This window comes from Bos javanicus, chromosome 1 (assembly GCF_032452875.1).
Source record: "Bos javanicus breed banteng chromosome 1, ARS-OSU_banteng_1.0, whole genome shotgun sequence".
NCBI classification, from domain to species: Eukaryota; Metazoa; Chordata; class Mammalia; order Artiodactyla; family Bovidae; genus Bos; species Bos javanicus.
In genome coordinates this window covers 117,601,152-117,745,330 of record NC_083868.1, presented here as the reverse complement: position 1 = coordinate 117,745,330, position 144,179 = coordinate 117,601,152, and the positions used below count along the sequence as shown (strand labels likewise).

The 144,179-nt window shown below is 38.1% G+C and overlaps 1 protein-coding gene and 1 long non-coding RNA gene across 6 annotated transcripts; one reads left to right on the top strand and one right to left on the bottom strand.

Annotated features, from left to right (window-relative positions):
• Positions 1 to 58,189: 58,189 nt before the first annotated feature.
• On the bottom strand, positions 58,190 to 73,306 carry LOC133248624 (uncharacterized). The gene is made up of 3 exons (XR_009736773.1): positions 72,548 to 73,306; positions 66,764 to 66,838; positions 58,190 to 64,664 (listed from the first exon to the last, which is right to left on the bottom strand). It is a non-coding gene; the product is annotated as an uncharacterized LOC133248624 (long non-coding RNA).
• Positions 73,307 to 91,562: 18,256 nt separating this feature from the next.
• Positions 91,563 to 143,311, top strand: TSC22D2 (TSC22 domain family member 2). Of its 5 annotated transcripts, XR_009736771.1 has the most exons (6): positions 91,563 to 94,566; positions 104,968 to 105,039; positions 117,304 to 117,462; positions 131,038 to 131,116; positions 134,918 to 134,969; positions 135,910 to 135,926. XR_009736771.1 is itself a non-coding variant. In XM_061418997.1 (4 exons), exons 1-4 carry the CDS (start codon positions 92,624 to 92,626, stop codon positions 136,168 to 136,170), a joined length of 2,328 nt encoding a protein of 775 aa, XP_061274981.1. In that variant the 5' UTR covers positions 91,567 to 92,623; the 3' UTR covers positions 136,171 to 143,311. The 5 variants fall into 5 exon arrangements, 2 of the variants coding, with proteins under 2 accessions (XP_061274981.1, XP_061274990.1); XR_009736770.1 differs by lacking the exon at positions 131,038 to 131,116 and having other exon boundaries at positions 135,910 to 135,946; XR_009736772.1 differs by lacking the exons at positions 104,968 to 105,039; positions 131,038 to 131,116 and having other exon boundaries at positions 91,564 to 94,566; positions 135,910 to 135,946.
• Positions 143,312 to 144,179: the final 868 nt, after the last annotated feature.

Here is a 144,179-nt window from a genome sequence, read left to right as displayed (position 1 = left end):
CCCTTTACATCTTTACAAAAGAGAGAACTCTGTCTGATGGGTAACACTGATCCTTCTTTCAACAAAAGGGAAAAACGTAAAAAGTCAGTTTCCAATGTTTTGCTCTCATCCTCTTGAGAACTCATCAAAATTTTACTTTTAGTTCACATCCTAGATCATTCATGAATGCAGTTCTGTGATGATGTGGTTTATACATTCTGTTCAGTCTTGACAGCATTTTAAAAGTCTGGCCTCTGTAAAAAATTCAGTACAGGTCCCATTGCATTTATTGATTTTACAGATGAATAGATGTTCAGTAGTGAGAAGCCAGCCTCCTCTCAAAACCCCTCTTGAAAGCAGAGACTGGGTGACCTGAAAATTGTCTGTTTAAATGGGCAGTTAGTGACGCACATACCATCCAACCATGTGGGTAACTTACTTCCAAAGTATTATACCAGGTCAAGAAATGTAGCTCATTAGCATGCACCACAGTGATCCTCAAAGTTCAGATGTCCAATTTCAATTATATTCCATTTGCACATCCAGGCTGGTTCCCCGCCCCGCAAAGCCACACTTCCATTATTTGTGAGCTTTGAGAAAGGCAGAAGAGTACAACTGAAGACCCTTCTCCTCTCTTCTCCCACCTCCTCCCATCATTCTCACCCCCACTCACTTCTCTCACTCACTCTTCTTCATGACATATTTGGTCTAAGGATGTTGGCTCAAGCCAAATAGAATTCAGTTTTTTCACCTTAGGTATAGCCATCAGTCCTGGGTTAAAAAAATTTTTTTTTACTTTATTTTTTTCAGCTATTTTTAAAATATAGTAAATGAAGATTCAGAAGAAAGTCTTACATAGTAAGACTGAAAAATAAATTATGTTCTTATTGTGTGTATGTGTGTGTGCTCAGTCGTGTCTGACTCTTTGTGATCCCCTAGACTCCTCTGTCCATGGAATTTTCCAGGCAAGAATACTGAAGTGGGTTACCATTTCCTAGTCCAGGGGATCTTCCTAACACAAGGATCAAACCCCACATCTCATGTGCCTACTGCATTGGCAGGAAGATTCTTTACCACTATTTCACCAATAGTTTCTTATTACAGAAGTAATTGTGCTTATTGTAGAAAATTTAGAAATACAAATATGTACTTTAAAACAAAAAGGAAATAGAATGCCTCACATGCTGAAATCCAGAAATAAACACGGCTAACATTTTGATGAGTAGTTTGTCAATCCACGTTTACTCTTAAAACTGAATAACTGTGCAATCAGATCACCCAACTAATCTGTTTAGAAGAAAGGTAGAAGCAGAAAGGGCAAAATACCAGGATAGTGACCTTCACCCCCCTCCTCCCACGGCACCCACATTTCAAGAGTTTTCTAAGGGACTACACCAATCAGCTTCCAAACTCTTTCAAGGCTTCTGTCCTGACTACTAAATCTCCCCACTTTACTCCAATCAAACATTACTCCAATACTGGCTACTTGGACTAAGATGAGTTACTAACATGCAGACTAAATGTACAGTAAAAAGGAAAAGACTCCCCCCAAAATTTTTGAAAGGAGAAAAACAACTTTAACTGAGACTAATTCAATGCAGTACCTGGTATATTTCGGTGAGGAAATACATACTCTGAATATGTGCATGCCATATTTTGAAAACTCAGCTCATACTAAAATTTACATCTTCTAAGAGGAAAAATAAAGTCTCTTGCTAGATATTACAAATACCAACACTTAAGAAATGTATGTCCATGGACAGGTTCAGACTCACTGTCCATATACACAAACTTGCACATTTTAAGAACATTTATTAGAAAATAGTATTTTAACTATAAAGTATCCTCAGAAAGAAAAAAAAGCTAAGGTTATAATTCAAGAACTGGATGCTATAAAAAAGGAATGACCCAAGAATGAATACGAGTTCTTTGAAATTAAAAATATGATAGTTTAAGCAGAAGTTTCCAAGAAAGCAGAAAATAAAGATTGATTGAAAATATGAAAGACTAAATTATGAAGTATAATCCAAGAGGCTAATGTCCAATGAATAGAAGCTCCAGAGAGAGCAGACAAAATGAGAGGAGAATATAAAGAAAGAAATAATAAAGATTTCTCAGCTGAAAAACATGAGTGTCTAGATTGAAGAAAGGAGGGAAAAAATACTACAATGCCAGAAACACTGAATGAAAAATGACTGACAGTCACAGAACGGTAAAATTTCAAAATTTCAAACTCAGAACATCAAAGTTTTTTAACATCCAAAAACTTTTCAGAGAGAAAAAACAAATTGTATTTTTTTTTTTAAATTGAGAATGGCATCAAACTACTCTTTAGCAATGGTGTATGCTATGAGAAATGGAACACTTCAAAATTCAGAGAGAAAATTTGAGAGTAGAATAAAGATATTCTATGTCATGGAAGAACTCAATACATTTACCTCCCACATCCCCTTTCTATGGAAGTGATTCAAGAATGTGTTCCACCAAAGTAAGAGAGTAAACCAAAAAATGAGAAGTTCAAGAAATAATTAAGCCAATCAGAAAGAAATGGAAGACTTAAGGGTGACAGCTTTTCATCAAATCTAGGGCATAAGAGTCCAATCTGGAGCTGGTGGAAGGAGGCCTCCAAAAGACAGGTGTCTAGGAAGAGAATGTATATAAGCAGAATGAATTCACAGATTTGATATCATCTTTAAGAAGTTGAACATAAAGTTGTAAAAAAAAAAAAAAAAAAAAAGCTCACCAATGCAGGAAATGGAATGGGGAGGAGGAAACAATTAGAAATTCCAAGAAACACATAACTACTAAAAAGGATTCAATCATAGTATACTATGTAGCTGAGCTGTGACCAGTCTTTACATAGTCATAGTGTTGTAAACACTGTTGGTCAATTTTTAGCTTCTGGAATCAACCTACAAGCCAGACAAAAGGAAGACTTGGATCTGGTTGCAGAACAAGGTCCCTGTTTTCTTTCTTGACATCATGAGTTACAATTAAGCAGTTGATTGTGATAAGAAGGCCTACAGCAATGAAGAAAATGGTAAGAACATTCATATGTTCACCTCACTAAGCATAGAGTTAAGAGACACTGTCAGTGATTAATGGAATTAACCATGAGGATGTGAGTATACAAAGCTATATTTTACATAGTTACAAATGCAACTAATAAAAGAATCTAAAAATAGTGGCATAATCTTAATGAAGTGAAAGAAAGGATGGCCAGAGATAAAAGATCAGTGGGCTAAACCTATATCCATCACTAGAGAAATCAACAGATAATATCTAAAACTGTTAAGTAAAGAAATAGGAAAACAAAAGTAATGTACTGAAGGACTTATAATAGGTAGAAGCAAAATATATGACAACCATGGCACAAAGGCCAAGAGGGAAAAAACAGAGTTATCTTGGAGGTTCTTACACTATACATAAAATGGTGTAACATCACTTAGAGGAAGATTAGAATATGTTAAAGAAATATACAACACTTCTACTTCCAGTCAAACGGAGTAGAGGAGTCAGATTTACCATCCTCTCTGAAAGGATTAAAATAGCAGACAAAATATATGAAACAATGGCACTCCAGACATTGGACATTAGTCAATAAAGGACAGTGATCACTAAAAAAGGGAAAAGAGAAGAAAATATATGTCCATAGAAGCACTGTGCACAAATATTCATAGCAACTGTATTTGTAATAGCTCCTAATGTCCATCAAAAGATGATGAATAAACAAATTGTGCTACATTCATACAATGGAATATACAACTTAGCAATGAAAAAGAATGAACTATACATACAAACAACTACACGGATGAATCTCAAAATTAATTATGCCACTGAAAGAAGCCACAAAAAAGTAGTACCTATTGTACAATTGCATTTATCTAAAATTATAGAAAAATAAAACTAATCTGTAGTGACAGAAGCAGATCAGGGAGTGCAGAAAGAAGGGGAAGGGTGATTTTAAAGGGGCATGAAGAAACTTTCAGGCGTGATGTAATGGTCACTATGTTGACTGGTGATAGTTTCATGGCATATACAAATGTTAACACAAAACATTCATTTTAAATATAAGCAGTTTATTGTATGTCAATTATATCTCAGTGGCTAAAAAGGAAAAAAGATACGTCATAAACATTATGATAATAAAAAATAACAAATAAACGTGTTATGTATATTTATGTATATATTTATACATGCATGCATGCATGCTAAATCGCTTCAGTTGTGTCCAACTCTTTGTGACCCTATGGACTGTAACCCACAAGACTTCTCTGTCCATGGGATTCTCCAGGCAAAAATACTGGAGTGGGTTGCCATGCCCTCCTCCAGGGGATCTTCCCCATCCAGGGATCAAACCCACGTCTCCTTCGTCTCCTGCATTGGCAGCCAGGTTCTTTACCACTGGTGCCACATGGAAAGCCCATATTTATAACACGTTAAAATATAACAAACAAGAAAAATAAATCATAAACAATACGGCATAAACATATTATTTTAGAGATATGGAGGTAAACTACCAAAAGAACTAAAAAGAGAAACTTACAAGTTGTTCCCTAGGCCAGAAACTAAAAAGATCTTAGATGAAAACATAAGCGGTACACTCTTTGACATACATCACAGCAAGATCCTCCTTTGACTCACCTCCTAGAGTAATGGAAATTTTAAAAAGTAAACAAATGGTACTTAAACTTAAAAGGTTTTGCACAGCAAAGGAAACAATAAATAAGATTAAAAAACAACTCTTACAATGGGAGAAAATAATTGCAAATGAACTGACTGACATAGGATTAATTTCCAAAATATACAAGCAGCTCGTTACCAGAAAAACAAACAACCCAATCAAAAAATGGGTGGATGACCTAAACAGACATTTCTCCAAAGAAAACATACAGATGGCCAACAAACACATGAAAAGATGCTCAAGCTCTCTCATCATGAGTGTGTGTGTGTGTGTGTGTGTGTGTGTGTGTGTGTGAGTTGCTCAGTTGTGTCCGACTCTTTGCGACTCCATGGACTGTAGCCCACTAGGCTTCTCTGTCCGTGGGGCTCTCCAGGCCAAGAATACTGAAGTGGGTTGCCATTTCCTTCTCCAAGGCATCTTCCTGACCCAGGGATCAAACCTGGGTCTCCTGCACTGCAGACAGATGCTTTACAGAAATGCAAATCAAAACTAAAATGAAGTATCACCCCACACAGCTCAGAATGACCATCATTAAAAAATCTACAAACAATAAATGCTGGAGAGGATGTGGAGAAAAGGCATCCCTCTTGCCCTGTTGGTGGGAATGTAAATGGATACAGCCACTATGGAGAACAGTATGGAGATTTCTTTAAAAAACTAAGAAGAGAACTACTACATGACCCAACAATCCCACTACTGGGTATATACCCTGATACAAACATAATTGTAAGAGACACATGTACCCCAATGTTTGTGGCAGCATTTTTTACAATAGCTTCAACATGGAAGCAACCTAGATGTCCACTGACAGATGAATGGATACAGAAATTGTGGTACATACATACAGTGGAATATGACTCAGCTATAAAAAGAATGCATGAAGTTAGTCCTAATGAAGTGAATGAACATAGAGCCTATTATACAGAGTGAAGTAAGTCAAAAAGAGGAAGACAAATATTGTATACTAACACATGCATATGGAATTTACAAAGATGGTACGGATGAAATTATTTTTAGGGAAGCAACAGAGACTCAGATATAGAGAACAAACTTGTGGACACCGTAGGGGAAGAAGAGGGTGGGATGAATTGAGAGAATAGCATGGAAATATGTACATTACCTTATGTAAAATAGATAGCAAGTGGGAATTTACTGTGTGATACAGGGAGCTCAACCCAGTGCTCTGTGACAACCTACAGGGATGCGATGGGGTGGGAGGTGAGAGGGGAGTTAAGGAGGGAGGGGATGTACCTATACCTGATTCATGTCGATCTGTGGCAGAGGCCAACACAACGTTGTACGGCAATTACCCTCCAATCAAAACAAAAAAAAAGAAACAATTGTTCCCTGGGAACTTCCCCGGTGGTCCCATGGTTAAGACTCCCTGCTTTCACTGTTGGGGACATGATTTCAATTCCTGGTCAGGGAACTAAATAAAATGAAATCATAGAAGTTGCTCCCCACGTGAGGAAATACAGAGACAGGGTTAACCTGGATTAGGTACACCAGTTCAGATGCTCAGAGAAGCAGAAACTCAGATGGGCTTTTATAGTTGAGAGATGTTATTAGAGGAAAGCCTGTGAAGGGTGAAAGGAGGGAGGAAGAACAGTTGGAAAAGCAGGCAGACTGTGATCAGATTCGAACTTGTGAAAGGAGAGAGGGAAGAAAAAATTGGAGAGAAAGAGCCTCGGAATTCGGAAAGTTCTGAAAAATATTTGCCAGGCTGATGGGGAGTGTCCCAGCAAAAGTCACCGGTTCCAGGAATCCGACGTCAGGCAGGACGGGCCAGCACGCACACCCTGTAGCTCGGCAGTGTTTAGTCATTGGCTGCCCAGAGGGGCGGGGCTCAGCGTGAGTGCCAGTGGTTCCAAAGTCGTGGCAGCTGTGCTTGTCATTCGGCTAGGCACCCACAGGAGACACTGATTTGATTTTTAAATTTCAAAAAGTTTTTGAAAGAAGAATAAATTCCTCTGATCAACAGGTGAAATGAATAAACATTCAGAAAACTGCATCATCCTTTAGAGAGCAGTTCACCTGATCATCAGTACCACCTGATTGGTACTACAGATTTTTGCATTCGTTTTTTGTCCAAAAGTATTGTGTTGAGTGCTTCCCCACTGGAGCAGTGGTAAAGAATCTGCCTGCAAAGCAGGAGACCCGGGTTTGAACCCTGGGTCAGGAAGATCCCCTGCAGAAGGAAAGGACAACCCACTTCAGTATTCTTGCTTGAGAAATCCTATGGACAGAGGAGCCTGGTGGGGTCGCAAAAGAGTAGGACAGGACTTAGCCACTAAACAACAACAAATAAAATTAAATTTATTTGGTTCTTTCTTAACTGAGGGGTCAGGATGGATGCTGGAGAGGCAGTCATTTTCTCCAAAAAGCGTCCACAAGTTAAGGAATAATGTTCCTGAGCACAAAAAGGAGGGCCTCTTGAGAACCAGTGAATTCTAATGAAATACCCTGGAAATTATTAACACACACAACCATTGGGAACAGATTGAGCGCACTGGGTACCCTCTATTTCTGTAACTTTCATAGCTCTTGAGTTTCCTAATGACTTAACAGACCAGACTAATGCATAACAAATAAATTAGGTTCACGGTACAAATCAATTGTTTTATTTTATTTCTTTGTTGAAGTGTGGTTGACGTACGATATTATGTAAGTACCAACCAATTTTTAAAAATTGTTTAACTGTATATATGGTTTGCAATTCAGAAACCAAGAGGTATATCCAACATGTTAGGTCCTGAAATGAATGCAGTCTTTTGGGCCATTGAGAAAAAGAATACAAAATGTATGAAAACTTAAAATGCCCACCATCAATCAACTCCACCCTGTGTGAAGGAAAGTATTGGTGTTGCAGGGCAGGGGCAAAGCGGAAAGAGATGGCAGTCTTTGCCAGCTGTGATTAAAGTTTCTTTCTTCTGCAAATTTTGTAAAAACCTTTGACCATATGAACACATTGCCAGCATCCTTCTCTGGGCCTTAGAAAGGACTCTGCTACTTACTATGCTTCATCAGCATCCCAGTAAATCCACATCTTGCAGCCCTCTTGGAAAAGGAAGAGAGAATAAAGGGGTGTAGATTCCCTTAGGAAGTTGTTGAGGGCAGGGAGAGGCCTTTTACACATGTTAGTTCTGAAAATAAAAACACACAGAAGCGACTGCTATTTGGTATAAGTCATCTTCCATGCATCTGACACCCCCAGTCACTGATCACTCCCTGTCAGGGCTGAGCTCCAACCACAGGACACTCTGGTGCACACACAGGGCACAGACACACCTGATTTCCCTGAGAACCTGTCACCCCAATCAGGGAGCTGAATGACAAGAATAAACAAGGAACATTATTGGATTTTATTAAGGAAAACGAATTTCATGTGTCAAAAGCATGGCATATCGCATATGTCACAACTGCTTTTAAATACACTGAAAGAAAAACAGAGGGAAATACACTCAAATGTTAACGGTGGTTCTCTTTGGGTGTTAAAATTATGAATAATTATTTTTTTAACTCCCCCCTCCACATTTTCTTTAACAAGCAAGTAGTTCCTTTAAACAGAGAAGGCAATGACAATCCACTCCAGTGTTCTTGCCTGGAGAATCCCATGGACAGAGGAGCCTGGTAGGTTGCAGTCCATGGGGTCGCTAAGAGTCAGACACGACTGAGCAACTTCACTTTCACTTTTCACTTCCATGCATTGGAGAAGGAAATGGCACCCCAATCCAGTGTTCTTGCCTGGAGAATCCCAGGGACGGGGGAGCCTGGTGGGCTGCTGTCTATGGGGTCACACAGGGTCGGACACGACTGAGCAGCAGCAGCAGTTCCTTTAAATCAAAAAATGAACTTCAAAAAGTGTTTAGAAATAATGTGTTAGCTTTATATATATGTGTTTATATACATAAATATATGTATTCATTAATGCATGCAATGTACAGGGAACTAAAGGATTTAAAACTTCCCAAGATACTCAGTAAGAATATTTCATATGGCAGATATTACCAGGGTGATGTGAGAATAAGAGAATCAGTGACTCTCAGGTTTGAAATGGCCCAAGTATTGGTCATCTATTGCTGCATAACAAACTATCCCAAACTTAGCAGCTTAATCCAAGAAACACTTATTATTTCGCACAGTTTCTATGGGTTAGGCATCTGGGTGTGACTCAGCTGAGGGTTCTAGCTCAGGGTCTGTCATGAGGTTGCAGACAAGCTGTCAGCAGGGCCTGCAGTCATCTAAGGCTTAGGCAGGGCCAGAGGATCGACTTCCAAGATGGCTCGTTCATATGGCTATAGGCAGGAGGCCTCAGCACCTTGCCATATGATTCACAGGGCTGTCTGAGTGTCCTCACAAGCCAACAGCTTGTGTCCCTCAGAGGGAATGACCAGAGAGAGAGAGAAAGAGATCAAGAGGCAGAAGCCAGAATATCTTTATGATCTTGCCCAGGGAAGGACATGCCATCACTTCTGCCAGATTCTTTGGTCACATAGGCCAATCCGGTTATAGCATGGGAGGGGAATACAGGGGGGCATAAATAACCTGGAGACAGAGAACACTAGGGGCCCTTTGTGCCCTCCCCATGGCGTCTTTGAGAGACTAGAAATGTCCAACTCAATGAGAAATATCAAAACTGTTAGAGTAATTTAAGCCTATCAGGGAAATAAGTGTCTTTCAGTCGCTCAATCGTGTCTGACTCTGAGACTCGGTGGACTGCAGCACACCAGGTTTCCCTGTCCTTCACCATCTCCTGGAGCTTGCTCAAACTCATGTCCATTGAATCGGTGATGCCATCCAACCATCTCCTCCTCTGTCATCCCCTTCTCCTCCTGTCTTCTACCTTTCGTAGCATCAGGGTCTTTCCGGGTCTGATCAGAAATGACTCTTTCAGGACTCCCCTGGTGGTCCAATGGTTAGGAGTCCGTCTGCCAATGCTGGGGACATGGGTTTGATCCCTGGTCCAGAAAGATTCTACATGAAGGGGCAACTAAGCCTACATGCCACAACTGTTGAAGCCTGCATGCTCTGCACCAAGAGAAGCCACCACCGTGAGAAGCCTGTGTACCACAGCTAGAGAGTACCCCCGCCCCAACAGCTAGAGAAAGCCCACGCTCAGCAATGAGGACCCAGTGCAGCCAAGAATAAACTGAAAAAAAGAGAAATGGCTCTTCTAAAAACTTACTATATTACTGGTAATAAGAGTAATGTGATTTTTAAACTTTTCATTGGCTTTCACTTCCTGGAAAGTTACAGAAGTTTTTCCCCCTCTCTTCAGAGAAGACTGGGTAGGACAAAATTGAGATTTTTTTTTAATTTCTTTTGGTCGTATGGCTGTTAGTGAATTTTCTCAGAGGCAAAACCAACCAAACAAAAATCCTATTGTGTGTTTTTTTTTAAGACTGTCTAGATGACTGTGTGCATGAGTGCTCAGTCCCTTCAGTCATGTCTGACTGTTTACAACCCTTTGGATTGTAACTCCTCTGTCCATGGAATTCTCCAAGCAAGAATACTGGAGTGGGTTGCCATTTCCTTCTCCAGGGGATCTTTCCAACCCAGGGATCAAACCTGTGTCTCCTGCATTGCAGGGAGATTCTTTACCACTGAGCCCCCGGAGAAGCCCCGTCTAGATGCCTAACTGATAAAAAATAATCCATCTACCTCAGCAGATCAAATCTCTAATACTATACACGGATTCCAACATGGAAGCTCATGAAATCAACACAGAAACCATATTGCTAAAAAACATTCAGAATGAAAGGTCTGTGACTTGGGGTTTTCTTTTCTAATGAATTAATTCATTTAGGTGAAAAAGTCTTATAAATAGCTAAAATTAAACCCCTTTGTCTACATTTAATGAACTACTTTTATTTAAAAGAGTAAAATGCTGTGAAATGGAAAATGCCTTGAAATTAGAGAGTTACAGAAACATGGGGCAGCACATCCCTCCTTCAGAACTGCTCCTCCTAATGGGAATGGGTACCTTTGGTCAGTATTTGAAATTATGTCCAGACTTCTTAAGAGGAAGAATTCTCCTGTATTCATCTTCAAATCCCAAATGCCCAGTAAAACGCCAGGCATAGAGAAGTCATGAAGTACTCGCTGAATGAATGAGGAAGAGAAAGCAATAAATGTTTGGGGGAAATGATACAACTACAAAGCCAGTTCTCACCCTAATTCCCATTCCCCACTTTGCCCGCTGTGTTCCCAACATCCCCTGACTTTAAAAAGAGTCCCCAGGAAGACAACTGGCCTTGGCATCAGTAAATCACCAGGTTCCCTGATGACTCCTGATTCGGCATTCCACCAAGTCCAGTGAATTCCCTGTTCAAATTGATATTTTAAATCCTCATCCACAGTACTAAAGGAAAATGAATCTTCCCAACTTCTTGTTTTGGCATCTATTTTCAACATATCCCATAATGTTCTCTGCATTTACTCTCTTCTGCTAGTATGAGAATGGAACATGGGTTCTTGAGTCGATGGATTCTTTCTTGCTTTTGTGTCCAGCTGGAAAGCTACTTAGTTCATCTTCTTTTAGTAACAGATTTTCTCCCAGGACTAAACTTCCCAGCAAGTTCAAAGGCACTCTCAGCTCCCCCAGATCTGCCAGTTAACTTACTGCAGCCACATAGTACTGCCTTTGATAATACAGCCCTGCTCAGAGTCAGGCTTGTCTCTATCTCAGGATAAAATAAGGTTTTATCATGCTGTCAAAGCCCTGGATTTTGGCATTGTTTCCAAAAGGGTGTTAAAACATTCCCAAAGGATGAACCCTCTTGAACTAAGGAATCACTGAGGGGAAAGGAATGCAAGCAGGTCTGACGGGCTCTGCAGCTCCCCCCTGATTTATTGCACGTTGCTTTATAGGGACAAAATGTTCATTCTGCTGAGTTCAGTAAAGATGAGACACTCTCTGTGAATTGCGGGTTTCACCACGTGCAACTGGGTCATGTTTATCAAACCTCAGGTGTGCTCATCACTGAGTTAGTAGTCTCATTATTCATTTGCCTTCAGAATGTTTATCCCAGCACGTACTGTACCACTCCAGTGTTTTTTTCTTTTTAAAGCTGAGATTTTTATCAGCATTACATTTTCTGATGAGCTCTTTAGAGTTTAAAGTACATATTTTTTAAAAGTCAGAGCTCTACATCTGCAAGTACAAGCTGGTCCAGGATAAATCAGACCCACTCAAAATACAAGGATTATGGTTAATCTTTCTGTTATTGTTGTTGTTAGAAAAGTAGTTTCCCAAATTGCAGAAAGAAAAAAAGAGCAGAAGAAAAATACAAATTATTCTAGGCTGTTCTTTTGGTGTGTTTCTTTTTAGTCTTTTTTTTAATAAATAACATTTTGAATTTATTAACCTGTTATAAGTGTGCCCCCATTTTGCTACAGACTTGACTTTATTTATAACCATAGGTTTTATACAGGTGGCTTTTGACAAGGACAGGTTTTAGTGAACAAAATTACGCTAGGAATTACCAAAAAAAAGTAAAGAAAGAAATCCAGGTCATCAACCATTTTTCATTACATTATTTTTCATCATTATAGTTCATCATCAAATTATTTTTCAAATGTATTTCAGAGTATTGCAGTTTCAAGCAACATTCGTTAGTACATTGTGTATATTTGAAGGGAAATTCTGAACTTGTTTTAAAGTTTATTTATTCAGCCAAATTTCAATGACTCTTTACCTTTTTTCTTAAAAACTAAAGAATCCAGTGAGAGCGAGGAGGGTGAACTCCCAGAATTCTGAGTTCTATGGGAAACTAGTTTGTTGGAATGTATTCCCCAAGGTATACAAACGTTTGGCCAGTCCCAATTTTTGTTTATTAAGATATAGTTGACTTACAATAGTATATGTTTCGGATGTACAACATAGTGAATCACAATTTTTAAAGGTTGACTCCATTTACAGTTATTATAAAATATTTGCTATATTCCCTGTACTGCACAATACATCGTTGTAGCTTATTTATTTTATACATAGTAGTTTGTATCTCTTAACCCCCTACCCCTATCTTACCCCTCCTTGCTTCCCTCTCCCCACGTTGGTAACCACTAGTTTGTTCTCTATATCTGTGAGTCTGTTTGTTTTCGGTTATATTCACTAATTTGTTTTATTTGTTAGATTCCACATATAAGGGGTATCATATAGTATTTGTCTTTTTCTGTATGACTTACTTCATTGAGCATAATACTCTCCATGATGTTGCAAATATCAAAATTTCATTCTTTTTTACAGCTGAGTAGCAGTCCATTGTCTTTGTGTGTGTACGTGTGTGAGTGTATGTGTGTGTTCCACATCTTCTTTATCCATTTATCTGTTGATGGACACTTAGCTTGGCTCCATATCTTGGCTATTATAAATAATACTGTTATGATCATTGGGGTCAGTTCAGTTCAGTTCAGTCGCTCAGTCGTGTCCGACTCCTTGTGACCCCATGAATCGCAGCACGCCAGGTCTCCCTGTCCATCACCAACTCCTGGAGTTCACTCAGACTCACGTCCATCACTGACTAGTGATGCCATCCAGCTATCTCATCCTCTGTCGTCCCCTTCTCCTCCTGCTCCCAACCCCTCCCAATATCAGAGTCCCTTTCCAATGAGTCAACTCTTCGCATGAGGTGGCCAAAGTACTGTAGCTTCAGCTTTAGCATCATTCCTTCCAAAGAAATCCCAGGGCTGTTCTCCTTCAGAATGGACTGGTTGGATCTCCTTGCAGTCCAAGGGACTCTCAAGAGTCTTCTCCAACACCACAGTTCAAAAGTATCAATTCTTCGGTGCTCAGCTTTCTTCACAGTCCAACTCTCACATCCATATGTGACCGCAGGAAAAACCATAGCCTTGACTAGATGGACCTTTGTTGGCAAAGTAATGTCTCTGCTTTTCAATATGCTATCTAGGTTGGTCATAACTTTCCTTCCAAGGAGTAAGCGTCTTTTAATTTCATGGCTGCAGTCACCATCTGCAGTGATTTTGGAGCCCCCAAAAATAAAGTCTGACACTGTTTCCACTGTTTCCCCATCTATTTCCCATGAAGTGATGGGACCAGATGTCATGAACATTGGGGTGCATATATCTTACTGGGGTGCATATATCTTTTCAAATTGATGTTTTTTTCCTTCAAATTTATGCCCAGGAGTGGAATTGCTAGATCATATAGTTCTATTTTTAGTTTTTGTGGAACCTCCCTAATGTTTTCCACAGTGGCTACACCACTTTAAATTCCCACCAACAGTGTAACAAGGGTTTCCTTTTTCCCACACCCTCAGAAAAAGAAGATCTTATTAGAATCTAGTGAATGACACAATGCAGATAGCCTGTCCCAAGTCCCTTGTGCCCTCAAAATTCAAACGCAACATTCCACTTGCTCCACTTTAAAGTTTAAAGAAGAAAAATAAGGTGATATATTGGAAGATTTGGGAGAGTGAGCAAAGATGAAAGGAGCAGTGTTTTACGTTTGTGTTTCTTTTATATTTGATATCCTTCCATATTAAAGAGGGAAAGAAAACACACAAGAATATGAGGGGCAGTGTTTTTAATAAAACTTTGGCTGCTTTTCTGTAGGAATCAATGCAAGTAATTTTATCTCTTTGCGGGTCATTTCAAAGCAAGAGGGAAGAAATAAGTTGACAGGATCCCATAAGGTACTTGGAAAATGCACTCTTGTTGTGCCTTATTTAAGTCAGCTAGGAGAGAAAAGGAGGTGGCAACCCACTGCAGTGTTCTTGCCTGGAGAATCCCAGGGACGGGGGGAGCCTGGTGGGGCTGCTGTCTATGGGGTCGGACACAGAGTCGGACATGACTGAAGTGACTTAGCAGCAGCAGCAGCAGCAGAAGCAGGAGAGAAAAAAAAAAAAAAAACTGAGTAAAAAGGCAAGATTCCACTCAGATCTAGTTCTGCTTCCTATTACTTTTAGGAAAGAGGGAAGGAAGGAAGTGAAGAAGAAAGGGAGGAAGGGAGGAGGGAGATGGGGGGGAAAAAAAAAGAAACCCTCTCAAACCCCATACCCTGTATTACAGCATTCACAGTGGACTTCTAAAAGGGTAATAATATATCTCAGTATTTTTTTCAACTAACATTTGACTAATTGTACAAATTTGAGTTTCAGGTTTCTTTAGTGAAGAAAATTATAATTATAGTTTTCTGACATGATTTGAAAACTTAAGTCAGCATGGAGACCCTGCTGTCAAGCTGGGCTGCCATTTGAGCTCACAAGGAAGGAAATCCTTGGAAAAGTATTTTATAGTCCTGCCCTCAGCAATTCAGCTGTGCTTCATTTCAAGATGCATTTCTGCCTCATGTGTCATAATAACCAGCTAAACTTCTTGCCCCTTGGAGGGGCACTTTTGGAAGATCAGTAGGAGAATGTACTTGGGCCACATTCTCTCCCAGGACAGCTACAAGGCAAGCTGCCATAGAAAAGCAAACAGGACACATTTGACTGGTTCTGGGTTTCCTCCTGAAAGCAGGATGTAGACAGAGCTTTCTGAAAGGGTCACAGAAGTTTGCAAAATCCTCTCTGCCCCTGGCTGATTGAGTGAAACAGAGCTCATTGCTCTGATTGGAAATCATGTGAAACTTATTTATGCCATTTTTTATTTTCTCTCTTTAACTTCCTATCAGACATTGAGCAGAGGTTGCATCTGAATCTGGAGCTAGTTACAATCATGCTGGAAGTAACATTCAATAGAGGGTGAGAAGCCAGGTGAACCGAAGTAAACACGGGTTCTTTGTGAACCAAATCACCACTGTACGCCCCTCTTTAAAGCCTATGAACTCCTGAGTAGTTCCCATAAATCCCAGCTGTGCTGAGAGGATTTGCGCCAAGCCTTCCACCAGTAGCTTGCATCCGCATGCATCGGATTCGGCTGTCTCTTAAATCTGCAAAACGTTATCTGCCCCACCGTGCACAAACTACTGTCCCGGACTGTATTCAATCCAGATGGGCGGCTTTACGACTTCCTGACTTCCCTTCAATTGCAAGTATGAATATTTTGAAACCAGGCAACTAGGAGACCAGTATCCCAGCTAAATGGGAGGTGTATACTGTTCAGAGAAAGCTTTTTAAGTGGCCTCCTAAGAAATGAAATAATGCCCCCTTTTCCTCCTGGATGTCTGGAATTTTCAACCCCTCAGAATGTCCACCAGATCACATTTACAAAATACATACTTTGGTAATGCTATGGGTCACACATACTTCTCAGTGAACCAGCTTGATCCCCATGCCTTTTGCTCTCACTCACAAAGGCAAATCAGATGCAGATGAAGTTAATTGTCACAGGAATAAGCTCCAACCTATTTTTTAAAACAATTTACAAACACTGGCACTTCACTATTAGTAACAATAATTTACTTGTGACAGTTGATCAGGCTCAGAGATATTTAAACCCTGATCCACTCAGCCCACCACCACTCCCAGAAGTACCTCCAAATGGGCACATATCAATCAAATATAAGATAGCAGCTGGTTTCTGTGTCTACTTCTGCCCCAGGGATAGGGGCCAAGTCTTAACCATCACTTTGAACCAGTGATAGTCCAGTGCCCAGGCTGTAGCAAAGATTCAATAACAATTATGAAAACCAAAGGAAAGATACATTTATGCCTGGAATATCTCTAGAAAGATCCACAAAAGAAAAAACCTGATAATGGTGACTGTCTCTAAGCAAAGGAACTGGGAGACTGGGGATGAGAAACTTGCTTGTCACTGTTTATTATTTTATACTAATGGAAATTTTTACCCTGTATGTTGTATTTAATAGAGTAGATTCGGATAGATGTTTATTAAAGAAATAAACAATAGATGAATGAACAAGCTACAATCCAGAGTTGACGCCTGAATATTTTTAGCCGCAGCAACTTAATGGCAATGGCTTTTCCTAGCCCTGAGTTTCAGATCCTTCCAGTGACTCATGGTAAGCTGTGTGCCAGGTCAAGAGAATGCTGACACCCCGACTGACTCAGTGTCCAGACATTCTTGGCCGAGGAGGAGACAAAGAACTGTCACAAAGACTAGATTTCATTGGTCCCATTTTGATCCATTCAGCAGAAATGGAAATACTGTTTCTCTCAATATTAGATGTCCTTTGTCTGCAATGAACCGCTATAGTTAGTTCTTTAAAATAAAGCTCTAATCAAAGCTCAAGGAAACCTGGAACGCTTTAGGGAAGAAGCCCATTTGTTTCATGAGTTTGTGGCTCCTTTTAGCCCCCACAGAGGCATTTTTTAAAAACTTTTTATTTTATATTGGAGTTTAGCTGATTAACGGGGCTTCCCTGTTGGCTCAATGGTAAAGAAACTGCCTGCAGTGCAGAAGACCTGGGTTCAATCCCTGGATCATTAAGATTTCCTGGAAAAGTGCATGGCAACCCACTCCAGTATTCTTGCCTGGAGAATCCCCTGGACAGAGAAGTCTGGAGGCTACAGTTCCTGGGGTCGCAGAGTTGGACACAACTGAAGCCACTTCACATGCATACATAGCTGATTAACAATGTTTTGATAGTTTCAGGTGAACAACAAAGGGATTTAGCCATACGTAGACATGTGTCCATTTTCCCTCTAAACTCCCATCCCATCCAGGCTGCCACATAACATTGAGGTGAGTTCCCTGTGCTATACAGGAGGTCCTTGTTGGTTACCCATTTTAAATATAGCTATCCCACAGAGGCACTTGAATACAGTCAATCCAAAAGCACTGGCTTTGAGATCAAGTAGAACTTTCCTAACTGCCCGGGGCTCCAGAATCCTCAGTTTTATGTAAACTGGGAGACAATGATATCTATCTGACCAACTTCTATTAGGCCTAAATTAGCTAATGTGTTTAAAAATCTAGGGACAGAGTGCTCCAAAAGTAGTCCCTATTATTTTTATCCTCACATAGTTCCATGGTCCCTTTTCCCCTTAAACTGGCTGGGATCAACGCCAGTCTTTGCTTTGAGACAAGCTCTGAGGCTCACCTCTGACATCCAACGATACTGCAAGTTGAAGAACAGGTCACTCCCTCGTCTAATGAACATACTGGGACTTGCCAGGTAGCACTAGTGGTAAAGAACCCACCTGCCAATGCAGGAGACATAAGAGATATGGGTTCCATCCCTGGGTCCAGAAGATCCCTAGAGGAAGGCCTGGCAACCAACTCCATTATTCTTGCCTGGAGAATCCTGTGGACAGAGGGGCCTGGCGGGCTACAGACATAGGGTTACAATGAGTTGGACACAACTGAAGCAACTTAACAGCACACACATAATGAATATACAGGAGTTTCCCTGGTGGCTCAGATGGTAAAGAATCTGCCTGCAATTCAGGAGACCTGGGTTCCATCCTTGGGTAGGGAAGATCCAGGAGATAGCAAAGGACAGCGAAGCCTGGCACGCTGCAGTCCATGGGGTCACAAAGAGTCAGACACAATTTAGTGACTGAACAACAATAACAACAATAATGAATATATGGGAAGCCTGGTGGCTCAGTGCTAAAGAATATGACTGCAATCCAGGAGATGCAGGTTTGATCCCCGGGTCAGGAAGGGCCCCTGGAGGAGAAAATGGCAACCCACTCCAGTATTCTTGCTGGGAAAGTCCCATGGACAGAAGAGCTTAGCAGGCTGCAGACCACTGGGTCTCAAGGAATCAGACATAACTGAACAACTGACCACACACACACATAATGAATATATGTTGTGCATGGTGTTTTGACCTGTCACTGTTTTTTTCTTTGGCTGCACACTACAGCATGTGGAATCTTAGTTCCCCCACCAGGAGTGGAACCCACACCCCCCACACACCCTCACAGTGGAAGGTGGAGTCACAGCCACCACCAGGAAAGTCCCTGACATGTCACTTCTTTTGCCTAGAGTTGTAGAGTAGCAATACATCTGCTAGTTCTCATAACTCCCCATGTTATCTGTCTACCTATCATAATCCCCAATCAATCACCTTCCAGAGCGCCTCATTTTATTCAGCCGTGCCAAGATTATATAGTTTGGAAGGTGGAGCCGGGGGTGGGGGGGGATTGAAAAAAAAAAACAAAACAGAACTATATAGTTTGATGGCTGCCCCAGTACTGTTGGAAATTTGTCAGCTCTGCTGTTTGAAGGGTGTTAGAAAGATGTCAGCACTGGATCAGACTTTCTAGCAGTCTGTCGTGCCAAGAGCATTTTTAATGAGGGTTTTGTTTTGGGGGGGTGGTTTTGGAGTTGGGGGATAAGAGAACTGAGACTAGACTTTTCGAAACCACAATCCCAAATTCCTGAATGTTTGGCAAGTTTGCCAGGAGGTATAAGCTCTGCTCGAGCCTGTCTGGCCGCTGCTGTCATCTAGGCCATCTGATGACTGGCTGGGGCCGCCAGGGGCCCTGCCTTTCCCAGCATGTAAGTGTGCAGCACTCCCCACACTCCCTTCCCTGACAATGCCAAGAATCAGAAACAAGGGCCCAGACTGTTAGCCGGCCCCGCATGAGTGGCAGCTTAGAGGGCCTTTATTGTGCCTGGTGCACCGAGAGCAGATTGTTATTCTGCAGGCATGGATTAGAGCCTGGGCAAAAGGCGCCATGCTCGCTGGTACCCAGGGCTGGGCCCTGTCCTGGGCCCTGTCCAGCTGCTTCTGGAGAGGGGAGGGGGCTGCCGTCCTACAGAAGTTCAGTGGGCCATGTTCCAAGAATTATCTCTAGAGAGCCCATTGGAAGGGGGAAACATTTGTTTTCTGAATTCAAAATACCCTCCAATTCCATTAGTCTGTTGTTTTCCCTCACCTTCCCTACCTCCCCTGCGGCAAAATAGCATCAACCCTACTTTAGTATAGTTATAGGCTCACTACTCCATTTATCATCACTTGAAACTTTATATTTTGCATGAAGCTTTATTAGATAAAGATTTCAGTTGGAAGCAGTTGTTCCCATTGTCTGTTGGATCGTCAGACTCCCTGGAAGGTTAGCCCCTATAGATTTTAGCCCGGCTGCTGGAAGAATAAACATACTCTGTTTTTATGGTCCTTTTCCAGACTAGAGGATTCTGAGGCATCAGTCCATGAAATGACTCCCTCTTTCCTCCAGGTATTGAAATCCCTAGAGGAAGTTTGAAAGCTCTCTGTTGCTTTCTCATTGGCCTGAATGCCTAACAACTAGATTTGTGGAAAACTTTGAAGTCAGCTATGAAGGTCTACTGCAAAGTTAAATGATCACTGTTTTTAAAAATCTTCCTGATTTCTCTGCCAGCAGAGATGTGCTAGAATCAGCATTACACTTTTGGTGATGAGGTGCTGAAAGGCTTTGCAGCAATCAAAAAATGAAGGAAAACATCTGGGCAAAGTGAATGGCAGGACATGGTGACCAAGGAGATTGGCAGAAACCATTTTGGGGAAAAAAAGTTGTAAAGGATTCCACATACACATATCACATCCTCTACTTCACCTGCCCCCCACCCTCTACCCTCATCCCCCCAAAATGGAATTCATCTCATTCCTTGAAGGAACGGAAACATCAAGTGCAGAAGGATTGTTCAGGATGGAGTCTGCAGAATTTTCCACTTCTCTTCTCCCACTCACCCCCTTCTATCCTGAGCCTGGAATATCAAAGACACCAAAGGTCTTAACTCTCTTTTCCCACTGACTCAGCCTCACCATCGTGGGTGGGGACAGCAGGGAAGTGTGCATGAATTTTTCTAAGCCCTTTTGCTGGTTCAAGCAAAAGGCAAAGGAAGTGAAGGAATCTGTCTGATGCACAAAGCACAGACTATGATTCTCCTCTAAGACATGTGCTCGCAAGTAGGCTATCATTATTTGAGGCAACTGTGAGTGTAATTAAAAACCCTTCAGCACTCCAGTCATGTTTCCTGTTAGAAGGGCAAGATGACACACTGAGAACTGATCGAACTTAACTCTTTAGGCAATGCAAGCAGTGGGTCATGGAATGTGCACACACCCTCGTACACATGCGTGTGTCAGCCAAGATGAACGCGCTTCACCCATTCTTGAAAACTATTACATTTTATTCAAATAATTTTTACAAGGAACAGAATTAGAGGGATGCAGAAACCTTTCATTCATGCACTCATGATAAATATTTTTGACATAGATAAAAGAGGGTGCATATTATTGAATAAATGAAACAAAGGTTTCTAGAACTCTTCGACTTTAGTCCTGAACTCATATACTTCAGTGGTACATTATTTTAGAATGACATTGAAAATCAGTCTCAGTTAAAGAGAATGTAATGACAAAGTGGTAGGAAATGTAATCTCTAGGTAGGAGATTTTATTATTGTTCCCCTACTCAGCACAAGAAAAATTAACATGAATTAATAAAATAATAAAAATTAATATGAAGACTGGCGGGGGAGGGAAACTGTTCACTTCATGAAGCTTTTGCCTGGGAAGTCTGATGCCTGTTTTGGATAGTCTTCCCTCCAAAATAAGTTTGATGAAGGTACACGCTTCTGAGGAAAGCCACTTTCTGGAGTTCCGATGCCTGAGCTTATAAAAGAAGAACATATCAGATGGAAGAGAATAGAAGAATGTGAGTAGGGGCACCAAGAGTCCAAAGCCCCTCTCCTCTTCTGCCAGTCTGGAATTCAACTCAAGACCAGCATGCCCATGCCCAAAGTGTCTTCTCTTCAACATATCAAAGTAAGATCTAGGAAATCTAGTTTTAAAAACAAATGAACTAATCACAGGTGAGATTTATTTATCCACCTCCAAAGTAAGGGGTAACAACAGTTCATTCCTTCAGAGTATGAAAAAGTGTATACAATTTTAAAAGGCCTCTTAGTTACCTCTTTTGTACTTCATCTAATTATTAGTGCCAAAACTTGTTAAATCTGGTAGCAAAGACTACTGCTGCTGTGTAATGTTCACTGAGCATTCAGTATTTTGCTAGCTGGAAATAGGATTTTTTAATTGAAATACAGATGATTTATAATGTTGTGTTAGTTTCTGATGTACAGCAAAGTGATTCAGATCCACAGGTAATATATCCTTTTTTGCCATTATAGTTTATGAAAATATATTGAATATAGTTCCCTGTGCTATATTGTAGGTCCTTGTTATTTATTTTATATATTGTGGTGTGTATCTGCCAATTCCAAACTCCTAATTTATCCCTCTTTCACCCCCTTTCTCCTTTGGTAACAATACATTTGTTTTCTATGTGTGTGAGTCTGTTTGTATCTTGTAAATAAGTTCATTTGCGTCACATTTTTAGATTCCACATCTAAGTGACAGCATGTGGCATTTGTCTCTCCTTCTGACTCACTTCACTTAGTATGGTGATCTCTAGATCCATCCATGTTGCTGCAAATGGCATTAGGAAACAGCATTTTCAAAGCATGGCATCTACCTTGAGGAAGTTCACCTAATCAGGAAGAAAAAACTTTTGTTTGCTGTCTAGATGTGTGATTAATCACAATGACTCACTCTTCTATTTTGAGCTCTGCCAGTTCACCCTAGGCAGCCCTGGGAAAATCACTTAAATCTCTCCATGCATCAGTCTTCTCATCTGTAAAATAGAACTAAGAATACCAGTCTTCTACAGCCATTCAATGAGAAGTAATTAATATATGAGATCTTCAGATGAAAGACTCTCTGGATGTGCAGAGGGCTATACACAAACAATAAAACTGCACCTATACACAGCTGGGCTTGGTTCAAGTGAGAAGAGACAAATTCCTGTAAGTTCTACATTCCGTCAAGACCAGGATATATATTTACCTCTTGATGGTATAGGGCTTAGACTCTGTCCAGCAGAAATATAATGTGACCCACATATGTAATTTTAGATTTTCTAGTTGCCAAATTAAAAACATAAAATGGAATAATTGTAATAAAAATAATTGTAATAATTTATTTGATTTCCCTTAATATATCCAAAATATCATTTCAACCTGTAATCCAGGTGAGCAAGTGCTAATGAGCTCTTTGACATACTTCTCCTTTTTTTTTAACTAAGTCACTGAAATCTGGTGTGTGTTTTGCATCTCTCGATTCAGATTAGCATAGTTTCAAGTGCTCATCAGTCACATGTGGCCAGTGGCTCCCATACTGGAGAGTTCGAGTCTAAGAGCTCCTGAAGCCCCAGGTTGTAAGTAATGTCCACTGATCCATGCAACTTTGGTTTCTCTTAGGTTATAGGTCAACACAAATATACTCCACTCTCTTCCTCTGTACTGTTGGGCTTCAGAGAGGTTGATGCTAGAACTTCTAGTAGCACTCAGGAGATTAGCAAGATGGTAGTGGAAGATGCTACAGAAAAAAGTAAATCCTTCCCACTTCTCCCATCCTCATATAAACGTGTCTTGAGACATTTGGGGGCAAGTTTCTTGTGTTTTCTATCATGATCGCCAAAATCATGGCATCCCACAGAGAGCACACAGAGTCACAGCATCATCTCTTCACCCCTAGTCTCAAAAGAACATTCAGAAATGATTCTCAGGATCATTGGGAATCATTTCGAAAATTGAAATGATTCCCAGTAAAGTTGATGAGAAGTTGAAGTGCAAAAAACAAAATCTGTTTTATTTTTGTTGTTGTTATTTCACGTATTTGGAGGGAAATGACTATTGGATCTTTGGTTTCTTTGGTTCATATATATAAGAATAATCAACTAACCAAAGGAAGATACAAACTAATCGACCAAAGAGCGAGAGAGAATTGCATCAAATTATTAGGGACCTAAAACCATTACTGATTTTAAACTTGAAATATGTTTGTTTTAGATAAGTTCTAACTCAAAGGATTTTTCAGTCAATTTGAAACAACCAATCCACAATATAATACTACATAATGGCTTGAATAGTACAAAATGCTCAAGAAAAAAATATGTCTAATGTGGACATGTTAACCATTTCACTCTTTTCACTGATCTTTGGAAAACACTATCTTTTCTTTCTTATCTCCAAATATCATACTGAAACCTTTAGTTTCACCTAAACTCCAGTCTTGAATTTGCCCCAGGATTCTCCTTAGTACCCTGAGCACTAGCTCATTCTCTGTGACCCTCTTCATGCAAATTGCTGCCTGATCTTGAGTCTTTCCAAGCTGACCTCAAGTCATTAGATGTTTACTGAACATCTACCAGGGGTAAAACCTTGTGCAGGGCACTGCAGGGACCATAAATATGGCAGAGGACTTACTCAAGCTGCATATCTAAAAGAAGTAGTAGAAAACATACATTATTTCACCCATAGGAGAAATACAAAGAATCCTTTACACAAGAGTATTGTAATCAGCTCAGGCCGCATAACAAAATAGACTGAGTGGCTTAAACATTAAAAGTTTACTTTCTCACAATTCTGGAAGCTCTAAGTCCCAGATCAAGGTCTAGCAGGGTTGGTTTCTGGTGAGAGCTCTCTTCTTGTCTTGTAGACAGCTGTCTTGGCTCCCATGGCCTTTCCTGAGTACATGTGGAGACAGACAGCAAGCTACCGGGTATCTTTTCTTATAAGGGCACCAATTCCTCAGACCAGCACCCCACCTTCATGACCTCATCTAATCCTAATTACCTCTCAAAGGCCCCATCTGTAATACCATCACACTAAGGGGTTAGGACTTCTAGATATGAATGTTGAGGAGACATAAACATTCACTCCATAACAAGGGGTCTCAGAATAAAGAGACACTACCCGGTGGGTTGATCAGAAAAAGATTTTATAACGGAAGTTGCACCTGACATAGCTATCAAGGTGCCCTCCCTTCTGGGCACTAAAAAGTCATGCATCAGGGGTCAAGGGAATGAAATATCTTTTGTACATCAGTGCAGCTATTTCTGATTCATGGGTCTGTTACCCTGGATTCAGCTCATGTGGCCTTTACCCCTCCCTCTTGAGCTCCAGCCCTGGGTGTCCTTCTATTGTCTAGACATTTCTACCTTCTTGATCCATAAGTATCTAAAACTCAGCATCACCAAACCAGTATTCATTATCTTCTACAAAGGTCCGTCTAGTCAAGGCTATGGTTTTTCCTGTGGTCATGTATGGATGTGAGAGTTGGACTGTGAAGAAGGCTGAGCACTGAAGAATTGATGCTTTTGAACTGTGGTGTTGGAGAAGACTCTTGAGAGTCCCTTGGACTGCAAGGAGATCCAACCAGTCCATTCTGAAGGAGAGCAGCCCTGGGATTTCTTTGGAAGGAATGATGCTAAAGCTGAAACTCCAGTACTTTGGCCACCTCATGCGAAGAGTTGACTCATTGGAAAGGACTCTGATGCTGGGAGGGACTGGGGGCAGGAGGAGAAGGGGACGACAGAGGATGAGATGGCTGGATGGCATCACCGACTCGATGGACATGAATTTGACTGAACTCTGGGAGTTGGTGATGGACAGGGAGGCCTGGTGTGCTGCAATTCATGGAGTCGCAAAGAGTCGGACACAACTGAGCGACTGAACTGAACTGAACTGAACTAAACCACCCAACTTGTCCCTGCTCCTACCTTCCCCTACATTTTGGTTCCAACACCCTCCATTACATCATTCAGCTGTCAACCTCCCCCTTTCTTAACTAAAGTGTCATATCCACTGTCCCCCTTCTTATCTCTATCCCCTCCTCACAAATTCCACTGCCTATACTTTGGTTCAGACCATCATCATCTTTCTTATAAACTACTGAAGGACTGTCATTGTAATATTTTAATAATAATAGCTGCCATGAAGCAGGAGCTGTGCTTGCCCTTCTTTGCCAGGCATCACCACATGGTGAGCGGGCAGCCAAGGCAGATGGCTTTGTATGTGCTATTCATGGCTGTGATTGTAAAGTCTGGAGCTCTATCCAATATACAATAAAAACTCAATAAATATTTATTGAGGCCAAAAAAATAATAGCTGCCATGTATTGAGAGCTTTCTAGATGGCAGCTTCTGCCCTGAATACTTTATAGGTGTTGTTTCCTTTAAACTTCACAGCTATCACGATTTGCATTTTACAGATGAGGAAACCAGGTCAACAGAGAGGCCAAAAGAGCTTGCCCAAACACACAGCTGCTAAGATAGAAAGCAGGTGCTGGATCTCAGCAGTCTGAATCCAGAATTCTCTCTCTTATCATGACCCTAATGTATTAACATTCTACCTTCTCAGCAGTGAACCCCCTCCTTCCAGACTCTGCATGCGTGCTAAGTTGCTTCAGTAATGTTCAACTCTTTGCAATCCTATGCACCATAGCCTGCCAGGCTCCTCTGTCCATGGGATTCTGCAGGCAAGAATACTGGAATATGTTGCCACGCCCTTCTCCAGAGGATTTTCCGAACCCAGGGATCGAACTTGTGTCTCTTATGTCTCCGGCATTAGCAGGTGGGTTCTTTACCAATTCCCACCTGGGAAGCCCCCATCATCTGTTCTTCCTCTGTTGCCATAATGATCTGTCTAAAATACAAATCTAATGTTCTCATTCCTGGCTTCAAACCATTCAACAGCTTCTGTTTCCTATATGATAAAACTCCATGGAAACCCGAGGCCACAAAGCCCTCCAGACAGCGGCTCTTTCTTCCTCTCCAGCTCTGTCCACTCTTGCTTCCTCACCTCACTTCTAAATACTTACCATTCTCAGAAGATGTCTCTCCACTGCTTGCCTCCAAAAGGTCCCATGTGCTGCTCCCTCTTCACAGGATATCTTTTTTCATCAATTCTCCAAGTTCCTTCCCCTTCAAGCTCCTATGCATTCTGAATAGAGCTTCCCCCTCGAGGAAGCGAGGCAGTTAGTTAGAAATCATTTGCCAAAAGGGAATTCCTGAATGATTACTCTGTCAAGTGACCAATTGACCAAATTTAACAAAAAATTTAAACTATTTAGAACGTTTACAACAATTTTATCTTGAATGGAATGGATTCTACACTTTTGAAGATTTCTGTGGAGTTATAGTTAGCCAGGTTAATCAACTGATCCAAGGACCCTGGCCTGCAGATTTTTTTTTTTCTTGTGTTGACTGATGCATGTTATTATGTTTGAGATCCCAGGAGACTGAGTGATTAGGGTCTGGCTATGTGTCTTTATCTCTTGTCCCTGTATCTAGTGGAGTGTGGAATATGCTAACACTTTAATAAATGCCATATTAAGCTGAATCTTATGTCATCAATAAGTGAGCACTTATAGGTACTACTATCATTAATCCATCAGAAAAGGTAATTGCTAAACAAAACAAATATACATCCTAGAAACTTTGAAGTCCTAGAATATGTATATTCAGGACTTTTCTTAACACGTTTGGGACCCACCTTGAGTACAAATGGAAGGCCACATACCTACCATATGCAGAATATTTTGATGTTATAAAAGCAAACACAAATATTAAATTAAATGTATTCTCTTTATCTAGAAAAAGGTAGCTTAAAAATTGTTTGGAACTCAGGATTGAATTCAGATTTGAATTCAGATCCTTCCCATACCATTGATTGCCAATGGTAGTGTGGGGATATCCAACCCCAAATTCTGGCCCTTGGTACCTAGCCCCTGACCTGTGATCCATACCTCTTTCTGCTCTCTGCTCAGTTTCACATTGTGAAGTCTCACACACACACACACAAACACACACACACACACTCACATGGACATCCAGCCACCTAAAACAACTGGCCCTGTGTCTACCTTATGATACCACAGTGGTGCAGCCCACTCCCCTCAGGAGATGAGGCCCTGGAGTGAGCTGACATCATTGGGGCAAGGAATTCCCAGTCCCATGGAGCTAGAATCCCCTTAGCTCACCATTATTAAATATTATGTTGGAAATGGAAACGTATCTATGGTATATTAAATTTCAAAAGTGGGGTTTGAAGCTTTTAAGACATCTGCTTGATAATCTATTTTTATAAAAATTATATATGTATATAAAGGCATAGTACATAAAAAAAATCTAAAGAAGTATACATCAAATTTATTATGGTTATTATTATCTCCAGATGCTGGAATCAAGTATGATATTATTTTATTATTGCTTACTTGGATTTTATGTTTTCACTATGAATATGCATGACATATGTCATTTTTTTAAATAATAAAAGTTAAAATCAAAAATATTAAAAAATAATTTACTTAACTTTGGGATCATTCCTACACTATTTAAGTGAAACATGGTATTTTTCAAAACCTCAGAAATTTAGTACTTCCTATCCAGTAATAGTAGAGGATTTATAAAACATACTGGAGAACCCACTGGCTGGTGAGCAAAATGCATGAGGCTATTGAGGGTCTCCTATTTATAGACATGTGCTCATGAGGCTATGAATGTATACATTTATACTAAGTCATAGAAAAATACTCAGAGTGTACAGTGCATACGTGTCCATCCTGGTACCCAGAATTCTTCAAACACAGAAGTACTCTGTTCTCCATAGAGCCTGTCACTAACTCACTGTCTGAATGTGGGAAAACTGCTGTGGGCCCCAAACAGTGGAGTCAAGCTATAAAACTAGTTGTTAGCAAGATGCTTGCAGAGTCTCATGGAATGATCATCCACCTGATTAATATTACTGCACTAACATGGAAGGGAAGGATATTATTTGTTAATAATCCAAATAATTTTAAGGAATGTTGTGTGTGTATGTGTGTGTTTGTGCTGGCACCCATGCACACACGCATGCACCATATCCCATATACATATGCAAACTGTAAATGGAGCATGGATGCTTATATGTCTGGCATTTCAATAACCTTAGATATTGTTGGGTATTTTTTTCCATTGAAAGTAACCTTTTGCCTAGAGATGGAATCAGAATAATCATATACATTTTCAACAGTTTCAGTGAATACAAGTTGACCCAAATATTCCCTCAAAGTGTTCAAGCTATAAATTAATTCTAAACTAAGCTTCTCTGAACTTATTTTTAAGAGTTAGTTTTAATTAGCATTTCCTGCCATTTGTAATGAAAAAGAGTGTCATATATAAACAAGAATGTGACAACATTTCTATTTTCAGGGTATTCTATCTAGACCAAAAATATTCACTTCAGGATAAACACCTGACGGGGAAAAAGTCCATTTCCAAAAGAACTGTTCTATTCCTTTCATATTCTAAAAAATTGATCTGTACAAAAATAAGAAAGTACTATACGTTCAGAAGTTTTATGATTGTATTTCTCACAGTACTAAAGTGGCAATGTAATTGCCTTCTTGAGCTATACTGATAGAAAGGAGAAAACAAAATTATATGGTGAAAGAAAATGAAAAACATTGAACATATTGCCATAACAGGCCACATTCACAGTCAAAATCTTGTATCTATTCATTGTATTTACTTGTCTAGGCAGCTCTCTGCTGATTGGAAGGATGCATCCCTTTGGGCTTTATGGAATGTGTGTGTGTGTGCGTGTGTACAATATTAAGCTTGGTACTTGGGTTTACAAGATAGCCTCAGAAGCCTATACCTAACCTAGAGCAGAATAGGCTAGTCTTGGAAATGCACCATGATTTATAATATTATTACCACAAGGAAATGAATTCTAAAACATAGCTCAGGAAATCATTTAACCATCCTCCTTCTCCACTTGCTTGCACTTTTAGACACAAGAAGAAAGAAGCACAGTGGCTGAGAATTGCTTCTGGCACCTCAGGGTTAGAGGTAGTCTGTGTCTCTGTTTGCTATTTGTTTATTAACTGTGTTTTGTTCTAATTATAAAAGAAATGTAGTCCATTATAAAAATTAACAAGGCGGAATATAGAACTTAAGAAACAAACACCCTATTTCTCAGCTATACCCACACTACCAGTTTGGTATAGTCTGGTGCTTCTCATATAGTTGTTTATGACTTGTGGTATCATACATAGTATTCTGCCAACAGGCCTGTGAAAAGATATTCAACATCATTAGCCGTTAAAAACTGAAAATCAAAATTACAGTGAAATACCACTTCATACTTATGAGTATAGCTATTACCAAAAAGACATAATAACAAGTAACATACTAGTATGGATGCAGAGAAGTTGGAACCCTTATACGCTGTTAGATGGAAGGCACATCCACTGTGGAAGATAGTCCGACAGTTTCTCCAAGTGTTGAAGTAGAGTTCTCATATGACATAGACGTCTGTCTTACTGATGATCCCATTTATATGAAACGTCCAGAATTAGGCAAATTCAGATGGAAAGAAAGTAGAGATTAGCTGGGACAAGGAGGAATGAGGAGTGGAAGCTAATATGTACTGAATTTCCTTTGGGAGTGATGAAAAGGATCTAAAATCAGATATTAGAAGTTTATGACTCTGTGAATATACTAAAAACTACTGAACTATGTAGTTTAAAGAGCACACAATTTTTAATGAATTTTATGCTGTGTGAATTATATATCAATAATGTATTATTAAACCATATGTATTAGCTGTGTGACCTTATTTAATCTCTGAGTCTTAATTTCTTATCCCTGTAGGGTTATATGATGGTTTATATATATATAATTTACATATAAATTTAATAAATATTTATTTGTAATCATTCTTATATATGTAATCTGGTGTTTATGCATATATATGGGTTTCTCCGATGGCTCAGTGGATAAAGAATCTGCCTGCAATGCAGGACACAGGAGACGCAGGTTTGATCCCTGGATTGGGAAGATTACCCAGAGTAGGAAATGGCAACCCACTCAAGTATTCTTGCCTGGGAAATCCCATGAACAGAGGAGCCTGGTGGGCTACAGTCTATGGGGTCGCAAAGAGTCAGATATAAGCAACTAAGAACTCACTTACTCAAACATATATAATCACTATTTTAAGTTATATATATACACACACACACACACACACACACACACATATATATATATACACATATATATAAATGTATATATATATATGTTTTATATATGCTTATACATAGAAAAGCAGAGACATTACTTTGTCAACAAAGGTCCATCTAGTCAAGGCTATGGTTTTTCCAGTGGTCATGTATGGATGTGAGAGTTGGACTGTGAAGAAAGCTGAGCATAGAAGAATTGATGCTTTTGAACTGTGGTGTTGAAGAAGACTCTTGAGAGTCCCTTGGACTGCAAGGAGATCCAACCAGTCCATCCTAAAGGAGATCAGTCCTGGGTGTTCTTTGGAAGGAATGATGCCAAAGCTGAAACTCCAATACTTTGGCTACCTGATGCAAAGAGCTGACTCATTGGAAAAGACCCTGATGCTGGGAAAGATTGAGGGCAGGAGGAGAAGGGGACAGAGGATGAGATGGTTGGATGGCATCACCAATTCAATGGACATGGATTTGGGTGAACTCCAGGAGTTGGTGATGGACAGGGAGGCCTGGCGTGCTGTGGTTCATGGGGTCGCAAAGAGTCAGACATGACTGAGCGACTGACCTGAACTATATATATACAGACATATAAATGTATATACATAGCTATACATCACTTAACACCTTGCTGGGCACAGAGCAGCCCCTTTGATAAAGATAGTTATTACATTAAATTCTTTATGTTACAGCAAATCTCCTTTGTAACATCAATTTTATGTATTTTCTCAATGTAAAATAGTTATCAAGTCTCCATATAATTTCTTCATCTTGTATTTGAAAATCCTAATTATTAAGCTACTCCTCAGTTCACCTCTCTTGTCAATGAGTAAATGGACATTTGTAACACTTACCTGACTGGTGATTTTACATTTATCTGCTTGATTTCATTAAAGTGTGTCTTGTACTAAACCATTCCAAGAAGGCAGGGCCCATGCCTGTTTTTGTTCAATCCTGAATCATCAGTGCTAGCCCAGGGCCAGACACATGTTAGAGCTTAAGAAATAGTTGTTGAATGAATGAATGGCTGGCTGGATGGATAGATATTATATCTGCTCAGTGAGTGGCCTTCCTGGAAATGGGTGGTTCTCAGCAAGAGTTGGGGTGTGGAGAGAAGGCAGGTTGTCATACAGGATACAGATTGTCATATCTGAATCACCTGGGGTGATTTTTTTGAAGTTACTGTCAGCTTCTCCCCAAGACATGCCATATCAGAGCTTACTGTGTGCTACTTCAGGGGCAGGAAGGCCCACTCCACCCAAGATATACCTCATACAGCCAGTCACTGGTGACAGAAATTTCTTTCATAGGATACAAAACCTTTCATTCATAATCAGAGATAAAGGTTAAGGTACAAACACCTTTGGCCTCTGTGCTATGATAGAAACACCACTGATTAGACATAAACACATCTGGTCTTAGGTTTGACTTGACTTTGGATATGAATATATGACAAGAAGGGCTTCTCAGGTGACTCAGTGATAAAGAATTCACCTGCCAATGCAGGAGACACAGGCTCAATCCCTGGGTTGGAAAGATCCCCTGAAGAAGGAAGTGGCAACCCACTCCAGAGAGAGGAGCTCCATGGAGAGAGGAGCCTGGTGGACTTCAGTACACAGGGTCACAGAAGAGTCGGACACAAACAACAATATAATGCACAAGTTTAAGACCTGCTTTGGCATCACCCAGTGATGCTTCTACACATAAGCTGCAAGAATAGTTTCTTGTCTACTTTATTCTTATTTTCCAACATGTGTTCATTTCTTTTAACGGAGCCCTAGTTGCTAGTTCATATTCACCTTTGATGCAGCCTTATTCCTAAGATCCTCTGCTGTACTCAAAGTCTGTTTTTACCTTTTTTAACTGTAAAATATAGCACCTATTTTGCATGGAACACAAATGTTTGGTTAAATGGATTATTATAAAGTCAACATCTGTATAACTAACATAAGTTTACATTATACATTACTTACATATATACATTATGCATATGTAAAGGGTTATATTAGTTTCATTAAATGTGAGTTAAACCGCAATAAGAATGATTTTTAAAGGAAAAGTAAAAAGAAATAATATACTATAAACACCTCAGAAAATCCCCACCCATGATTCTTTTCTAATCACAACTCTTACATTCTTCACTAAAGAAAATTCTGACTCCTAAGGTATTTACTTTTTTTGCTTTTCTTAATGGATTTACCACTTAAATATGCATCTCTTAAAAATAGTTTAATTTTATCTACTTTTCAACTCTCCATAAATAGACTCATATAATCTGTGCTCCTTTTCATTATAGGGGACTGGAATGCAAAAGTAGAAAGTCAAGAATCACCTGGAGTAACAGGCAAATTTGGCCTTGGAGAACAGAATGAAGCAGGGCAACGGCTAATAGAGTCTTGCCAAGAGAACGCACTGGTCACAGCAAACACCCTCTTCCAACAACACAAGAGAAGACTCTACACATGGACATCACCAGATGGGCAACACCAAAACCAGATTGATTATATTCTTTGCAGCCAAAGGTGGAGAAGCTCTATACAGTCAGCAAAAACAAGACTGGGAGCTGACTGTGGCTCAGATCATGAACTCTTTATTTAACTCTTCTTAAATTGAAGAAAGTAGGGAAAACCACTAGACCATTCAGGTATGACCTAAATCAAATCCCTTATGATTATACAGTGGAAGTGAGAAACAGATTTAAGGGACTAGATCTGATAGATAGGGTGCCTGATGAACTATGGAATGAGGTTCGTGACATTGTACAGGAGACAGGGATCAAGACTATCCCCATGGAAAAGAAATGCAAAAAAGCAAAATGGCTGTCTGGGGAGGCCTTACAAATAGCTGTGAAAAGAAGAGAAGCAAAAAGCAAAGGAGAAAAGGAAAGATATAAGCATCTGAATGCAGAGTTCCAAAGAATAGCAAGAAGAGATAAGAAAGCCTTCTTCAGCGATCAATGCAAAGAAATAGAGGAAAACAACAGAATGGGAAAGACTAGAGATCTCTTCAAGAAAATTAGAGATACCAAGGGAACATTTCATGCAAAGATGGGCTCAATAAAGGACAGAAATGGTATGGACCTAACAGAAGCAGAAGATATTAAAAAGAGGTGGCAAGAATACACAGAAGAACTGTGCAAAAAAGATCTTCATGACCAAGATAATCACGATGGTGTGATCACTCACCTAGAGCCAGACATCCTGGAATGTGAAGTCAAATGGGCCTTAGAAAGCATCATCACGAACAAAGCTAGTGGAGGTGATGGAATTCCAGTGGAGCTCTTTCAAATCCTGAAAGATGATGCTGTGAAAGTGCTGCACTCAATACGCTAGCAAATTTGGAAAACTCAGCAGTGGCCACAGGACTGGAAAAGGTCAGTTTTCATTCCAATCCCAAAGAAAGGCAATGCCAAAGAATGCTCAAACTACCACACAATTGCACTCATCTCACATGCTAGTAAAGTAATGCTCAAAATTCTCCAAGCCAGGCTTCAGCAATATGTGAACCATGAACTTCCAGATGTTCAAGCTGGTTTTAGCAAAGGCAGAGGAACCAAAGACCAAATTGCCAACATCTGCTGGATCATCGAAAAAGCAAGAGAGTTCCAGAAAAACATTTATTTCTGCTTTATTGACTATGCCAAAGCCTTTGTGTGGGTCACAATAAACTGTGGAAAATTCTGAAAGAGATGGGAATACCAGACCACCTGACCTGCCTCTTGAGAAATTTGTATGCAGGTCAGGAAGCAACAGTTAGAACTGGACATGGAACAACAGACTGGTTCCAAATAGGAAAAGGAGTCTGTCAAGGCTGTACATTGTCACCCTGCTTATTTAACTTATATGCAGAGTACATCATGAGAAACGCTGGGCTGGAAGAAGCACAAGCTGGAATCAAGATTGCTGGGAGAAATCTCAATAACCTCAGATATGCAGATGACACCACCCTTATGGCAGAAAGTGAAGAGGAACTCAAAAGCCTCTTGATGAAAGTGAAAGAGGAGAGTGAAAAAGTTGGCTTAAAGCTCAACATTCAGAAAACGAAGATCATGGCATCTGGTCCCAGCACTTCATGGGAAATAGATGGGGAAACAGTGGAAACAGTATCAGACTTTATTTTTGGGGGGCTCCAAAATCACTGCAGATGGTGACTGCAGCCATGAAATTAAAAGACGCTTACTCCTTGGAAGGAAAGTTATGACAAACCTAGATAGCATATTGAAAAGCAGAGACATTACTTTGCCAACAAAGTTCTGTGTAGTCAGGGCTATGGTTTCTCCAGTGGTCACGTATGGATGTGAGAGTTGGACTGTGAAGAAAGCTAAGTGCCGAAGAATTGATGCTTTTGAACTGTGGTGTTGGAGAAGACTCTTGAGAGTCCCTTGGACTGCAAGGAGATCCAACCAGTCCATCCTAAAGGAGATCAGTCCTGGGTGTTCTTTGGAAGGAATGATGCCAAAGCTGAAACTCCAATACTTTGGCCACCTCATGCAAAGAGTTGACTCACTGGAAAAGACTCTGATGCTGGGAGGGATTTGGGGCAGGAGGAGAAGGGGATGACAGGGGATGAGATGGCTGGATGGCATCACGGACTCGATGGACGTGAGTCTGATTGAACTCCGGGAGATGGTGATGAACAGGGAGGTCTGGCGTGCTGCGATTCATGGGGTCGCAAAGAGTCGGACACGACTGAGCGACTGAAGTGAACTGAACTGAACTGAATCTGTGCTCCTTTGTGCTGGATCTCTTCCACTAGACATTGTTTTTTGGATTCAGTCACATTTTTGTCTGTAGATATAGTTTTTGATTTTTATTTATATCTAGTATTCTAGTGAATGAATGATGCATAATTTGTTTATATATTCTACTGTGAATGGATACTTGGGTTGTTTCCAGTTCCAGGCTATTATGAGTAATCCTGCTATTAACATTCGTGTACATGTCTTTCAGTATCCACGTGCACCTGTATCTGTTACATATATGTCTAGGAGTAGGATTATGATAACTTATCTGGTGGTATGTATATCTTCACCTTTATTAGATAATATAAAACTACTTTCTGAAATGACTATCAATGTACTTTATGACCAACAGTGTTTAATTCCCAATACCTGGCATTGTCAGACTTTAAAATTTTAGCTGATCTGGAGAGTGGTAGGCTTTCATTCCTATCCCATTTTGAGGGTATACTTTCTTTCCTAGTATTTACTCTTAACATTTTCTAATGATTTTTTTCCTATCTACAAGCATGAATTCATCATTTACTTCTGTATAGCAACTTATACCCACAATTAGTGGCTTAAAACAAATACACTATCTCACACACACATTTGTGTAGCTCAGGAAAGCAGAAGGGCCTTAGGATCTGACTTAGGGTCTCTTCTGTGGTTGTAGTCAAGAGGTCTACCAAGGCTGCAGTCATCTAAAGGCTTATCTGGGACCGGAGGATTCACTTCTAGAGTGCTCACTCATACTCCTTCCAAGTTAGTGAGGGCCATTGCAGAGGGCCTTGGTTCCTCTCCACATGGAGCCTCAATAGGGCAGCTTGAGTGCTTCACGACATGGCAGCTCACCTTCCCCAAAGCAAGTGATTCAAGAGAGTGAGAGCAGAGAGAAAATCACAGTGCATTTTACAAATTAGCCTTGGAAATCACCTCTGCCATTTTGTATTCATTGGAATAGAGGTGCTAAGAATACCCTACATACAAGAAGAGGGGAAGCAGGCTCCATTTCTTAAAGGATGAAATATCAAAAAACTTGTGGACATGTTTTAAAACCACCACACAACGCAATCTAAAATCTCTTGACTGTCACCTTTTGGCAAGCACTGGTTCAGTTGGTAAAGGATCTGCCTGTAATGCAGGAGACATGGGTTCAATGCCTGGGTCAGGAAGATCCCCTGGAGAAGGAAATAGCAACCCACTCCAGTATTCTTGCCTGGGAAATCCCATGGACAGAGGAACATGGCAGGCTACAGTCCATGGGGTCACAAGAGTCTGACATGACTTATCAACTAAACCACCGCCAAAGTTATTTGTTATTTTAGGCATCAAAAAAATGTTAAAATAACTGAAAGTATGATTAAGAAAACAAATAAGAGGGAGTTCCCTGGTGGTCTAGTGGTTTAGGATCTGGAACTTTCCCTGCCATGGCCCAGGTACAATCTCTGGTCAGGGAACTGAAATCCTGCAAGCTTTGTGGCATGGCAAAAAAACAACAACAAAAAAGAAATGTGTATAGTCTCAAAGTATCTTCTCATGAAACAACTTAATAATTACAAAGGGAATCATAATAACTTACAGTAGAAAGACTTAGCACTAACACGACCTTGACCAAGTTATCAGCACTAACATCATCAATAATGAGTCTCAATATCATGAGACTTCCAATATGAAGCACTTTCAGTGTTATTCTTGCCAAAAATGCATAACTTAGATTTAATAATGAGAGAACATCAGATAAGGTAAACCCAAGTTGGCAAACATTCTACAAAATAACTGGATAGTATTCTTCAGTAGTACCAAGGTCGTTAAAGACAAAGAAGGGCTGAAAAATTGTCCCAGATGAAAGGAAACTAAGGAAACATAACAACTAAAACCAAGGTGTGATTTTGAACCAGAAAAAAAAAAAAAAATACACTAACCAGAAAACTGGTGAAATTTGAACAAAGTTGGTAGACTAGTGTAAAGTGTTAGGTCAATGTTAATATCCTAATTTTGATATTTGCACTGTGGCTAAATAAAATGGTAACAGTTGCAAAAGCTGGATGAAGAGTATGTAAGAATTCCCTGTATTCATTTTTCAAACTTTTGGTAAATCTGAAATACTTCAAGATGAAAATAAAAATTTTTAATTATTATGAGAAAATATGTATCTAATTAAAGGATCAGTGAAAAACAATATGAATGACATAGTCGGTCAGAAGCTCACTAATCTTTAACAGGAGTAGCTACTGAAAAAGAACTAGTCATTTTCTTTATGGCCTCCATTTCTCCCTGCTTCTAGTTTTACTATGCCCGTTTGATGAAATCCTCAACAGCCACCTGTCTAAAACATGTATCTGATCATGTCAATTTCCTGCTTAAACTTTGTCAATAGCTTTCCATATCTTAGAATAAATCCATCTTTCCTAGCGAGGACTCCTCACACGAATGCTTGGCCAAAACTGTATGGAACTGAACACACTCCCTATGACATGACACAGGTCTCCCCACTCCAGGTCTTTGCATATGCCATTCCCTTTTCTTTGCTAGAAAAGTCCTGATTTTTCTGGTATATTAATCTCCAAATATCTGTTCGGAAAGCTTTTTGGACTCTTTTTCTCTTCAAATAGAGTTAATTGTTAATCTCCTCTTCCCTATGGCATTTGGTAAGGATCTCCCTTGCAGCATTGTGTTCTAAGTAGATGCTTACATATCTATTGTTATTGGCATTGCTGTGTTGTTTTTCTGAGAACTATGAGCTTCTAGAGGGCAAAAATTTAAGCCATCTTCATTCCCAGCAGAAACAAACAAATGGTAGGCTTATTAGTTATTTACTGCCATATAAAAAATTACTCTAAAAATTAGCATCTTAAAGTGACAGTTTCATACAGTTTCCAAGGGTCAGGAGTCCAAAAGCAGCTTAGATGAGTGGGTTCTGCCTTAGGGTCTCACAGGGCTCAAATCTAGGTGTCAGGCAGGGCTGCAGTCATCCAAAGACTTGACTGAGGCTGCTGAATCTTCCTCTCAGTTCAGTTCAGTTCAGTCACTCAGTCGTGTCCTACTCTTTGCGACCCCATGAATCACAGCACGCCAGGCCTCCCTGTCCATCACCAACTCCCAGAGTTCACTCAAATTCACGTCCGTCGAATCAGTGATGCCATCCAGCCATCTCATCCTCTGTCGTCCCCTTCTCCTCCTGCCCCCAATCCCTACCAGCATCAGAGTCTTTTCCAATGAGTCAACTCTTTGCATGAGGTGGCCAAAGTACTACAGCGTCAGCTTTAGCATCATTCCTTCCAAAGAAATCCCAGGGCTGTTCTCCTTCAGAATGGACTGGTTGGATCTCCTTGCAGTCCAAGGGACTCTCAAGAGTCTTCTCCAGCACCACAGTTCAAAAGCATCAATTCTTCGGCGCTCAGCCTTCTTCACAGTCCAACTCTCACATCCATACATGACCACAGGAAAAACCATAGCCTTGACTACATGAACCTTTGTTGGCAAAGTAATGTGTCTGCTTTTGAATATGCTATCTAGGTTGGTCATAACTTTCCTTCCAAGGAGTAAGCGTCTTTTAATTTCATGGCTGCAGTCACCATCTGCAGTGATTTTGGAGCCCCCCAAAAATAAAGTCTGACACTGTTTCCACTGTTTCCCCATCTATTTCCCATGAAGTGCTGGGACCAGATGCCATGATCTTCGTTTTCTGAATGTTGAGCTTTAAGCCAACTTTTTCACTCTCCTCTTTCACTTTCATCAAGAGGCTTTTGAGTTCCTCTTCACTTTCTGCCATAAGGGTGGTGTCATCTGCATATCTGAGGTTATTGAGATTTCTCCCAGCAATCTTGATTCCAGCTTGTGCTTCTTCCAGCCCAGCGTTTCTCATGATATACTCTGCATAGAAGTTAAATGAGCAGGATGACAATATACAGCTTTGACGTATTCCTTTTCCTATTTGGAACCAGTCTGTTGTTCCATGTCCAGTTCTAACTGTTGCTTCCTGACCTGCATACAAATTTCTCAAGAGGCAGGTCAGGTGGTCTGGTATTCCCATCTCTTTCAGAATTTTCCACAGTTTATTGTGATCCACACAGTCAAAGATAGATGACAGAAATAGATGTTTTTCTGGAACTCTCTTGCTTTTTCGATGATCCAGCAGATGTTGGCAATTTGGTCTCTGGTTCCTCTGCCTTTGCTAAAACCAGCTTAAACATCTGGAAGTTCATAGTTCATGTATTGCTGAAGCCTGGCTTGGAGAATTTTGAACATTACTTTACTAGCATGTGAGATGAGTGTAATTGTGCAGTAGTTTGAGCATTCTTTGGCATTGCTTTTCTTTGGGATTGGAATGAAAACTGACCTTTTCCAGTCCTGTGGCCACTGCTGAGTTTTCCAAACTTGCTGGCACATTGAGTGCAGCACTTTCACAGCATCATCTTTCAGGATTTGAAAGAGCTCAACTGGAATTCCATCACCTCCACTAGCTTTGTTCGTAGTGATGCTTTCTAAGGCCCACTTGACTTCACATTCCAGGATGTCTGGCTCTAGGTGAGTGATCACACCATCGTGATTATCTGGGTCGTGAAGGTCTTTTTTGTACAGTTCTTCTGTGTATTCTTGCCACCTCTTCTTAATATCTTCTGCTTCTGTTAGGTCCATACCATTTCTGTCCTTTATCGAGCCCGTCTTTGCATAAATGTTCCCCTGGTATCTCTAATTTTCTTGAAGAGATCTCTAGTCTTTCCCATTCTGTTGTTTTCCTCTATTTCTTTGCATTGATCGCTTAGAATCTTCCTCTAAGATGGCTTATTCACAAAACTGTGGATAGAAGATCTCAGTTCTTCTTCGGTTGTTGGCAGAGGGCCTCAGTTCCTCACATGGTCCTCTCCATAGAGTACTAACTATCCTCATAACGTGGCAAATGGCTTGCTTCAGAGAGAGTAGTCCAAGAGAGAAAGGAAGGCATATGTCACAACTTTTTTATAATCTATCTCAGAAGTGACATACCATTACTGTTGCTGTATTCTATTTGTCACAGAGAACAACCGTGGTAAATGTAGAAGAATCTATACAGGGCATGCATACCAAGATGCAGGGATCACTGGATTCCTTCTTAGAGGCTGACAGCCACAGTAGTACTTATTCAATGTCTAAAGGGATGAATCGATGAATGAATGAAGTGACCTCCTCTGGACTATATCCCAAAGTAATCGAAGAACCAAAATGAACTCATTTATCTTAAGGCAGTCTTAGCTATAATAAAGTCATCTCCAGATACTGACTAGGAACCACAAACAGCACTTGAAAAAGGTCCCCATGTGTAATTCACCCACTCTTTGAATAGAAGGACCTTGTCATATTTCAGGAAAATTAACTCAGACCAAAGAAGATGGGGTGATTGACCTGAGGTCACTGAGAAGGTCAGGAAGAGACTCCTTGTCTACTGAGAATAACCAGCATGAGTTTTAGAGGCTCACACATCTGAGTGTTGTCCAGTTGTTTAGAATACTGTGTTCTTTCTTCATTCAAAGGTGATTCATGGGTCCAAGAAATGGCCAACTCATAGCACATCGATATGTTAAAATTTTTCCTTTTTTAATTTTGTTATGAGACACACTTTCCCACTAAATCCTAATCTTTGATATAAAACCTACCATCTCTACAGATTTTTACAGAAGATTCTCACATTACTTAGAAGCTGTGTACCCTGAAGGAGGCCTCATGACCTTTTACCTTCATCTTATCCTTTTGTGTCACACCAGTTCCCTGTAGGGACTGTCCTTTCTTCAACTTCTCATATAAACTGATTGTAATTCTACCAGTTCTTCCAGTTTCAGCCAAAACTCTGCTCCTTCAAGAGGTTTCCCTGATTGTTCTCATCTAGAGACTTCACTTCCTTATTGGACCAACCCTATCTGATAGTTTGTTTCACTATTTGTTTTATAAGTACTTAGATACATGCAGGACATGTCAGACATGCTGTTGTTCAATACACACACTTGATTTCCTTTAATAGAATACCATTTTTAAAAAGCCCTTTACCCTTAAAAACTCTGAGGTAAATATTTTTGCAGTATGCAAACTTTTTCAAACTTCTGTTGTTTTTTAGGTTGTTTGGTTTTTCTTTTTGTTGTGATTTCAGACTTTTTTCAAGTTATTATACTCTTGAATGCAGGACAGGTTACACGTGTGCAGTGTTGATACACTTCTCCTTTAACAAAATTGAACTCACTAATCACATTCATTTCTAAAGCCCTTTGAAAATGTGTGTCATGCTTATGAGTGGCCACATTCCAGAGAACTGAATATGTGCTGTGAAAGGAAAGGAGGCTGGGAGTGGGGAGGAAACCCTTACAAGGCAAGAGAACTGAGCATGTGCAAAGCTCTGTACAAAGAGAAGGGCAGAGAAGTGCAGTTTTGGAAACACTGAGGCTAATGGAAAGAGAAAGGGAATTTAAGGGAGAGAAGGGAGTTTGGCCACATTCAGGAGATCCCTCAGAACCCCCAAATGGAGAAAGTGCATTCAAGGAAGGGTACCTCTGACTGCCAGGCCCCTTCTGGCATCTCTTTATCAGTTCCCACCCATTGGGGATGCTCAGGCCCAGCTCTGGCTCCTCACCCTCAGTGACTCCTGAGATTCCAGCCTTTTCCCTGACATGTGATCTGTCACCCTGCATCAGACTTGCAGGTTTGAGTTTTGAGAGGTAGTGTGGGTTCTACCTTAGGGTCTCATGAAATTCAATGGACTTGGAAAACTCCTAGCTCTGCTATTTAGAAGCTGACAAGTTATGCAATCTCTTGTAGCCTCAATTTCCTCATCTATAAATTGGGGATAATAATACCTACAATACAGGTATTATTGTGGATCACAGGTCTTGCAGGATTATTGTGAAAATCACACATTAGTAGATAAATAGCAACAGTGAAAAGCAATGTAGCTTGGTGGTTAAAAGTTTGAAATTTGGATCTAGACTGTCTGGGTTTGAATTCTTGTTTCATTACCTACTCTCAGTGTGATTTATTTTCTCTATGCCTCAGTTAACAAATCTATCAAATGGGAATAATTTCTATCTGTGAGTTGATGAAAGGATATGGATAGTTATAATACAGTGCCTGTCACATCAAAAACATTCAGTTGATGGAAATAGTAGGAGCAGTTGTTTTGTTGTTGTTGTTATTATTATAAAAAATGCAGTGGAGGGCAACAGTTAAGACTGTGTCTTCTAGTGTTGAATGACCTGGGTTCGGATTATCATTCTGCTCTTTACCAGCTACACAATCCCATAGCCTTCATTCCCTCATCTGTAATTTGGGAATAATAGCATCTACTTCATAAGATGAAATAAATTCCTATATGCAAAATACATAGTGTTTATGCACCATAAAGAATAAATGAAGCCATCATTAGCATAAATTCCAGTAAGCCATAGATCCAGTTTTTATGCATGTCTGTGGGTAATATTAAAGCTGGATATTGTGTGCAATTTAATAGACAAAGTTTATGTGTTCTGTGGTGATTAACCTGAACTACTAGCTCCCTTGGAAATAAGCCAGGCTTTTCACTATCAAAGGTTTTCAACTGGATCCCAGCTGACCATCTTTTCAGCATCTATGTGTATAGCAGATGGTGAGCTGCATTTCTTTCAACTATTCCTCCCAAAGAGAAGACTGTAAAGTTCTCAGAAAAATTAAATGCCCTCATGACAAAAGCATGCCAGGGTCTCAGTCCTCTCACTCCACTCTTTAGTGACTGGCACTGTGGAGTCTCACAGAAACGGACTACATCTCATAATTAGCCTTGTTGGAGAGTCTCCTCGTATGCTGCAGACTGTGCTTTTCAAAGAGACACCGAAAGCCTGCCACTTCAACTCACACTTTTTCTTTGCTCTCTGGCTGTACTGCAGTCACAGTACAAGTTGTTTGTTCAGATACCGGAAAGGCTGACAGTCCAGGAAACTTTTTTTTTTAATTCCTTCAGCCAATAATCTTGTAGCCTGGTGATGTCACTCAACAATTATGCAATATGACTTAACTGTTGGATAGGTGACAGGAATTCCACTGACACCAAGATCACAATGAAACTGCTTAGCTACTAAATTAGTCACATTGTATATTACCGATAAGTCACTTTTAAACTATGATTAACTGCCCTTTCAAACAGCACCATTGTCTAATGAGGGAAGTCAGGGGCCCATCACTCATAGTTTCAATGATTACATCCATTTATTTCAGCGTCTGAACAATGCAAATGAGGTGGTTATTAAACTCCACAAATTCAGAGGCTACTTAAAAAAGGAACATGTAAAAAGGAAACACTTTCTATCCTCTATTTTTAGGGGAAAATTTGTGCAATATTTCCTCAACTGTATTCTAAAGTTAGTCATTTCAATCTCTTGATTTCCCCAATCCAAATAGGATGAGAATAGGATCCTGTTCTTCGATGAAGACAGGAATTATTTACTGTTCTCTGTTCTAACACAAGTTGGCTTCTTTCCTACAATTCAGCTACACTATGAAAGCAGACTTTTTTACTGACCACAAGCCACAAGGTAGACATCAGTTATTCTACAATATCAGTTGTTAAAATAATTTTAACAACTTTAAATTGTTAAATTTAATTCAATTTTCTCATTCAAAAAGTAGTAGATGCGTGTTAGAAAAAGTTTAGGAAATACTGAAAAATATAAAAAAAAGGAGACCCCACAATCTCACCCTCCCCCTAAAAAAAGCATAACTAAAACTCTAAATTTCTTCCAGTCTCAATAAAGAATGAATACAACAACCTAATGAACTCCTTGCCTGGCAGTGCGGTAGATGCTGAATGTAGAAATGATACGTAAGATTCAATCCTTCTCCTTTAAGGGGCACACAACTTAATGTAATGAGGTATCTGAACACAAAAGAGGCATTGAGTGCAAGCTGGAGAGAACAGAATGTGGAGTGGAGGAGATGGAAGGGACTATCAGAACAGATTAGAAAAATTCTAGAGCAGAGCTACTCAAAATGTCATCCACAAGGTAACACCAGATCTCACAAGCTACTTACAGAAAATAAGAGAAATCATGTGAAACTTTTAGAGCAATTTGACAGAGTGATTGTCTGTTTTTTAATCCAATAATAGTTTTTTAAATTGGACCTGTATTCTGTAGGTATTTTTTATTTCTCTTTTGTTGTATTTATTTTTGTTATATTTTTTTAAAAATCAGTCCCTAAAATAGATAAGAAATTAAAAATGTATATCTCCTCTGGCACTATAAATAGTTTGAAAACCACTGTTCCCAGGGACACAATAGCTTAGCTAAGTATAGGGTAACCAACTGTCCTGGTTTGCACTAAACTTGGCAAAGCCCCAGGCATACCAGGTTGAGTTCACCACTTTATACCGGTTTAATTCCAAAAGTTAGCTCATGAGAGAATAGATGAAGGGGAAGCAATCATCAGAGAAACAAAAGAAGAAAATTTCTCTAGGGTGAGAGAAATTTTAGTCTTCAGGTCCAGAGAGTTCACTAATAGCCAGGTAAGATTATTGAAAATAGAATCACACTTAGCTACATCCTGTCACACTTTCTAAATTCCAAGGATCACAAGAAAAATCCTACAAGATTACATACACACAGCAAATTGAAATGAACAAAATAAATTAGTAAGGTGGCAAAACACAATATTTATATTACATTCCTTTAACAAAAAGATAGTTGCTTTAACTCCCTGGTCTAAAGAGAGAAAAGAAAGAATTGTCCTTTAAATACAAATATAACCCAAGGGTCACAAAATGGAAATAGAGAGCAATACCACAAAAGAGGAAAATGCAAACATGTTGACGTTATTAATATAATTTATTTGATTTGGCTCAAATTTGACTCTAAACTTCCTGGTTGGTGATGAGAAGGTCAGGAATTACAATCATTCAGATTGTTGTTATGATGACGAAGGAAGAAGCATATGAGTTTCTCAGTAAGTTTCTCAGTTTCTCAGCTGAAGCCTAAAACAAATTCTCTCAAATAGTTTAATATTGGAAGTATGAAGTAGGGTGGTAGACTGTATTCGACACTCAAGGACATTACTACAGCGAAAATAGGAGTGAATTTCACATACATGCTTCTTATAGGAATTCTCATTAAAGTCAATGAAAGACTCAAGATATATAAATAGGGAATTTCCCTAGTGGTTCACTGGTTAAGACTCCACACTCTTGATGCAGGGGCACGTGTTCAATCCGTGGTTGGAGAACTAAGATCCCACAAGCTGCACACTGCAGCAAAAAAAAAAAAAAAAGAGATACATAAATACATTATAGCCTAAAGATATTATTTGAGCCAAAGATAGAACTTTGAGTACTCTAGAGGAGAAGATGAATAGTATATTACTTACTGTTCTCTGAATATTATTTTTCTCAGCCAGACTAATGTAATAACATAATTTGAGGTTTCATAATGCCTGAAAAGAACTTAACTCTTGTGCTCTTCATTGCTGATTGAAGGTGTATAAAAATTGTAGTTTCAAAGGAAACATAGTTAGTTTTGTATACCCAATCCTTTCAGCACTGGTATTAGCATTGGACATCAAATTTGTGTGAGATTAGGCTATTGTGCTTCACATAATGAATGTTATTTCAGTGGATATAAATAGCATTAACACTCATTCATTTTACTCCTCCTCTGTCAGTCTTAATAAATTGAATATTGTAACACTTTCAGTAATGCAAATAGACTTGTTGATCAAAATATTGTTATAATAATAATAATTTTTCTATTAATTAAAATAGAAATTTTAATTAAATTTCCAGTCCTAATAATTTTAAGGTAAAGAAACTTCTTTCACATGCCATCTGTTGAGAGCAAAAATCAGTTTGCAAAGCAACTATGTAATTATGATCACTTTTAATAAAATGTACATTTGTACAAATATAATATTTATAAATGCAGCTGCCCCTTGAACAACACAGGTTTGAATTGTGTGGGCCCACTTATATGCAGATTTTTTTCAATAGTAAATACTACAGTATTACACAATCCCAGGTTGTTTGAATCCATAGATGCAGAAGCTTCCATTGGGAGGGTGGACTGTCAAGTTACACATGGATTTTCAACTGCTCTGAGGGACGGGCCCCTAACCCCCAAGTTGTTAAAGGGTTAGCTGTACATAAGCACACAGAAAAGCATTAGAGAGATAAAAATATTAACTCTGTCAATCTCTGGGTGGCAGGATTTGGGTAACTATTTTTTTTTTTTGCCCACGCCACTTAGCATGTGGGATCCTAGTTCTCCAACCATGGATGGAAACTGAGCTCCCTGCACTGGAAGCTCAGAATCTTAACCCCTGCACTGCCAGGAAAGTTCCTGGGTGACTTTTGTTTTCTTCTTTTTACTTTCCATAGGTGTGAATAACTTGTATTATCTTTGCAAGTAGAACAACAACAACAGCAAAACATTGTTGCTGTACTTAAGGCCAGGTAGACGAGAAGCAAGTGATGTCTCTACTCACCCTTAAAGCACATCAGCCAGGTGACCTTCCTGTACCACCGTCTACATCTTGCATCATTAAAGTTGCCCTTTAAGGACTTACATGATGATTTTAAGGGTTGGCTAGTTTAAGAAGGGCTTCCCCAGTGGCTCAGTGGTAAAGAATCTGTCTGCAATGCAGGAGACACAGGTTCGATCCCTGGGTGGGAAAGATACCTGGAGGAAGTAATGGTAACCCACTCCAGTATTCTTGCCTGGAAAAACCTATGGTCAGAGAAGCCTGGTGGGCTACAGTCCATGGGGTCACAAAGAGTCAGACGGGACTGAAGTGACTGAGTGCACACACAGTTTAAGAAAGAGTGCAATTTGTATTGGAAACAATCTCCAACTTTACATCATAAGCAGCTATGTGACTTGGGGAAAATTTTCACACTTTTGATCTCTGGTTCCTCACCTTCAAAAGGGAGACTGGACTGTTGTGAGCACAAAATAAAATCACTGGGATGTAGTAAAGTGCCCGGAACAAAATAGGTGCTCAATAAATACTATATGCTAATTTGCTTGCCTCTGTCCTCAGAGAATTTATCCTGTTTCTACAGACACTATTTCTCTTCTCTGCAGTAATTTCACATGAACTTGGTTTCAGTTCAATAAAAGTGTTGGAAGAGTGAGGAAGTCTCTCTTTTCTCATGTTCACTAGTTGCTCAGATGCTGTCTGACTCTTTTACAACCCCGTGGATTGTAGTCCACCAGGCTCGACTTACTGAGGATCTCCTGAGAATCAGGCACTATGTTGTCTGTGTTCCTTTGCTTAAGGAAGCCTTCACATTTTCCTAAATACTTGAACATCTGTGAAGTCTCAAGTTTCTCCCTTATTATTAATGCATTTGCCTCTTGAGAACTACTTATGTTATATCATCATTTACCCTAAAACAGCCTCTGTATTTCTATTTTAATCTTTCAGACTTCTAGTTGTGACACAGAACTTTGGTTGGTCACATTGTTATGACAGGTCATATTTTCAGAACACTTCATAGCATTTAAGATTCTAGAATTGTAAGTGATAATTTCCTATCACTTCACCTTGTGTCAAAATATCTCCAATTTTTATTTTTTACATTCATCAGTTTGTAAGCATCTCCTCTACTACATGTACAGCATACCTTACTTAAATGAGCCCTATTCTTTTTTTTTTTTTTTTTTTATTCTTCCAATTTTATTTTTAAACTTTACATAATTGTATTAGTTTTGCCAAATATCAAAATGAATCCGCCACAGGTATACATGTGTTCCCCATCCCGAACCCTCCTCCCTCCTCCCTCCCCATACCATCCCTCTGGGCCGTCCCAGTGCACCAGCCCCAAGCATCCAGCATCATGCATCGAACCTGGACTGGCAACTCGTTTCCTACATGATATTTTACATGTTTCATTGCCATTCTCCCACATCTTCCCACCCTCTCCCTCTCCCACAGAGTCCATAAGACTGTTCTATACATCAGTGTCTCTTTTGCTGTCTCGTACACCGGGTTATTGTTACCATCTTTCTAAATTCCATATATATGCGTTAGTATACTGTATTTATGTTTTTCCTTCTGGCTTACTTCACTCTGTATAATAGGCTCCAGTTTCATCCACCTCATTAGAACTGATTCAAATGTATTCTTTTTAATGGCTGAGTAATACTCCATTGTGTATATGTACCACAGCTTTCTTATCCATTCATCTGCTGATGGACATCTAGGTTGCTTCCACGTCTTGGCTATTATAAACAGTGCTGCGATGAACATTGGGGTACACGTGTCTCTTTCCTTCTGGTTTCCTCAGTGTGTATGCCCAGCAGTGGGGTTGCTGGATCATAAGGCAGTTCTATTTCCAGTTTTTTAAGGAATCTCCACACTGTTTTCCATAGTGGCTGTACTAGTTTGCATTCCCACCAACAGTGTAAGAGGGTTCCCTTTTCTCCACACCCTCTCCAGCATTTATTATTTGTAGACTTTTGGATCGCAGCCATTCTGACTGGTGTGAAATGGTACCTCATAGTGGTTTTGATTTGCATTTCTCTGATAATGAGTGATGTTGAGCATCTTTTCATGTGTTTGTTAGCCATCTGTATGTCTTCTTTGGAGAAATGTCTATTTAGTTCTTTGGCCCATTTTTTGATTGGGTCGTTTATTTTTCTGGAGTTGAGCTGTAGGAGTTGCTTGTATATTTTTGAGATTAGTTGTTTGTCGGTTGCTTCATTTGCTATTATTTTCTCCCATTCTGAAGGCTGTCTTTTCACCTTGCTAATAGTTTCCTTTGATGTGCAGAAGCTTTTAAGGTTAATTAGGTCCCATTTGTTTATTTTTGCTTTTATTTCCAATATTCTGGGAGGGTGGGTCATAGAGGATCCTGCTGTGATGTATGTCGGAGAGTGTTTTGCCTATGTTCTCCTCTAGGAGTTTTATAGTTTCTGGTCTTACGTTTAGATCTTTAATCCATTTTGAGTTTATTTTTGTGTATGGTGTTAGAAAGTGGTCCAGTTTCATTCTTTTACAAGTGGTTGACCAGATTTCCCAGCACCACTTGTTAAAGAGATTGTCTTTAATCCATTGTATATTCTTGCCTCCTTTGTCGAAGATAAGGTGTCCATATGTGCGTGGATTTATCTCTGGGCTTTCTATTTTATTCCATTGATCAATATTTCTGTCTTTGTGCCAGTACCATACTGTCTTGATAACTGTGGCTTTGTAGTAGAGCCTGAAGTCAGGTAAGTTGATTCCTCCAGTTCCATTCTTCTTTCTCAAGATCGCTTTGGCTATTCGAGGTTTTTTGTATTTCCATACAAATTGTGAAATTATTTGTTCTAGCTCTGTGAAGAATACTGTTGGTAGCTTGATAGGGATTGCGTTGAATCTATAAATTGCTTTGGGTAGTATACTCATTTTCACTATATTGATTCTTCCAATCCATGAACATGGTATATTTCTCCATCTATTAGTGTCCTCTTTGATTTCTTTCACCAGTGTTTTATAGTTTTCTATATATAGGTCTTTAGTTTCTTTAGGTAGATATATTCCTAAGTATTTTATTCTTTCCGTTGCAATGGTGAATGGAATTGTTTCCTTAATTTCTCTTTCTGTTTTCTCATTATCAGTGTATAGGAATGCAAGGGATTTCTGTGTGTTGATTTTATATCCTGCAACTTTACTATATTCATTGATTATTTCTAGTAATTTTCTGGTGGACTCTTTAGGGTTTTCTATGTAGAGGATCATGTCATCTGCAAATAGTGAGAGTTTTACTTCTTCTTTTCCAATTTGGATTCCTTTTATTTCTTTTTCTGCTCTGATTGCTGTGGCCAAAACTTCCAAAACTATGTTGAATAGTAATGGTGAAAGTGGGCACCCTTGTCTTGTTCCTGACTTTAGAGGAAATGCTTTCAATTTTTCACCATTGAGGATAATGTTTGCAGTGGGTTTGTCATATATAGCTTTTATTATGTTGAGGTATGTTCCTTCTATTCCTGCTTTCTGGAGAGTTTTTATCATAAATGGATGTTGAATTTTGTCAAAGGCTTTCTCTGCATCTATTGAGATAATCATATGGTTTTTATTTTTCAATTTGTTAATGTGGTGTATTACATTGATTGATTTGCGGATATTGAAGAATCCTTGCATCCCTGGGATAAAGCCCACTTGATCATGGTGTATGATCTTTTTAATGTGTTGTTGGATTCTGATTGCTAGAATTTTGTTAAGGATTTTTGCATCTATGTTCATCAGTGATATTGGCCTGTAGTTTTCTTTTTTTGTGGGATCTTTGTCAGGTTTTGGTATTAGGGTGATGGTGGCCTCATAGAATGAGTTTGGAAGTTTACCTTCCTCTGCAATTTTCTGGAAGAGTTTGAGCAGGATAGGTGTTAGCTCTTCTCTAAATTTTTGGTAGAATTCAGCTGTGAAGCCGTCTGGACCGGGGCTTTTGTTTGCTGGAAGATTTTTGATTACAGTTTCAATTTCCATGCTTGTGATGGGTCTGTTAAGATTTTCTATTTCTTCCTGGTCCAGTTTTGGAAAGTTGTACTTTTCTAAGAATTTGTCCATTTCTTCCACGTTGTCCATTTTATTGGCATATAATTGTTGATAGTAGTCTCTTATGATCCTTTGTATTTCTGTGTTGTCTGTTGTGATCTCTCCATTTTCGTTTCTAATTTTGTTGATTTGATTTTTCTCCCTTTGTTTCTTGATGAGTCTGGCTAATGGTTTGTCAATTTTATTTATCCTTTCAAAGAACCAGCTTTTGGTTTTGTTGATTTTTGCTATGGTCAAATGAGCCCTATTCTATAAGGCAGGGGTCCCCTACCTCTGGGTCATGGACTAGTACTGGTCAGTGGCATTTTAGGAGCCAGGCCACCCGGCAGGTGAGTGGCAGGTGAATGAGCAAAGCTTCATCTAATACTTACCACATCTCCCCACTGCTTTCATTCCCCTCCGTGGAAAAACTGTCTTCTGCAAAACTGGTCCCTGGTGCTAAAAAGGTTGGGGACCACTGCTACATGGAGAAAACAAGACCAAAAGATAAGGGAATGCATGTGCAGTTGCTTCAGTCATGTCCGACTCTTTGTGACCCTATGGATTATAGTCCGCCATGCTCCTCTGTCCATGGGATTCTCCAGGCAAGAATCCTGGAGTGGATTGCCATTTCCTCCTCCAGGGGATCTTCCCCACCCAGGGGAAGAGTATCTCTAATCATCAGGCCCCAGTACTGAAAGTTTGATTAGCTTTATTCTTTTAAAAAGAACTGAATCTCATCACATTTTTGATGTAGAAGATTCCACAACAAGAATATTTCTGGGTCTATGACAACTTATTCTCTTCAACAAGAGAAGTTTTCTTCAATATTTCAGACAGAGACAGTTAAGCAATTGTAGAGAGGCCTGCAAGACTCGGGAATGGAGCCTCCTTCCTAATGATCTATTGCAGTTGTATTACCCAGGGATTGAACAATAAAGACTTCTATTTTCCTACTTTTTTTCTTTATCACATGCCAATTAAGCCTTCCCCCATCCCTTCACTCCCTTAAAGCCTCACCCTTTCTCATCTTTTACACTTCTGTTTTCCCTGATGTGAAAACTCTAAAGAGGCAAATTGCTAATTGCATTCCTTCAAAAACCCCACATATGTGTAACGAGCCAGGCAAACATGACCTGCATCTTTTCTCCTGAAAGCTTTCCCAGCCATTGATCTACTAAAAACTCAAGTTTTCTCCAAACACATTTCCTAGGAAATGTCCCCAGATGGCATGTGATCTTTTCATTTTAGACAAGCTGCCTTGATCAGGTGTCACCCAACTGACCGGCTTTTCTCTACCTTTATTCTCAACACAATGTTGTCTCAACAGAGGATCCACTAAGTCCTGGTTTTTCTCCACTGAATTCCATTCTTACTTCTCTCTCTCCACCACACTGGCCACATGCACTAGTTGCTAACATATCTTTGGTTATTCCCTCACCATTCTCACAGGGCCTCTGAGCAACCTTGACATTTTGTAACCATTTCCCCATTGTTTTCCTCCAATCTTTTGTCTGTATGGAGACTGCCTTCAGAAGGTTTTCATCTCAATTCTTTTTTTAGTTTCCAATTGGTTGGGAGCCAGCCCTCTGCTCTCTATCCTATGCTCACCTTGCAAGCTACCTAGCCAGGTCATCTGTATTCATATTTTTTCCTTTTCACTTATTTTTTGCCCATGCTGGGTCTTCACTGCAGCACAAGGGCTTCTCTACTTGTGGTGCTTGGCCTTCTCTTGTTGCAAAGCACGGACTCTAGAGCACGCAGGCTCAGTAGTTGAGGTTTGAGGGCTCTCTGGTTGTGGCACTCAGGCTTATATGCTCCACAGCATGTGAGATCTTAGTTCCCCAACCAGGGATCAAGCCCACGTCCCTACACTGGAAGGTGGATTCTTAAGCACTGGACCACCAGGGAGGTCCTCATATTTCTTTCACTATTCAAAGGAGTAAATGCAACTCAAAGTGTTAAGCTGAGTAAAAGGGAAGAAATTAGTGAGAGCTCCTTGTAGATCACAGATCACAGAATGGAAAGGACTACAGATGTCGTCCAGTCCAATTCTGCCATTTCACAAATGACAGATCTGGGACCTCAGAGTCTAAAGTCATATATCATTCAAATGAATCACTACCAGAGCTGCCAGGAAGAGGATTTCCAAGTGGCTAAAACTGTTGACTTTGGAATCATATGGATCTGGGTTCAAATCCCAAGCCATGTGGCCTTGTACAAGTAATTTAAACACTCTAATACACAGTATCCTTACTATTAACATGGGGATGATAATACCTATTTTACTGGATTGTTGAGCTGGATGTACGGTAACTATTAATTTTTAACTATAATCCTGCTCTGTTGACTTTTAGTCTAATGTTCCTTATAAGATAATGCTATTATGTTTCTAGTCCCAATCTTCCAAGATCCCACTTTTAATCTTGAATAATAGTGGTCTCTTTTGTTGACTATGATGGCTACTCCACTTCTTCTAATGGATTCTTGCCCACGGTAGTAGATATAATGGTCATCTGAGTTAAATTCACCCATTCCAGTCCATTTCAGTTCGCTGATTCCTAGAATGTCAACGTTCACTCTTGCCATCTCCTATTTGACCACTTCCAATTTGCCTTGATTCATGGACCTGACATTCCAGGTTCCTATGCAATATTGCTCTTTACAGTATCAGACCTTGCTTCTATCACCAGTCCCATCCACAACTGGGTGTTGTTTTTGCTTTGGCTCTATCCCTTCATTCTTTCTGGAGTTATTTTTCCACTGATCTCCAATAGCATATTGGGCACCTACCAACCTGGGGAGTTCCTCTTTCAGTGTCCTATCTTTTTGCCTTCTCTTACTGTTCATGGGGTTCTCAAGGCAAGAACACTGAAGTGGTTTGCCATTCCCTTCTCCAGTGGACCACATTCTGTCAGACCTCTCCACCATGACTCACCCGTCTTGGGTGGCCCCAAGTTAGAACTGGACATGGAACAACAGACTGGTTCCAAATAGGAAAAGGAGTAGGTCAAGGCTGTATATTGCCACCCTGCTTATTTAACTTATATGCAGAGTACATCATGAGAAACGCTGGGCTGGAGGAAGTACAAGCTGCAATCAAGATTGCCAGGAGAAATTACAATAACCTTAGATATGCAGATGACACCACCCTTATGGCAGAAAGTGAAGAAGAACTAAAGAGCCTCTTGATGAAAGTGAAAGAGGAGAGTGAAAAAGTTGGCTTAAGGCTCTACATTCAGAAAACTAAGATCATGGCATCCGGTCCCATCACTTCATGGGAAATAGATGGGGAAACAGTGGAAACAGTGTCAGACTTTATTTTTCTGGGCTCCAAAATCACTGCAGATGGTGACTGAAGCCATGAAATTAAAAGACGCTTACTCCTTGGCTGGAAAGTTATGACCAACCTAGACAGCATATTAAAAAGCAGAGACATTACTTTGTCAACAAAGGTCCATCTAGTCAAGGCTATGGTTTTTCCAGTGGTCATGTATGGATGTAAGAGTTGGACTGTGGAGAAAGCTGAGCGCTGAAGAATTGATGCTTTTGAACTGTGGTGTTGGAGAAGACTCTTGAGGCCCCTTGGACTGCAAGGAGATCCAACCAGTCCATCCTAAAGGAGATCAGTCCTGGGTGTTCATTGGAAGGGCTGATGTTGAAGCTGAAACTCCAATACTTTGGCCACCTGATGTGAAGAGCTGACTCATTGGAAAAGACCCTGATGCTGGGAAAGATTGAGGGCAGGAGGAGAAGAGGAAGACAGAGGATGAGATGGTTGGATGGCATCACCGACTCAGTGGACGTGGGTTTGGGTGGACTCCGGGACTTGGTGATGGACAGGGAGGCCTGGCATGCTGTGGTTCATGGGGTCACAAAGAGTCAGACACGACTGAGCGACTGAACTGAACTGAATAGTGGTCTGACTTTGAACACCTTATTTACAAAGCTGTGCTTCGGTTGATTAATCCATAATGTAAAGCTAATCACAATGACTAGTGTACAAGTGGTTGTGTGGATTAAATAGATAATTCTTATAAATATAGCATTTCACACAGTATCTGCCATGTAGAAAACAATAAAATATTGAATGGGTCTATATAGTCCTAAATGCCCAGAATAATTGCATGAATGATCAGGATGATCTCTTGCCAATTGCTCTCAGGAACAAATTCAGGGTTGTATACTTGGTTTTCTTTGGCCCACAGTGTCAATATTCATTCATTCAAACTGAGCATTGAACAATAGGTAGCCTTAGATGTTGACGTATGGCAGAAATCAAACCAATATTATAAAGCAATTATTCTTCAAATAAAAATAAATAAATTTTTTTTTAATGTGACTATGAAAGAAAAAATGTTTTCCACCAAAGCAATAGCTATGAGCAAAAGAAGGAAAGGGCAACCTGTGTAGCAGGTCTCAAGTACTAATTAATTCTATTTGGTTTCTTTTATATATATATATATATATAGTTATTTATTTACTTATTTATTTGATTGCATCGGGTCTTAGTTGCATCATGTGGGATCTTTGTTGCGGCTCATGGGCTCAGTACTTGCAACTCTTGGGTTTAGTTGCTCCAGCTTGTGAGATCTTAGTTTGTCAACCAGGGATTGAATCCACGTTCCCTGCATTGCAAGGCAGATTCTTAACCACAGGACCACTAGGGAAGTCCCTCTATTTGGTTTCAAAGTGTTCCAACTGACCTCCCACCAGTGGCTTCATGCCTTCCTATCCATCAACCTCACTGCTGCCAGAAATAAAACATTCATTCAAGCTTGATTATAATGTTTGCAATTTCACTATTGCACATCAAATTCAGAATAAAGATCCAACTCCTTAGCCCAACTTTCCAGTCGTGTTGTCACTTCTTCCTGCCATCTTTGTCAGCCTCAGTTCCCCCACTCTGCCAGTGGCCCTCCCTTAAACACGTGTACTTATCTGAATCATCTAACTCACTTTTGGCCCTTTGCATGGGCTATTTCCTTGGCTCAAAACAGTGATATGTCCTACTTGGCCTTTAAGATTCAGCTCAGCTGTTGCCTGTAAGAAGTCTTCTATGGCATGCTTTGCCCCTCTCACCACTGCTATCCAAGAGCAGAATTCCTTTCTGGAGGTCCCAGATCAGCCTACATTTACCTCAAGCATGGTTGGTAGCACATGAGATTCCATATTTTGCCAACTTTCTCTTTAGAATGCGTGTTCCCTGACCTTGGGAAGAGGTCAGGCCCTTTCTAGGGTCCACTGTATATCAGGTACAATTGTAGGAACTGGGAACACAACGGACAAGAGAGAGAAACTCCCTGGTATCTTGGGATTCCTGGTCCAGTGAGGTAAATCAAGCAGTTCACGAATACATAGGGTGTTCCCTGACAGCCCAGTGGTTAGGACTCCACACTTGCATTGCTGAGGGTGTGGGCGCCATCCCTTCTCAGGAAACCAACAGCCTGCAAGGACTGCAGCATGTCCAAAAAGTAATTTACATAAATGCATAAGTATTTTCAGATAATGACAGGTGCTATGAAGCCTAGGAAATGGCCTAATGTGCTGCATAGTGAGGAGGGAAGGGAAAGACAATATAAGAAAAAGTGGTCTAATCATGGTATTTGTGCAAAAAAACTGATGAGGATCCAGTCATTCCTGGGAATATTGAGGGTAAGATTATTCCAGGCGGAGGGAAGAGTAAGAGCTTATAATCGTTTTGTAGAAGAAAAGAAGGGATTGGTAGGGATCTACCTCAAGGATGTAAAGAGGACTCAAATTCCTCCCATATAGAAACCAGGATATACTAACTTTTTAGTACAGGAACAAAAGGCAAAAAAAGCATCAATATTATCACCTACAGCTTAGACAGGTTTTGTATTTTTTGTTGTTGTTGTTGATGAAGGGGTGGTAAGGGAGGAGTGATTAGGAGCTGGCTGAATTGGTGACCTTAGCATAAAGTAGGTCTCTATAAATCAACATTTCTGAAGAATGTTCCAGAAACACTGGACTAGATGCTGTAGTCAACCTAAAGTCACGCTGAAGTCTCCAGTTTGGGAAACACTTTTCTTACACTGCTTCTCCCCACTCTCTACACCCCTACCACCTGGGCACTCACAATGCATGTTAGCACATTAAAGGCTCTGAAAAACTCAGCATTTGGAAAACTTGGTTAACTTTTGTTTCTCAAATTAATTTAACCACTATATCTGTTTTGTGGTTTTGTTTTAAGACAATACAAGTTAAATCCTGTGGACGAATATTTTGTAAAACAAATTCTGGGAAGCTCTGGTCTAAATCAGTCTCCACAACCCACAAGCCTTGCTGTGGTCATTCCTAGCTTCCAGTTTCATCCTGTTTAGTGGAAGCAGTAAATAAATAAAGGAATGTGATTTTTTAAAAGATACAACAGATAGTTCGGTTTACAAGTGTGAAAGTAAAAAATGCAAAAGTCTCAATTAATCTAATTTTACTACATTTATTTTAGAAAAGTCAGAGGAACCAGAGATCAAATTGCCAACATCCGCTGGATCATGGAAAAAGCAAGAGAGTTCCAGAAAAACATCTATTTCTGCTTTATTGACTATGCCAAAGCCTTTGACTGTGTGGATCACAATAAACTGTGGAAAATTCTGAAAGAGATGGGAATACCAGACCACCTGACTTGCCTCTTGAGAAATCTGTATACAGGTCAGGAAGCAACAGTTAGAACTGGACATGGAACAAAAGACTGATTCCAAATAGGAAAAGGAGTATGTCAAGGCTGTATGTGGTCACCCTGCTTATTTAACTTCTATGCAGAGTACATCATGAGAAACGCTGGGCTAGAGGAAGCACAGGCTGAAATCAAGATTGCCAGGAGAAATAGCAATAACCTTAGATATGCAGATGACACCACCCTTACGGCAGACAGTGAAGAACTAAAGAGCCTCTTGAAGAAAGTGAAAGAAGAGAGTGAAAAAGTTGGCTTAAAGTTCAACATTCAGAAAACTAAGATCATGGCATCTGGTCCCATCACTTCATGGCAAATAGATGGGGAAACAGTGGAAACAGTGTCTGACTTCATTTTTGGGGGCTCCAAAATCACTGCAGATGGTGATTGCAGCCATGAAATCAAAAGACGCTCACTCCTTGGAAGGAACGTTATGACAAACCTAGACAGCATATTAAAAAGCAGAAACATTACTTTGCCAACAAAGTTCTGTCTAGTCAAGGCTATGGTTTTTCCAGTGGTCATGTATAGATGTGAGAGTTGGACTATAAAGAAAGCTGAGCATAGAAGAATTGATGCTTTTGAACTGTGGTGTTGGAGAAGACTCTTGAGAGTCCCGTGGACTGCAAGGAGATCCAACCAGTTCATCCTAAAGGAGATCAGTCCTGGGTGTTCACTGGAAGGACTGATGTTGAAGCTGAAACTCCAATACTTTGGCCACCTGATGTGAAGAGCTGACTCATTGGAAAAGACCCTGATGCTGGAAAAGATTGAGGGCAGGAGGAGAAGGGGATGACAGAGGATGAGATGGTTGGATGGCATCACCAACTCAATGGACATGGTTTGGGTGGACTCCGGGAGTTGGTGATGGACAGGGAGGCCTGGCATGCTGCAGTTCATGGGGTCGCAAGGAGTCAGACATGACTGAGCAACTGGACTAAACTGAATGTTTATTTACCTTAAAATAATTTCAACAGAATTACAAATAGCTAATACATATAAATATAAATATGTGTGCTGCTGCTGCTGCTAAGTCGCTTCAGTTGTGTCCAACTCTGTGTGACCCCATAGACGGCAGCCCACCAGGCTCCTCTGTCCTTGGGATTCTCCAGGCAAGAATACTGGAGTGGGTTGCCATTCCTTCTCCAATGCATGAAAGTGAAAAGTAAAAGTGAAGTCGCTCAGTTGTGTCCAACTCTTAGCGACCCCATGGACTGTAGACATGTAGCCTACTATAAGTTTCATGAAAAATAAGAAGTTTAATTACTAAAGGTTAAAATCCGATTTGAATGCTCATTTATGCCCTGAGGCTGAGTAAGATGTTTTAAATTAAAATTAATTTCTGCTCAGCCAAGTGCAAAAAACATTAAGCCTATTCATCACAAATCCAACTTCCTTATTTTGATTACAACCATTTTAAATGACAGAATTATTAAGCATTTTAAGATTAATTTTTAAAAATCAAATACATCACACTTTATAATAATATAGATACTTAAAAGAGGGAGGGAAATTCCATATCAAAGGTTAATTAACAATGCTGACACTCTCTTGGTGGCTAAAAATAAGACTAATAGCATGTTTCTCTAATATCAAGCTGTATTATATTATATTTAAAGTCCATTTGGGAAACTGAATTTATATTTCCTGATTAGATTTATTCTAGTAAAGATAATTGTGTAAAATAATTATTACAAACATATGAAAATGTTAAATTTCAATCATACAGTTCACATATATATCATCAGAATATACAGAACCCACTTCCTATATATTATGGCTCTATTTGTCAAATAGCTTCTCGTTAAGTTTCCATTTTGTAATACCTTTAAAATTATGAGCTATCTCAAATAAAATGGAGACTTCAAAATAAGTCACTGAGGGAATGAATGCTAATAGTGTAATAACAATAAATATTAATAGTATAATTCCCTGGTGGCACAGTGGTAAAGAATCTGCCTGCCAATGCAGGAGATGTAAGAGACATGGGTTCAATTGCTGGATTGGGAAGATCCCCTGGAGTAGGAAAAGGCAACCCACTCCAGTATTATTGCCTGGGAAATTCCATGGACAGAGGAGCCTGGCAAGCTACAGTCCGTGGGGTCACAAAGAATTGGACGTGATTAATCACACACACACACACACATTCTCAAACTAAGTTTCCTCTGGTAAATATAAAATTTATTACATTCCCCAAACTGGTCTTCAAAATAATAAAAGAGAAGCTTAATTATTCAAAATAAGATCAGTACATTTTTAACTAAAATTAACCCAAGCCCCCGAAAATACTGATTTATACAAGCAGTCAAAATTCACTTTTTAAAGTTAACCTTTTATTGGCTCATAATGGTCAATTCAAAATTATAACTAAGAGATTTTAGCCATATTTTAACAAATGCTTGGCTGTTTTCAGCATCTTGATATTTTTTCTTTATAAGTAATCTAGCACTCACATCAGTATTTTTTTAAGTCACTCATGCTAAATATCAAGGAAGAATATGCAAGAAAATGCTCTCCCAAGTGGTTAAATGGCATATTTAGATATGGCAGGCATGCTAAGCCACTTCAGTCATGTCTGACTCTGCGACCCTATGGACTGTAGCCCACCAGGCTCCTCTGTCCATGGATTCTCCAGGCAAGAATACTTGAGTGGGTTGCCATTTCCACCTCCAGAGGATCTTCCTGACCCAGAGACTGAACTCAGTTCTCTTATGTCTCCTGCACCAGCAGGCAAATTCTTTATCACTAGTGCCACCTGGGAAGTTCCTTGGCAGGCATGAACCCACGTAAAACTCACATTGTTTAGGGAAGGAACTGTACCTTCAATAAGGGACACTGGATGGATTAGATACATAGGTACATAATTATTTTTAAAAAGTCTTGATTCTCTACCTCAAACCACATGTAAAAATTACAGATGTAAATGTAAAGGTAGAATAATACAGCTTTTAGAAGAAAACATAAGAGAATATCTTCATGACCTTAAAATAGGCCAAGATTTCTCAAACAGAACACAGAAAGTACTAACCATAAAATAAAAGATTGATAAATTGGATTATATTAAAGCTAAGGACTTCTATTCCATTAAAAAATCATCATTAAGAATGAAAAAGCAAGTCACAGAGAAGATATTTGTAGGACATATCCAGCAAAGGACTCCTCCAAAGGTATAAGGAACTCCTAAAAGCCAACTTGAAAAAACAGACAACCCAAGAAAAAAGACAGGCAAAAGACTTGAAGAATTATTTCACAAAACAGGGTATTCAAATGGCTGGTAAATATACGAAATGAAAATCAAAACTGCAGTAAGAGACTATTATCCACCCACCCAAGTGACCAAAATTTGCTTGGATTTCTTTAAGTGAACATATTGCCATTGTAATAATAATAATAATAAAATACTTATTGCTGTTATTGTTGTTCAGTTGCTACATTGTGTCTGACTCTGTGGCCCCATGGATGGCAGCACACCAGCCTCCCCTGTCCTTCACTGTCTCCTGCAGTTTGCTCAAATTCATGTCCATTGAGTCAGTGATGCTATCTATCTCATCCTCTGTTGCCCTCTTCTCCTTTTGCCTTCAATCTTTCCCAGCACCAGGGTCTTTTCCAATGAGTCGGCTCTTTGCATCAGGTGGCCAAAGTATTAGAACTTCAGCTTCACTGTCAGTTTTTCTAATGAATATTCAGGGTGGATTTCTTTCAGGATTGACTGGTTTGACCTCCTTGCCTTCCAAGGGAGGGACTCTATATGATTCTGGAGAATATACATAAAAAGAACAAATATATAGGCCTTATCTGTCTAGGCAAAAGAAGAGTTTCTAGTAATTAATTACCTTTGATGGCCTGGACTTTTTAAAATACCAAGTATTGGCAAGAATATGAAATAAGTGGACTCAGACATTACTGATGAGAGTGAAAAATTGAAAGTGCCACTTTGGAGAACTATTTGGCATTATCTAATAAAGCTAAACATATGCCTTACCTGTAAACCAACTATTTTTTTTTTTTTTGAGAGAAAAGAGTGCATATGTCACCTGTAGCTGTATACAAAGATGTTCAGAGCAACACTATTTATAATATCTCAGGAGGGGCAAATGCCCATCAAAAATAGAATGGGTCAATAAATTGTGGAATAGGCATACAAGGCAATACTATACAATAATTCAGATGTACATGTTACAGCCATACACAAAATGGAATAAATCTCACAAGCATAATGATAAGAAAAGCTAGACAAAAACAAAAAAAGTACATACTGCAGTTCTTATAAATACTTTAAATATACCATATATTTTATAAATATATCATTTGTATAAAGTTCAAAAATGGGAGGGATGGGGAAGTCTATGTTTTAGCAGTCAAGATAGCAGTAACACTTGAGATGGAGCACAGTACTTGTAAGGGGGCTTTGGGAAGCTTTGGGGTGCTGGTATGTCCTGTTTCTGGGGTGCCTGTTGCATTCTGTTGGTTACATGGGTGTGTTCACTTTGTGAACATTCATCAAGCTGCACACTTACAATCTGTGAATTTTCTGCATGTTATACTGCAATAAAATTTATACTTTAAAAATCCTATAGTGTACATAGTAATGGGTCTGTGGTGTGTGTATATGTGTGTATTTGTATGTGCTTAGTCATGTTCAACTCTTTGAGGCCTCATAAACTGTAGTCCACCAGGCTCCTATGTCCATGGAATTTTCCAGGCAAGAATACTGGAGGAAGGTAGCCCACTTTCTTTTCCAGGGGATATTCCTGACCCAAGGATCAAACCCATGTCTCCTGCATTGGCAGGCGGGTTCTTTACCACTGATCCACCTGGGCTGTGATGTAGTATTAAATAAAAAGAAGGGTTCAGAGTAGAACGATCACCATGATCCCTACTGGGGAAGAAAAGGAAAAGAAATACATATGTGGATAGAGCTGATTTGATGGATAAGCACCAAATACTAAGCAATTCTCTCTGAGGGTTGATCCTTGTTGGTTTTTTTTTTTTTTGGTAGTTTTTCTGAGTTTCCTTATGTGAACGTATCATCAATGCAAAAAAAAAAAAAAAATATATATATATATATATATATATATATATATAAATGTTATCTGTACACCCCTGCCTGGATTTATACAAAAAGAATAAATCAAATTTGTCAACACATAGACCTTGTCTATATAGGCAAAAGCAGGAGTCTTAGGCAACTGCTATTAAAAGCCTGGAAAATTGAGTCAAAACATCAATCTGATGGGAAATGTGTATTATATGAAATATATTATTGAGGAGTTTGGAAGTAAATGTGGATAAACGTAGTCAACAAATGACTGTCTCTTCAAAGTCAGGAACTTCTTGCGTTAGGGAGTATTTGAAAAATTGCCTCATTTTGCCCATAAACTCCTAGTATATCAATAGCTCCCCTACCATTTGGACATTTCAAATATCTCATCAGAGGTCCAGTGAAATGCATTTTTAATGCTGTAAGGCACAAGATAATTCAGCTTCATTCTAAAAGAAGAACTAAATGAAAGAGTAAATGTTTCCTCCTCCTCACCTTCTTCTTTCCCCTCCCCTACTGTCTCTTCTCCCATGGCCTGCTCCTTCTCTTCTCATTTTCCTGGGACTGCCTTGCAGTTTGGTCTCAGTCCTGGGGTGGGCGGGGGGGCGGGGGGTGGGGAGTGTGCAAATGGGACTGACAGGTCCTAAGCTTTGTTATTCTAGTGTCCTTGAAATCCCAGCTGAATGGGAGATTTGCCTCTCCTCACTCTAAAATTGGAAGTGCAAAGAGAGAAGAGAAAGTGAACAATTATCAGTTTCTTCTCCCTCTCCCAGCTCCAGCCCTTCCCCCTCAGTTCCCCAACCCAGGCCCAGCTATAAGGGGAGATGAATGCTGAGATGCTAACTGTTCACACTGCCCAACACTTTTCACGTAGTAGGTCACGGGACATTAGGGGAAAGGGAAGTGGTGATGCAATATCCAATGGCCATGCTAGGGATGGGGGACCAGAAAGTTAAGAAGGAAATAAGATGCAGACAGTGGGATGGAGCGTGTACTCCAGTGGCTAAGAGTGGCGCTTCTCTGTATAGCAACAGAAAGTACAAAGCAGGTGCCCCGCACACTACAAAAACAAAGAACAGAAAAACAAACAAAAGACAATAGACACTCGTACATGTGAGATTACATATATCTAAGGTATTCAAAAAACCCTCCAAATATCAGGGATTCATTACAGTTATGAAAATAAATGCTTTAGGGACTTTCAGAGCAACTCATGTATTTAAAAAGAATATAAAAGCTCAGGAAAATAAATAGACATCCCAGAAATTCCCCCAGCAGAAACTATGAGAGCTGCCTCTAGACTTTCCATTTCATGGAGACAAGGAGTAGGGTGGTTTCCACTGGGCCTCAGAGAAAGGAACAGAAAGGTTGCCTCCTCCCAATCGGTAAATATCTGAAATCCCCCCGTGCAGGATTGTGATATGAGGCTGGAAGACACAGAGCCCACAGGGGAAGACTTCAGACCAGAGCCAAGAGATCAAGAATCCACTCACAGAAGACACAAGCAGAGCTACCTGATTGGCTCTGGTGTCACCCCAGCCAGGCAAGAAGAGAAAAATAGTAGAGAAAGATTGTGCTGTTGCCAGGCGGCCTGGCAAAACTAGGTGGTGGGGTGAGAAAATGACCTGAGGGCGCTGACTAGAGTGGAGGGAGTATTTGATGTCTGAGGCGGACTTGGGGTGAGGCAGAGAACCAAGTGATTTGATGGGAAAATCCTAAAGGCAGATGAAAAGGACAAGGTGGGAGTTAATGTTGTTTAGTCACTAAGTCCTGTCTGACTCTTTTGCGACCCCTTAGACTGTAGCCCACCAGGTTCCTCTGTCCACAGGATTTCCCAAGAAAGCATACTGGAGTGGGTTGTCATTTCCTTCTTCAGGGATCTTCCTGACCCAGGGATCAAACCCCCATCTTCTGCATTAGGAGGGGGATCCTCTACCACTGAGCCACCTTATTGTAGTTAAATATACTCTCATATTAGTTTAAAGCACATTCCATATACATTACATTGTTGTTCAGTCGCTAAGTCATCTCTGACTCTCTGCAACCCCATGGACTGCAGCACACCAGGCTTCTCTGTCCTCCACCATTTCCCTGGCGCTTGCTCAAACTCATGTCCATTGAGTCGGTGATGCCATCCAACCATCTCATCCTCTGTTGTCCCCTTCTCCTTTTGCCTTCAATTTTTCCCAGCATCAGGGTCTTTTCCAATGAGTTGGCTCTTCCTATCAAGTGGCCAAATTACTGGGGCTTCAGATTCAGCATCACTCCTTTCAATGAATATTCAGGATTGATTTCCTTTAGGATTGACTGGTTTGATCTTCTTGCAGTCCAAGGGACTTTCAAGATTACATACGTATCTCTAAAAAACAAAGATTCTTTTTATTCTTTTTAAATAACCACAATATCAATATTATATCTTAAAAACAATTCCCTAATATCAAGAGATATTTCGAAGGCATTTCTACATTAACATCTCTCCTGTTGCTGTATGTAAAGGCACTTGAGCATTTTAGAAGAGTTTAGAAGGACAAGAACAAGTTTTACCACAAGAAGGGACCAGGAAATGAAGTTGTAGCGGGAACTCTGGAAAGAGCTAAGATTCAGCAAGAGAAGACTGTGTTTGATAGGTTTTCATATAATACTGGCCTTTCTAGGCTATCAAGTAGGGGACAACCATCTTGCAGGACTTCATACATAGCTCTAGAAAACTCTGAAGCGATTGATAGACACATAAAAAACCAATATCTGAGCTGTTTCAGTGACCATAAAGAATCAAGAGACGTAAGTAATAGGGAAATGAGTCTTTTCTGTTCTGCCTATTTCTAAGGTTGTGAAGATTTTGATGGTACATCCCCAGACTTAAAAAAAAATTCTGTTGTATTAATATGTGCACCATAAAATATTTTTGAAACAGATTTTGTTAGAGGATGAGATTCAAAAATAAAGATAGAAGTTCTCATGTTTTCCCCATAGCCTAAGAAATCATCTCGGACTCCTCTCTTCTAGACCACTGCACTTGACTGTCAGTTTTCCCAGCAGCCATCTCTGAGCTGGTGATAAGGGAGTCAAGTTTAGCAGGTTAAAAATGAACCTGGAGATACCTGTACAAAGAAAAGTAGAAGTCAGTGGTCTCAACTCTGCTTATATTATTAGAGTGAGCCTGAGAGATTTTATGAAATGTGAACAGCCAGGCTCAACCCCATTCAGTAATTCTGGGGTGAAGTTTGTGTTTTTGTTTGTTCGTTTGTTTTAAGTACTCCAGGTGCTTTTCATGCACAGGCAGATCGAAAAACCACAGCTAAATATGTTTTTAAAAAGTTGCTTAATATGAGAATACTAACTGATTTTCAAGCATTCTATTCACTACTTCCCATTTCAAAGTGGGGGAAATATTTTACTCTACATTAAAGATTGGGTGCAGGATAGTGAGAAGAAAAGAAATGCAGAGAAATTTTAAAGTAAAAAACCATATCTAATAAAATAGCAGTAAGGTTCTCTCAGAAAAGGCTGGTTTCCGCTTCCATATCCCAGATTCTAATTTATTACATTTTAAACTGCTCCAAATTTGACAGACCTTATTTTCATTTAGCCCAAAAAACACTCATCCTATTAGATTAATAAAATTATCTAATGACTATTTCAAATTGCAATCACAGTTTTTCATATGTCAAAATTATTAATTCTGACTACTTAAATCTTTTCTGTTTAATCAAGTTTATCTCTCAATTGGGAAGGAAGAAAAAAACCTCTGACCTTAAAAAAAATAAAAAGACATTTTCTATCTCAGAGGAACTGACTTCATTGAATTATCCTGGAGGGAAAAGCAAGTACAAAAATGTGAACTACAGGCAGCTGGAAAGCAGAACTGTGTACAATGAATGACACACCAAATCCTGCAGGGAAATATGTACCACAATACATATTTCCTGTGGCTTCCTGCCTGAGGAGCACTGAAGAACAGTAAAAATTCTTCCAGAAATTTTTTCCTCAGCTGTCTCATTGATGGATTTAGCATAGGTGTTTGTCAAAATGTTAAATCATGGTCAGATCCAAATATGTATATTTACCAATGTTCATACATCTAATTACAAGGGCCAGTTGGTTCCTTAAAATGAAGGCTAAAAGAAACTTGAATTTCATTCTATCCCAAGTCTGGAATGCTGCAACAAGGCCATCAATTCATTCATCTGAGTGAAAAGCTTATAAAATCACAGGCCTTAACTTTTACCAATTACACAAAGTTCGCCATTTTACCAATTACACAAAGTTATACAGATATGATCATATGTGCTAGAAGTAAAATTAACTGTCTTCTGCAGGATCCTTAACAATCAAATAAGCAATCTAAGTTTATCTTAGGATGTTTAAAGAGACTAAAACGAGCTGGTTCCACACATAGCTTCCATGATAAACTCTGGGGAGTCAAGAGAGGACTGTTGGATGGTAGCACATACTTACTGTAGAAGGCATTGTGTATTAGATTGGTCACAGGAAATCTTCATTTAACTAGGGATAGCTTGTCACAACACATTCCTAGTTAGGACAGATAATAAATACCAATAATTAATATCTTTTTATAATATGACATAGTCTTTTACATTTTTAAAAATGTATTTATTTATTTGGCTGTATCAGGTCTTAGTTGCAGCATGTGGAATCTTTCTACAGTGCACAGATCCTTTAGTTGTGACATGCAGGCTCCAGAGCTTCCCGGCTTCAATTAATTGCAGCTCAGGGGCTTAGTTGCTCCAGCCAGGGATCAAACCCATGTCCCCTGCATTGCAAGGGGATTCTTTATCACTGGTCCACAGGGAAGTCCTAGTGCTTCACATTTTTAAATAACTTCTGATTCCTTACCATCCCCTCCTTGATAAATTTATTATCACACGTTCAAGAACTCTGTGTGTATCTCCCACTTGGGCAACCAACTACTCTCTTGCCTCACGCTAGCCCACCCTCATTGTCGTCAGTGTTTTCTTGACAATCCGTCTTGGAGCCTGTTATTCCTATTACATACTGTGGGATGTCCTACTTCTTATTTCTCCACCTCCCGTATTTACCTCCACCACCCTACCATATTTACTCCTTACCCTAACCACAAGGAGCCTCATGCCATTCCGCAAACACACTGTTTGGTTCTCGACTCTATTCCTTTCCCATATACCATTCTTTTGTCATCCTTAACAAATGTCTTCAGTCCCCTTTGCCTGACTGGCAAACTCGCCCAAAGCTTTCAGGACCAAACCAGAACTTCACCTCATCTGCGGGAGACTGTCTGAAAAGTCCCAGAGTTAGTCTGACTATTAATAGCTTTTGCGCTGTCTTAACCTTTGTATACAATTTTACAGTCATCATGGTCTATTTCCAAATCTAGGTTTCTCTGCCTCCACCATCATTCCTAAGTAGAAAATAAGACCTCCAGGCCAGCTACCTGTCACAGTCACCTGATGTCCCCAAAGTGTAGCAGGTGCTCAATTCAAGTGTGTTAGTTGCTCAGTCATGTCCAGCTCTTTGTGACCCCATGGACTGTAGCCCACCAGGCTCCTCTGTCTATGGGATTTTCCAGGCGAGAATAATGGAGTGGGTTGCCATTTCCTTCTCCAGGGGATATTCCTGACTCAGGGATCAAACCCAGCCCTCCTGCATTGCAGGCCGATTCTTTACAGTCTGAGCTACCAGGGAAGAATGGCTCCCAATTCAAGGGATTGATGAATCTAACTGATGAATGGTTAAAAGGAATTTTCTTTCTGTTTGAGGTAGGGAAAATGAAATAATACAATATAGAAACTCAATAATACAAAGTAGAAACTCTTTCACCTATATTAAAGGTGAGAAATCTATTTTACTGTGAGTCAATTCTGAAAAAATTAAAATAATTACTGGCTACATTTTAAAAATTTATTTCTTTATTGAATGGAAGCATTTCAATTGTGAAAATAGGCACTCCTATCATAGGCAGAGAGCTGTCAATATTTGTTAAGAGCACATTTGAGAGGCAGCAACAAAGAGATGGCTTTTGTTGTCATTTTTTAATCTTTTAACTGGAAGTCTATTTCAAGTGGAATCACAAAGCTGAGTAAGTGGCAAGTTGCTCTTCAACCAAGATCAGTTATTCTTGGCATCTAGATTATGGAGGACGACAGGACCACGTGGTCCTTATTCCTTAGGAAGACTTTTCTTCAAAGGCTGTCTTTTCTTTGCCATCCTCTCTCTGCAGTGGGCTTCTTCAGATTCTCTTTCGAAAGGGTTTCTTCTCCACCCTCCCTCCCCTGCCCTTGTGAGCCAGGTGCTAGAGTTAATACTTAGCAAGGAAAAAATAGTTGCTTTTTAGCTGCCTCACATAAATAATAGCCTAAGGAAAACACCTGTGTCTATGAATAGTTGTTTATAAACTCTGATTCACAGGGTCTCAAGGGGCTATACTGCAATTTGGGAGACTGGTTGGATGGGACATGTTTTGACTATTCCATCACCTACAGGCTGTCCTCTCACAGAACTAGGCCACATGCAACACATAAACACTCAAGTTGTATCTACAAGACATCAAAATGGGAACGTCCTCGGCAGTCCAGTGGTTAAGACTGTGCATCCAACGTGGCGGGTGCGAGTTTCATCCGTGGTCGGGGAACTAAAATCCCACATGTCATGCAGAGTGACCAAAAAAATTGAAAAAAAAATTCAAGACATCAAAATAGCTATCTAATCTGAGCAAATCAGTTGTTTTCAAAGCATATTCATTCAGAGTGGGAGAACTAGTTTTTTTACATTATGTTAAAATTAAAACAAGCATATAGGCATAAAGGTAAAACAGAACACTGGCTTTGTAGACACACAGACCGGCTCAATCCTATGTTATTTATGTGACCTCAGAAGAAAAGTTACCTAACCTCTCTGAACTGTAATTTCCTCATCTGTAAAATGGGGCTATGTGATACCCACCTCAGCAGTGCTGAGTGATTAAATGAAATTATGTTTGTGAGGCACTTGGAAGATATTCAAAACATTTAAGTTCCTTCCTTTCAGAGGTAGTAATCTCCTCACAGATGCAGAGCAATAATAATTTGAATATTTGAGTGTGTGTATATATGTGTGTGTGTGTGTATATATATATACACACATACATATACATATACATACATATTTTTAAATTCTATTCTTGATTGTATGAGTTAAATAGATGCCATCATAATATGACTTAAATTACTATTGTTCTGTCCTTCACACCACACCTCTGCCAGAGGCCCACAGAGTTATAAGGAACCTAGAAGATGAGCCAAGGCAATGCAACTCGGACCTTACTCCATCACTGCATATAAGTCATGCCAGACCATTGAGTGTGGATTGTTAGTTCCATACAGCTCCAGGAAAGGAAACACCTCACTCATTTAGCAACTCCTTTAAATCAACCCTTACTAGAACAGAGCATTAGCCAAAATCTTAACTTCACAAATACAGCAACTAGTTACCACTCTAAGAAAACACGAATTTCCCCATATTTGGTAATATTATTAGGTAACTTCTTAACTATATTTTTATGTTAATGATTTTAATGTTAATTTGATTTCTTTTTTGGTTTGTTTTAATCCTCCAGGCAAGAATACTGGAGTGGGTAGCCATTTCCTTCTCCAAGGGATCTTCCCAACCCAGGGATCAAACTCTGGTCTCCTGTATTGCAGGCAGATTCTTTACCATCTGAGCCATCAGAGAAGCCAATCAAAATGATTGTTATTGTTCAGTTGTTAAGTTGTGTTCAACTCTTTGTGACCCCATGGACTGCAGCATGCCAGGCTTCCTGTCCTTCACTATCTTCCAAAGTTTGCTCAAACCCATGTCCATTGAGTTGGTGATGCCTTCCAACCATCTCATCCTCTGCCATCCTCTTCTCTTGGCTTCAATCTTGCCCAGCATCAGGGTCTTTTCCAATGAGTTGGCTCTTCTCATCAGGTGACCAAAATATTGGAGCTTCAGATTCAGCATCAGTTTTTCTAATGAATATTTAAGGTTGATTTCCTTTAGGATTGACTGGTTTGATCTCCTTGATGTCTAAGGGATTCTCAAGAGTCTTCTACAGCACCACAACTTGAAAACATCAGTTCTTTGGCACTCAGCCTTCTTTATGGTCCAATTCTCACATCTGTACATGACTACTGGAAAAACCATAGCTTTGACTATGTCGACCTTTGTTAGCAAAGTAATGTCTCTGCTTTTTAATATGCTATCTAGGTTTGTCATAGCTTTTTTTCCAAGGAGCAAGCATTTTTTTAATTTTGTGGCTGCAGTCACCATCTGCAGTGATTTTGGAGCCCAAGAAAATAAAATCTGCCACTGTTTCCACTTTTTATCCATCTAGTTGTCATGAAATGATGAGACTAGATGCCATGATCTTAGTTTTTTGAATGTTGAATTTTAAGCCAGCTTTTTCACTCTCCTCTTTCATCCTCACGTGCACATAATTTAAAGAATCCAATTTATATGTCTTGCTGTGAAAAACAGCAGTCCCTTTTGTGTCCCATCAATACCTTTCTCCTTACATTATATTCAATGTTTTTAGCTATTTTGTTTTATTTGTTTGAATTCATTGGTTGGTTGATGTTTTTGGTGTTTACTCCTACGATTTTGAGCTTCCCTGGTAGCTCAGTCGATAAAGAATCTGCCTGCAATGCAGGAGACTGGGGTTCAATCCCTGGGTTGGGAAGATCCCCTGGAGAAGGAAATGGCAACCCACTCCAGTATTCTTGCCTGGAAAATCCCATGGATAGAAGAGCCTGGAGGGCTACAGACCATGGGGTCGCAAGAGTTGGATATGACTTAGTGACTAAAACCACTGCCACCACCCACAATTTTAAGTATGCTATGACTGTCTATATGCAAATTTGATTTTTGAAGTGCAGGATTATGCTAAGACTTCTTACTGTGAAATCTAATGCAAAGCTTTCACCACCACCCTCTTCCTGACCATCACACACATTCTGCTCCTCATCTCTTCATCCACTCAATATCACCAGATCATAATCTTGGTTAGATTAATACTTAGTATCTATGTTAGTGTCAGTATGTAAGTGTTATTTTTATGTCAGTTTTGTCATCTATATACTATAATTCTTTCTTTTTGGCTCCAACTTGTTTCCTTGGAGTTGGTTTTTGTGTGTTTTGCCAAATATTCTGTGTACTATCACAAATTGAACCCCAAACTCTCCATCAGCTTGTTGAACTTTTTTTTTTTTTTGAAGATGTTCAAACAAGTTAGAAATTCTTTCATGTTTACCTTCTTAAAGAAGTCTTTCCTTGATCCTTGTAACCTGCATCAGTGAGAAGGATGGTCCTGGACCAAGTGCATACTGGCCACCCAGGCTGTCCCTTCCCTATCTTCTAGAAATTCCCTTTGCCTGTGTCCTGAATCCACTGTCTTCTCCTACCTTGATTCATCCCTTCATTTTGGTGAAGCACATCTGGAGAAGCTTCTGAGAGTGGGTTGTAAGGATGATACACATTTTTGAGAAATTACTTACATGACTAAAATTCAACTTGTTTTCTGTTTTTACATTTCTCAATTTCTAGTCTTTTGTTATTTTCTGTATCCTCTGAGTCTCATCCACCTTGTTAAAAAAAAATCTCTTCAACTGGTAGGCCCAAGACTGATGGGAGTATTCCAGTAATGGTCTGGAGAATGTAATGCAAGAATCACTTTGTGATTCCTGAATTTGTACTCTAAATTCCTTTCTGCCACAGTTGCACATTGCAGCTATTGTACATCTGTCTTTCCTACCTACATGTGTTCCTATTTAGGATTAACAACTCTCCATTTTGCCAAGGTCATTTGAATTCCATTCTTATAATCTGAAGTGTTAATAACCCTGTTTCTTAGCATCAACTATAAACTGAGCTTTGTAAATATCACCCATATTTATAACAAATAAAGTACACATAGTACTTCTAGACCTTCAAACTTGCAGCCATCTCTTCTAATGGCTAATTCCAAAAGATTTCTAAATAATTGGATTTGCCATCAACAATGGCAAAGTTTGATACATAATTGTTTCTTCATAAAGAATACTTTGAGGGTTGAGTTTTAAATCTGGGGGATTTGCAAGGGTATTCAGCTTCTGCTTTTCAAAGGAAATCTTCCCTTATTTAAAATATTAGGTGGTCCATGATTCTTTTTCCAGACCTGAAGCATTCATTCTGTTAATACTAAACAGATATAATTAAAGAGGTAGCAAGGCATAGTAAAAGAGTACTTACTTGAGGGAGAGGACTAATGTTACTAATGTTTCTCTACAATCCAATATTTGTTGGATATACTAATAATCCAGTATCTATTCATCCATCAAATGTGTACTGAGTACCTATTATGTTCAGGTACTATGGTAGGCACTGGAGCTGCAGAGAGAAAAGGACAGACATGGTCCCAGCCTCTGTTAAATAGAACCACAGATACTGAGCAAATAACATGTTGACCGTGACAATGACTTAATCTCCTTGAGACTCAGTCTCCTCATGAATAAAATAAAGAAAATAATAGTACTACTTCACTAGTTCAAATGAGGTAATACTATAGAAAAACTTTATTAGCTCTCCTTTTCTCCAGACAAACTACAAATATCTACTAGTTATGATTTCCTAGGAGCAGGGAGTATATCTTACTCATCTACTCATCTTTGTAATGTTAGCAAGTAGGCAGCGCTCATTAAGCGGGCAGGAAATCAACAGTGTGTGGAGCAAGCGACAATTCCGAAAGATGAATTTATATTTTCACACAATTTTAAGTCTTCTCATTTTCTTACCAAGGTTATCCACCCATTCATAAAATAACAAACTTTATGTCATTCAAAAGCAGAAGGTAATTTTATAGTAAAATGTTTCCATTTAGTATGTATTCATCATTAGTTACTGCTGCTAAGTTGCTTCAGTCGTGTCCGACTCTGTGCGACCCCATAGACGGCAGCCCACCAGGCTCCCAGTCCCTGGGATTCTCCAGGCAAGAACACTGGAGTGCGTTGCCACTTCCTTCTCCATCATTAAGGTATATATATTTGAATAACTAAAATAATATAACATTTAAATTTTCATTTTTTCCATTTGATAGAGCAAGAAATATTTCCTAAAATAATTTCTGAAGGTGCAGCACAGTTTTGGGAATGTTTGACAAAATTCTTTGAGATTTTAAAAGCACCTAAATAAGACACTCAAAACAAGTCAATTACATTTGAAATGTTAAAAAAAATTTTTTTTTTAATCTGACTCTATTCAGCCTACAGAAAAAAATGTTTAACTTCACTAAAACACATTCAAATAAGTGTACGGAAATGTCAACTGACCTGCTTCCCAGCAAGTCTTCAGGATTAATGGACTTTAAATCTTTGGACACTAAAATTTGTATAGCAGACAGAGATTTTTACCATGGAAGGTAATTCCTTCCATGTTGCTTTATTCCCCCAAAGGGACTAAGGGATAAACTGTGATTTCTGTTCTTTTCATGGAAACGCATGGAAGAAGCATAGGAAGGAGTTCTAGAAATTGTTCAGTTCAGTTCAGCCTACTTATTTTTCAGAGGAGGAAAAACAGAGGCCCAGAGAGGTAAGATGATTTGCCAGTTGCACAGCTGAGATTAGAACCAAAGTCTCCCCTTCTCCGGGACAGGAAGTAGCAGCAGCCTGCTGAAAACATTGCCTGGTATCCCGGGAATTTGCTTGTCTGCTGTGTGAGGATAGTCTGACCCTGGAGAGTCTAATTCCAAGACAGTTACACATACATTCCAGCTAAAGATGCATCTTCATTTTAATTGAAATAGAATGACAGACCAACACCTCCAGTTGTTTTGTTTAAGAATAGAAAAATAAAATTCTTTATCTGGTATCAGAAAAGCTCTACTCCTTAATATAACTGAACAGAAATAAGACATCTAGAGAGCTTTATTCAACCTCAGTATAGGTTCTCAACGCATCAGCCTAATTGACTGGCATACCCGAAAGCCTGTGCTGCTTCTTTCATTTGATAAGGAACTGCCTTCTCCCCACTTCCCTCCCCACTCAAGAACCTCACAACAGCAACCCTTCTCCTTAAATTCATCCGTAACAGATTTAACCACTTTCTCTTGGCCTCTTCCTTCACCATTATGAGATCTCCAAACAAAACAAAAATCCAGAAAGTAGTTTCTCTTCTCAAGTTTGGGAACATCTAATCTGGTGGTTGATAAATTATCAAATGGAGCCATGGCAAGAACATGGACCTGGGGGGCACTCAGATCCAGTTCAAATGTGGCTCTGATTCTAAACCCCTGAGGAAATCCTCAATCTCTCTCAGGCTCAACAGTTTCATCTCCGAACTAGAGGTGATAATGCTTATCCCATAGCGTTGTCGTAGAAATTCCATGAAGACACATTTAAGCATTTACCACACTGCCTGGCACATGCTAAAGACTTATTCTTTTCCATCTCTCTCTGTTCTCACTTTTTCTCCATTTTCAAGGAACCCTGCTAAATATGCAATTGTTGTCACTTGTTATATAATTCTTTCTACTTTTATATATACTGGAATTCTCCATTATAAAAAAGTTTTAAATAAAATAATTTAAAATGATCATTTGAGAATGTTAGCAATGTTTAGTAAATGCTAACAAGTAAATAATTTTTTAGGCCTGTAGTTTTGGGTAATAATATATTTTAAAGAGAATGATAATTTAGAAACTAGAGAATATCATATCATTCAAACTGAGACATAAATATCCAATGTTCTTAAGGGAGTTTTATTCCAATATGTAAACTCTTTGGTAAGGCTATACTCACAGATGAAGTTAACTATTACATATGAAATATTATTCTGATCATGTATATACAGACTGGTTCCAAATAGGAAAAGGAGTATGTCAAGGCTGTATATTGCCACCCTGCTTATTTAACTTATATGCAGAGTACATCATGAGAAACGCTGGGCTGGAGGAAGCACAAGCTGGAATCAAGATTGACTGGAAAAATATCAATAACCTCACATATGCAGAGGACACCACCCTTATGGCAGAAAGTAAAGAGGAGCTCAAAAGCCTCTTGATGAAAGTGAAAGAAGAGACTGAAAAAGTTGGCTTAAAGCTCAACACTCAGAAAACGAAGATCATGGCATCCGGTCCCATCACTTCATGGGAAATAGATGGGGAAACAGTAGAAACAGTGTCAGACTTTATTTTGGGGGGCTCCAAAATCACTGCAGATGGTGACTGCAGCCATGAAATTAAAAGACGCTTACTCCTTGGAAGAAAAGTTATGACCAAACTAGACAGCATATTGAAAAGCAGAGACATTAGTTTGTCAACAAAGGTCCATCTAGTCAAGGCTATGGTTTTTCCAGTGGTCATGTATGGATGTGAGAGTTGGACTATAAAGAGAGCTGAGCGCTGAAGATTTGATGCTTTTGAACTGTGGTGTTGGAGAAGACTCTTGAGAGTCCCTTGGACTGCAGGGAGATCCATCCAGTCCATCCTAAAGGAAATCAGTCCAGGGTGTTCATCGGAAGGACTGATGTTGAAGCCGAAACTCCAATTCTTTGGCCACCTGATGCAAAGAGCTGACTCACTTGAAAAGACCCTGTTGCTGGGAAAGATTGAGGGCAGGAGGAGAAGGGGATGACAGAGGATGAGATGGTTGGATGGCATCACTGACTCAATGGACATGGGTTTGGGTGGACTCCAGCATTTGGTGATGGACAGGGAGGCCTGGAATGCTGCAGTTCATGGGGTTGCAAAGAGTCAGACACAACTGAGCGACTGAACTTAACTGATATATATACATATTTGGAAAATACTATTTTTATCAAAAATATTACCTATTTCTCCTTTCAGTGTACGTAATTCAGAATAATTACAGGATAATTCTGTAATTATCTACAAATAATTTTGTCAGTGCTCAAATTGGGTATCTTTTCAAATAAATGGTTTTTTTTCCATACTTATTTTTAAAATTAATTTATTTATTTGGGTATGCAGGGTCTTAGGTGCAGAACACAGGATCTTTGCTCTTCATTGCAGCATGCAGGATCTAGGTCCCTGACCAGGGATCAAACCCAGGCCCCCTGCAGTGGGAGTGTGGAGTCTTAGTCACTGGACCACCAGGGAAGTCCCTCAAATAAACTGATTTTGTCATCAGCTGTCATATGTATGTAGCCTGAATGTTGATCAATAACTGATGAAATCATATTCAGTTTGATACATTTAAATAAAATTGGTTAGTTCATGGGTCAGAATAAGTATTTGTTTCTGTTTTTGGAAAGTACTATTTTCCACTTAAGAGCCAATATCTTGCCCTTTGTAATAAGAGCTCATGCTTTTTACCTAAGCTATAAAATATAAACATGTTAATCCTTGATTCTGTGTATTTCTTGGGACTAATGTGGTTAAATGCTTAAGGCCAACTCACTTGGTCTCTCTAAATTTTGGTTTCCCAAGTTAGATAAATAATATACTTTCCACTTATAATAGTACCTTTCTTTTAAAGGGTTCATAATGCATTGGACTATACTATTATTAATTCTGGAACATTCCTGTAGACTTAGTTAAGGATATCTATTAAATGCCGCCCATTTGGTAAAAACGGGAAGCATGGCCATAGGCTGAATGACTTGTCCCAAGTCATAGATATATGGTTATAAGGGTGAAATGATATGATACATGGCAAGAGTTTAACAACCATAAAGTGTAAAATGAGTGCAAGGTATGATCAGAGATGTGAACAGTTACACAATTAGTTCTTACAGTTATTGACTGCTATTCTCAATACTCTTTTCCCTTGATTTTCTAGCCAAAACTAAAATAATACTTGCCACCAAAAACCCTCTAAAACGGTAAGGAATACGGAGAAATGGGAAGTATACAAAACTCCTTGGGAATATGGTGCCATGTTATTTTTATGGATATTAATAGTGACCCTGCTATTGAAATAGCCTCCATGATTCATTATCCCCTGGTGGCTCAGACGGTAAAGCAACTGCCTACAATGCGGGAGACCGGGGTTTGATCCCTGGGCGGGGAAGATCCCCTGGAGAAGGGAATGGCAACCCACTCCAGTACTCTTGCCTGGAAAATCCCATGGGAGGAGCCTGGTCCATGGGGTCTCAAAGAGTCAGACACGACCGAACGACTTCACTTCAACTTCATTGAAATAGCCTCCATGATTTATCTACTTTTTTTTTTAAGACTAAAGCAATTCATATACTTCAACTTTTAAAAAAGAACAAAACAATTAAGTTTGGAATTCTGACCAAACTCTAACTTGGGACTTGACTTTCAGTACTTATTCTGAATGTCTCTTGCTGCATCTGCTCCATTTCCTACTTGACTAGAGAGTTACTGAGAAATCTCATAGTGCATTTTCAGTATTTGCTACGTGATGCCCTCTACACAGCTATAGAATATCAGCAAAACTTGTGGATTATTCTCTCTTATTCTCTGAACTGTTTCAGAGTATAATGAACTGCTTCAAAGAGATCTGAAGGCCTCTAATGAAAGGTGTTTAGGACATGCCAAATACCATGGTTGCTATGAAAATTATCAGCCAACTAGAAACATTAGCTATTTTATGCCCAAAACAGTGTTTTAACAATGATTCATTTTTGGTCATTACATGATTATTCTGAGTTCTCATTATGTTAAAACTATATTGGCACCGAGAAAAAGTGTTTTCAAATTTGCCTTCTTTTATGTGATGGTTCCATCTCTCGTGTACCAACCATAAATTCTTTGCCTCTGGGACTGCAAATGCTTCAAGATGTAATGGAAAGTTGGTATCACGTGGCAAGACATTTGTTCCCACTGCAGAGTGAGTCCAGCTCTGAAATTGAAACCCTAATGAGAACAAGTATGTAAATGAGAGCAGCCAAACCAAACATGAAGAAAACAAAGCCCAAGGAGTCTATAAAAAAGATATTTTTTTAGTCTAGGTATTCATTAATGCATAACACTTAGACTTTATGAATTCAAAATAGACTTGTTTTTCCAATGTTTGTTACTATAGTGACATATCTATAAGACCTATATTTTAAAAACTAAATAAGGTCTTTAACCCCTAGAGTGATTCTATTTATTAAATGTTCCTATGTAAAAGAAATGCTATTTAAACTAAACTATTACACAAAATATTTAAAATATTTCAATGTGCCTTGAGTTAAATATGATTAAGAATGACTAACGTCAAAGGAATGTGTATTCTTGATCAAAATTTCAACCTTCTGTTTTCTACAGAATACTACAGAATTCTCAAGGACTTCTACATATGATCCAATATATATAGCTTGCATATTTTCTGAAATTTCTGTAAAAATTAAAATTGCTTCAATAAAAATCTTTATCTAATTTAAATATTTTTTCTTTTAAAGATACATGTTACTGCAGTGAATTTCCCACTGTTCATGATTTTAGGCATATTGTTTTATTTTCATAATACTGAATGAAAATGTAGGATGTTATAAAAATGGAAAATTCATTTTTTTATACACTATCTATTGAGAATCTAATATGTGCCAGGCTCTATTATAGATCTTGGAAATATAAGAATGAACAAGACAGGTTAAAAAGACTTTGCCCTCTCCCTTTTTAATTTTAGTGTGGGAAGATAGACAATAAATAAAAGAATAACATATTAGAAGGTAATAAGTACAATAGAGAAAAAGCAGGAAATAGGGATGGATGTGGGAGGAGCTTATGGTTTTAAATAGTCAGGGTAGTCACACTGAAAAGGTGATGTTTGAGCAAAGATTTGAAGAAGGTGAAGGAATTAGTCGTGCAAATATCTCAGAGAAGGAGCAGAAGGTACAGTAAGTGCAAAAGTCCTGATTCAGAAGGGTACCTTGAGGGAATCAGCCAATAACTAGCATATTCAAGTGTTCCCAAAGCTAAAGCACCCTTTAATGGATCATAGCCTTGTCTGAGCAAAGTGGCTCATGGAATTTAATAAAGTTATGAGCCATGCCATGCAGGGCCACACAGGACAGACAGGTCATAGTGAAGAGTTCTGACAAAATGTGGTCCACTGGAGGAGGGAATGGCAATCCACTCCAGTATTCTTGCCTGGAGAACACCATGAACAGTATGAAGAGGCAAAACATATGACATTGGAAGAGAAGTCCCCCAGGTCAGAAGGTGTCCAATATGCTACTGGCGAACAGCAGAGGGCAGTTACTGATAGCTCCAGAAAGAATGAATCGTATGGGCCAAAGCAGAAATGACGCTCGGTTGTGGGTGTGTCTGGTGGTAAAAAAGCAGAGAGACAGTGGAGGACAAAGGAACCTGGTGTGCTGCAGTCCACGGGATTGCAATGAGTCAGATACGACTTAGCAACTGAACAACAACACAAAAGCTAAAGCAAAAATGTTTTGTGGATCCATGTATATGTTGGCCGTTGCACGCAAAACCAAGGCTCCAATCTTGTTTTTTGGAAGTCTAGATTTATAAAATCTTAAAACCAAAAAGTCATCAAAACCATTCAACCATCAAAACTCTCATTCAACCTGATTATTTTACAGATAAAGAATATGAGACCCAAAGAGGTGATGACCTGTGCAAGGACACATAGCTAGACAGAAAGATAGCTGCAGTGCATACGATAACAAAGGTGTCCTGACACACCCGTTGTATTCAGCTTTACTTCTCGAATTTTAAATATTTTTCCATTCATGTCCTTTTAATTCCTTTTTGAATTCCTTTTTTATCTCGTAAGTTTGTTCTTTAAAATGTTTCTGCATTAATTTAATTCATCTGAAAAAGCACTAATCATTCCAACTATTATCTTCTGATGGCATTCAAATATATAGTGCTTATGACGGGCACTTTGTCTTTGGACAGCAATTATGAAGTGCCATCTAACACAAAAGTAAAATTGTAGTCTCATATCTTCTTATGACCTTTATGAAGTCTCTTTTGGTTTAGGTAGTGTGTGTGAATACATTTTAAAAATATGATACTAATACATTAGGTGAAAATTTTATGTGATCATTGCAGAAAATTTGGAAACTGTTTTTAAAAATTAAACAAAAAAGCCTATAATCTTATCACCCAGAGACAGTCACCAAGTGCAGATATATTTTCCCCCAAATTGTTATCCTATGTGTACATGTAATTTTATCCCAAAGATGAGATACAATTTTGTTTAATGTTTTTTAACTTGATTATTTTACCATCATTTTTTAAATATCAAATAATGCCAAATGTTCATCTTTAAATGTTTTTACGTCTCCTGCATTGGTAGACAGGTTATTAATCACCAGCTCCAGAAAACAACAAAATTCTGTAAAGCAATTATCCGTCAATTAAAAAATAAATAAATATTTTAAATGGTTTTGATTTTTGGAAATAAAAGTAAACCAAACGTAAAATTCATTACTAGGGTAGGCTAAAGAGTCTGGGTGACTTTTTTCCACTAATAACACAGTGTTATTGTAGAGTAATTTGATCAATATGCAAGCTGGTTTTCGAAAAGGCAGAGGAACCAGAGATCAAATTGCCAACATCCGCTGGATCATGGAAAAAGCAAGAGAGTTCCAGAAAAAAACGTCTACTTCTGTTTTATTGACTATGCCAAAGCCTTTGACTGTGTGGATCACAATAAACTACGGAAAATTCTGAAAGAGATGGGAATACCAGACCACCTGACCTGACTCTTGAGAAACCTGTATGCAGGTCAGGAAGCAACAATTAGAACTGGACAGGGAACAACAGACTGGTTCCAAATAGGAAAAGGAGTATGTCAAGGCTGTATATTGTCACCCTGCTTATTTAACCTCTACGCAGAGTACATCATGAGAAACGCTGGGCTAGAGGAAGCCCAAGCTGGAATCAAGATTGCCGGGAGAAATATCAATAACCTCAGATATGCAGATGACACCACCCTTATGGCAGAAAGAACTAAAGAGCCTCCTGACAAAAGTGAAAGAAGAGAGTGAAAAAGTTGGCTTAAAGCTCAACATTCAGAAAACTAAGATCGTGGCATCTGGTCCCATCACTTCATGGCAAATAGATGGGGAAACAGTGGAAACAGTGGCTGACTTTATTTTTTTCGGCTCCAAAATCACTGCAGATGGTGATTGCAGCCATGAAATTAAAAGACACTTACTCCTTGGAAGGAAAATTATGACCAACCTAGACCGCTTATTAAAAAGCAGAGACATTACTTCGCCAACAACAGTCCATCTAGTCAAGGCTATGGTTTTTCCAGTGGTCATGTATGGATGTGAGAGCTGCACTGTGAAGAAAGCTGAGCACCAAAGAATTGATGCTTTTGAACTGTGGTGCTGGAGAAGACTCTTGAGAGTCCCTTGGACTGCAAGGAGATCCAACGAGTCCATTCTAAAGGAGATCAGCCCTGGGTGTTCATTAGAAGCACTGATGCTAAAGCTGAAACTCCAATACTTTGGCCACCTCATGTGAAGAGTTGCCTCATTGGAAAAGACTCTGATGCTGGGAGAGATTGGGGGCAGGAGGAGAAGGGGACGACAGAGGATGAGATGGCTGGATGGCATCACCAACTCTATGGACATGAGTTTGAGTGAACTCTGGGAGTTGGTGATGGACAGGGAGGCCTGGCATGCTACGATTCATGGGGTCGCAAAGAGTTGGACACGGCTGAGCGACTGGACTGAACTGATGGTAAGAACTGGAGCGTCCCAGGTGACGTTAGTGGTAGAGAACCCCCCTGCCAACAACACAGGAGATATAAGAGATGGGGGTGGGGTTAGCGGTGGGTTGGATCCCTGGACAGGAAGATCCCGTAGAAGAGGGCATGGCAACCCACTCCAGTATTCTTGCCTGGAGAATCCCATGGACAGAGAAGAGCCTGGAGGGCTACAGTTCATAACGTCGCAAAGAGTCAGACAAAACTGAAGCGATTTAGCACGCATGCATGCATAGTAAGGGGCTTCCCTTGTGGGTCAGCTCGTAAAGAATCAGTCTACGATGAGGAAGACCTGGGTTGGGAAGATCCCCTGGAGAAGGGAAAGGTTTACCTACTCCAGTATTCTGGCCTGGAGAATTCCATGGATTGTATAGTCCATGAGGTCGCAAAGAGTCGACACGACTGTGTAACTTTTCACATGCATGTAAGAATTAATTTAACCTTCTTACACAAAGGACTGGAATCAGGAGAAGACAAAGGAAGGGGTGAAGAAAGTGGCTAGGCCAGTTGTGGCCACTAATACACCAGAGTGAAACCTCTTTAAAGAATGCTATCTTAGTGTTCTCTTGCTAACAAAGAAATAGCCCATGAAACCAAGTAAAACTCCCGAAAGGGAAATTAGATAGTAATCTCGTAAAGAAAGTAAACCCAGCAATACCAAAATGTATGGCCTTGCCTCCTACCTCTTCCAGAACGGTTCCTCCTCTGTGGCTCTTTTACGACTCACTGAATGCTTCAAAGTGTCCCTAGATTTATCTATGGATATTTTTATCTCATTGGAAAAATGAGGCTCACTTCTGAGCCTCCCTAAAATTAGCTCTACTTGTTAGAAGTTCTTCTTGTCAGGGGGTTCTATCACACTCATCTAATGTTGCATTTAAGCAAAATGCAACTTTTTTCACCATTGTTTACAGGTTTCTTTTTCTTTATATGTGGCATTTTACATTCTTCTTGAGTAATCAAAATTACTGCAATTAAGTTAGTTAGGGTCTCATTGAGAAAAAGATTTATGAGTATTGATTTTGATTTAATCATTCATTTTGATTTTGATTTAACCTTTCATTTTGATATAAAGTTATTAAATCTCTATATAAGAACTGTCACATAGATTGTTAGATATTTCTACCACTTTGGTATGACACAATATGATAGCCCTATAAACTTGTCTTTGACTACATAATGAGAAGCTTAGCTTTGTCTAAACATAATACACAACATATTCTAAACTATGAGAGATTAAGAAAACAAAAAGGTTTCTTTTTAAATGTAAATCAGGTTACGTTAATCCTCTGCTTATAACCCTCCCGTGGCTTTCCATTATATTTAAAATAAAATACAAGTTTTTTTGCTTGGCCCCTGCTCCCTGCAGATGCTTCCAGCTCCCTCTCCACCACACACTGGTTTCCACCTCAGGGTCATTGTCTGCACCTGTCTCTCCTCCTTAAATGCTGGCTATTGACAATGAGCTTGCCCTTAACTCAAAAATGTCTTTCCATAGGCCCACCTGCCACACACCTAAGGTACCCTGCCTCCCATCTCCCATGATTGTTTTCTTTCTTCTTAACTCTTGTAAATATTTGAAATTACAACTTTTTTTTTTTTTTTTTGCTTTTCAGTGTCTGTTTCCCTATTAAAACATAAGACCTTTAGAACAAGGGACTTTCCTTTTCTAGTCTAATTCATAAGTGTTTTCCCAAGTCTAGAGAAGAGGCCAGCATATAGTGGGGCTTCTAAATATTTTTTGAATGAAGAAACAAATAGATATTTAAAGCTGTTTATTCAGGGATTTCCCTGGTGGTCCAAGGGTTAAGACTTCACCTTCCAATGCAGGGGGTGCAGGTTTCATCCCTGCTCAGGGAACTAAGATCCTACATGCCTAACAGCCATAAAAACCAAAACATAAGACAGAAGCAATGTTGCAACAAATTCACTGAAGGCTTTAAAAGATGGTCCACGTTAAAAAAAAAAATCTTTAAAGATGTTTGTTCAAAATATAAGGCTAATGTTACCAAGAGATTTTTTTCTTTCATCAAAACATAATATTTCCGATGAAAACGAAGTAAGCTGTAGTCAAGTTTTGATTTATGTTATTCACCTTTGTCTCTCTCTCTATAACATTCAGTAGTACCCTTAGCAATACACTTAGATGTTGTTAGATTATTCAATAATGCCAATAAAAATAAACAATAAGAATACAAAAAAAAAAGCACAACTATTTAAGCATAGTAATTAAGCTGAAAGAAATTCAGTGGAGAATACTTGGATAATGTGAATGAATCATTACCACACAATTCCTCTTTCTTGGAAATATGCATTTTTGTGGAAAAGGTTGATTATCTTTTCTTTCAAGGGTAGAACTGCTGTATTGACAGAGTATCTATACAGCAAGTAAGAATGAAATTTTTATAAACAAAAAAATCTAGAATTAGATCAGTCAGTGAATGAACGTATGCAATATGCAAAAAAAGAAAAATTAGTATCAAAATCAAAAAAGACAGGCTGAAGATGGAGAAAATACCCTAAATGTTTGAAGATGAAAATATATTTGTAACTGGTCAATTTAGTTTAAAAATAGGTAAGTACCACAAAATGGATGCCACAATAATCACAATATGGTTATTCATTAGGGATTTGATGGCCATAACTGGAATGACCTTTCGGTTAGCATTTCACCTTAATTTTGCACTTTTCCCCTATTTCCCTTCTTTTCCAAAGATCCTAGGGAACAGATGGAAAGAGCAGTATTAATTTGCAGAGAAGCAGCTTGTTTCATGGACATTTTAAGTAACATACAAATCCTTGTACAAACATGGATCATGAGTTGAGCTTTTAATGAGAATGAATGCTGTCAGATTTGGATTTCAAGTATTCTAAAGTTAAATGCTAAAAGTGTTTTGTTCCCAATGACTAAAGAACTAGTTAGTTTTGAATTAAAACATAACTTCAAATACAAAGTAGTCAAGATTCCAGCTGTGCCTTTCAACTTTTTGTTCCTTTAAATTAAAAGTAGTCCCATCACCCAGGTTAGAATGACCATCAGATTATTAGCCAACCACACTTCAGTTCAGTTGCTTAGTCGTGTCCAACTCTTTGCGACCCTATGAACCACAGCATGCCAGTCCTCCCTGTCCATCACCAACTGCCAGAGTCTACCCAAAACCATGTCCATTGAGTCGGTGATGCCATCTAACCATCTCATCCTCTGTTGTCCCCTTCTCCTCCTGCCCTCAATCTTTCCCAGCATCAGGGTCATTTCCAACAAGTCAGCTCTTCATATCAGGTGGCCAAAGTATTGGAGTTTCAGCTTCAACGTCAGTCCTACCAATGAACACCCAGGACTCATCTGCTTTAGGATGGACTGGTTGGCTCTCCTTGCAGTCCAAGGGACTCTCAAGAGTCTTCTCCAACACCACAGTTCAAAAGCATCAATTCTTCGGCGCTCAGCTTTCTTTATAGTCCAACTCTCACATCCATACATGACCGCTGGAAACACTTAGACCATCCTTTACGTCCAAATAACATGTATATAAATTTCTACTCAAACATATTTAAAAAAAACTTTGTAAGATGATAATATTAACATACACAGGGAACTATAATCCAGAAGTCTAGAAACTGACAATGTCTTTCAATGTTCTTTTGTGAGTGCAAAGTCATAACTTAAAGTTATAGGTATATCATCACTTGAAATGATACATAATCACAACTGTGCGTATACCAACTTCATATACAAAGGACAGAATAGACAGTGATGATTCACATACCAAAGGATATGCTGTTAAATGTTTGTAAATAAATAGCTCATCTCTGACAGAATACGTCTTCTTCCTAAAATCATGTACACCTCATAACTTTGTTTTTAATTAACAAATTGTATTGAAAATTTTACTACCAATAGCATCACATTCCCAAAGATGCCAAAGATATTATCTTCCCAAAGATGCCAAAACAGTGCTACATGTATTATCTTTTTCCATCCATTCTTTCTCTGGGGTTGGAAGTTTAACACCCCTTTACCACAATGTTGTTTCTTTTTAGTAACAGGAAAACTGAGGGATTAATAAAGACTTGTCAGTGATCACAAAACAAAGTGATAGCAAAACTGGAGATGTAGATTAATTTTATTCCAAGTGGTAACATAATGTTTAAAAAAAATGGTGGGGGGGATATAGTCATTAATAGATTTTCTTATTTAAGCTAGATTTCAAAACCACAGAATTAATGTTTTGGATTCTAAATTAAGTTCCATAATAAAAGAAAGTAGGCTTTAATAGGATATTTATTATTTAGTTCAAGATGCACCCTTTTCTTTCATCAAATTGCTATATTTTGCCTGAACGTCAAAGATCTTTGGGACTCAAGGAAATCTTCAATATTAAAAAAGGACATCATTGTTTGCTAGTATATCACTTTAGAAGAGTATCTAATAGAACTTTTCTTAAATGTGAAAATTTTACATACTTTGTTCTCAAAGTTTGTACATCTCAATTATATTTTTCTTTATAAAAGTATTCATGGAATTTCACTAGCCTTAGTCCTTTTCTGTTACACTTCTTTCCCTTTTGGAAAATAGTATAAAATGGCTTCACTGTAAGGGGTTATTAATAAGACATTATTCCATAAATGAGACCAAAGGTAAATCATAGTAATAAATGAAGTACTTATTATTTAGACAACTGATATTTACTTCTAACAAATGCTCTTGGAACCTGAAAATTAGTCCTCCACTTTGTGTTTTTCTAACAATTTAGTGATAAAATTATAGAAAATAGGGACTTCCCTGGCAGTGCAGTAGTTAAGACTCCGTGCTTCCACTGTAGGAGGTGCAGGTTTGATCCCTAGTCAGGGAACTAAGGTATCACATGCTGCATGGTGCAGTCAAGAAAAAAAAAAAAAAAACTTTTTTAGTATAGAAAATAAATACAAGTTATTTCTAAATTCCAGAAAAATTTCTTTGCTGGAATAAAAACCATCCAATTCCTAATTCACACAAGATAATGCTCAATAAATGTCACTGTCTGACTGGTAGTATTAATTCTAAAGAGTTACTTCTCTTTACCTAGGCAATTGCTTCATTTTTACTGAAAGTATAGCTTTCTTTTCTCTATCCCAGAGTGTTTAGATTATATACTATTACTATTTTAAATATCATATTCATTCATTGAGAAAAAAAAAAAGTCAGGTTTTCTTGAGTATCTCTGGTTTACATCCCAGGATCTTGTGACTATAAAATAGTTTTCCATCTGGGAATCAATGCTTTCAAATTGTAGTGCTGGAGAAGACCCTTGAGAGTACCTTGGATTGGAAGGAGATCAAATCAGTCAATCCTAAAGGAAATCAACTCTGAATATTCATTGGAAGCATTCATGCTGAAGCTGAAACTCCAATACTTTGGCCACCTGATGTGAAGAGCCAATTCACTGGAAAAGACCCTGATGCTAGGAAAGACTGAAGGCAGGAGAAGAAGGGGATGACAGAGGATGAGATGGTTGGATGGCATCACTGATTCATTGGACATGAGTTTGAGCAAACTTGGGGAAACAGTGAAGGACAGGGAATCTTGGCATGCTGCAGTCCATGGGATCCCAAGGAGTCAGACATGACTTAGTGAGTGAACAACAAATTGATAAGGGTAGATGATAACCTAGTAAAATTTGGGGGCATGATGCTCTCACGTGATGAAAAGATCTTTCTGCCATAATTGTTTTGTGTTTTGTTTTGTTTTTTCCCAATCAGTGGAAATATTCCTTAGTTTCTAAGTCATTTTTCCCCCTAAATTATGTCAGATTAAGTCTTTGAGGGAAGAATCAAGCACAGGACAGTCAAGTTGGAAGTGCTAGAGCAGTAACCAAGGAGTCCCACAGTTTCCACCTGCAGTTTCTGGGTCAGGCAAGAAACAAGGATAGTTGCCTTAATACAGCCAGCCTTGAGTTTTGGTACTCCAGGGAGCTTTCCAGTTCCAGTGAGTTATACTACCAAGTTACTTATTATGAACTTTATACACACACACACACACACACACACACGTTGTTGTTTCTTCACTAAGTCGTGTCTGACTCTTTTGCAATCCAATGGACTGTAGCCCACCAGGCTCCTCTGTCCATGGGATTTCCCAAGCAAGAATACTAGATTGGTTTGCCATTTTCTTCTCCAGGGGATCTTCCCAAGCCAGGGATTGAACCCATGTGTCCTTCATTGGCAGGAAGATTCTTTACCACTGAGCCACTCAGGAAGCACCCCCCACCCCAACACACACATACATACTTGAATGTATATCCTGCTTTTAGTTACATGTTGGCTTTTAATTTTTTGTGGGCCAACCAGAAATTACATAGCTTTTTGTAGTTTCATCACAGTTATATGATTTTTTTGTTTGATATAAAATTTCAAACTTATTTACATAAAGCAAAGTTCTTATCATTTCTTAATAGAAATTTTATGCAATGAATTCCTTACATTTTTAAATAGAAAATGTATAAAAGAAGCTAGGGCCTTAAAAGCTTTTGAAAACTTACTTTCAAGATAACTATATTATTAGTTTAAACACACACAAATCCTTCAACAGATAAATAAAAATTCTAACTTTATAAATCTTATTTTTTGCTAAGATGCCTTTAACATCTTTAACTCTATCCTTACTAGAAGTATAGCCCATTACTGATGTCTTCTAAGTTACCTTTGTCATCACTTTCATTTCATAATATATCCTTTAAGGAGAAATAGTCTTATGGATTACTTAACATCTTAAATGTTTCCTTTAAATATAAGAGTAGCATAACAAGTAATCGAGAAATTGATGTGGGATTCCCCTGATGGTCCAGTGGTTAAGAATCCACCTTCCAATGCAGGGTACATGGGTTCAATCCCTGGTCCAGGAACTAAGAGTCTACATACCATGGGGCAACCAAGTCCAAGCACCACAACTAAGGCCTGACACAGCCAAATAAATAGTGGATCACAATAGACTGTGGAAAATTCTGAAGGAGATGGGAATACCAGACCACCTGACCTGCCTCTTGAGAAATCTGTATGCAGGTCAGGAAGCAACAGTTACAACTGGACATGGAACAACAGACTGGGTCCAAGTACGTCAAGGCTGTTAATTGTCACTCTGCTTATTTAACTTCTATGCAGAGTACATCATGAGAAATGCTGGGCTGGATGAAGCACAAGCTGGAATCAAGATTGCCAGGAGAAATATCAATAACCTCAGATATGCAGATGACACCACCCTTATGGCAGAAAGTGAAGAAGAACTAAAGAGCCTCTTGATGAAAGTGAAAGAGGAGAGTAAAAAAGTTGGCTTAAAGCTCAACATTCAGAAAACTAAGATCATGGCATCTGGTCCCATCACTTCATGGGAAATAGATGGAGAAACAGTGGAAACAGTGGCAGACCTTATTTTGGGGGGCTCCAAAATCACTGTAGATGGTGACTGAAGCCATGAAATTAAAAGACGCTTACTCCTTGGAAGGAAAGTTATGACCAACCTAGATAGCATATTAAAAAGCAGAGACATTACTTTGCCAACAAAGGTCCGTCTAGTCAAGGCTATGGTTTTTCCAGTGGTCATGTATGGATGTGAGAGTTGGACTATAAAGAAAGCTGAGCATAGAAGAATTGATGCTTTTGAACTGTGGTGTTGGAGAAGACTCTTGAGAGTCCCTTGGACTGCAAGGAGATCCAACCAGTCCATCCTAGAGGAGATCAGTCCTGAGTGTTCATTGGAAGGACTGATGTTGAAGCTGAAAATCCAATACTTTGGCCACCTGATGTGAAGAGCTGACTCATTTGAAAAAACCCTGAGGCTGGGAAAGACTGAAGGCGAGAGGAGAAGGGGACGACAGAGGATGAGATAGTGGGATGGCATCACCAACTCAATGGCCATGAGTCTGAATAAGCTCTGGGAGTTGGTGATGGACAGGGAGGCCTGGCATGCTGCAGTCCATGGGGTTGCAAAGGGTTGGACATGACTGAGTGACTGAACTGAAGTGACATATATGTATATATGAAGTTGATGTAATAATATAATGTAATTGGACAAGCAGGCATAAAATATTTACTTTTCCAAAAGCTGCCCACATAATATCACCCATTGATCATCACTTTTAACAATCTAGTAAATCAATCCAAAATGAAGTTTTTATAAACTCATATTTGATGTAACCAGTTGATCTAACTTATTGATGGAAAACTGTCTCTAACAATTACTTAAATTACAGATTTAGTAATGAAACATTCCATTAGCTATTTTTGCCACAATAGCAGCATTATGTTACCCTTGGTTCCTTTACTCTCTCCCGCCCCCTTAAGAAGCAGGGATTTTATTATGTGGTCTTATTTCAAATCCTGACCTCAGTCATTTGGTTTGGAATACATAATTTCTCCTAAAGTTTAATGACATAGACATATCCTCGTATATTATTTTCAACTAATGACCTAAAAAGTTCTCTGAAATTTTAAATTATCAAAAGATCCTTTGGGATAAAAAATATTTCTATTCTTCAAAGATTAGAGAACTGAATACAATAATTACCTTGATTTATGTCAGTCATGATATGATTGCTAAAGCTGTAATAGATATTAAACTTTGAATTCCATCAAGACACTTTAGATTTTACCTAAACGATGTGTCAAAGAGCCACCTTCCTCTTTTTTTAAAAACTACTTAAAAGAACGACGTTACCATTTTCTTTTGCCAGAGAGTAACTAAATGATGGTAAATTCTCCAGTACTTGCATAGCTGCTTTCTGGACAGGAAAGAGTGCTTTCTAACTTGCTCTGATTGTTCATGGCCCAATCCAAGCCATCTAACACTCTGGCTCTAACTAAGAGTTTCAGAATAAACAGAAGAAAGAACAACTATTTAACGCAGTAGGTTCTACATTTATGGAGCCCATAAGCTGATTTCATGCTGAAAGTAAAAACAGTCTCAAGATGTTTAAACGAACTCTTCGATGCTGGAATCACAACAAACTCAGGAAAATTAGGAATATATTGGTAACCTCTAATCTTTTTTTAAACTGACCTCATCCTGGGCAAGTAACCATCTCCTGATGCCATTGTTGGAGACTAAAATTTCTGGCTGAAAGATCCTTTTTCTGACTCAATCTGGCTTGCTATTCTTGGTTAATCGTCCTCATTTCTCTCAATATTTCACTCTTCTGACTATAGTGGATAAAATTCATTTTCAGGAAAGGCTTTTTATAAGTGATTCGGTTCCTCCAGCCGTCTCCCTCTTTATCCTAGCTAAATCCCCCAACCTCCATTCCTATCGCCTTCTTTCACTAAGATTTTGCTAAACATTAGACACAGCAAGCACATGACCTCCAGTTTCCAATGTCTCCGAATAAACCGATATAAAAACCTTCAGTTGGCGCGGCTGTAAGTTTTCCTAGAGTTGGAATTTAAGAGTCTTTAGTTCTTCAACTCTTAAAGACGTACAGGGCAAAATTTAAATTTAAAAAATTTTTTAAATTAAAAAAAAAAAACCGCTCCCCGTTTTAACCTTTAGCCCCGCCCACTACCCCCCAGCCTCCACGCGAAACTCTGCAGGAAACCGGAGGGGGCGGGGCGGTGACGTCACGACGCCGGTGCGTCACGGAACGGCGGCGGCTGCGGCGCTGGCGGTGGCTGCGGCAGCGGCGGCATTTTAGTCGGCAGCGGCGGCGGCAGCGGGGCTGCTGCTCCTCCCAGCATCCCTGGCGCGGCCATTTCAGCCCCATCTTGGCCGAGGGGAGGGAGCTGCAGCCGCCGCTTCAGCAGTTTGAATTTCAGTTTCTACACGGCCTGCGAACCGGGCGCACCGAGGAAGAGTGGAAGAAGCTACCGCAGCTACCTCACACAGCCGGCGCGCCGTCGCTTGCCGGCCTGCCGGCCGCCGCCCCTCACTCTCTCAGGAGCCGCGAGGGGAAGGCCGAGACCGCCGCCACCGCCCGCCCGCGGGGGTGGCTCCCCCTGTATAGGGGAGGACCGAGCCGGCTTTCCCCTCCCCCGGAGCAGGTTTCCGCCTGAGACAGTCGACATGTCCCTGGGACTGAGCTCCGGCTAGAGCCGGGGAGGGAGGGCCGCCCGCCCGCGCCGAAGCTCCGCCACCCGCCCGCAGCTCCTGGCTGAATCAGGAATCCCTGGCTCCGGACTCGCCACTCCTGCTTCCCTCGGCGTCCGAGAGCCCGGAGCTGACGCCGGCACAGGTTCGAAGAGCCGGAGCGGGGCAGCACCGCCCCTCACGCCGCCGCCGCCGCCTCCCCTTCGCCCTCCCACTCCCACCCCCAGCCTAGGCCTGCTGACCGCGCGGAGCTGGATTGACCACGGCGGCCCGAAGACGCGAGGAGGAAGCAGCCGACCCGCCCCTGGGATAGTGCTCTCGCCGCCACGGGGGGGATTGAATTGAGGCGCCGCGACTGCGGGAGGCGAGAAGGAAGGAGGAGCCGCCGCACGAGTGAGACGGGGGCAGAGCCGTAGAGACCGACTCGGATAAGGAAACGGGAGGAGGATGTCTCACGGAGCGGCCGGCGCCCGGATCAGCCCGTGACTCTTAGAGCGGCGGGCCTCAGACCCCAGCACGGACGCGGACTTTGTCTTTGGGGGCCAGTGTTCTGCCCTTCCTGGTTTCTGGCAAGATCGCGGAGGAGCCGGGTGCCTCTCTGCCCTTCCAGCCTTCCTCACCATGTCCAAGATGCCGGCCAAGAAGAAGAGCTGCTTCCAGATCACCAGTGTCACTACGGCCCAGGTGGCTACTAGCATCACCGAGGACACCGAGAGCCTGGACGACCCGGATGAGTCACGCACGGAGGACGTTTCTTCCGAGATATTCGACGTTTCTCGGGCCACGGATTACGGCCCCGAGGAGGTCTGCGAGCGCAGCTCCTCCGAAGAGACGCTCAACAATGTTGGGGATGCGGAGACTCCCGGAACCGTCTCCCCCAACCTCCTCCTGGATGGACAGCTGGCGGCCGCTACAGCCGCTCCGGCGAACGGAGGAGGAGCCATTTCGGCCCGGAGCGTGGCCGGGGTGCTGGCCAGCACCCTGTCGCCGGCCGCCACCTCAGTCCCCTCCTCGGGGGCTCCCGGCGCCCCCCCGCTCACAGGGCCGTCCGCCACGCCAGGAACTGCCGCCTCATCACAGCCCCCCACCATTTGTAGTTCGCGTTTTCGCGTGATCAAGCTGGACCATGGCAGCGGGGAGCCTTATAGACGCGGCCGATGGACGTGTATGGAATACTATGAGCGGGATTCCGATAGCAGCGTCCTGACCCGGTCCGGGGATTGCATTAGGCACAGCAATACTTTTGACCAGACTGCGGAGCGAGACAGCGGCCTGGGCGCCACCGGAGGGTCGGTGGTGGTGGTGGTGGCCTCCGTGCCGGGCGCGCATGGGCCTGACTCGGGAACTGACAGCTCCTTGACTGCTGTGTCACAGCTACCCCAGTCGGAGAAAATGAGCCAACCCGCCCCGGCCCCGCCGCAGAGTTTTGGCGTTGGGCAGCCGCAGCCGCCGCCGCCGCCCGTAGGTGGGGCTGTGGCTCCAAGCTCGGCTTCGTTGCCGCTGTTCCCGGGAGCCGCGGCCGGGCCGCCGCAGAGGTTGGCAGCCCCGCCGCCCAGCCAGGCCCAGGGCGCCGGGCCCCCGGGGCCCAACGGACAGGGCCTGCCGCTGACGAATGTAACCCTGGCGCAGCCCGGCCTTGCCGTGGGCGCTGCCACCGCGCCCCCGCCCCAGCAGTTCGCGTATTCTCAGCCTCAGATGCCGCCGGGCCATCTGCTGCCCGTCCCGCCCGCCGCCCAGAGTGAGTACCTGCAGCCGCACGTGGCCGGCCTGCAGCCGCCCAGCCCGGCGCAGCCCTCTTCCGCGGGCGCAGCAGCGGGTCTCGCCGCGGTCGCCGGTCTCCCCGCGGGCACCGGCCAGAACGCCGCCTCCACTGGCGCGCAGGTGATGGGTGCGCCCTCCTTGCCCGGAGAAGCGGTGGCCCCTGGGCCGGGCCCCGCGACCGGAGGACCGGCCGCGCCGGGTCAGCAGGCCGGAGTGCCCGCGGCTGCCGTGGGAGGCACGGCGCCGTCGGGCCTGGTTCCCGCCGGGGTCGGGCAGCCGCAGGCCGCGCCTCCGCCGCAGATGAGTGGCAGCGGCGCGCCGTCGGTCGTGCCCAGCGGCCCTCTCGCCGTGGTGCCCGGAGTTGCCAACGTGCCTGCAGCCGCGCCCGCTCCCAGCGTGCCTAGTGTGTCGACGACTTCTGTTACTATGCCAAATGTTCCCGCGCCCCTGGGCCAGGCGCCGCAGCTTTGCAGCCAGCCTCCGGTCAGCAGGAGCGGCAGCAGCATCCAGCACGTGGGGCTGCCCTTAGTGCCCGGCACAGCCAGTGCCCCGACGAGTCTACCGCAGTCTGACCTGAGCCAGTTTCAGACTCAGACCCAGCCTTTAGTCGGGCAAGTTGACGATACTAGAAGAAAATCAGAACCCCTACCTCAACCACCACTTTCTCTCATTGCTGAAAATAAGCCTGTTGTGAAGCCTCCTGTTGCAGATGCCCTGGCAAACCCCCTTCAGTTAACACCCATGAACAGTCTCGCCACCTCTGTATTCAGCATAGCTATTCCTGTTGATGGTGATGAAGACAGGTATGGAAATCTTATTTGAAATATTTGATGGGAATGCTTGACCAAACATTGTAGTTTAGGATGCAATTGTGGGAGATTCTTTTGTTTCTTTTTTCCAATTTGAGGACCTTAACATTTCTAAATATAAAAGATAGTTTGTATTTAATAAAATTGATTTATCGGTTCTTGAAAAGACATTCGTTTTAAATTACTGATGTAAAAAATGGTAGAATTGATGTCATAGCTGTTTATAAGCACCAAAATGGATAGGAATGCAGCATTGTTGGTTCGAAAGGGTGGATATTAGTTTAATCTTCTCGTTTTGTAAGTGGTAGCTAGTAGGTTATGCCCCGTACGATTGTCCCTTTATTAGATGTCGATCACACTTGAACACTTAATGGCAGAGTGTTTTGTCAGTGTGAGTTTTGAGACTAAGACATAAAATGAGTTAAGACTCCCATTCTGGAAAACCAGGAGGCCCTGTAATAGAGAAATAACCATGTAAGATATCTCCAGTGTATCTGGAAAGGGTGGAGAGATAATGATGAAATGTCAAATTCGGCTTTGAAGATCCTGTCTTCGGCCCTTTAATAAAAGAGGACAGGCCAGGAGGCTTCCCAGTGACTTTTTTTAAGATGCCTTTTTTTTTTTTTTTAAAGGCAGAAAGTGTATTGAAAAGATGTTCTTATTTTCATCAATCTTTTTACTTTAGAAAGGGGAGATATGAGACTCTGACAGAAGGGAAAGCTGTAGTTCTTAAAAATTAGGGTGATTTTATAGTAAAAATACGAACGTTAACAACTGGTTCCCTCTAGGGGGGATGCTTTTTAAACAGTTCAAGGGCAGATTGGTGTACTGCCATACCAAGTCCACTACAGTTGATGTTTGGTTATGGTTTAATAAGGATTTCAAGTGGTTTTGAGGAAATGTCACATGAAAATTTGACGTAGTATGTATAATGCAAATTTTAAAAAACTAGCTTATTACCAAAAATTACATTTAAAAATCACAGAGAAAGTTTCAGGTACTTCACAGTTAGAAATTTATTTTCTGGGGTTTTTGTTTTGAGAAAGGTTTAATTTTATATGTGGTAAAGGATCAGAAGTACCTTTATAGATTTCTGGAGTAATTGGTATCTAGAATACGATGAGACCTGTTAAAACTTTTTCTTCTTATTTTCTTCTGAGTTTCTTCACATTCTTTTCATTTTGAATTACCCTTGTATTTTTGTTACATACTTCTGTGGGTTTGAAATGCTCACTGAAATTCATCCTCTCTTCAAAGTTCATCTTTTTTAATAGGAGATTTGCTTGTGGGGTATCTTTATTTTGAGAACCCTTAGAGAATACCACATGTCCATAAATGAGCTCAGCTAGTCACTGAGAAATTTTATGTGGATGGGACTACCAAGTAAAGACTGATTCCACAAGCCACTCAGAAAAATCCTTCTCTACATTTTCTGCCATATTTCACTTTTCACACATTGGTGCACACCTGAAATGCCATATGAGTTTATTTGTTCACCTTTGGTAATAATCAGCATCTTCCCTTTTCTAGCTGCCAGAAACCAGTTTTTTTGATGAGTTGGTTAATAATCATTTGTTTACCTCTCTGTTCCTGTTGTACATCCCCCCACCTCATATCTCTTCAAGAAATAATGACTGGTTTCCCAGCCCCTCAGCACCCCAAAAAAACACATGCACACCTGTGAACTGAGTGTATTTTTCTGTCCTTCATACCTCTCAGTTTTTTTGCATTTATATTCGCCAGAACTTTAATGTGATGATATGGTATGAAGCAGAGAGATCTGTTGATAAATGGGAACTCTGGGTTGTATCCTTTAGGATATGACCTCAAGGATGCATTTATTTCTTCTCTTTATTAAAAGAGTTGGTAATTTCAAGAATTTGAAGAATCTTATTTCCAAATCTACCACTATCTGAATTACAGATACTACTGTATCAGAGTTCTTATCAATTTTAACAGTTAACCAGTGCTGGGGTTTTCCTGTGTGTATCCTCCTATTTTAAATGTGGCACTTCCCTCCCCCACCCAGTCTTTTAAAATCTTCATTGCTTATCAAATGTGCATTTCTAATTTTTGCTATAGTCTTTCATTGGTTTCTGATTTAACATGCCAGTTTCTAAGATGTAATCTTACACATTTGACTGTTTTGTCACTGGACCAACACACCTGGTGAAGGAATAAATCCATTAAGTAGAAATAGTTTTGGGGTCTTTTTATATTTGTTTTTTAATGTGATTTTAAGTTGCCTTTAATTGAAATCTTCATACAGTTTTATTTGCAGTCATTCAGATGTAAACAAAATATTGGAGTGAGAGGTCTTGAGTAATTATTAATAGGTTGACAAATTTCAGATCCTTAAATATTTTTTTAAAAGATGTTTGCTTTTTAAAAAACCATTAAGATGTTAGTAAACACAATCTATTTCTTTGAGAAAAGGAAGGAAAATGGAAAATAAAAAGATTCAGGTGGTTTAAGTTGATATATTAAACACTCTATCTTGTAGATATTGGTTCTGTTACTTAATACAAGGATCTGTATTGGCTCATTTTGAGACCATTTATTTTAAAGAATCAGACCTTATGTACTATCCTATTTTTAAAGGGACTGATGGTTTTGTATGCCAAGTAAGAAAAGTCTTGAAGTTCTCAGTTAACATTGCCCATTGACCTTATATTGTTAATTAGCATAACATTTTATATCATTCTAGCTTAATGGTCAGTTGTTGAGATTATTTAAATTGATTTTGCGTAAACTGGAGGATGTAATAGTGGTTGAAAACATGATTCATAAAAAATACATAGACATTTCTACAGTAAAGGTTACAAAAAATTTTTAAACTACCTATAGGCTTAACAGACTCCAATTTGGTAAAAGGGGGTGGTGCAAAATCTTACTGGCCCTTTTGGAAAAGGAACACAGCACAGATCGTTTTCCATAGATAACTGACCAATGTGAACTCTGTAGGCCACATTCCAGGAACTCATGAATGGCTGCAATTGTGAACTGTCTACTGCAACCAGAAGACTGTTGAAAACCTGATTGTAAGGATCCTCTAGTGGCAGATATCTTTATATCTTGTTAATAGTTTTATTTGTGTAGTTTGCTAATGACTGCTGATAAAAGAGTATAAATTGTGAGTGTTAAGTGGTGTGTCCTGGTATGTGCTATAAACACAGATTTTGTTTGTATAGTTGTATACATAGATACGTGTATGAGATATACATATACTTTTTTTAATGAAGTTTTTTTTTTTTTACTTGACATTTAAGAGAATTACGTAAATGTGTATCAGGAGGCAAAACTGTCACTCTTACTGTGTTTTAAAAACCTGTAAGTAACTTTCCAGAGCTCTGAAAAAACTTAACTGCATTTAGTCTTTAAAAGTGAAAGCTCCTTACTTGAATCTGTATTTCTTTGGGAGCTTATGGTTCCTTATCGATATTGAATTTTGCCTTGTGGCTTTATAGTTGATGTTTAAACCACATACTAGATACCATCTTATGCCTAAGTACTCTTACTAAGGATTTTGTAGTCAAAGTTTGATTGACATCAAATGAGTGACATTGTTATTTAGTATAAAAACTGATATTGATGCATTCATCAGAGTGCCTCACTGGTATGCTTTAGTCATAAAACCTGGCTCTAAGTCAAGGACATTATCATACATTTCCAGAAAGGCCAATGATCAAAAAGTGTCTGAAATTCTTAAAACCAGGAATTGTATCAGCAGGCATATGGCCTTTTTTATTCACGGTGACACAGTTGTTTAAAATTTTCTGTGAACTAAATTGTATGGATTGAACATTGGTTAACTTCTTTGGAAAATATAAGGGCTTTTATGTGTGTGGGTAAGATACATTGCCAAGTTAACGAATTTATTAACAGTCTTTTTCTTGAAAGGGATGGAGGGTATTTTGAATTATAGTGAGAAGTTTTTCTTTTTTTTTTCAGTACTGGTAGTGGGGTATATATTTTCTCCCTTATGAGAATAAATGTAAGACCAGTCTGTTCTTTGGGAATTTTGATAGCACTAATTTGGAAATAATAAAACATGATACTAGATTTATGACCTGGTACTTGGTAATTCAGTTGGTAAAGAATCTGCCTGCAGTGCAGGAGACCTGGGTTCCATCCCTGGGTTGGGAAGATCCCCTGGAGAAGGAAATGGCAACCCACTCCAGTATCCTTGCCTGGAAAATCTCCTGGACAGAGGAGCCTGGTTGGCTGCAGTTCATGGGGTCGCAGAGAGTCGGGCATGACTGAGCACACTTAGTCTTTCTAAGCACCAGAAGTTGGAGGGCCTCTAGAGTCCTCTAGTAACAAAGAGCTGCCCCACCAATCAGATGGTAAAGAAATCAAAATGAATCTCTTTCCTGAGGAATGGTTTGATAGGGGAGTATAAAAGAACATTGACTTTTTTTTCCCTAAAATGGTAGATGCTGAGGGGTTTAGGGAGTAGGAAGTAATAGCAGATAACCAAGACAGAAGTAAATATAGTGAAATAATATGGAATATGGTCTCAAAAGGAATAGGAACCATACCATGTTACTAGTAAGGAACAATGGTCTAATTTCTTCTTTTAATAATTGTTTTAGACCAGTATGTATTTGCTTTTCCAGAAAGATACTATTTCTTAATTGAATTACTCTTTAAATAGAAGAGAGGCTTTACAAAAACAGGTATATCTGGTTAAATGTAGCCTGAATAATAATGTTCTAAGGAATCTTTTTATTAGTGGGAAGAGCAGATTTTTAATAAGTCTTAATTGTTGACAGTGTTGAAGGGATATGTGTAGCAAAATTTCTGAATTGTAATAAATCCCTTAAGTTTTTTTCTTTATACTAAATCAGTAGTCTTGTGATTTGAAGCTGTTCTTTTAAATCATGTAATACAAATTACTGCATCCACAAAGAATATGCATTCCTGAGTCATTTGTATAATTAGGTCTTTACCAGAATAATTCTTGAACATACCAGATGATTCAATATTTGTTATATTCTTAACCTGGCTTTGCTTAGGGTAAAAATTGGGACTCCTCTGTAAAGATTTAGGAACAGTAATTTGTATCATTCTTATACATTATTACATGATTTTTCATAATATATTTTAATGTATACTCTTCCGATTTTGACTGGTAACATTAAGGTATATTGATTATCTGCTCTACTTCTAAAAAGTATGTGATTGGTTCTCCTTTTAAATCAGGTGAATTAAATTTCATCTATGCTACTTTGGACTGCTTACCACTCAAATTTAAAGCATCAAGTCAGGTTAAAGTTTTTAGTTTTAGTTTTATGTCTTTGTACTCAAGCTACCTTTTGTTAAAAAAAAAAAACGAACTCATACTCTTTAAGTTGTACATTTATATATGACGGTTATGTGAAAATTTTGTAGATCATTGAGTTAATACTGTTCACCATGGACATAGACGATTAGTAAACGTCCTGATAATTAATACTCATCACAGTAGGCAAGACAAATAAGTGAAGTCTAAATGTTAAATTACTTAAAACGTCCTTTCCCATAAACTCTTACTAAAATCTGATTAAAGAATATAGATATCCAGAAGAGAAACTGATTAATTTGTCAATTATTGTAAATAACGCTAGTGTGTTTTAAATGTTATCTGTAAAGATTTAGGCTATCCATCTTCATTGTTACACAAGTAAATTGTTTAATCTGTGTATGAAGGATACTCAGTTTAAGGCTGACTAGTTTCTAAAATAGAACTAGAATTCAGTTTTAATAACTGGTATTATAAGTAAACCAAAACAAATCCATGTTATATGGTCTACCTAGCTTTTGAAAACAAAGGAGAGGGGGTTCTTGATCAAATAATCTATAGTGTGTTTAGTTATGTACCATACGGCATATCATGAGTGACCATTACAGATGATGGAATCAAGAGTCTTCGGTTTTGATCCAAAAATGAAATTGCATGGCATGGATATAATTAGAGAAAAGGAGACATTGGTTCGGGCCAGAAAAATTCATGATATAATAAGTGGTTCAGAAACTTGTGTTCTAATCCTGGCTTTTCCACCATTTAGCTGATTTATTTGGTCAAGTCATTTAATTTTCTTGGTTTTCCTCATTGGTAAAATTAAAATTTGAGCCTTTGGTCAGACTTTAAGATTCCCTAAGTCCATACATGAGAGAGCTGCCAACTTAAACCTTCCTCTTGGTAAAACCCTTTTCCTGCCCTTAGACTAGTGTGTGACCCCAAAAATGAAGTTTACAAATACTCTGTAAGCAGGTTGAATGCCCAGAAAAACATTTGAAGTGGCAGTATGTCAATCATTCAACTTTCTCTGCGTTCTCTGAGTAGTACAGACAGAGATACAGAAATAAGACTTATCTTCTTCTTTAAGATCTCAGGATTTATGGAAACAATTACCAATTGTATACTTCATTGTAGGCTGTGATGGAATATTTAAGTTATTAATGGGAACAATTTAGGACATCTAGTCAAATTTGTGTAGGGAGGGAATAGTTAGATTGATTTCTGTTTAAATTATTCTCTGCATAGGTAATACATTTACGCAGTTCAAAATTCAAAATATGCAAGTATAAATTGAAAGCCTTTCTGCCACCTCTGTCCTTCTACCCAATTTCTGTCCTCAGAAGCAACCCATTATTACTTTTGCATTCTATGGAAGCTAACTCTTGAACTGAATCTTAAGAGTCATTCAGGTTGGGTCACTGATGAAAGAAGCAGATGATTTTCCAAGTAGGAGGGCAGTTTTGTGTAACAATGTGGAAGAGTAAGACTGTCAGATGTGGAACATGATGTGATTAATTTGACAGTAACCAGAATGTTTAAGGGCTTAAATGTCACAGAAAGGAATTTAAGTTTGTGATTGCTGTTCTTGAAGTTTCTTAAAGCTTTTATTGTTTAAGTAGTATGTATCTTGGAACCATTCCAATACTCTTTATAGTGATTATTGTATTTTTAATTAAAATCTTGTGATAAAGTTGTATATAAGGAAATCCTGGGGGAGATCTGAATCCCAGAGGTAGAATTCTCCAATAGAATGGATTAAATAACTTGGTGTATACCTGGCTCCAGGTTCATGTATTCTGCTTGCCTTAAGTAGTCTGTTTGCCCCAGTAGTACCTTAATAATGGTAAAGTATTTGGTATATGTTAATATACTCTACCAAAAGTTGATTTTTATATAACACATTTAGAAATCATAACCCTGTATTAAACACAGACCAGGCTTAATTGTTTTAGAGCCTATGTATACATAATCTCATTTCATCTTTTCAGCAATTGTAGTGACTGTTTTTCTCCCCTTTTTTATGATTAAGGAAACTGAGGATTTGAGTCACATAGCTATTAAGTCAAACAAGGCACAAGGTCAGATTCAGGCTTTCTGACTCCACAGCCAGGGTTAATTTTATTACTTTCCTGGCTATGAGATAGGGTAAAGGAAAAGCATCTGTAGACACTGATCTGTTGTGTTGTAACCTTTTACCTAAAAGATGTTTTTTAAATAATTTAAAGTTTGTAGATGATAATGTTGGAGAGATGGCCCTTGTTCCTTTGCTTACTGTGTTTCCTTGGTTTCTATTTAGAGATTTCTGAAGTTGAGGTACATATGTTTTTTCTTGCTATTATAGTTGGCAACCCTACAGAGAGAGTATCTTTAGCAGGTAGACATATGTCACATTTAACTTACTTTCTCAGGTATTACATTCATGTACTTGATAATTATCATGACAGACTATTCAGTATATAAACTCAGAGAATGTTTATTGTCTGCTGGTGTTGAAATTTTGTCTAGGAGCTGGCAAAATTTTTTTACAAATAGGAAAATAAATGTTTTCCTGTAGCAGGCTGAAATAAATTGAGAGTAAACCATACCTCAGTCTTTGAAGAAGTGCTTCTTTGGCTTTATATTTAAATGAATATCTTATATTTATATATAAATACTTTATATTTAGTTTACATTGACATCAAATATGTTAGAAAAGTGGTTTCAAATTTTATTTCTTGAGCAGAAGAGCATTTGTGTCCAAATCTCCATAAAATTCAGTATTTCTAACGAATTTTTAATATCAGTTGCTTCTTGATGCCTTCAAATATCATAGACTATAAACTTGAAATGCTCCCTATTAACAGTGTTTTCCTTGGACTCTTGATTTCCTCAATTTTACACCATTCCAAAACAAAAGTCTTTGATCTGGCCCTTCAGTATTTACAAATGGCCCTTTTGAAATTCGTGATCAACTAGTTTTCATAGACTTGACTCCTTTAATCTGTGCCTGCTAATCAGTGTTTTGAGATTAATTGTTGCTATTTGCTAAAAAGCTCTCCGTGTATGGATAACATCCCAGCTTAAGTATTCCAGAAACCAAAAAATTCATATTTTGAACACTATATAAATGTTTATCCCTGGAATCTCAACTATTTAAAAAATTTTATACTGCATAGATTGTATAACTCCATATGGCTTATATATTTTGAATATATATGTAAAAAGGAATTGTTAACTGCCAGCTCTTGCAACCCAAATGTTTAATTCCAGACTTACAGAGTAAGTTCTAAGTTTACTCTTTGTTATTTTCTTGTATTCACTACCTTCCTTTTTGTGTCACTTTGTTTATTTTAAACCCAAGGTCTCCAAACAGACCTGTGTGAATAGCAAACTTGTTCCCATATGATCTTGGGTGAGACTGCTAAAGAAAGCCAAATTGAGTTTTCAGTTGGTTTAGTTGGCTTTCATTTAATTTGGCAGACAGATTTTCTAAGTACAGTGGGAAAAAAAAAGCCATGGTAAATACATCTAGAGAGGGTACAAGTTGTTAAACGATAACAACCTCTTCTTTCTTTCTTGATAATTAGTCGGTCTAGTCAGTGCCTTCAGTTGCCTTGGACTTAGTCAAGAGAAAAGTGCAGGAGTAGTAGAATAGAAAGGAGTTGAAGTAGGGAAAGCAAAAAGAACACATACTGAAGACTCCTAATTAATCAAACAGTTGCACTGATGACATGCTGGCATCTAGTGTCTGTCTTTCTTAGTTTGGGATCATCTAAAAGGTACCTTCTGGTTAAAATTTAAAATGCCTTTTTTTTTTTTTTTTAATTCAGTAGATAATATATCTTGAATTTTGTAATCATGGAATTCTATTGAGTGTTTTATTTGGTGATCAATGATACTTGTTGATATTTGGTTGTTATTCCAGTAGAACTTGGAAATAGTTTTCTTATTGTACTAGCAATACTGCAGACTCTCCTAAGGCACTAGTTAGGATCTCAGAATTTCCATGTTGTATCTGAAGTTCATTTTGATGATTAAGATAATGGCTGTCACTTACTGAGCATTGACAGAATGCCAGGAACTTTATATATAGTCTCAGTTCTTGAACCACCCTGCAAGGCTAACTGGTAATATCACCATTTAACTGATAAAGAGACAGACCTAGAAAGGTTAAAATTTAACTCTGCTGTATGCTTAGCATAGTAGTTTGAGTATAAATTCTGGGATCAGATTGCCACGTAATTAGCTTTGTGACATTCAGCAGGGTCTTCTCTCTGATCCAGTTCCTGTGTCCATGAAATGGGAATAATAATAGCACCTACCTCTTAAGACTGTTGTAGTATTGAGTTAATAAACGTAAAGCACTTAGAACAGAGTCTGGTAGGTAATCAGCACTTAGCTTGCTTAGTCTTGGCTTGCTGCTGTGACTCTGCTACAGCATGCATCAGGAATTATGGAAGTGGTATGGCAGGTGTGCAGGTTGGGAGCTGGGGGGACTGGAAATATGCTGGGGTGGCAGAGAAACTGGCAGTCACCTGAGAAACAACTTCTGAGATGCGAAGTGAAACAAGCATGCTGGGAGCTTGCCCGTCAAGATTCTATAGGATAGCCCTAGGGAATATTTCTCCAGGGAATTCTTAGACCTGGATGGTGATAAAGGCGTATAAGCTCTTACCCCTTAAGGGGACACTCTACAAATGAGAGAAATTAGAAAGCTCCCCTCTAGTTGCAGCACCATTTTGTGAACACTATACCTGAGAACAGCTTTGTTAAACTGTTGACATGTGTAGGGATTTATAAAGGCATCTGATACAAAATAGTTGCTGATTAAGCTATGAGTTGATCACGCTCATAGGCATATAAACACACACACACACAACTGGATGCTAGTTAGTATTTAATTTTATCTGTATTACCCCATTCTTTTCCTGCATTGTTGTCGGGGTCTGCTGGATTTTGTCCAGTTTTTAAATTTCTTTTGAAATGTTTTTAATCAAGCTAATGGGTTTTTTTTTTTTAATTAAAGTGGTTGCACTGTGTTAGAAATCTAAAATATTCCTTCTTTTTTTGAAAAGTAGTGATTTTACTGTACTTTCTCAACTTCATTTCCATTTGATTCTTGGGTCTCACAGGAATCCTTCAACTGCTTTCTACCAAGCGTTCCATTTGAACACGGTTCAGGAATCAAAGAACCTCTGGGATAGGTATGAATATTTGCATATGAAATGCATACATGCAACAATGTATGCATGAATTGCTTTGCACAGTTTCTCATCGTTAAAACTGATCTTTATTATTTTGGGAGGGGGGGGAATCACATGGTATTTAGCATGAGACAAAGCAGCAAAATAAACCAAAAGGACAATATGTATTTTAAATAGAATATAAACATACTTTCTTTGCACTTTAAAGTATATTTTTGAAGGGCTTACTCTATTGTATTTTATTACATGAAATATCCCCTTACCCATGTGTGTTTAATATAAAAATATGTTCTATTAAAAAAAACCTACAGTTAACTTTGTGCTGTTTTATATAATTTCTCTCTAAAAAGCCTTAGTGACTCAAAGCAGAATGTTATTTCATGTTAAGAAATTGGGGAAGGGAAAAGACTAAGGTATCAAAGTAGCAATCGTTTAATTCTTAGCAAGAGAGTTTAACCTTAAGCTTGTTTGCTAGAATTCACTATATCTGCATTACAGTTTTATAAACACCTGAAATAGTTTTTCTCACAGAAATGTTCTATAATTTTTTTTTTGTAACTTTTTAAAGTATAGACTGAAGTCTTGGACTTCGCATGTGGCAAAAGATACTTTGGTTTATCTTTCTGCTTAATACACATTTTAGATAGTATATGCTGTGTTCACTTATTTTGCTGAATATTTATTAGCACTCCATCAATCTGTGTCTAATTAACAGAAGTTGAGTGCAAACAATGTTTTTAAAATTCACACAAAGCTTTGTTAGATTCTTTTAACTCTGCCTGGCAGCGCATTTGTGTCCTTTGGCATAGTTTGGATAACACTCATGGACTGAACTCCATCTCATTAGAATAAAGTATTGCTGCGTGCATGTACATGTCATGCTAAGACATGGTCTGTAACAGTCTTTTAATTCTTAGGCTTGATTTACTGTATCACTCAGGATATTTTCTAACAAACTATCTTTTTGATAATGTGTTCCTTACTTAACTGGAAATGTTTTAAAATGGTTACTTGTAGAACAAGAAGTGTATAATGTATAGTGCTGTATTTATAGATTCAGTTTTTAAATTGTACAGCTATAGCAATATCGAGACATAAATGTAAATTGTGGCATGAAACAGCATGAAGTTTTAATCATTCAGATGGCTTACCAATGTAGCCAGGGTGAGTACTTTAGGGATGTACTTTATACTTTTCCCTTAGAGAAAGGAAAAATCACACTCTTCTTAGAAATGTTATAAAATGTTTGTTAGATATAAGATAATTTATTTGAAATAGCTAACTTTCATGAGCTACTATGATAGCAATATGAATAATACCTATTATTTTCATCAAAATGATTTAGAAAGGTTTGAACTTTACTTTTTATAATTTGGATCTAATTAAAAGATTTCTTTTCATTATAAAGCAGCCAGAGAAGTTGCCGCCTCATCACCCGTTACCACTAAATACATGTTTTCTTTTTTAGATCCTAGAAATATTTAAGGTATCAGAAGTGAGGCAAGTTGTTATATCTAGTTTCTCATGGGTTGAAAATATTTTCTCTTCTCCTTGGATCCTCTTTTGTCCAGAGCCAAAGAAGTATAACAGATACTTGGATAGTTGTCTATAGGGTATTAGTGCCAAAATATAATCAGAACTTTTATTCTAGATCAGCCATTCTTCACTGTAAATTGACATGTTGTTACCAAGATGAAAAACTCAACCCCATGGAAACTGACTAGTTGTTTCCTTTTAGCTTTTCATCTAGCTTAATTTTCAGTTGAGAAGAGGAGTAGTGGCTGGCTTTGTTAGTTCTAAGCATCTACAGCTTCAGTTGGCAGATATCTAATATATCTATTAGTAGTTTAATACCTGTAAAGTATTGTGGCACTGTTTATTCTTTTTCATTGCAGACAGAGGTTGAAGATTAATGTGTGTTAAGCTTTGAAAAATATCTCACCAAATTGCCTTATTCATTTTTGACTATTATAAATTTAAGCTTTTTTAGATATTACTAATTTGGCAAGTCAGTATTTTTTAAAGTGAAAGTGAAGTCTCTCAGTTGTGTCCGACTCTGCGACCCATGGACTGTAGCCCACCAAGCTCCTCCATCCATGGGATTCTCCAGGCAAGAATACTGGAGTGGGTTGCCATTTCCTTCTCCAACAGTATTTTTTAAGGATGATATTATTAAATAGACCCCATTAAAGGATTTAAGGGCCCTATACATTCCTTACATCATTTACTCACTAAGAGGTATAAATTTGTTTATTAGTGTGTATATATATGGTATTTCAGGCTCCTGTTTATGAAATCTTGGAAATCATTTTCGGTAGGGGCAGCTTTTAAGGCCTGTGCCAATTTTTATTAAACCTGCCCTAGATATCTGAAGATCCTTGGGTTTGCCTTACTCAAAAGACTGGAATCTTTTTTGCCTAGAATTCTTTTAGCAGACTATCTTTTAATCAAAATGTAGGTAACTGATATATCTTTCTCACATTGACTTAGAGCTATCTAATGGCCTTTTTGTTTTCTCTACTATTTAAATTAGAATTAGCAAGCTGAGAGACTTTGTGTCAGTCGGCCTCTGCCTATATTTAGATAGTTCCTCTTTCTGTTGATATCCAGTGCTTTATTCAGTTATTATACTAAAGTCGAAGCTCCTGTCAAGCCTTCCTTTCCCTTTTCCTGTAGGTGCCATCATGTTCTGTCTTCCCCATTTGTCATTTGCAGAGTCCTCAGGGAATCAGTGAGCTGAAACCATCACCAAATAAAGAGCAGTAGATTCTAATAGCTAAAATAATACAACTTTTTCTTAGGAAACCCAAATTAAGTGCATTGACTGTTTTATTAAAATGAATAATGTAGCTTCCAGGTTTCACTTTTTAAGCCCTGTGCCAGTGTTTAGTGATAGCCTCGCCTGTTGGCATTTCAGAACAGTAACTTGAGAATTTGACTTCCTATTTTTCTTCTTTAAAAAACCAACTTTCCAAACTTAATTCCTGGCATTGCTTTGTTGCATCACAGAATTAGTTTAGAAAGTTACCCTGATAATCACTAGGGGATAGGCTCTCACTGGGAGTCCTTTGTGTGCGTAAGCTAAGGGTAAGAATTTATAGCAAACAACTTTTACCCTGTTGTAAATATCGAGTCAGGAAGATAAAGGAATACTAAAGGGAAAAGATTTTACCTCTTCCCTTTAGAGTAAAGAAAAAAATCAGGTAGCTTGTAAGGATTTATCCTTACTGATAAACACTTAGAAATGTTTCTGCCTTAATGAAGAAAATACTTAAAATGTAGTTAAACAGTTAGAGTAACAGTGGCTAGGTACACCATCCGCTTGAGTCTTTTTGTCCTTCCCTATGACAGCACCAAAATTTAAAAAAGAAATGAATAAGGAAAGTAGTACACATGAATTATTAGCTTAAAGTGAATAAGTCTTTGGGTCTTTTACTCGGTTACTTGATGATTTCAATTAAGTCTTTATAGTGATTATTTACTTTTCTCTATTTATATTTGGTTTCTAAATTGTTGCATTAAAATGTTCTTATTAAATAACATCAAGTATTTTGTGTTAGGAGTATCCCAAGTGGCTCAGTGGGAAAGAATCTGCCTGCCAAAGCAGGAGATGCAGGTTTGATCGCTGGATTGGAAGATTCCCTGGAGAAGGAAATGGCAACCACTCCAGTATTCTTGCCTGGGAAATCCCATGGACAGAAGAGCCTGGCGGCTACAGTTCATGGATTGGCAAAAGAGTCTAATACAACTTAGCAGTGAAACAACAAGAACAAATTTTGTGTTAGAAAAGGTGTCCAACATTTCCTTTGGTTATGAGATTCCACTTTTGAAGTTAGAAGTAAATCAGAACTAAACCATGAGACTATTTGTTCTGTCCTCCTCCAGGAAGCTCGGATACATCATTAACGCCTACTTATTAACCCAAATGGAAAAAAATCAAGTTTCAAAGAATTAACCATGGTGGGCTACTTGTTAGAGATTGTAACTGGTTAGTGTGCTTTCTTGATAATTACACTGTTAAGTACTTTGAGGATATGAGCCCAAACTGTTGTGTAACCATACCAAATACATTTCTTAATAATTTGTACCTTAAGTACTTAAATAATTTGTTATCTGATTGTATTTTTGACCAATTCCAATTAAGGATATCTAGTAGAGAATAATCAGAGATGCTAAAAATTAGAGGAAGTTTTTAATGGCCAGTCATCTTTTTCCCAGGTGGCACTAGTGGTAAAGAACCCACCTGCCAGTGCAGGAAACGTAAGAGACATGGGCTCAGTCCTTGGGTTGAGAAGATCGTGGAGAAGGGAATGGCAGCCCACTCCAGTGTTCTTGCCTGGAGCGTCCCATGGACAGGGGAACGTGGCAGGCTGTAGTCCATGGGGGTCACAAAGAGTTGGACATGACTAAAGCGACTTAGCATGTCACCTTTTTTAGGACTGGATCTCAGAGTTAGATGAAAACCTAAGAACATGCTTATAAAATGTTCAAATGACATTAAAGGAGGAAGTCATAGCTATTATTGGATGATAGCATTTGTGAATTTAACCATCTAAAGTATGTGCAGAAATTCAGAAAGTGAAAGAACATGTATGTAAATTCAGGAAGGTTGAAACTTAGCTGAATAGGTAGAGTAAAAAGTACCGAGATACACTAGTTGGCTGCATTTTATAGTTACTGCTTAGCAAATGACAGGGCCTGCCACAAAAGCTAATGTAATGTGAGGCAATATTTATATAACTAGAATAAATAGGAAAAGATGATGACAGACCTACTGTACTTCATTTTTGTAGGTTGGTTCCTCTAAATACAAAGCTAACTAGAAAATCTAATTAATATTCCACCTGGACAGCCAGGTGGGTATTTCAGTAGGAAGACATGAGCTTATTTTTGAAAGAAAATGGGTCCTCTGGGAAATAGCCCTGCCATCACTAGAAATAATAAAGTGGTCTTCCTGGCTGTTAGGAATGTTTGAGGTTTAGAGCCAGTTACTTTTAAAATCCCTACTGTGCAGAGTATCACTGCGCTGCTTAGTTCTAAAGAAAGAAAGAAAAGAGGTAAGAGAAGTTTTGAAATTGATCTACTTCATTCTGTTTTGTCTTTGTTGCCCATTAGTTTTAGAAAACGTCGAGAGCTGTGTATTTGTTGAAGGAATGGAGGCTTAACAGACCTTTGGAGGGTTAATAAAATTCTTTCCCTATTAGGACAGATTTCCCACATCAGAGGCAATTAAGTTGTGGCCACAAATTGGGAAACCAGTGACTGGGTAGAATTCAGTTGTGCGCATGCTCAGTTGCTTCCTTCAGTCATGTCTGACTCTCTGCGACCCTATGGACTATGCAGCCTGCCAGGCTCCTCCAGGCAAGAATACTGGGGCGAGTTGCCATTTCCTTCTCAGGGGATCTTCCTGATATAGGGATCAAACCCTGGGTAGATCCTGCATTGAAGGGAAATCCTTTACCACTGAGTTACCTGGGAAGCCCCAGAATTTGGTCATGCAGAGTTAAAGGACTGAGAAGGCACATTCCGGTTAGAGGAAATACCGTGAACCACTGTGGACGTATATGGTAAGGATGGTTAAATTTGATTGGTGCGTAAAACATTTGAAGGTAACAGAGAAAAGATGGTAGATTCGTTAGAGACCAAAGATACTAGGAAGGTAATGAAGGTCTGAATTAGGCAATAGAGATGAACAAAGGGGCTTCCTAGGTGGCGTTAGCAGTAAAGAGCCTGCCTGCCAATGCCAGAGATATTAGAGACATAGGTTCGATCCCTGGGTTGGGAAGATTTCCTGGAGAATGTAATGGCATTCCACTCCAATATTCTTGCCTGGAGAATCCCATGGACAGAGGAGCCTGGTAGGCTACAGTCCATAGGGCTGCAAAGAGACAAAGCTGAAGTGACTTGGTGCGCTCGCACTTACGAAAGGAAAGGTTGATGAAAGAATGGTTATCAGAAGGTTAGAATTAAAGAATTCTGCTACTGATTAGGTATGACAGGGAAACAGTCAAATTTGACTTTGTCAGACCTAACTGAAGGAATAGTGGTACTATTACTAGTATTAGTGAAATAATTGGTTTGGGAAGAAGAAAATAGTAATGAGATTTTGCTTTGAGCTGAAGAGCCAGTGGAAGGTCAAAGTGGAAATATTCAGGGTACAGCCCTAGCTGCAAACCTGCAGATTGGTGGAGAAGTTAAAGCTAGAAGAGATTGAAGAATCTTTTATTTATTTGTTTCTTAGTTTATATTATTTTATTCTAGAATTCAGGCTTTAGGAAAGGCTCATGTTTTCTAGGAGCAGAGTAGTGGAAAGGGGGCAGGCCAGGAGGACAGGCCTTGGGCAACACTATATACATTTAGAGAACAAGGGAAACTTTGAAGATAAGTGGTCTTAGAGACTAAAAGATTGTAAGAATATTAATTCTTACCCAAAAAGAAGGGAAAATGTTTGAATCTCTACTTTGAAAAAATTTCAAGTTTACAGAAAAATTACAAGAATAATATTGTTGACCCTTAATGCAGATATAAAGGGGGTAACCAACCTTCTATGCATGAAAATTCCCATGTAACTTATAGTCAGCTCTCCATAGCCACAGAGTTCCTCCATATCTGTGGTTTTGTATACATGGATTCAACCAACCTTAGACTGTGTAGTGTTGTAGTATGACTATTGGAAAAATCCACATACTAAGTGAACCCACACAGTTCAAATCCATATTGTTCAAGAGTCAGCTGTACAAAAGCATTTCAGTAATCTTAACAGATTTGACATTTGTTAGCATTTAGTCACACTTGCTTTATCACCCTAACATACTGTTTAGGAACCATTTAAGAGTAACTTGCAGATACCATGTTCATTAATCCCCATATACTTTAGCATATATTTCGTACTATGTAAAAATAGTATAGCTACCAAATTCAGATTTGTTAGACTTGCCTAATATGTAACATACAGTTCATGTACACATTCTGTTGGTTGTCCCAGTAATGTCCTTTATGACCATTTTTTACCTGATCAAAGAGCCTAAAAAGATTACAGATTACATTTAATTATGAAACATTTGTCTTTTTTCCTCCTGTCTTATGTAAATAAATGTTGTATCAGTCTTCTTTAAGATTGTTTAAATAGTCACTAAAAAAGGAAGTACCAGTGTTCTGCTTGAATAACAGGGGAAAATGCATCTGCCTTTTTACAGATGCGTGTCTTTTTACAGTCTATGTTACAGGGGTTGGGAAGGAGAGAGATGAAAGGGTGTGCTGACTAGAATCCAGCTAAAACAACTACTGGGATTGGAGAAGTTTTTAAGAAGAATCGTATTTCTTAAAGTTCAGTAAGGAGTAGCAAAGGAAGAACATGCAGATATTAATGAGGGTATATCCCTTACAAGAGAAATTGAGGTATATTCATATACCAGTTTTTTCTGTACTATGTTTTTTATACATTAAGCTGGGATTTTAATTAAGTAGAGAAAAATAGTATAGTTTGAAGACATTTCTTACTCACCACTTCGGTTTACAAAATACGTGCTTGCTGTCCTTTATAGTCTGTTTTATCCTCCTAGTTTTATTGTGATAGTTGCCTAAGGTGGATTGTTTGCTGCCAGATTTTTAACCATAGATCTGTATCTCATTGTCTGAAGTGGTGTTTCAGTGGATCCTAAGTATTTGTTCTCCTGTCAGCTTTTCTGTGACTAACGGAAATGGGACACCTGACATGCTGATACTATTTTCAGCACGTGACTGGACTTCAGAATTGGTGATGAGAAATTATTAACTGCTCATCGATTATGATATGCTTCTTTGTGCATGTGCTTACCGCCTTCCTCTTTAGTTAGTAAATTTTCTCCATATAAGTCACCACAACCTACCTACTCTGAAAGGTCATGATAGTTATTCTTAGGATGAAACTTGAAAAGCAGTTTTAAAACATGGGAATAGTTGGTAAGGTCTCTTTATTATTGTTGATATTAATTGTTTAACTTTTCACCAAATAGATTTTAAGTAAATCAAACCCTTGAACAGAACAATGTGTGTGTAATTTGCTAAACCCATCTCTTTTTTTCCTACAGAATCTAGAACTCTGTAGCAAAGCTTTTTAAGAAAAGACTCTGACTGAATTTGTTCAGATGACAAGGAAATTCAAATATAGCCTGAAATTGTTGAACCAGATCAAACATACAACATCTGTTTGGAGGTTTTTTTCCATTCTAGTTCCTAAGAGTTTAAAGATATGAATTCATACCTCTTTTATGTACTGAAACCTGCAGATAGTTTTGGCAACCTATTGAGAAGAAAGAAATATTAAGTGGAATTACTTTAATATTTTTATTTTCAGCAAGATTTGGGTTTGTAGGTAGTTAGACAAGAGAAATGACTGATTCCATTCCAGCTGACATTCTTTGTGTGTGTGCATGTACTTGTACTAATATTCTAAATCATGCAGATCAGGAAATGTGTTAGATTTTTGTGATTGCCATAGATCATTTATATGCATTTGCTACCAGAAATTAGATTCTATGTTTAGGTTTTACTTGACGACTTCTAAAACATTTTCCACGTTTGACAAGTAAATTTAGATAGATGGTAATAATTTAGAATATGTATTCATTGATAGATATCCTCAAATAGCATTTTTATGCTGTTTTGTTTCCTGGTTATTGTCAAAGTGTAAAGATTTTAGTTATAAATAGGAAAAGATTTGGAGGGTCTGCATGGTATTTTTTTTAGTTTTTAATTTAATTGTGATATTTGGCATGGAAATAGTGATGGTGTAACCTATATCCTGGAAGCCAAAAACATCTTTCTACATGTCTACTTGGTGGTAATATCAAGGTAAAGAAGTATTCTCCTTCTAGCCCTGTGCACTATTAGAAGGAGAACAAGAAGGGAAAAAGAGTTGTTGTGTTTGACTAATCCCACTCCTGTTCACAGTGTCTATTAACCATTAATCTTCAGAAAATTTCTGTATTTACAGCAGCTGTTTCTTAGATATTACTAAGTTAGTCCAGAAAATGTTGCTAAATACATGTCTGGAATGGTCATAACATAGTTTGTTTCACAAAATTAGATGTTAACTCTTACACATAATGTGATGATATTTAAAATTTTAAGAACAGTTCTATTTGCTTTATGTTAACTGTTCTTAACAGTTAAGCTCAAAGTCAAATATGCAGCTTTCTGTTAACAAAGCCTGCAGAATGTTATTGCATATATTTGAGTAATACATTGCTGGCTTCCACTTACTTTGTTTTTCCATTTTTATCTTCTCCCACCCCCAATTTCAAATTTTTTTTTTTTTAAGGTGGCTTTCCTATCTCAAGTCACTGTTTCATCTTAAATGATGCCAGAAAATTTTGTCTTTATCAACCTCTGTGCTGTTTGTTACTGTATTTCAAAACTTCAAAAGAAAATAATGGTTAATAAGTATTCACACTTGTTTCTTTTCTTTTTTTTTTTTTAAAGTCTAGAATTTCAATTTCAATTTTTTGGTTTTTTTTGGTATCCCGTATAAACTTTTTTTTTGAAAGAGAAGTATAAATCATTGTGAGTAAACATGATAGATCTGTCTGTCTATAACTGTCTTGTTAAAGCTTATTTTCCCAAAGCTATATTATTTTTATATGTTAATTTCTTGAAATACTGTCTTTCCAGTATTCTTATTCTACTAGGTACATTTGGACCGATTTTTTTCCCATAAGTTTATCTTTGATGTTTCTAGCCTGGTTTCTCTTATACATATGGAAAGTCCGTATGTAATTATCGGGCATGAGGGGTTGCTCCATATCCCCCCTTTCTCCATTAAAAAATAAGCATTTCTGACCTTTTAAAGAGAAGCAAGCATTGATTTTTATAATATGTAGGAAATCTCAGAACCGTGTAGTGAACTTTTTAAAGAATTGTTGTTTATACTTTAAAAGTGAAATTTTGTACCAAAAGAAGCTAAGCACATGCATTCAAATAGCAAGTTCCTTTAGGAACTCATATATAGATTTGTCTGATTTCACTTACAAGTTTTCAAATAATGACTTGGAAATTGCAAATGGTCTACCTCTTTGCCCCTATGCTCACTCTTTTATTCTGTTAATACAAGTTTGCCATAAAATTAGGTAAATGACTGTAAACTTTAGCCTGGTTCTTGCTGGGCTAAAAGAACATTTAATAGCTCATTCTCAGTTCAGTAGAAATTTTTTCCTCAAAAATTAAAGAATGAAGTGATAACTATAGGAAATACTCAAGATTTGTTTTTTATAGCAATCTTGCCAGAGATTCAAGCTTATGAATAACTTCTAAATATTCACTTTCAGAATTCTAAGTTAAATTTTAAAGGATATCTAATTAATCTTAACTCTTTTCATCTACAAGCACTTCATTTACTCAATTTTATTTCAAATTTTTAATAAGAATTTCCTACATGTTAGAATTTAGTGATTGAAACTCTTCAGTTGTGAGCCTTGTTCTTGGTAGGAACTAATTTTGAGAAAGCATGCTTGGGGAAAAATTGACACAGAAGTTTTATATATTTTTAATGTGTACAACTCTTACATCCTAAATTTCCCATACATTTGTATGGTGCACGCAACCTTAAAGTACCATTTTTATAACACAGTACAAATAATTAAATCTGCTTTATATGGCTGGTTTAATTCTATCTTTCAGAGATTTTTTTTCCAGGCATTTATCTTGACAGTGCTTTTTGTTGGTAGGTCCTTTACTAAAAGACCGAGTAGTCAGCCATTTAAATGACCAGTTCATCAAAGTCTTACAGACAAGCAGCTTACCAGCATTACTGATTATATAGTTCAGGAACCATTTACTTTGCTAAATATGTCTGTGTATTGTATCTTCTCATGGGACTTGTCCCTCAAAAGAGTAAATCATTAAAGTAACTTATTTTATTTTTTAAATTATGGTAGAATTTTGGTTGATAGGAGATGAGAGTTGCATAAAAACATTCTAAAAGCATTTTGATAGTAATGTTGATGAAATGACCACAACCTTCAACTATTATTTATCCTAATAAATATGGATTTTTGCCTTCACCAGGTGATTACATTGTAAGGCTGTCCTTTGAAAATAAAATCTTTGATTTTGTTGAAGTCAAATGTGTTGTCAGGTTACATTTGGAAAGGTTATATTTGTAAATTGAAAAAATTCAAGTAGACCTTCAGATTATATAGAAGACTTTTAAATGACCGTGTGTATTTAATAGAAAATTTAACATTAAAAGTTAAAATCTATAACAACGTAACTCCAGCCCCCTATATTTGGGTCAAATATCTCTGGAGATGGCTGCAGAGTTTCCTTTACAATGCTGTCTTTGAGTTTTTTATAACTTTGCACATCTAATCTTCCTCAATAAGGGCTTTCCTCTTTCCCCCTCCCCTTTACCTCATTATGCCATTTTATTTAGGGGTTTGATGTAGGCAGAAATGTGCCCATAAATGTGTGGGTTCCCTTTGAATGGATTACTGCTGACTAAAATTATAAATCAACATTCTTATCAAACAGAAAATTCAAGCAGAAAATGATAATATTACCTTCTAATGATTAAAACAGGTACCCAATTGAAAGCTTTTTTATAAACATGTAATAAATTTAAGATTATATTCTCAATGAAGTAATTTTTACAATTATTTAATCTTCCTATCCCCCTATTTTCTTCCATGCCCATAGGGACTTAGCAGCAGCAGCGGCATACACAGATGAGCAGTAGGATTACTTTCGAGTAGGATAGATTGTTATATCTATTACATAAAACACGTACTAAAATTTTATTCTTTCCATCGTGTTGTCTAATTTTAAAACTGGGGATGATAAAGATAGACTTGGATTTAGGTATTAAGTTGAATGCTGTCTAGAGCATTTAGTGATTCATATAGATATTACTGATCCAGCCACCTGTGCTGTGTAAGTCTAGAAACTGGTATGGTTGTGGACGAAACAGTATAACTCAAGTGCCATTCTGCAGAACTACAAAGCTATCTATACCAGGTTATGGTGTTAAATCATAATTTCTGGATCATGATCTTAAACCTTTGATGGGTTACATTTCTACTTGACTCTTTACTGACAAGTATTCCTGAAGCCTGAAAGTCCATGTTATTTAAAGCTTGAAGTATCCAGATCAAATATGAAATTATTTTACATTTAAAAAAAAAGTACAAAATATCAGTTGTGTAATCATGGTAGAACATAAACCTTTGCTATAAAAGATTTTTAAAGGCTATTTGATTAAAACACTTATTTACTTAAACTCTTTGCTAGAATTTTTTTTAGAATTCAGCATCGGAGGAGGAATGTGACATAATAATGATCGAAAGCCGAAAGTTTAAAAGTTGTGATGCCCTCACATGGTTGAAGGGTTATTCTAGCTTCTAAGGACTGAATGTTGTCCACAAGAGTGTCTCATCAGGTCATAAATTGGTAAGACTTAATGGATTAGATTTTATGTATTATACCTGATGTTATTGTATTGAGATGAATATTTATGAACAAACTGAGCACATTGTATAACGTAAGAGTATAGTATTAAATATATACGTTAAAACTTGGAATTTTTAATACTTGGAGTATGTAATCCTTTCAGGCTGTATCTTTGCAGTGGTATTTAATAGTTTAAAAAATAAAGTGACATCCTATATCATAGTATGATTATTTAAATATTGCTATCGCATCTGCTGTGGATGCTTACGATATAATTAGGGACCCCATATACCTTCTAGTTAATATCCCAAGAAATATTTGAGAAATACTGATCTTTTATAGAAGTTTTACATCCATCTTTTTCATAAACTATAATTTAATTACTTATAGGATTTTATTTTTCATAAAAAAGGCATTTTTCATGCTGTCACTAAAAATGAAAGCTGAAGAAACTCTCTCAGTTCTTGAGAATACCTAAGATGATAATATCAAATGAAAATAATATATCAGAAGTCATTATACATTATTTGTATACCCTGAAAAAACATTTCCTTTCAGAATTGTGTTCTGCTTAGAAAGCAGAAATTTGTAAACTTGTGTTATAATAGGTCTTCTAATTTTGCTTTGTTTTACATAGCTGTATTTTGTAGGGGAACTCTTAAAATAAAATGGTTTAGATTAGATAATACAGTTTAGATTTAGGATATCTTAATCCTCAACCTGATCATCATATTTTGCATATGAAGAAAAAGAATCTATGCTAAGATACATTTCCAAAGTTATACAGAAAATATTAGAATTAATATTTTTCATTAAAATATGGTACACACATTTTGCAAGCCTGTCAGATATTTGAAAAGCATCATCTAAATAGAGTATGGTATCTATTTCTAACCTTAATCTTAATCAGAAGTATGTTATTCTTTTGTACACATTCATACTAATTCTTTTTAATTATATTCTAAATTGCTTCAGATAATAGTATTCCATGACTTCATTTTGATCAGATTTTGTATACAAACTTAAGTTTCTTAAACCAGTAATAGCAATCAGTGGTAGTCTGGAAGAAAATACAACAAACTAATAGCAGTTGTCCCTTATTCTATATATGTTTTTCATTTTATTTTTTAATAAGTTCTAATTTCTTTGGTAAGGTATCTATATTTAGTAGTCAGTGGGTAGGCTTCAGAGGGTCATGAAGCCTGTGGAATTTTGGATAGAACATTATGTATGTTTTCAGTGAAAGGTTCAGAGCATTTGCCAGGTTTTCAAAAATAGTTGGGTAACATTGCTAGTGAATGTTTGTGTCTAAGGAACAGGCCTTGTTAGACACCCAAATACATGACGTATGAAAGAAATTTTTAATGAGTACACCAATCTGTAACTCTTACTGATATTTATCCAAGGGTAGTTTATTATGAGTGATCATTAGACTGATGGAACAAATCAGAGCCTAATTGCTTTTAGTTTAGAGTATATCCTTTGAGTCTCTGTGATCAAGTGCTGATTGAATTTCTCCACAGAGTAGTTGTTTTTTTTTGCTACTTAGGGATTACTATATGTCAGGGACTGCTAAGTAAAAATATGCAACATGATATCATGCCAAGTATTTTTGACCTGTTACTTAATTTTCACAGCAGATGTATATATACTATCAATAGCCTCAGCTTATAGAGAAGGAAAGTGAAAACTTAGATTAAGGAACTTTCTCAGGTCACATAGCCATTAAGTGGTGAAACTAGGGTTCAGATCTAGCTTTCTAAGTGGAATCTGGGCTCTCAGTTGTATGCAGGTCTAGAGAGTAACCCTGGAAAACTTGAAGGATAAGATAAGGGAGAATATCATATTGTATGAAGATATGAATACATAATTTTGACTTCCTTTGAATTTAGTAGCAGGGGGTCATCCTCATTATAAAACCATCTTTTAAAGCACTTGCCAAAAAATAAATTTGTTAGGTTGCTTACTATCTAAAATTATTTATTGCATTGTAAAATAACATCCACTTAAATTTAATGCTTATAATTATAAACAAGTATATATGTATTAGAAAGTTTTAGTACTTACTGGAATAGTATTATACTAAGTGTAACCATTAAGGAGTTCATCCTTTAGTATTTAGGATCTATAAATAGGAAACACTATCAGCAGTTTAAAAGGCTACTTCAGACTGCAAATTTTGGGATAGGGAGATGAGTCAAATGTAAAACCCCTTACTAAGCTACATCACATTTGCCCTTAGTTGTGGATAACCATTAAGAAACCTATTTTATATTTACTTTTAAAATATTTATGTAACATTTATTTTTGGGGGGTCAGAAAAACAGGATTTTTTTTTGTTGAGCAACTACTTGGTGCAAGTCCTTTTCATTGGTTTAATTTTATCTTCAGATGAACTCCAAACCTTATAACCTTTAGCCTGTTTTTAAGTGTTTGTAACAGAGTTCCTGTGTCTAAATATGGCTTAATAAATCTATGATAATATTACTGCTTAAAGCAAAAACAAATGAAACTGTACCTTACTAATATAAATTATGTAGTTAACGTGTTAAGTATTTACCATGTGCAAGACACAAATGCATTATCTCACTGAATCCTAGCATCTGGTCCTATTTATTATCCTTTGGAGAGGCTAAATAATTGGTGTGAAGTCATACCGTAAAATCAAATGCGGATTCAAACCTGGGTATGACTTCAGAACAAAAACCTTTTATTTGGTACCACTTCTGAGTCTAGAATTATAAATCTGAGTTAGAAGGGAATGTAGTGGTCACTTAGTCAAACCACTTGTCTTATACTTGAATTATGTCTACCACATACCTTCCAAGTTGTCATCTAGCCTTTGAACACCTCCAGTGATGTTTATCTTAGCTTCCTGGTCTTCTTTCTTTTTCCATTTCATGTTTAAACCTTTATAAACCCTTGTATAGCAGAGACTCTAAAATGTGAAGCAGAAAAATACCTTGCCATCATTTAAAGATTTAGTAGAGAGGTTAGGTTCATGTAAAAATGTAAGCTGTACTACAATTTCTATGGAAACATTGAACTGAGAATATTCTGTAGTTCGTTCTGTTAGTTTTCATAGCAGCTGTAGTCAAGAATATGGGTTCCAGTTCATGGCCATGAGTCATGGTTTTTAGTTCTGAAGCTCTTTTTCAGTGGATAAGGAGACATTGCTTAACATCTTAGAGATCGCAGGATGTTTCCTCTCTTCCTAATTGTTGATTCTAGAGGTGATACGAGGGTTTCATGGGACTCCTTTATATGTGCATTGATCCCCAGTATAAAAAGAGTGAAGTATATCTGAATTTCTTCAGAATCCTGGATCTACTTCACTTAGAACTTTTGCTTGTTCATGATACACACTTAAAGACATGACAGTTTGAGTTGTCAGCTTTCTCTGACCTGACCAAACCAGCAAGCTTTGAACTCCTCTTTCCACTTTCAGGATAGCCTTTGGTTTCGTTTTCTTCTTCCCGATGATTGAATTTTAAAGTCCAACTTTTTTCCCACAAAGTCTACTATGATTTTGTCATCTCCATAGAACTGCTAAATTTCACTGGCTTAATTTTGTCAGAAGTAACCTGAAAATCCATAGCGCTGACTTTTCCTCATACTTAGAGTTTCTCTACTTTGGTTGCCTATGTTATATAGAAACTGTTACACTTTCTTCCTTTTCAGTGAATAACAACCAGATGAATATCAGAAAAAAGTTTATTGGCTTTTTATTTAAGCTGACTTTGTCAGGGAGGAAAAAAAATTCTAATGAAGCCTTCTCTTTATTATTATGTTCCTGTGATATCTTTAGTTTCTAACAGTTTAAGTATCTGGTTGATTTCTTAACTGTTTTTCCCAGCACAGTAAGCTCAACTTGCCATAAGTTCATGTTGAACTTACAACATATAATTAGATAATATATTAAATACTATATGTTTTATTCCATCCTTTATTCAGTTAAATGTTCAGTGTCAATTATATGCAGAGTGTTGTAATAAGTAGACCCTCGAGATAGACACAGTTCCTACCTTTAAGGTTTAATTCAAGGAAGAAGAACGTTCAGTGAAGACAACAAAAACAGTTATTTATGGAAGAGTCAGAGGGATAAGGGCCTATTGGCAAGAAAGGAAGAGGGCAAAGATTATGTTGGTAAAGCATACCATTTCATTTTATTATCTCTAGAATTTAAATTGATTTAACAAATTTCAGGTCATGATGTAAGTCTAGAAACCATCATAAAAATTTTACATAAATTGATGTGTACAAACTATTGTAAAGTTCTGTCACTAGTCATGTCTATTTTATAGAATTGTTATTGCCTGTAATAATTCAGGATATGGATCTAGGTTGAAATGAGAAAAAGCAGGGAGTCCCTGGTTGGTCCAGTGGTTAGGACATGACAGTTTCACTGCCAACGGCCCAGATTAAAAAGAAGAAATGAGAAAAAGTAATTAGCTGTTAAAACTTTTGCCGCTGAAGATGTGCATTTTTTACTGCATTTCTCCATGAGTGAGAAAACCTTGTAACCCTTTAAATTTTATAATACTGCTACTTTATACTTTGCTTTATTGTCCCAGATCCCTTTTTGAGTTAAGTAATTCTAAAGCAGTGATTCTCAACTAAGGGAAATGTAGTTTAGAAGCAAAACAACACTTTATCCCACTCTTTTGAGTTTTTAGTAATATTTATTGTTGAAATGTCATGTAACATATTTTTGGTTAAACTGGTTTTTGGAAATTTTTATGTTGGATTAAACTGATTAAGTTATATTTTAGTGGCCTTTGGAAAAGTTTTTTACAGTAAGTTAAGATTATATATATCTAAACAATGAAACTTTAAGATCCTATCAAAGATCAAAGAATTTTACTGATGTTCAATTCACAGGAATGCTGTGCTTCATAAACATTGATGTGAGTTTAAATCTCAAGTCAAACAATTTTTATTAGCATATATTTTGTGACTGCATTGAATCTTTAACAAAGAGTACAAAATAATCAAAGAAGTACAAGAAATCAAGTAGATTGAAAGCATAACTAGCATGATTTGTCTTTGGGAAAGACCATAAAGGCTGTTTCTTAATATTAATCATAATTTTTGTTTATACCTTACTGCTTCATTTTTAATCCAAGATACACTGGGATAGTAAACCTTAAACACTGTCAAAATCCAAATTGATCCAAACAACAGGAGGAACAAAAAAATTTTAAGTACTACTATTGTAAAAAGTCTCATATAATCCTTACAGCAATCCTTTATGGTAGGTACAAACCATGACCCATTTTACAGATGAGGAAACTGGTTTCAGTATGTTAACTTGGTAAGAGCACCTCATTAGTAAGTAGTGGAGTTGGGATTTTAAAACGAGCTTGTCTAATTCTAAAGCCTATGTTCTTAACCCCCTTTATTACTCTTGGAGAATTCAGCCTTTTGCTTAGGCAGCTACTAAGAAGTCAACTGTCTTACCCCAGAGTGAAGCAGAGAGCAAAAGACAGTTAAGCCAAACGGTAGTGAAGTGACAACCTAGACAGTTTTAAATATTCAGGGCATGCCTTCACAGTACTCTTCTTAGATTTGTTGAAGATGAGCAACTTAATTCTTTGCTCAAACCCAGGCCAACCTATATTTTTAAAACATCCCAAAATAATTGATTTATTAAAAGTAAAACAGACCAGATTTTTTTCCCCTGATACAGTATTCTCTTCACTTTATTGAAGGGTAATGACCATGCTTGGAGCTGTCCCTTTAGTCTAAGTCATAATGAAACAACGATCTCTTTAAAAACCTCATGATACTTTTACTTTTATTCTTCTGGGTTTATCCCTATTTTGAAACAGTTCCTTGATAACCTCCATTCTTATTTATTACTATTCTTGGACTTTGGGGACAATTAGGAAGGGATATAATATAGTAAAGAAAGGTTAATTATTAACCTGGGAACAAAAGCTGAGTTTTAGTCAGATAACCCTAATGGTTAACCTGATCAGTTTTACTTTGTCAAATATATTGTCCATAGAATTACGCTTTTTCTATAAAAGCTTTTTTAAATAACATCTCTGCAGGCATAAATGAAGAGATTAGCTGTAAGACAAGCAAAAATTATGATCTCTTCACTGGTATTTGACATTTGATATTCAAGGGGATAGTCTCATTTTGACTCATTTGGTTAGGCCTCATTGTGGAAATGGGATTGAGAGGATTTGTTCAAGAATAGCTGCGTAGTTTAAAAAATTAATATGTGGAATGCTTGAGAAAGAAGAGACAATTATGAGGCTATTCAGTGAAAGAAATAATTAGTTTTCTCAAGAAAGGGTAGTTTCTTCCCAGCCCTTCTTCTAGCTTTTTACCTGCTGATCTTCTCCAGTGTCCTGGCCCTATTTGTCTTCACTCTTTAACTAGGCTTATCTCTTACAGTTGGAGCTACCTACCACATTCTGACAACTCTCAAATCTAGACTCCTTGCCAGAGATTACTCTATGGAGTTCTACATACCTATTCCTAGTAACCTTATTTCTCAACTTTTGTTTCTCCATCGTGATCTATATCCTAGAGTCAGCAGTCCCAAATGTAGCTTAAAATGTCTCATTTCCATCTGCAAGTTTCTTTGCCACTCACTCTCCACCCCTCAAAAAATCTTAACAATCTTTCTTATGACTCATTAACTATCTCCCCACTCCTGAGTTGCTCCATACTAAAAATTGCAGTCATTGGTGTTTTCTATGTTATAGGTGACTCTCATTTTTATCATCCCTCTGATTTCTCAAAGATTCTCTGTGCTTGAGTTATAAAACTTTCGTTTTCCCTTGCTTAATCCCTGTGACCAAGCATTTTACAGTGTCTAGCTATTCCCTTTACTCCTTTACTTCCTTGGGTAACTTTTTTAAGACTTGAGTTGAATGTTACTATCCTTTCTTCTCACTGAATCTGCACCCCTCTTCCCTTCCCTCCCCTCCCATACCCATCCAAACACACACACCACCACATTGAAGTAGTTAGGGTATTTCGTAAGTCTCTAAAACTAAATGATGAAGGAAAAAAGCCCAATAAGAGTAACTTGCCTCTGGACATAGTAAACCTGAGGTGAGGCTAAGTTGCAATGTATATTTGCTAATTCCACATCTAGTGGTCTTCTCTGTGATGAACACTATCTAACTTCATGTTCTTCACCCAATATTTGTTGAGCGTTGTGTGTGTGCAGAGGAGACAGATTCGATTTTTTTTTTTTTACAAAAGTGTCATCTAGAAAGGTAAATGTTACTGAGATTTGGCTGTTAGGAAATAAGAGGCAGAAGTTTGTTCAGGATTTATCACCTGTTACCACCAAAGGTATTTGAATTACCTAGGTGTATGGAGTATTTCATTAATATTAGCAAGAACGTATAGCAAGTTTAGTTTCAAATTGAAAATGAGAAATGAGAGTAAGGAATGTTTCCTCAATTATTTGTTTTGTGTTTGGTTAAAATAGTAGCGTTACCCAAGTTTATTAAATACCAAGGAATGTTGGAAAAGTTTTGTTGTTAAGTGTAGGAAATGATTTGGAGGTGATCCAGTACAGCTACTTTGTGTTACAACTTTACCGAAAAAAAGGCCCCAGAGTCAGCATAGCAGGTAAGGTATTCAGGACTCAAATTCCAAGTATACAGGTTTTGAGTCTTTAGTCGTATAGCATTGTTTATTAAATGTCTGCCAGCCCTATGGTAGATTGTTAGCGCTTTTGTGTGGTAGAAGATTGATGAAACTGTTAGAACACACCCTATATGCGGAGTGCTGCAAGTGTAGTGTGAAGCATGACTTACTGTATTACTTCTGGAAGAGTTACAGAAGGCTTTCCAGAAGAGAAAATATTTGCACAGAAAGCTCTAAAAGAATGGTAGAGTATTTAAAGAGTGAGAAGCAGTATCAACAAAGAGAATAAAAGTAAACCGCGGAGCATCTTAAGAAGTTTAGGCTTTTCAGTTCAAAAGCTGCAGGCATTTGGAATTGGGGGGAGGTGAGGTGGGATAATGTAAAGGTTAGCAGTAGAGATACATATAGTAAGCTAGTTCCTGATTCTTCCCCCACTTTTCCTGCCACACACACTTTGGCCCGTTTGTATGTGATTGCTGAAGAATTCGAAGTTACTTTAAAAATTGTAGATGAATTTAGCTACATAAAAAGATTGTTTTATAATAGGCCCACTGCTAGGTAAAAATTTATTCAATGCTTCTTGGCCTCTGAAATGAAATGTAAATCTTAAAGAACTTTACATTTTTGCTTTTATTGCCCTTGGCATTGTTTTTTTTTTTAATGTTCTTTCTCCAGTTTTGTTCATTTTCATATACTTACACCATGAAAATTGCCTTAGTTGGTGACAGTGTTATTATTTACTCATAGTCAAAGGGAAGGAATGCCATATTGTTAACCATTTAAAGGAGAATTGATCTTAACTACAAAATGGCTGTTAAACATAGTCCTTTCCCTGAAAGTCTTTTTCTTAATCTTTATCCTTTTCCTAACACAGCTGGAAAAATTTGAGCTTTTATGTGTTTGTAATGTCTTCATTCATATTAAGAATTTTTATTGACTTTTTCTCTTCTACTGAAGTTTTGTTTTTTGTAGGAAAGATAGGTCTTAAAATCAGTATCAGAAACCATAGAACTTTTACTAGGTTAACCTATATGGTACTTTAATCTCCAAATTCTCATATTTTTAGATGTTGATTAACTATCAGCTTCTATCCCGGCAGACTAAAAGGAATGGCTTTAGAATATCTAAAATGAATATATGGAACTATATCCACTATGTTATTTTTCAGTATAACTAGGTTAAATAGGTTTTTGTTAGTTATTCTAAACATAAATTGGGAAAAATACCTTCCTAATCTCTCTCCTTCTTTTTTCACTCTCAGATACCAGTGTACATCTCAGTCTAGATAATTGTCGGTTGTATACTGTTTTCCCAGTCTCCAGGAAGTAAAGTTAGCCAGGACTGTAGTGTCGAATTTTAAATTTGGGCTTAAACACCTCTGTTATGTGTCCTTCACTCCCCTGTAATTACGCTATCACCAAATTACCAGTTGCTGCTTTGTAAACAGTAAAATGAAATCTCTTTCAAGAGAGTCTCCTTTAAATGTAAGCACTCCAACATTGGGGAAAATGCTACCCTCCTCCTACCCCTTTCTCACACCCTTCTTTTTTCAGTCTGACTCAGAGGAAGGAAATAACTTTTTCATTGTGTCAAACCTTGCCTTATGCTAGTCTAATAAGAAATAACAGTGCATAAGCTCATTTATCTTATGTAATTTATCTTATGTAGATATGATTTTTCATGTACTTACTACATTTAAGTATTTAACTTGAAGTAATAGAATGTTAAACTTTCTTAGTGTATTGGAATGTTTGGACTGTAATGGTAAAATTGCTATGCTGTCTTCCTTTTATATAAGTCTCGTGACTAAATCTTTATATCTTCCATCTTGACTGTTTTAACAGAAAAATAGTTTGGCTAGTTTTTAAGTTGTTTCCTTAGAGTAGCTCAGGAAAAATATCTATCTAATTATATCAGAATTTTACTATCAAATAATAATTCCTCCAAAATATCATAACTTTGAAGTGTAAAAAGTAAAAAAGATCTTACCAATGCTTTATTTGGAATTCATTTTTTAATGCAACACTGTGTAAGCTTATGTAGCCCGTTGTATCTTAGATACTTATCCGAGAGACTTTTATAATTTAGTTACCAGCATCACTTTTAAACAGAAATAACTATACTGGGAGTTATGTTTTTAAGTGATTTTAATTCACCCTAAGCCAAGGAAATAAATTTTGCAAATCACAAGTATCATGTATATTAATAGTTTCCTGTGTTAAACATAGTACCTAATATTTCAGAAAGAAAAAGTTCCAAAAGCAAGAGGAGTTGTTGGTCCTCTTCCCTCCTTTCTTCCTTTCTTGTTTCCTGTCTGCCATTTGGTCATGTCTTAAGTTCACACTGTAATAACTCCTTTATGAGTCATTTTCATTTTGGAAAATGTTTTTCAGTATTCTTCAAAGTGCGTGAAAGTAGCCTTCAATCCCTGTTCCCCTTGTGCCCGCCTTTACAAACAGATAACTTTCTTTGTGTGTGTTTCCAGTCTGTCTTCATATACATAATATGCAGTACATAATCTCCTTCTTCACATAAATGATAATACATACACATCATACAGTTTCCCAGTTTCCATCTCAGTACACAGAACAGCACCGTTGTGGGTTTTTTTTTTTTTTTTCTCTTACTAAATGACTAGTATTAAATGAATGGCTATACCATGATTTATTTAAGCCCTTTCCTATTGCTAGTCAGAAACTTTGCTATTACAAACAACGTTGTAATGAGTAGTTTTGTCAGTACATTTTTCCTATGTATGTAAAAATATCTGTTGGATAAATACCTACTTGTAGTATTGCTGACTTGAAGAGTGAGGGTGTGTATGTATGTGCAAAATTTATTAGATGTAACCAAATTGCTCTCTGTAAGGATTATACCATTATACCATTTTTCACCAGCACAGTAAAGAGAAGGCCCATTTTCCCACAACCTCACTAATTTTGCGTTAAATTTTAATATGTTTGCCAGTGTGTTTAGGGAAATAATATCACATATTATAGTTTTAGTCTATATTTTTATTATGAGATATAGAGTATTTTTAATGTCTTGTTGAATGTTCATGTGTATTTTACCCATTTTTCTACTGGGGCTTCTTGTCTTACAGATTTATAGAAGTACTTCATATATTTTGAGGCCTATAGTTAGAAAGGCCTCTCCCACTCCAAAACAGTAAAGAATTCCTTCCTAAATGGACTTTTTTAAGGTCACTGATACATATATGTGGTTGACTTGGACAAAGGGAATCTGAGGTAGGAGAGGGACTTTATATTGATGGTATACCTTTTTGTGTGTACTCGCTGAGTTTATTGACTTGCCTGGCGGCTCAGATGGTAAAGCATCTGCCTACAATGTGGGAGACCCGGGTTCGATCCCTGGGTGGGGAAGATCCCCCGGAAAGGAAATTGCAACCCATTCCAGTTCTCTTGCCTGTAGAATCCCGTGGATGGAGGAACCTGGTTGGGGTGTCGCAAAGAGTTGGACATGACTGAGCGACTTCACTTTCACTTTCCTTTCACTGAATTTATTCTTTACCATGTACTAGTATCTCCTTTAAAACTTTTATTTGGAATACTTATAGATAAGTTGCTCAAAAAAAAAAAAAAGAAGTGCAGGGAGGTCTCATGTAGCCCTTCATCCAGTTCTTCCCCCAATGGTAAAATTTTGCATGACTATAATATAAAACACCTGAAGTCCAGAAAATGACATTGGTATAATCCACAGTGTGTATCCTTTTTTCCTCTTTTTAAATATTCTCTTCTGGAAGAAAATTTCAGGATTTTGACCTGAAATTAATTAGATGAATGTAAAATATGCTAAGGGCATTGGTGAGCAAGGTATTTATTGATGCTAAAAACAAATATCAATCTTTGTATATTTAGCTGGGTTTTTAATATTTCCTTGGTAAAAAGCTTTTTTCACAGTATGATTGAGTACTTGATAACGTTTAGTTTTGTGAATAGCCATTTTACCTGCTTGCTTAGCATGATAATAGCTTTTATGGTCCACAGAAATCACTTATTTTGTGTTACTGAGAATAAAAATTTCCATGGGGTCTTTTGTCTATGTTTTTTAAGCCATGAAATTAAACAGATTGTTTTTACATTGGTAGAACTTACGGTTAATAATTAGGATACATACAATTTGAGTTCTTAGCTTAATTTTCTTATTTCTTCTTAATTCATATAGATAGAGACTATCTATATGAATTTTTATCTACGTAGGATCTTTTTTGGAAGGAGGATTATTTGCTCTTAATTGTGAGAAAATGTAAATATTTTTAAAATTCCTTTTACGGAAAGGGTGATAGTTTTTTGTTGTTTTTTTTTAACCTTGATAAGCTTGCTGAGCTGTAGATTCATTGGATTTCTTCTTTTGCAATCAGCTACTTAACAATTACTTTCTAAAAATAAAACACACATTTCTTTGAGAGGAGGCAAAGTGTAACCCAGGTTAGAATTAAAGCATTCCTAGCACTAATGATATAGTGCTTATTATGAGTGGCGGGCAAGGGGATGAAGATTGTAAATGATGTATTGGAAACAGTATGTGATTCCTGAGGACTGGCCTCCAAGAAAGACTATAGCTTCTACTTTTTAAAAAGAATTGATTTTACCTGGTTTGGGTAAAGGTGCTTGAACCTTAGTGTATGAGATTGCCAGTTCAGTCAAATAAGTTCTTATCACAAACATTTTATTTTGTGATTTGTGGAATTCCAGTTTTAATTGTATTGTGATTCAACAGAGAAGATTAGGAGGGTCTTTGAGTAAAGCAAGGTAATTTTTTAAATAATATTCTGCATATGGATCTATATAGTCTTAAGGTACCTTCAACTTTCTAACAAAAGAACATTTTAACCCTTAGCAGAGAATCAAACTATGCTGGTTGTCTAAAGATCACTGAGCAAGTACCTTTTCCTAGAAGCTACCTACCTTGTTTTCAGACCTGAACCTCTTCTAGGAATATGCTAAGATAAATGCCATGTTATGAACATAGTTGGATCCATGCTTAATGGTTTCACAACTAAGTTTAAGCACTTTTTACAATGCACACAACTCTGTATTTCCTTTAGGTCATTATAGATAGTTACTTTCTTCCTTTTACAGTCTTAATGTTGTGATAGGAAAAGCATGTGTTTTGGTATTGATTAGGTTAGGTTTTAATCCTGTCCCTAGGGTTGTGTCTGGAGAAGGCAATGGCACCCCACTCCAGTACTCTTGCCTGGAAAATCCCACGGACGGAAGAGCCTGGTAGGCTGCAGTCCATGGGGTCGCTAAGAGTCGGACCCGACTGAGCGACTTCACTTTCACTTTTCACTTTCATGCATTGGAGAAGGAAATGGCAACCCACTCCAGTGTTCCTGCCTGGAGAATCCCAGGGATGGGGGAGCCTGGTGGGCTGCCGTCTACGGGGTCGCACAGAGTCAGACATGACTGAAGCAACTTAGCAGCAGCAGCAGCAGCAGCAGCAGGGTTGTGTCTGAGTAAGTTACTAGGCTTCAGTTTCCTCAACTGTAAAATGAGAGTATTACTCAGGCTGAAGTAAGAACTCACTAAAATGTGTGTGCTGCCATGAAGTGAGAAGTCATATGTGTTCCTTTCCTCTACCTTGTTGCTTTGTTAATAAGCATTTGTGGGACTTCCCTGGCAGTCCAGTGGTTTAGACTATGCTCTTCCACTACAGGGGTCACGGGTTCAGTTCCTAGTGGGGGAGCTAAAATCCCACATGCTGCACAGTGTGGCCAAAAAATAATTTTTTAAATGGCATTTCTATTGAGAAGAAAGACAACAGTAGTCAAAGTGTAATAGTGAAGAAATTTGCACTATTTTTATCTTAAACAGTAGTCATGATGTCTCTCTTCACATTAATAAAGAAAAATTTTGATTTCTCATAAGGAATTTTTCTTAAATATGAGATCAAGTTAAGCCTAACTTTGCCTTCACTGGTTTTAATTTTTAGAGAGGAAAGACGGGATGATTTGCAGTCACTGAGCTGAGAGCATGGATGAAAGAGTTAGCCTATTAAGAAGGATGCAAATGTAAGACACTTGTGAAGACGGAGCAGAGTCTCCTATCTGGCCCCTTGTCTTCTCAGTGAGGTTGCAAGTAATCTAATGTGATAAGAGTAAGCAGGCCTGTGGAGAAAAACTGTGGTGGGGAACCATTTGGGGTAAATTAGAAGATGAACAGCGTGGAAGTCCGTCCTACACTGATACTTAAGTTTTAATTTTCTCTTAAGGTTTACTTTTCTTATGAATGTGATTGTAATTTACTTTATTTAGAGCATTATCAAGCTCCTTTTGATTCCTTTGGGAGCCACAATTCCAAGAAATGAACATTCATTATATAAAAAAGTAATAGTCATTCTTGTGTTTTTTCTCACAGTTATATATTTCTGTCCATTCCATCAGTACCTACAATTTTTTATTCATCTAATAAATGCTAATCCACTTATGACTTTATTCTAAAAGAGTTACCCATAGGAAACAGAAAGTTTCTTTATGAAAATTATCCCCTTTTTTTTATCAGAATAGTTACAAAGTGTTAGGAAGCCTTCTCTTAAGGAACTTAAGTTCGGAAACTGGTTATTAATCGTCCAGTTATAGTGTAGTGAATGCAATAAGAAAGAAAGCAAGGCCTAATACTGTAACATTAGGTCAAGGAAGCAAATAAAAGAAAATTACTCATTCTTCTGCAGCTAATCATTCTCATTTTAAAAGATCGTAAACCCCAAACCACTATGTTGACTTTGAACACAACAGAAAACACCTTATTACCCTCATTGATCCCATGTTCTGGGATCATCAAATAGAATGCCCTCCTATTTGTTTTTATTTAAAACTACCATATTGGTGCTTGCTTGCCTAGTCACTATGTCCAACTCTTTTGAGCCACCAGGCTCCTCTGTCCACAAGATTTCCCAGGCAAGAATACTGGAGTGAGTTGCCATTTCCATGTCCAGGGGATTAAACCCAAGTCTCCTGTCATGCAGGCAGATTTTTTACCACTGAGCCACTTGGGAAGCCCATTTTGTATCTTTATTTTTAAAGCAGTAGTTCTCAAGCTTTAGTTTCTTTCATATCAGCTGCTGCTGCTGCTAAGTCACTTCAGTCATGTCCGACTCTGTGCGACCCCATAGACAGCAGCCCACCAGGCTCCCCCGTCCCTGGAATTCTCCAGGCAAGAGTACTGGAGTGGGGTGCCATTGCCTTCTCCGCATATCAGCTGGAGGAGTTATTAAAATAGATTTTTTGAATCCCACCTCAAAAGTAGATCTGAGTGGACCTGAATATTTGCATTTCTAACAAGTTCCTAGATTATGCTGATGATGCTCCTGGTCCAGGGACCACATGGAGAACTACTGATTTATTTAAACTCAAAAAAATATATGGCTTCCTAATATGAACCAGTAATTGTTTCTAATATATTCAGTAACTGTTGTCATATTGACTCTTTCTGTACACACCTGAGCTCCTATGTGCCAAGCACTGTTCTCTTCACAGAGGTGAAGATGATAATGAACCTCACTCAAAGAGCTCAAGTCTGATAGAGTTAACAGTGGTAGTATTTAAAGTCACTTAATCCTCACAGGAGTTTTGTGAATTGGGGTATAATCCTTGCTCCTTGCTTAGTCACCTCCGACTCTGCAACCCTGTGGACAGTAGCCCACCAGGCTCCTCTGTCCATGGGATTTCCCAGGCAAGAATCCTGAAGATACCATCCTTATTTTAGATTAAAAAAAAAAAAAAATCTGAGATCTAGGAAGGTTAAATAATTTCCTAGAATTCACAGTGAGTATATAAAGGGGCCAGAATTTCATGGTTATGCACTGTAAAAAGTTTGTGATTATTTTAGTGAAACCACAAAAGGGATGGAATATTGGTTCACCTTAGGAAACTAGAAGGCATTCCAGAAGAGATGGCAGTGAGCATCTTAAGAAACAAGTAGAAAGAAAGCCAGGTGAATTGGAACTATGTGAAGATATATACATCAGGACTGGAGGTTATTTTATCAACAAAGAGTAGGATGCTAATTACTATTCCTTAGCTGAGGAAATGGCTTGAAAACTGATTAGGTTTTATTTTAATTATCAGAAAAGAAATCTTTTAAGAGTTTGAGATTTATTTAGATTTTTTGTTTGCTCATTAGTATGTAAAACTGGTATTAAAGTTAGCATTTACAATATTCTATTTTAAACTGATATATTAAAAGAATTGATTGTATTTAAGTCATGAAATGATTTCAGTTATCCCTTGATACAGAATAAAAAAGTATAATCTAGGATTCTCAGGCAAATTCTAATCTAAATGCCTATTACCTTCTTTTTTGCCAAATTATGGCCAGTATTGGTGACTTTATCCATATGGTGTCTGAACTAAACTTTACACTGAAGTTTATATAGTTCTATAGTTTATAGTTACATGAAGCCATACTTGGTCTCTACAAGCTTTTAAAGCCTAACATATATAAGTATTAATGATCTATACATCCTTTCCAGTTATTAGGTATACAGAAGCTCCTTTTCATCTTAGCAATACCAGGAAGTGAAGTAGTATGCTGTAATTAATATTGTAAATGCTCAGATAAACAAGCTTAGTGTTTTCCATGCATTGACTCAGAGTTTAGAGGATTAAAAAGTTCAAAGATCACTGAGGCATAGATACCAACCCCTTCATTTTACAGATGAGGAAACTGAGGCCAGAGGAAGCTAAATAGATGATTTACTGATGGTAGGTAGTGAGTAACAAAACCAGGATTGTAACCATATCTACTTAGATTACAATATAAAATGCACCACTATATCAGATAGGATATTTCTGAGCCTCATAACATTAAGGATCCCCATCATCTAAAGTAAAATAGTCTTCAGATATATTAGCACCTAAATTTATCACTAAATACTAAATGAAGAATGTGTAGTAAAGTTTTACATAAAAATAATTTAAAGACATTTTTCTGTTTTGATACAGTAGATTAATATATCAGATTTATATTTGCAAGAAAAATCTAATAACTGTTCTTTAAAATTTACAAAAACACCAAGAAAAGGATATAGGTCCTTGCTATATACATAGGACAATATAAACTGCCAAAGAGGATAATTATTCAGCCTTCTGTGTCATTATCATATACATGCTACAATGATGCTTGAACTTGAGATGTACTTACCAGCTAGACTGTTCCCAATTGTTTCTAGGAAAAAACTGGGCTAAACCACATACCTTACTTGGTGATTTTTGCCAGGTACAAGATTTTTGCAAGCTACAAAGCATGTGGGTCTGCCAGATGGTTGAGTTCCTGGTTAACCAACCCTCCAAGTACTGTTTGCCCAAAAGCCCTCTGAATCATTTTTACAAGCCAGTTTTTAAAATGTAAAAACGAGATATTAAAAACATAAAAATCTATAGAAGAGGAGTAATCATCTGAATTTACTGCAATAAGTAACCACTGAAATTTTTGCATGAAAGTTAATTAGAATATATAGTTAGTAAATGAAGAGATGGGGAGCAGATACTGCTCATTTGAAATATATCTTAAGGTCACTGAATTGAGAACTCCTGAATAGAACTGGGAGTTAATTTTTAAAGTAGCATATATATTTCATAGGCAAGTTGGAAATAGTGAAACAACAAAGGATTTTTAGAAGTCACCTATTTGCTGAGATCCTCATTTTCAAAGTGAGAGCTCTGAGTATGAAATTCTGAAAATAGACTAATAGTCTATTTTAAATTACTATTTTGGTTTTAAGTAAAACAAAAATGTTTTTATTTACTTTAAGAGTTGGAAGGGAGCTTACATTTTTTTAGAATAATTTAATGAAATATTCTAATTTTTTCCAGTGCATCTGGGGGAGGTGGTGTAGCCATTGACAACAAAATAGAACAAGCAATGGTAAGTAAAAATTTATAGTCTTCTCATTTCATACATTCTTGGGTTTTATCAGTCCTAAAAAACAAGTATCTAATTTCTTTAAACCAAGATGACCAAAGTATATTTTTCAATAATAAGATTTAGTTGAAAATGCTAAAACATTGAGAATTTTTCGTCTAGAAATACCACTGGAGTTAATACTTTTCCTACTTGAACATCTTACATTTCATGTTATGCTATTGATAAGGACCATTTTGGGGGATATATATAATCAACATGCATTTGATCCCCTAAATATCTCAGCATCAAGAATAATTTAGAGACCTGGACTTCTCTGGTGCTCCAGTAGACAGAGAGTGTATTACTCAGCTTTTATAAATAGACTTGTTTCTATTGACTCTGATATTGATTTCTGCTGTTTTACTTTTTCTTAAAGATTTATACTCAACATTATTAAAAATATTTTGATTCAAGTTATTAAAACCATAAATAGGTTATAAATAAAGGCCATTAGTCTGCTTTTTTTTTAATCCTAAGATTTTGAAGTTGGAAATTGCAGGTCACTTTATTTCTTAAAGCTTTACTGTAACTAGTTTAATAGCAATTTAGTTTCCTTTGTTCTCTTCATCTGACATCTAAGTATATGATTTTAAGCTTTTTTTTAATTCTAAGCTTTATTAATAGACAATTTAAGGAGCTGATTTTTTTTTTAATCACTCCAGACTTTGAAAAGAAAATTCTGGACTTGCTGCCCCAGTTGGGAACTAGATTTTTTCCACCCCATCTTCCTCAGGGTTGGTCAGGAAACAGTAGAAACATAAAAAGCAAGAGCAGGAAAATTAGCATAAAATCGTCTTGTGTTTATAAGGCACAACACAATCGTCTTGTGTTATAAGGAGAACCAGATAGCAACTCCTTCCCATTTCACTCTTTTTGATATTCCTAATTTTGTTTTTCACAGGATCTGGTGAAAAGCCATTTGATGTATGCAGTAAGAGAAGAAGTGGAAGTTCTAAAGGAACAAATAAAAGAATTAGTTGAAAGAAACTCTTTACTTGAACGAGAAAATGCACTGTTAAAATCTCTTTCAAACAATGATCAATTATCCCAACTCCCAGCCCAACAGGCCAATCCTGGTAGCACTTCTCAACAGCAAGCAGTGATAGCACAGCCTCCGCAGCCAACGCAACCTCCACAGCAGCCGAATGTCTCCTCAGCATAAAGCTTTCTTGCCTCATTAAGAAAAACTGAAAGCAATCTATCCTTGTGTGCCACTGGTGTTCTTTCCACTTTATACGAAAGCAAGTAGCCATGCTTCAGTTGTGTGTTTGGCCCTTTCAGTATTAGACAATCATTCTACAAGAGCTTTTCCTCTCTTTGAGATGTCATGCAGCGCTGTTGGTGTCCAGTTTCTGTCCTCAGTACACAAGGAGAGTGATAGATGAGGTGTATTAAAGTGAGCAGAGTTTGCATTTTACCTGGTGCGCACGAGTGGGGTCTTTTCAGAGCTTTGGTGGCTCTCCCGTGTTTCCTATTACCCATGGATTTTCCCTGAGCCTTCCTATCACATTATAAATAACAGTTCATCTAAAGAGCCACTTTTCTTTCAATATCAGTAACATTTGCCTACATAAGTTTTCATTTATTTGTGTTTTATTTATTACAGGGCTGCTATTTTCATAATGTACATGAACAATGTCACAGAACTTTTTTAATTTTTTGGAATAATTATAAGTATCAGTAAAGGAATTGAAAGACAGGATTGCATTTAATAGATAAAATGTTTAGGCAATAATTGAACAAAAGAATCCTGGCATATTTCTAACACTAATGGCAATTTACCTTCGGTATTTATTTTCAGTAGTAAAGACCCAGCTTGAATGTAAATTTTGTATAGTGTAAGTATGAAGAACATAGTGCAACTGTACAGGTAGTCACCAGTTATTGTGATATAATAAATAATTGGGCTATTTTGATGAAGAAAACTTTGTTCATTTGTTTCTACTTTCTAATAGAGAAATTGCCACGATTCCTCTGCTTTTTGACATTTCGTATGACTTTTTTCGGGTGGGAATAAAAAGCTGTGAAATTGTTCAACCTACTTTGTAACCAAAGAAGCAAAGCTGTGTAATGGAGTTTTGTTTTTTTTTTTTTTTTTATAATGCACATTCTTTATGTATTTTTATTTAGTGTTTTCTCGGTCACAATTTTCTTTGCTGTCTAGCATGATCTGCATGACCTATAATCTTTGAACCACTTTCGTACCTCATGTTTTTATCCAGCACTCTTATTGTAATATGTACTAGTCTGTGAACAATGTCAAATAAAAAAGAACGAACAGGTAGTGTGGTGGAGCTGAGCTAGTGTATTATACACTAGTTGTAAAAATAAAAATGAAGTGAGCCATCTTTTGTTCATTTAAAATGGTGTTTTGAATTTCGTATGCAGAAAACGTTTTGTTACATTGCAGATTTTAATGTATTTAATAAATGCAACATGCAGATTAAGTGCAGTGTATACTGAGTATTTAAATTAAAATGTACATTTCATAAATACAGTTTCAAGAGAAAGCATCATTTTGTGTATACTAACACATTAAGTGTATGTCAGAAATTGATGTATAAATATATATTTTAACACATTTTCTGAAATTAAACTGCAGTTTTGTTGAAATATTTGGCTCTATATGTGTTCAAAATTTAATTTGATTAGATTTGTATTTTCACAGTTCCAAATATTCCTTCAATGAAAACCTGTTACTAATGACTTAAGGATGGTTCTTAAATCTTCAAGGTAAAATAACTTAAAGAATGCAAGAACAGTGAGCAATATTTGTACTCGATACTCATATTATGTCAATGACATTTAAGTAGGAAATCCTTGTCTACCAAAACTTTTACTTGAATTCAGAAAGGTGCCTGTAGAAATTAAGATGCTCTATATCTATAGCCAACTAGCTAATCAGGAGTTATTGAGAATCAATAATTAGCTCTCTGCATTAAAAGAAGATAAATGTTCTTTATTTAAAATAAAAACTTAAACCACAAACTCAATGCATAAAATCAGAGTGTACATGGAACTTCCAATTATTTTATATTCTAGTTATGCTGCAGGATAAATTCACTAAAAACAGAATTTTAATATTAATAGAAATAACTAAAGGAACTTAAGTCCTTAGACTTGAAGCAACCCGAAGATATGTGGAGTAAGATTGCTAAGTAGAGCTGTATCAGATGAGCTAGAAAGTGAAACTTCCTTGTTGGAATGTTTACCAAAAGGCTCTCCGGGTGTGCCCCTGAAGTGCAAACAGTATATTTAATATAGGTGGAGAAAAACTAGCATTAGAAAAAGTTGGGATTTTTCTGAAAATATCAATTTTGGTGTTGGGAGTAGAAAAACACTATAATTCCTAAGTAATAGTCACAAAGGAAATGATTCATATGTTTAAAATGGTAATTAAAAGCAATTATTACTATTACAGTTTTTAAAAATCACAGTAGAATACATGTATAGTTCACAGAAGAAATAACTGGCAGTTTCTAAGTGTTCAACCTCTAGTAATCTAAGAAATACAAATTAACATTTAACAAAATTATTTGTCTTTAAATAGCAGGACCTAATGTAGAAAGGCAAGCTTTCTGTGAATGTCTAAAAAGTAAGTTGGCAAAAATGTACTGAGCCTTAAATATTAACAAACTTTTCAGTTCAATGACATGAGAAGATAACTAATGGTGCCATGTTCAAAAATGCAAAACTATAGTCGTGCCTGTCGTTCGCTTCCCAACTCCCTGCCTTCCCTTTGGACCTGTGAAGGAAGCCTGTACCATCCATACCTACTCTCATGAGTCCCTCACTGCAAAGTCAGGGACAACTTAGGGTGGAAAAGCTTGTCTGCATCAGATAGACTGTATTTTAAGGTAACATCAACCATTCCTCCAATTGATTAAATCTTTAAATTTCAGTGTTACCTCTGATATTTAGGGTCTCCAGTTACACATAGCTGGAATATTAATTTAAGATGCCAGTTTAGGAGCACATTCTTTGTATGAATGCCATCTGTAATTTTCTCAGTGAAATGCTCATAGGCCAGGGTACCACAGAAGTTTTCTGTTTATTTACTTTAGCCAACTACAAAATCAGGACATTTTGTTTCTGATATGGCAATGTGTACAAACTTTATTGCCCCCCCTAAAAAATTAGGTAGCTACAATGTGATTTTATAGCTTACTATACCACCCCCCAAAAAAGGGGTTGTGAAATATAAAATACATGGTTATTTTAACTCATAATTTTTTGTCCAAAAATAGCTGGATATTGCCAAGTCTATTTCCAGTGTTCTGAACTAAGCATAACAAGTATAAAGACAGGAATGCTTTATCATCAAGCCCTCAATGATGGATAATTAAAACTCATTATTCTGTCATGGGTCAGAGATGAGGGTATTTCTCCAAGTTCCAAACACTAGTCACTAATGGACCTTTAAAAAAAAAATGGAAGGGGATAAAGGGGTGCAGTGTTAAGATTATACTTAAGATTATAGCAACCAAAATATCTGTTCATGAGAATTCTTTGTAGAACCAGAATTAAAATATCACTGGGTTTTAAGATGAAGTCTTTTTTTTTTTTTTTTTTAAGGAAGTTCTAGCTCAATGGCAGGCACTTTAAGATGTGACTCAATTCTCTTTAATAATTGAATTCAATTGAAAAGGACAAAGCCCACCCCTCAACATTCAGAGTTTAAGGATATAGATACACCAAGAGATAAAATGACAATAATAAAGATCTGTTATGCACCATTAAGGATGGCTTTGTTAGGGAAGATTTCCTCTTAGAGATGACACCTGAGTCTTGAAGTTCACAAAAGTAAAACTGCTCAAAGCAGAGTATAAGCAAGGCTTGGGTAGCTACAGAACTGTTGTTTTCTAGGACGCAGGCAGTCAATGACTGCCTCACTCACCTGGGTAGTCTGGCATTGATTAGGAAAGCAGGAATGATTTAGTAAATTTAAGCAATGCGATTGTAATTAGAATTTCATTTCAGGAAAATTAATCATTCCAGCAGTACATAAGAGGTCATTGAGGGGTAAAACTAGAAGCTGACAGATAATTTAGGAAGGACAATAGTATTACGTAAAAGAAATGATGGATAGGCAAAATTACATAGGCAATCTTCTGACATTCGTGAAGGAAGTTGGTCGGGAGTCTTTGTATCATCTTTGCCTCCATGATGAACATTCCATTCCCATCATCAGGTGCCTCTTGCTCCAAGGAAAGATCAGAGAGAACTCTTAAGTCTTAGAAAGTTTGAGTAAGACTTGCTTCCCTGTATCTCTATGAAATGAAAGTCTTTGTTTCCTGTTTAAGGAATTTCAAGAATTTAAGTAAAGGGTAGGGGGGACTAGACGAGCCTTGGCTGTCTTTAATGCCTTTGTGTAAATCCAGTCCTAAAGGTAAGCCAAATTTAGCCCTTTTATAGTGACTAGGAATTAGAGTGGCCCAGAAGGATGAATTCAATGTCTGCCCCTCAGAGCTCTGTCTTCCTCCCCAGAAAGGATAATATGGGTTCTACCTCCATTGCAGACATTTGACAACCCAAATCAGAATGGGTTCTGCTAGGCTGTAGCCTTTGATTCTTTGACACAGTTCAGTTCAGGTTTCTTTCTGCCCTATGAGCCCCTGCCTAAGCAAAACTGGACATTTTCTTCCACCCTCCTGGCTGGTAATCCGTGTTTATATATTCTAGCAATACTAATAGTTTATTATTTAGAGATGTATATTTGCATCCTATTTTTTACCTTTTTGACTTTCCAGAATGCATTCCAGTTTCATTTATTTCTCTAGCAGGTCTCAGAATTTTTATGGTAAGATCAGCTGTTTATAAGCATGTATTCCTTTCATCAGTAGAGAGATTCTTATAAAAGTGCTTCTTAATGATTTCCTTAGTCTGCAATTGGACTGACATGTGTTCACAAATAATAATGCTAAGCGGGGCACTATACAAAGAAAGTTAAAGGTCTTAGATGTCCTTTTTGTTTTTAACAGAATCATCAAAAATAAAAGTAAGACAGCCTTTCAGGATTGATAATGGTAAAGTAAGAAGCTGCTGTTTTGCACTGGCACACTCTACTTGGCTCATAGAACTTGTTCAGCATTCTTGGATCATGTGAGTTAGATTTATTTTTCCTTCTCCTCATCAGGGAAACTGATAGATTAAATAGTTTCGGGAATTTTCCCAAGGTCTAATGTCTTACGTTGAGCTATTAAACAGAGCACTGAAGTTTATGAACTAAGGTATTACCCATGAGAGCCAAAGTTACTCCTCTGAAAGAAGGAAAAGGTGCTTTGATCATAAAAATAACTGAATTTTAAAATATAGCAAATGTAACACTTTTGCTTTCCCATAAAAAGTTGAATTTACCTTTTTAATTCATTCTTTGCATGCCTGATATATTTCTGTATAACAACCATAAAGTATGCTTGCCCACTTTAATTCAGAATGTTTTCCAGATCTCAGTTCTTGCTGTCATTTAGCAGGCAAGCAGTATATCTATAGATAGGTCATACCTGAGGCAGTCCATGAACAGCAAGGGAACATTTTTCTCACACTTGGGTGTGAACTGTCACACTAGAACTGAATTCTAGTGTTCCTACTTTAAGAAAACAATAAAAATTCACAAAATATATATAATTTAATCAGGTGGCAGATGGACAGAAAAAAATATGCATAACTTTGTTATGCCCCTAAATTTTTTTTTAGAAACTTGAGTTTTGTTTTTTTATTTTATAGGAACACTCTTGAAATGCAATTCAATTCTAGTTCAGTCAGGCACTGCCTACAACCTGAATGGAACGTTTGGGAGTAGAAAAATGAGGCATGATTTAAACACTTCAGGAGTTCATGGTCCAATGTAAAAAGCTAGAGCATCACATTGTTTTTCAAAGTATGTCTCATGATTTGTGGACCTCATTTCATTTGTGGAATGAAACATTCTTATAAATGAACAGTAATACTGCCATGCCATGTGAAACCCTTTGACATTACCAGCAAACAACTTGAAATCACCAAAAAGCTTTAACATCAAATACTTAGAAAAAGGGGGCCTGGCGAAAAGACCTTGCATTTCTATATTTAGCCTGCAAGGTATCCCCTAAGAAAGGAACTAGTCTGAAAGAGAAGTTTACACATTTCTTAATACTCTAGTTTGTAGATAACAGAATTGATTTAAATTAAAATAATTCTTGTATCATGAATTATATCATCTATTGTCATTATCTTAGCTGGCAAAATCAGCTACCATTCAGTGAACCAAGTTAATAATAACTCAGGTACCTAATACCAAAATTAAATCTGATAAAGCTGAGAATCCAGAAGGAAACACATTGAGTAAATGATAAAAGTGACATTTCAAATCAATAAGGGAAGAATGGATTATTCAGCAAATAGTACTAAGACAGCATAACCTTTTGGTAAAAAATAATTTTAGATCTCTAACTCACAAAAATTAATTCCAGCAGGACTCACGCTTTTTGGTCACATACACATATTTAGAAATATCCCTGTGAAAATGTATGTAAGCAAGAAGTTTTGCAAGTAGGTTGTGAAGAGATGCCCAACTTTAGACAAATAAGGGGAATGCACATTAAAACACGAGAGACTATCTCAGATCCAGTTGGCAAAATATTGAAAGTATAAATCAAGAGTGTGAGGAAACAGAATTCCTACCTTACCACGGAGCATATAAATTAGCACAGCCACTTCTAAAGACAACCTAATGCTATCCATTACAATTTTAAATTCACATGCCCCATGACCCAATATTTCTAATTTTTAATGAAACACATTTTACATACGTTTATTCATAATGTAGCTTCTACGGTGATGTCTGTTGTTCCTGTGGTTGTAACTATAAAACTGGAAAAACCAAAATATGCATCTAGGCAATGGAGCATGGTACGTGTTACACATGGTACATGTTATAGGTCACTAGGCGTCAGTGAAAAAGAATCAAGAGTCCTACATGCACTGACATGGAAAGATCTCTTAAGATACAATGTTAAGTTTTTTAAAAGTTTAGGGGAAAATAGAAGGATAATACATGAAATACACATGGTACCACTGATGTTAAAACACATACCACACCCATTCACACAAATACTGTATAGTGTACATCTGAAGTACCTAATTGTGTATTATAAAAATGTATAGAGAAGGTCTGGAAGGGTACTAACCAAACTGTTCACAGTAGTTTGGTGGAGTGCATTAGCTTTACCTGTAATGTTTGATGTTTTTGAGTATGCATTCATGTATTGTTTGTGTAATGGACCAATTAATAAATTAGAAATAAAATAAAATAGAAGATGTTTTCTTCTTGTCTGTTGCTAAAGTCTCTCCTGGTGCTTTGGATCTTATCCTTAGCCTTGCTCCCCACAATTGCTTTCCCCTCAGTTCTCTCCCATTTCTTTTCCTTGGCTCTCTGCTCTGGCTTCATGGCATCAATATTTACACAGGCTCAAACTGATAAACAAATGGTAAGTAACTCCTCTTCCCCAACTAGGAATGTGCCTCCTCCACTTGCCTTTCCTTCTGCCTTTCTACTTCTTTCTCTCCCATTGACTGCATGTCACACACAATCTGATTGAGTCCCCACTGTGACCCCAAACCATTTTTGTCACGATCACCAGTGGTCACTTTGCTACTAATTCCTTTCAGTGCATTTCATTCTTACCTTATTGAACTGTTTTACCTAATTTCAGCTTTTTATCATTTGTTTAGCCTAGTAGATAGTTTTCTATCTCTTCATTTTCCTCCTTTTCATTTTTTAGGGATTGCTCTTGTAATATGTGTGTGTGTGTGTGTGTGTATACAAAGTTGAATTTTTTTAACCCAATCTATCTTTTGGGTATGGTGGAAGGCAGCCCACTTGGCTTACAGGATCTTAGTTCCCGACCAGGGATTGAATCTGGGCTCTCTGCAGTGGAAATGAGGAGTCCTAACCACTGAAGCCCCAGGGAATTCCCCAATCTATATTTTAATAGATTAGTTAACTGTCTCCATCTATTATCATCACTGGCACTTTTAGGTATGTTTCTACCATCTTGTTTTGTGTTTTCTGCTTGAAATGTTTTTTAGATTCCCGCCCGCCCTTTTTCCCTTTTCTTGCCTTTTGTTTTCTTATTCATTTTTATCTCTTCTAAGGGTTGGGAAGTTATACATTCCATGTCCATTCTTCCA

Excerpts from the sequence above, each read along its gene's own strand:
- TSC22D2 (XM_061418997.1), top strand. The coding sequence starts at position 92,624 with ATGTCCAAGATGCCGGCCAAGAAGAAGAGCTGCTTCCAGATCACCAGT. Across the intron at positions 94,567-104,967 it reads GTTGATGGTGATGAAGACAG|GAATCCTTCAACTGCTTTCT; the intron begins GTATGGAAATCT and ends TGGGTCTCACAG. Across the intron at positions 105,040-134,917 it reads TCAAAGAACCTCTGGGATAG|TGCATCTGGGGGAGGTGGTG; the intron begins GTATGAATATTT and ends AATTTTTTCCAG.